Below are 144,179 nucleotides of genomic sequence, written 5' to 3'. Positions count from 1 at the left end.
TTCAGCCTTGCTTCGGTTCCCGCTTATCCTGCTTCGCTCTGTCCCCGGCTTGCTTCCTGCTCCGTGCTCTGCGTTTGTATACTTCATTACATCCTGACTGCTCGTTCACCACTCCGTTCCCTCACGGTGTTCCGTGGGCTACTGCCCCTTCCCTTGCTTGTTCCCTGTTTGTATCCCCTTGCACTTAGTCAGCATAGGGACCGCCGCCAAGTTGTACCCCGTCGCCTAGGGCGGGTCGTTGCAAGTAGGCAGGGACAGGGCGGTGGGTAGATTAGGGATCACTTGTTCCCTTCACCTCCTTCCGCCATTACAATCACCTCCTCTATAATGTAATATCACCTCCTCTATAATGTAATATCACCTCCTCTATACTGTAATATCACCCCCTCTATAATGTAATATCACCCCCTCTATAATGTAATATCACAGCCTCTGTAATGTAATATCGCCTCCTCTATAATGTAATATCTCCTCCTCTATAATGTAATATCACCTCCTCTATAATGTAATATCACCCCCTCTATAATGTAACATCGCCTCCTCTATAATGTAATATCGCCTCCTCTATAATGTAATATCACCTCCTCTATATCGCCTCCTCTATAATTTAATATTGCCTCCTCTATAATGTAATATCGCCTCCTGTATAATGTAATATCGCCTCCTGTATAATGTAATATCGCCTCCTCTATAATGTAATATCACCTCCTGTATAATGTAATATCACCTCCTCTATAATGTAATATCACCTCCTCTATAATGTAATATCGCCCCCTGTATAATGTAATATCGCCCCCTGTATAATGTAATATCGCCCCCTGTATAATGTAATATCGCCTCCTCTATAATGTAATATCGCCTCCTCTATAATGTAATATCGCCTCCTCTATAATGTAATATCGGCCACTCTATAATGTAATATCGCCCCCTCTATAATGTAATATCCCCTCCTCTATAATGTAATATCACCTCCTCTATAATGTAATATCACCCTCTATAATGTAATATCACCTCCTCTATAATGTAATATCACCTCCTCTATAATGTAATATCACCCCCTCTATAATGTAATATCACCTCCTCTATAATGTAATATCACCTCCTCTATAATGTAATATCACCTCCTCTATAATGTAATATCACCCCCTCTATAATGTAATATCACCTCCTCTATAATGTAATATCACCCCCTCTATAATGTAATATCACCTCCTCTATAATGTAATATCACCTCCTCTATAATGTAATATCACCTCCTCTATAATGTAATATCACCTCCTCTATAATGTAATATCACCCCTCTATAATGTAATATCACCTCCTCTATAATGTAATATCACCCCCTCTGTAATGTAATATCGCCTCCTCTGTAATGTAATATCACCTCCTCTATAATATCACCTCCTCTATAATGTAATATCGCCTCCTGTATAATGTAATATCGCCTCCTCTATAATGTAATATCACTGTAAAGGATCTGCCAGGCACTACGTCTGTGGATACTCCCAGGATTAATCAATCGACACCTGAGGCCAGACCTCTTAGACTGACTCCGGCTCCCACCAATCAGGGTGGCAGGCTCAGGAGTGGGAGAGCCTATCGCGGCCTGGTCAGTCGGAGTTAGCTCCGCCCCCTGTCCATTTATACCTGCCGTTTTCTCTTCCTCATTGCTTGTGATTCTTCCTGGTTTCCTGGCCCCACTGCTGCCTTGCTCCAGCCTGCTTCTGCCGTGCTTCAGCCTTGCTTCGGTTCCCGCTTATCCTGCTTCGCTCTGTCCCCGGCTTGCTTCCTGCTCCGTGCTCTGCGTTTGTATACTTCATTACATCCTGATCTTGACTGCTCGTTCACCACTCCGTTCCCTCAGTGTTCCGTGGGCTACTGCCCCTTCCCTTGCTTGTTCCCTGTTTGTATCCCCTTGCACTTAGTCAGCGTAGGGACCGCCGCCAAGTTGTACCCTGTCGCCTAGGGCGGGTCGTTGCAAGTAGGCAGGGACAGGGCGGTGGGTAGATTAGGAATCACTTGTTCCCTTCACCTCCTTCCGCCATTACAATCACCTCCTCTATAATGTAATATCACCCCCTCTATAATGTAATATCACCCCCTCTATACTGTAATATCACCTCCTCTATAATGTAATATCACCTCCTCTATAATGTAATATCACCTCCTCTATAATGTAATATCACCCCCTCTATAATATCACCTCCTCTATAATGTAATATCGCCTCCTCTATAATGTAATATCACCCCCTCTATAATGTAATATCACCTCCTCTATAATGTAATATCACCTCCTCTATAATGTAATATCACCCCCTCTATAATGTAATATCACCCCCTCCATAATGTAATATCACCTCCTCCATAATGTAATATCACCCCCTCTATAATGTAATATCACCCCCTCTATAATGTAATATCACCTCTATAATGTAATATCACCTCCTCTATAATGTAATATCACCTCCTCTATAATGTAATATCACCTCCTCTATAATGTAATATCGCCCCCTCTATAATGTAATATCGCCCCCTCTATAATGTAATATCGCCCCCTCTATAATGTAATATCGCCTCCTCTATAATGTAATATCGCCTCCTCTATAATGTAATATCGCCTCCTCTATAATGTAATATCGCCCCCTCTATAATGTAATATCGCCACCTCTATAATGTAATATCGCCTCCTCTATAATGTAATATCGCCTCCTCTATAATGTAATATCGCCCCCTCTATAATGTAATATCACCCCCTCTATAATGTAATATCTCCCCCTCTATAATGTAATATCACCCCCTCTATAATGTAATATCACCCCCTCTATAATGTAATATCACCTCCTCTATAATGTAATATCACCCCCTCTATAATGTAATATCACCCCTCTATAATGTAATATCTCCCCCTCTATAATGTAATATCGCCTCCTCTATAATGTAATATCGCCTCCTCTATAATGTAATATCACCTCCTCTATAATGTAATATCACCTCCTCTATAATGTAATATCACCCCCTCTATAATGTAATATCACCTCCTCTATAATGTAATATCACCTCCTCTATAATGTAATATCACCTCCTCTATAATGTAATATCACCTCCTCTATAATGTAATATCACCTCCTCTATAATGTAATATCACCCCCTCCTCTATAATGTAATATCACCTCCTCTATAATGTAATATCACCTCCTCTATAATGTAACATCACCTCCTCTATAATGTAATATCACCCCCTCCTCTATAATGTAATATCACCTCCTCTATAATGTAATATCACCTCCTCTATAATGTAATATCACCCCCTCTATAATGTAACATCACCCCCTCTATAATGTAACATCACCCCCTCTATAATGTAACATCACCCCCTCTATAATGTAATATCACCCCCTCTATAATGTAATATCACCTCCTCTATAATGTAATATCACCTCCTCTATAATGTAATATCACCCCCTCTATAATGTAACATCACCCCCTCTATAATGTAATATCACCCCCTCTATAATGTAATATCACCTCCTCTATAATGTAATTTCACCTCCTCTATAATGTAATATCACCTCCTCCTCTATAATGTAATATCACCTCCTCTATAATGTAATCTTACCTCCTCTATAATGTAATATCACCCCCCTCTATAATGTAATATCGCCTCCTCTGTAATGTAATATCGCCTCCTGTATAATGTAATATCGCCTCCTCTATAATGTAATATCACCTCCTCTATAATGTAATATCACCTCCTCTATAATGTAATATCACCTCCTCTATAATGTAACATCACCTCCTCTATAATGTAATATCACCTCCTCTATAATGTAATATCACCTCCTCTATAATATCACCCCCTCTATAATGTAATATCACCTCCTCTATAATGTAATATCACCTCCTCTATAATGTAATATCACCCCCTCTATAATGTAACATCACCCCCTCTATAATGTAACATCACCCCCTCTATAATGTAATATCACCCCCTCTATAATGTAATATCACCTCCTCTATAATGTAATATCACCTCCTGTATAATGTAATATCACCCCCTCTATAATGTAATATCACCTCCTCTATAATGTAATATCACCTCCTCTATAATGTAATTTCACCTCCTCTATAATGTAATATCACCTCCTCCTCTATAATGTAATATCACCTCCTCTATAATGTAATCTTACCTCCTCTATAATGTAATATCACCCCCTCTATAATGTAATATCGCCTCCTCTGTAATGTAATATCGCCTCCTGTATAATGTAATATCGCCTCCTCTATAATGTAATATCACCTCCTCTATAATGTAATATCACTGTAAAGGATCTGCCAGGTACTACGTCTGGGTATACTCCCAGGATTAATCAATCGACACCTGAGGCCAGACCTCTTAGACTGACACCTGCTCCCACCAATCAGGGTGGCAGGCTCAGGAGTGGGAGAGCCTTTCGCGGCCTGGTCAGTCGGCGTTAGCTCCGCCCCCTGTCCATTTATACCTGCCGTTTTCTCTTCCTCATTGCTTGTGATTCTTCCTGGTTTCCTGGCCCCACTGCTGCCTTGCTCCAGCCTGCTTCTGCCGTGCTTCAGCCTTGCTTCGGTTCCCGCTTATCCTGCTTCGCTCTGTCCCCGGCTTGCTTCCTGCTCCGTGCTCTGCGTTTGTATACTTCATTACATCCTGATCCTGACTGCTCGTTCACCACTCCGTTCCCTCACGGTGTTCCGTGGGCTACTGCCCCTTCCCTTGCTTGTTCCCTGTTTGTATCCCCTTGCACTTAGTCAGCATAGGGACCGCCGCCAAGTTGTACCCCGTCGCCTAGGGCGGGTCGTTGCAAGTAGGCAGGGACAGGGCGGTGGGTAGATTAGGGATCACTTGTTCCCTTCACCTCCTTCCGCCATTACAATCACCTCCTCTATAATGTAATATCACCTCCTCTATAATGTAATATCACCTCCTCTATACTGTAATATCACCCCCTCTATAATGTAATATCACCCCCTCTATAATGTAATATCACAGCCTCTGTAATGTAATATCGCCTCCTCTATAATGTAATATCTCCTCCTCTATAATGTAATATCACCTCCTCTATAATGTAATATCACCCCCTCTATAATGTAACATCGCCTCCTCTATAATGTAATATCGCCTCCTCTATAATGTAATATCACCTCCTCTATATCGCCTCCTCTATAATTTAATATTGCCTCCTCTATAATGTAATATCACCTCCTGTATAATGTAATATCACCTCCTGTATAATGTAATATCGCCTCCTCTATAATGTAATATCACCTCCTGTATAATGTAATATCACCTCCTGTATAATGTAATATCACCTCCTCTATAATGTAATATCGCCTCCTCTATAATGTAATATCGCCCCCTGTATAATGTAATATCGCCCCCTGTATAATGTAATATCGCCCCCTGTATAATGTAATATCGCCTCCTCTATAATGTAATATCGCCTCCTCTATAATGTAATATCGCCTCCTCTATAATGTAATATCGGCCACTCTATAATGTAATATCGCCCCCTCTATAATGTAATATCCCCTCCTCTATAATGTAATATCACCTCCTCTATAATGTAATATCACCCTCTATAATGTAATATCACCTCCTCTATAATGTAATATCACCTCCTCTATAATGTAATATCACCTCCTCTATAATGTAATATCACCCCCTCTATAATGTAATATCACCTCCTCTATAATGTAATATCACCCCTCTATAATGTAATATCACCTCCTCTATAATGTAATATCACCCCCTCTGTAATGTAATATCGCCTCCTCTGTAATGTAATATCACCTCCTCTATAATATCACCTCCTCTATAATGTAATATCGCCTCCTGTATAATGTAATATCGCCTCCTCTATAATGTAATATCACTGTAAAGGATCTGCCAGGCACTACGTCTGTGGATACTCCCAGGATTAATCAATCGACACCTGAGGCCAGACCTCTTAGACTGACTCCGGCTCCCACCAATCAGGGTGGCAGGCTCAGGAGTGGGAGAGCCTATCGCGGCCTGGTCAGTCGGAGTTAGCTCCGCCCCCTGTCCATTTATACCTGCCGTTTTCTCTTCCTCATTGCTTGTGATTCTTCCTGGTTTCCTGGCCCCACTGCTGCCTTGCTCCAGCCTGCTTCTGCCGTGCTTCAGCCTTGCTTCGGTTCCCGCTTATCCTGCTTCGCTCTGTCCCCCGGCTTGCTTCCTGCTCCGTGCTCTGCGTTTGTATACTTCATTACATCCTGATCCTGACTGCTCGTTCACCACTCCGTTCCCTCACAGTGTTCCGTGGGCTACTGCCCCTTCCCTTGCTTGTTCCCTGTTTGTATCCCCTTGCACTTAGTCAGCGTAGGGACCGCCGCCAAGTTGTACCCTGTCGCCTAGGGCGGGTCGTTGCAAGTAGGCAGGGACAGGGCGGTGGGTAGATTAGGAATCACTTGTTCCCTTCACCTCCTTCCGCCATTACAATCACCTCCTCTATAATGTAATATCACCCCCTCTATAATGTAATATCACCCCCTCTATACTGTAATATCACCTCCTCTATAATGTAATATCTCCTCCTCTATAATGTAATATCACCTCCTCTATAATGTAATATCACCTCCTCTATAATGTAATATCACCCCCTCTATAATATCACCTCCTCTATAATGTAATATCGCCTCCTCTATAATGTAATATCGCCTCCTCTATAATGTAATGTCGCCTCCTCTATAATGTAATGACGCCTCCTCTATAATGTAATGTCGCCCCCTCTATAATGTAATGTCGCCCCCTCTATAATGTAATATCGCCCCCTCTATAATGTAATATCACCTCCTCTATAATGTAATATCACCTCCTCTATAATGTAATATCACCCCCTCTATAATGTAATATCACCCCCTCTATAATGTAATATCACCTCCTCTATAATGTAATATCACCCCCTCTATAATGTAATATCACCTCCTCTATAATGTAATATCACCTCCTCTATATTGTAATATCACCTCCTCTATAATGTAATATCACCTCCTCTATAATGTAATATCACCCCCTCTATAATGTAATATCACCCCCTCTATAATGTAATATCGCCTCCTCTATAATGTGATATCGCCTCCTGTATAATGTGATATCGCCTCCTGTATAATGTAATATCGCCTCCTGTATAATGTAATATCGCCCCCTCTATAATGTAATATCGCCTCCTCTATAATGTAATATCGCCTCCTCTATAATGTAATATCGCCTCCTCTATAATGTAATATCACCTCCTCTATAATGTAATATCACCTCCTCTGTAATGTAATATCACCCCCTCTATAATGTAATATCACCTCCTCTATAATGTAATATCACCTCCTCTATAATGTAATATCTCCTCCTCTATAATGTAATATCTCCTCCTCTATAATGTAATATCACCTCCTCTATAATGTAATATCACCCCCTCTATAATGTAATATCGCCTCCTCTATAATGTGATATCGCCTCCTGTATAATGTGATATCGCCTCCTGTATAATGTAATATCGCCTCCTGTATAATGTAATATCGCCCCCTCTATAATGTAATATCGCCTCCTCTATAATGTAATATCGCCCCCTCTATAATGTAATATCGCCTCCTCTATAATGTAATATCACCTCCTCTATAATGTAATATCGCCTCCTCTGTAATGTAATATCGCCTCCTCTGTAATGTAATATCACCCCCTCTATAATGTAATATCACCTCCTCTATAATGTAATATCACCTCCTCTGTAATGTAATATCACCTCCTCTGTAATGTAATATCGCCCCCTCTATAATGTAATATCGCCTCCTCTATAATGTAATATCGCCTCCTCTATAATGTAATATCGCCTCCTCTATAATGTAATATCGCCTCCTCTATAATGTAATATCGCCTCCTCTATAATGTAATATCGCCTCCTCTGTAATGTAATATCACCTCCTCTGTAATGTAATATCGCCCCCTCTATAATGTAATATCGCCCTCCTCTATAATGTAATATCGCCTCCTCTATAATGTAATATCACCTCCTCTATAATGTAATATCGCCTCCTCTGTAATGTAATATCACCTCCTCTGTAATGTAATATCGCCCCCTCTATAATGTAATATCGCCTCCTCTATAATGTAATATCACCTCCTCTATAATATAATATCGCCTCCTCTGTAATGTAATATCGCCTCCTCTGTAATGTAATATCACCCCCTCTATAATGTAATATCACCTCCTCTATAATGTAATATCACCTCCTCTATAATGTAATATCGCCTCCTCTGTAATGTAATATCGCCCCCTCTGTAATGTAATATCGCCTCCTCTATAATGTAATATCACCTCCTCTATAATGTAATATCGCCTCCTCTATAATGTAATATCGCCTCCTCTATAATGTAATATCACCTCCTCTATAATGTAATATCACCTCCTCTATAATGTAACATCACCTCCTCTATAATGTAATATCACCCCTCTATAATGTAATATCACCTCCTCTATAATGTAATATCTCCTCCTCTATAATGTAATATCATCTCCTCTATAATGTAATATCATCTCCTCTATAATATAATATCACCCCCTCTATAGTGTAATATCACCTCCTCTATAATGTAATATCATCTCCTCTATAATGTAATATCACCTCCTCTATAATATAATATCACCCCCTCTATAGTGTAATATCACCTCCTCTATAATGTAATATCGCCCCCTCTATAATGTAATATCGCCTCCTCTATAATGTAATATCACCTCCTCTATAATGTAATATCACCTCCTCTATAATGTAATATCACCCCCTCTATAATGTAATATCACCTCCTCTATAATGTAATATCACCTCCTCTATAATGTAATATCACCTCCTCTATAATGTAATATCACCTCCTCTATAATATAATATCACCCCCTCTATAGTGTAATATCACCTCCTCTATAATGTAATATCGCCCCCTCTATAATGTAATATCGCCTCCTCTATAATGTAATATCACCTCCTCTATAATGTAATATCACCTCCTCTATAATGTAATATCACCCCCTCTATAATGTAATATCACCTCCTCTATAATGTAATATCACCTCCTCTATAATGTAATATCACCTCCTCTATAATGTAATATCGCCCCCTCTATAATGTAATATCGCCTCCTCTATAATGTAATATCACCTCCTCTATAATGTAATATCACCTCCTCTATAATGTAATATCACCCCCTCTATAATGTAATATCACCTCCTCTATAATGTAATATCACCTCCTCTATAATATAATATCACCTCCTCTATAATGTAATATCACCCCTCTATAATGTAATATCACCTCCTCTATAATGTAATATCACCCCCTCTATAATGTAATATCACCTCCTCCTCTATAATGTAACATCACCTCCTCTATAATGTAATATCACCTCCTCTATAATGTAATATCACCTCCTCTATAATGTAATATCACCCCCTCTATAATGTAATATCACCTCCTCCTCTATAATGTAACATCACCTCCTCTATAATGTAATATCACCTCCTCTATAATGTAATATCACCTCCTCTATAATGTAATATCACCCCCTCTATAATGTAATATCACCTCCTCTATAATGTAATATCACCTCCTCTATAATGTAATATCACCTCCTCTATAATGTAATATCACCCCCTCTATAATGTAATATCACCTCCTCTATAATGTAATGTCACCTCCTCTATAATGTAATATCTCCTCCTCTATAATGTAATATCACCTCCTCTATAATGTAATATCACCTCCTCTGTAATGTAATATCACCCCCTCTATAATGTAATATCACCTCCTCTATAATGTAATATCACCTCCTCTATAATGTAATATCACCCCCTCTATAATGTAATATCGCCTCCTCTATAATGTAATATCACCTCCTCTATAATGTAATATCACCCCCTCTATAATGTAATATCACCTCCTCTATAATGTAATATCACCTCCTCTATAATGTAATGTCACCTCCTCTATAATGTAATATCACCCCCTCTATAATGTAATATCACCCCCTCTATAATGTAATATCACCTCCTCTATAATGTAATATCACCTCCTCTATAATGTAATATCACCCCCTCTATAATGTAATATCACCCCCTCTATAATGTAATATCACCCCCTCTATAATGTAATATCACCTCCTCTATAATGTAATATCACCTCCTCTATAATGTAATATCACCTCCTCTATAATGTAATATCACCTCCTCTATAATGTAATATCACCCCCTCTATAAATCCCTTCTAAGGCCACATCTTGAATATGGAATTGAGTTTTGGGCTCCACATTGTGAAAAGGACAGAGGAGAACTGGAGAGGGTTCAGAGGCGGGCGACTAGATTATTAGATGGGATCGGAGGCGTCGCTTACAATAAAAGGCTGGAGAAATTGGGCTTGTTCAGCTTGGAAAAAAGACGTCTTATTAGTGTTCTTACACACGACCGAGATCGGGCCGTGAAAAGCTGTCCGAGTGTCGGCTGAATTTCCCGGCCCGACCACGGTACAGGTGAACGGGACTCCTGGAGTCAGACATTTTATGATGCTGGGAGTCTCTACCTTCCCGCGGATCTGCTCATCCGCACTGAACAAAATGATACAGCGCAGAACAGAAGTTCCACGGGAAGGCAGAGACTCCTGGCAGGTCGGACACGCTGCGCGGTTTATTCCTCCTACTTATAGCGTATCCTATAGAGCTAACATCAGCGTCTGTGCTGGGAGACCCCCATCTAGTGCAGTAATGTAGCAGAGACGAGTGAATATGAGGGAGCTCAGGTGAGGAATGTGACACCCGCTCCCACCACCATTCTCTCTGACAGAGCCGAAGCAGCAGTTCTGACTGTCCCACAGAGCTCACAATCTAAAGGCGCTAATCATGAAGAACTGGAGCGGGCGTGGGTACAGAGCGTAGATTGTCAACGCAGCAGAGCTTGGTTTGTCAGTATGAGTGGAGTCTGTCAATGCAGCAGTGCTGAGTTGGTTAATATAGCAGACATAAGCTTGAACGTGGCAGACAGCGATAACTAGAAATATCTGGAAATATCTGATTAATATAATATGGCGCTGTCCAACCCTGGTAATGGGATGTAAATGCGGGAAAGTGAGGATGCACAAAGTTTACCTGCCGCCCAGGTTCTGTAGAAAGCTGGGTGGGAATGAACTCAAAAATATTTCATACTAACTTACAAATTCTTGCACTTTCCAGAACAGAGTTTGTCAGTGTAGCAGAGTCGAGTGCGTCTTGACCTAAAACAAGTCTGTGTAGTCCGGAGGCTCAGTCTATTGTACTGCAGGCAGAGCTTCCGGTGACCACCTCGGTACATGTAGCTGCATGTATCCAACAAGTGGTCACCCAGACAGGAAGTCAAGTGGTTGCTAGGCAGAATGCAGCCTGTAGGGGGAGCTGCAAGAAGAGAAATAAACACAAATTCTGCAAACACTACTTATACGTTGGGTATTATCTCCTATATCATCGTACCTTCAGGTGCTGTTTTCTTACGTGGCCATATCTGCCCTCCTAAGAGTAAAGATGCGGCGCCATTTCACCCTCTCCACCCCCTTGTTGGACACTACAGCAATTTCAGGAACACAGGGGCGATAACAACTCCCCCTCCCCCGCCATGTAGAGGAGTCTATAGGGTCCATCACCTTCCTCTCCTGTCCCACCTGTCGATGGTGCTAAATTGAAGATGGGACACGTGAGGTCACTGATCTCTACCTCCAGCCATCGAATGACATTGCACCAGCACCTCAGCTGATAGAGGGGGCACGGGCTACATCTTCCCATTTCTATATATAAAGCTTAATTATTCTATAATGAAAAGTTCTGCAACTTTCTCATTGACTTTGTGTTTCAATTCTTCAACATTTTCAAGATCTCTGTTTGCTGCAAGTGAATAGGAAAGATGCGTATATCTAGAGGCTGAAAATCCATCCTGACTTAATTCTGCCCACAACTGAGGGTTTGTTTTAACTGTATTTAATCTAGACAATAAAATGTGAGGTAAACAGCCTGAACTCCAGATAGATACAATATACCTGCACTGATACATTGTAACGTAACAAACTATAAGCACAAGAGAGTGAGAGATCTATCTATCTCTTATAACTATGTATCTCATATCTATCTCATAAATTTATCTATTTATCTAATAACTATTCATATCTATCTATCCAACCGTCCGTCCATATTGTAGCATTTATAAATTGCATATTTTATTAGGATTTTTTTCTGCTTGACTGCTCCTTCCACTAAAATGAATGGACGCTTTAAGAAGACAAGTTTGCATTGATTTCTCCCTATGTACATGTGGCTGTTACGTGGTCGCTTCCATCTTCATGTAGGAGAGTTTCCCATTCTGTACTAAACGCAGTATGTAATGAGTAGAGGAATAACATACATCAGACTGACTAGGGGATCTAGGAGTGTAAAGCCTGTATATTCCAATGGACCTGCACCCACGCGTTTCACTGCTTCCAGCTGTGGTGATCATCATGGACAGAGGAGACCCCAGTTTTTTGCTCATCCACCCCCTGCAGACTGTGACCGTCTCTCTCGGTTTCCTCCAAAACTCATTCCTCTTCTGGAGTTTCCAGGTCCTTTGCCTGAATCTGATGTAAAAACTGCAGATTACATCTGGAGCCCTAATACCTGACCTTATTTAGAGACTTGCGAAGACTGAGACTGGAGCGCAGCCAATCACGTCACTTTCCAGCAGTCAGGATAATCCAATATCCTGGCGAGCATAACGTTAGCAGTCCTCGGCCGTGTCATAATGTCAGTGTTTCCCAATTATCTGCACAGCGTATTGTAAAATGAGTGAGCTGTCATTATTGACGGAAGCATGCCCCGAAATATCAAGATATCTGCTCCTATATACAAGAATATAACTACTATAATACTGCTCCCTATATACAAGAATATAACTACTATAATACTGCTCCCTATATACAAGAATATAACTACTATAATACTGCTCCTATATACAAGAATATAACTACTATAATACTGCCCCCTATATACAATATAACTACTATAATACTGCCCCTATATACAAGCATATAACTACTATAATACTGCTCCTATATACAAGAATATAACTACTATAATACTGCTCCTATATGCAAGAATATAACTACTATAATACTGCCCCTATATACAAGAATATAACTACTATAATACTGCTCCTATATACAAGAATATAACTACTATAATACTGCTCCTATATGCAAGAATATAACTACTATAATACTGCTCCCTATATATAAGAATATAACTACTATAATACTGCTCCTATATACAAGAATATAACTACTATAATACTGCTCCTATATACAAGAATATAACTACTATAAAACTGCCCCCTATATACAAGAATATAACTACTATAACACTGCTCCTATATACAAGAATATAACTACTATAATACTGCTCCTATATACAAGAATATAAATACTATAATACTGCTCCTATATACAAGAATATAACTACTATAATACTGTCCCTATATACAAGAATAGAACTACTATAATACTGCCCCTATATACAAGAATAGAACTACTATAATACTGCTCCTATATACAAGAATATATCTACTATAATACTGCTCCTATATATAAGAATATAACTAGTATAATACTGCCCCTATATACAAGAATATAACTACTATAATACTGCCCCTATATACAAGAATATAACTACAATAATACTGCCCCATATATACAAGTATATTACTACTATAATACTGCTCCTATATACAAGAATATAACTAGTATAATACTGCTCCTATATACAAGAATATAACTACTATAATACTGCCCCCTATATACAAGAATATAACTACTATAATACTGCTCCTATATACAAGAATATAACTACTATAATACTGCCCCTATGTACAAGAATATAACTACTATAATACTGCCCCCTATATACAGGAATATAACTACTATAATATTGCTCCTATATACAAGCATATAACTACTATAATACTGCTCCTATATACAAGCATATAACTACTATAATACTGCCCCCTATATACAAGAATATATCTACTATTATACTGCTCCTATATACAAGAATACAACTACTATAATACTGCTCCTATATAGAAGAATATAACTACTATAATACTGCCCCTATATACAAGAAAGTAACTACTATAATACTGCCCCCTATATACAAGAATATAAGTACTATAATACTGCTCCTATATACAAGAATATATCTACTATAATACTGCTCCTATATACAAGAATATAACTACTATAATACTGCTCCTATATACAAGAATATAACTACTATAATACTGCCTCCTATATACAAGAATATAACTACTATAATACTGCCCCCTATATACAAGAATATAACTACTATAATACTGCCCCTATATACAGTGAAGGAAATAAGTATTTGATCCCTTGCTGATTTTGTAAGTTTGCCCACTGTCAAAGACATGAACAGTCTAGAATTTTTAGGCAAGGTTAATTTTACCAGTGAGAGATAGATTATATTTTTTTAAAAAAACAGAAAATCACATTGTCAAAATTATATATATTTATTTGCATTGTGCACAGAGAAATAAGTATTTGATCCCTTTGGCAAACAAGACTTAATACTTGGTGGCAAAACCCTTGTTGGCAAGCACAGCAGTCAGACGTTTTTAGTAGTTGATGATGAGGTTTGCACACATGTTAGATGGAATTTTGGCCCACTCCTCTTTGCAGATCATCTGTAAATCATTAAGATTTCGAGGCTGTCGCTTGGCAACTCGGATCTTCAGCTCCCTCCATAAGTTTTCGATGGGATTAAGGTCTGGAGACCGGCTAGGCCACTCCATGACCTTAATGTGCTTCTTTTTGAGCCACTCCTTTGTTGCCTTGGCTGTATGTTTCGGGTCATTGTCGTGCTGGAAGACTCAGCCACGAGCCATTTTTAATGTCCTGGTGGAGGGAAGGAGGTTGTCACTCAGGATTTGACGGTACATGGCTCCTTCCATTCTCCCATTGATGCGGTGAAGTAGTCCTGTGCCCTTAGCAGAGAAAGACCCCCAAAACATAATGTTTCCACCTCCATGCTTGACAGTGGGGACGGTGTTCTTTGGGTCATAGGCAGCATTTCTCTTCCTCCAAACACGGCGAGTTGAGTTAATGCCAAAGAGCTCAATTTTAGTCTCATCTGACCACAGCACCTTCTCCCAATCACTCTCCGAATCATCCAGATGTTCATTTACAGACTTGACGGGCCTGTACATGTGCCTTCTTGAGCAGGGGGACCTTGCGGGCACTGCAGGATTTTAGTCCATTACGGCGTAATGTGTTACCAATGGTTTTCTTGGTGACTGTGGTCCCAGCTGCCTTGAGATCATTAACAAGTTCCCCCCGTGTAGTTTTCGGCTGAGCTCTCACCTTCCTCAGGATCAAGGATACCCCACGAGGTGAGATTTTGCATGGAGCCCCAGATCGATGTCGATTGACAGTCATTTTGTATGTCTTCCATTTTCTTACTATTGCACCAACAGTTGTCTCCTTCTCACCCAGCGTCTTACTTATGGTTTTGTAGCCCATTCCAGCCTTGTGCAGGTCTATGATCTTGTTCCTGACATCCTTAGAAAGCTCTTTGGTCTTGCCCATGTTGTAGAGGTTAGAGTCAGACTGAGCCATTGAGTCTGTGGACAGGAGTCTTTTATACAGGTGACCATGTAAGAGCTGTCTATAATGCAGGCACCAAGTTGATTTGGAGCGTGTAACTGGTCTGGAGGAGGCTGAACTCTTAATGGTTGGTAGGGGGTCACATACTTATTTCTCTGTGCACAATGCAAATAAATATATATCATTTTGACAATGTGATTTTCTTTTTTTTTTAAATATATATAATCTATCTCTCACTGGTAAAATTAACCTAGCCTAAAAATTCTAGACTGTTCATGTCTTTGACAGTGGGCAAACGTACAAAATCAGCAAGGGATCAAATACTTATTTCCTCCACTGTACAAGAATATAACTACTGTAATACTGCTCCTATATACAAGAATATAACTACTATAATACTGCCCCCTATATACAAGAATATAACTACTATAATACTGCTCCTATATACAAGAATATAACTACTATAATACTGCCCCCTATATACAAGAATATAACTACTATAATACTGCCCCCTATATACACGAATATAACTACTATAATACTGCCCCCTATATACAAGAATATAACTACTATAATACTGCTCCTATATACAAGAATATAACTACTATAATACTGCTCCTATATACAAGAATATAACTACTATAATACTGCTCCTATATACAAGAATATAACTACTGTAATACTGCTCCTATATACAAGAATATAACTACTATAATACTGCCCCCTATATACAAGAATATAACTACTATAATACTGCTCCTATATACAAGAATATAACTACTATAATACTGCTCCTATATACAAGAATATAACTACTATAATACTGCCCCCTATATACAAGAATATAACTACTATAATACTGCCCCTATATACAAGAATATAACTACTATAATACTGCTCCTATATACAAGAATATAACTACTATAATACTGCCCCCTATATACAAGAATATAACTACTATAAGGGCATGACCACACATGGCGGAATTCCTCCGCAACTGTCCGCATCAATGCCGCACCTAATCCGGGTTGCGGATTACGGCTGCGGATCTGCACAAAATGTGCAGAAAATTGATGCGGACTGGCCGCTGCGGACTGCAGGAAAAGTGCTTCCCTTCTCCCTATCAGTGCAGGATAGAGAGAAGGGACAGCACTTTCCCTAGTGAAAGTAAAAGAAATTCATACTTACCGCCCGTTGTCTTGATGACGCGTCCCTCCTTCGGCATCCAGCCCGACCTCCCTGGATGACGCGCCAGTCCATGTGACCGCTGCAGCCTGTGCTTGGCCTGTGATTGGCTGCAGCCGTCACTTCCACTGAAACGTCATCCTGGGAGGCCGGACTGGAGACAGAAACAGGGAGTTCTCGGTAAGTATGAACTTATATGTTTTTTTACAGATACATGTATATTGGGATCGGTAGTCACTGTCCCGGGTGCAGAAACAGTTACTGCCGATCGCTTAACTCTTTCAGCACCCTGGACAGTGACTATTTACTGACGTCTCCTAGCAACGCTCCCGTCATTACGGGAGCCCCATTGACTTCCTCAGTCTGGCTGTAGACCTAGAAATACATAGGTCCAGCCAGAATTAAGAAATGTCATGTTAAAAAACCAATACGCTCCGCACCACACATAACATGTGCATGACAGCTGCGGACTTCATTGCGGAACTTAGAATCTCCATTGAAGTCAATGGAGAAATTCCGCCATGAGTCCGCAACCAGTCCGCCACTGCTCCGCAACAGACAGAGCATGCTGCGGACACCACATTCCGCTCCGCAGCCTATGCTCCGCAGCGGAATTGTACGCATCGTGTAAACGAACATTGCGAAATTAAAGTGAAAGTCAATGGAGAAACGGCTCCGCTGCGGATTAACGCTGCGGAGTGTCCGCAGCGGAATTTAAGTGAAAATCCGCCATGTGTGAACCCGCCCTAATACTGCCCCCTATATACAAGAATATTACTACTATAATACTGACCCCTATATACAAGAATATAACTACTATAATACTGACCCCTATATACAAGAATATAACTACTATAATACTGCCCCTATATACAAGAATATAACTACTATAATACTGCCCCTATATACAAGAATATAACTACTATAATACTCCTCCTATATACAAGAATATAACTACTATAATACTGCCCCCTACATACAAGAATATATCTACTATTATACTGCTCCTATATAAGAATATAACTAGTATAATACTGCTCCTATATACAAGAATATAACTACTGTAATACTGCCCCCTATATACAAGAATATAACTACAATAATACTGCCCCATATATACAAGAATATTACTACTATAATACTGCTCCCTATAGACAAGAATATAACTACTATAATACTGCTCCTATATTTAAGAATATAACTACTATAATACTGCCCCCTATATACAAGAATATAACTACTATAATACTGCCTCTATATACAAGAATATAACTACTATAATACTGCCCCTTATATACAAGAATATAACTACTATAATGCTACCCCCTATATACAAGAATATAACTACTATAATACTGCCCCTATATACAAGAATATAACTACTATAATACTGCTCCCTGTATACAATATAACTACTATAATACTGCTTCTATATACAAGAATATAACTACTATAATACTACCCTATATACAAGAATATAACTACTATAATACCGCTTCTATATACAAGAATATAACTACTATAATACTGCCCCCTATATACAGGAATATAACTACTATAATACTGCTCCTATATACAAGAATATAACTACTATAATACTGCCCCCTATATACAAGAATATAACTACTATAATACTGCCCCTATATACAAGTATATAACTACTATAATACTGCTCCTATATACAAGAATATAACTACTAGAATACTGCCCCTATATACAGGAATATAACTACTATAATACTGCCCCCTATATACAAGAATATAACTACTATAATACTGCCCCTATATACAAAAATATAACTACTATAATACTGCTCCTATATACAAGAATTTAACCACTATAATACTGCTTCTATATACAAGAATATAACTACTATAATACTGCTCCTGTATACAAGAATAACTACTATAATACTGCCCCTATATACAAGAATATAACTACAATAATACTGCCCCTATATACAAGTATATAACTACTATAATACTGCTCCTATATACAAGAATATAACTACTAGAATACTGCCCCTATATACAGGAATATAACTACTATAATACTGCCCCCTATATACAAGAATATATCTACTATAATACTGCCCCTATATACAAGAATATAACTACTATAATACTGCTCCTATATACAAGAATATAACTACTATAATACTGCTTCTATATACAAGAATATAACTACTATAATACTGCCCCTATATACAAGCATATAACTACTATAATACTGCTCCCTGTATAGAATATAACTACTATAATACCGCTTCTATATACAAGAATATAACTACTATAATACTGCTCCCTGTATAGAATATAACTACTATAATACTGCTCCTTTATACAAGAATATAAGTAATATAATACTGCCCCTATATACAAGCATATAACTACTATAATACTGCCCCTATATAGAAGAATATTACTACTATAATACGGCCCCCTATATACAAGAATATAACTACTATAATACTGCTCCTATATACAAGAATATAACTACTATAATACTGCTTCTATATACAAGAATATAACTACTATAATACTACCCTATATACAAGAATATAACTACTATAATTCTGCCGCTATATACAGGAATATAACTACTATAATACTGCTCCTATATACAAGAATAACTACTATAATACTGCCCCTATATACAAGAATATAACTACTATAATACTGCCTCCTATATACAATAATATAACTACTATAATACTGCCCCTATATACAAGCATATAACTACTATAATACTGCCCCTATATACAAGAATATTACTACTATAATACGGCCCCCTATATACAAGAATATAACTACTATAATAATGCCCCTATATACAAGCATATAACTACTATAATACTGCCCCTATATACAAGAATATTACTACTATAATACGGCCCCCTATATACAAGAATATAAATACTATAATACTGCTCCTATATACAAGAATATAACTACTATAATACTGCTCCTATATACAAGAATATAACTACTATAATGCTGCCCCCTATATACAAGAATATAACTACTATAATACTGCCCCCTATATACAAGAATATAAGTACTATAATTCTGCTCCCTGTATACAATATAACTACTATAATACTGCTTCTATATACAAGAATATAACTACTATAATACTGCCCCTATATACAAGAATATAACTACTATAATACTACCCTATATACAAGAATATAACTACTATAATACCGCTTCTATATACAAGAATATAACTACTATAATTCTGCCGCTATATACAGGAATATAACTACTATAATATTGCCCCTATATACAAAAATATAACTACTATAATACTGCTCCTATATACAAGAATTTAACTACTATAATACTGCTTCTATATACAAGAATATAACTACTATAATACTGCTCCTATATACAAGAATAACTACTATAATACTGCCCCTATATACAAGTATATAACTACTATAATACTGCTCCTATATACAAGAATATAACTACTAGAATACTGCCCCTATATACAGGAATATAACTACTATAATACTGCCCCCTATATACAAGAATATATCTACTATAATACTGCCCCTATATACAAGAATATAACTACGATAATACTGCTCCTATATACAAGAATATAACTACTATAATAGTGCTTCTATATACAAGAATATAACTACTATAATACTGCTCCTATATACAAGAATAACTACTATAATACTGCCCCTATATACAAGAATATAACTACTATAATACTGGCCCTGTATACAAAAATATAACTACTATAATACTGCCCCTGTATACAAGAATATTACTACTATAATACGGCCCCCTATATACAAGAATATAACTACTATACTACTGCTCCTATATACAAGAATATAACTACTATAATACTGCTTCTATATACAAGAATATAACTACTATAATACTGCTCCTATATACAAGAATAACTACTATAATACTGCCCCTATATACAAGAATATAACTACTATAATACTGCCTCCTATATACAAGAATATAACTACTATAATACTGCTCCTATGTACAAGAATAACTACTATAATACTGCCCCTATATACAAGAATATAACTACTATAATACTGCCTCCTATATACAAGAATATAACTACTATAATACTGCCCCTATATACAAGCATATAACTACTATAATACTGCCCCTATATACAAGAATATTACTACTATAATACGGCCCCCTATATACAAGAATATAACTACTATAATACTGCTCCTATATACAAGAATATAACTACTATAATACTGCTCCTATATATATATATATATACAAGAATATAACTACTATAACACTGCTCCTATATACAAGAATATAACTACTATAATACTGGCCCTGTATACAAAAATATAACTACTATAATACTGCCCCTGTATACAAGAATAAAACTACTATAATACTGCCCCTATATACAAGAATATTACTACTATAATACGGCCCCCTATATACAAGAATATAACTACTATAATACTGCTCCTATATATAAGAATATAACTACTATATTACTGCCCCTATATACAAGAATATAACTACTATAATACTGCCTCCTATATACAAGAATATAACTACTATAATACTGCCCCTATATACAAGCATATAACTACTATAATACTGCCCCTATATACAAGAATATTACTACTATAATACGGCCCCCTATATACAAGAATATAACTACTATAATACTGCTCCTATATACAAGAATATAACTACTATAATACTGCTCCTATATATATATATATATACAAGAATATAACTACTATAACACTGCTCCTATATACAAGAATATAACTACTATAATACTGCCCCTGTATACAAGAATATAACTACTATAATACTGCCCCTATATACAAGAATATTACTACTATAATACGGCCCCCTATATACAAGAATATAACTACTATAATACTGCCCCCTATATACAAGAATATAACTACTATAATACTGCTCCTATATATAAGAATATAACTAATATAATACTGCCCCTATATACAAGAATATAACTACTATAATACTGCCCCTATATACAAGAATATAACTACTATAATACTGCCCCTATATACAAGAATATAACTACTATAATACTGCCCCTATATACAAGAATATAACTACAATAATATGGCCCCCTATATACAAGAATATAACTATTATTATTCTGCTCCTATATACAAGAATATAACTACTATACTACTATAATACTGCCCCTATATACAAGAATATAACTACTATAATACTGCCCCTATATACAAGAATATAACTACTATAATACTGCCCCCTATATACAAGAATATAACTACTATAATACTGCCCCTATATACAAGAATATAACTACTATAATACTGCCTCCTATATACAAGAATATAAGTACTATAATACTGCCTCCTATATATAAGAATATAACTACTATAATAGTGCTTCTATATACAAGAATATAACTACTATAATACTGCTCCTATATACAAGAATAACTACTATAATACTGCCCCTATATACAAGAATATAACTACTATAATACTTCCTCCTATATACAAGAATATAACTACTATAATAGTGCTTCTATATACAAGAATATAACTACTATAATACTGCTCCTATATACAAGAATAACTACTATAATACTGCCCCTATATACAAGAATATAACTACTATAATACTGGCCCTGTATACAAAAATATAACTACTATAATACTGCCCCTGTATACAAGAATATTACTACTATAATACGGCCCCCTATATACAAGAATATAACTACTATACTACTGCTCCTATATACAAGAATATAACTACTATAATACTGCTTCTATATACAAGAATATAACTACTATACTACTGCTCCTATATACAAGAATAACTACTATAATACTGCCCCTATATACAAGAATATAACTACTATAATACTGCCTCCTATATACAAGAATATAACTACTATAATACTGCTCCTATATACAAGAATAACTACTATAATACTGCCCCTATATACAAGAATATAACTACTATAATACTGCTCCTATATACAAGAATATAACTACTATAATACTGCTCCTATATATATATATATATATATACACAAGAATATAACTACTATAACACTGCTCCTATATACAAGAATATAACTACTATAATACTGGCCCTGTATACAAAAATATAACTACTATAATACTACCCCTGTATACAAGAATATAACTACTATAATACTGCCCCTATATACAAGAATATTACTACTATAATACTGCCCCTATATACAAGAATATAACTACTATAATACTGGCCCTGTATACAAAAATATAACTACTATAATACTGCCCCTGTATACAAGAATATAACTACTATAATACTGCCCCTATATACAAGAATATTACTACTATAATACTGCCCCTATATACAAGAATATAACTACTATAATACTGCCCCTATATACAGGAATATAACTACAATAATACGGCCCCCTATATACAAGAATATAACTACTATAATACTGCCCCTATATACAAGAATATAACTACTATAATACTGCCCCTATATACAAGAATATAACTACTATAATACTGCCCCTATATACAGGAATATAACTACAATAATATGGCCCCCTATATACAAGAATATAACTATTATTATACTGCTCCTATATACAAGAATATAACTACTATACTACTATAATACTGCCCCTATATACAAGAATATAACTACTATAATACTGGCCCTGTATACAAAAATATAACTACTATAATACTGCCCCTGTATACAAGAATATAACTACTATAATACTGCCCCTATATACAAGAATATAACTACTATAATACTGGCCCTGTATACAAAAATATAACTACTATAATACTGCCCCTGTATACAAGAATATAACTACTATAATACTGCCCCTATATACAAGAATATTACTACTATAATACTGCCCCTATATACAAGAATATAACTACTATAATACTGCCCCTATATACAGGAATATAACTACAATAATACGGCCCCCTATATACAAGAATATAACTACTATAATACTGCCCCTATATACAAGAATATAACTACTATAATACTGCCCCTATATACAAGAATATAACTACTATAATACTGCCCCTATATACAGGAATATAACTACAATAATATGGCCCCCTATATACAAGAATATAACTATTATTATACTGCTCCTATATACAAGAATATAACTACTATACTACTATAATACTGCCCCTATATACAAGAATATAACTACTATAATACTGCCCCTATATACAAGAATATAACTACTATAATACTGCCCCCTATATACAAGAATATAACTACTATAATACTGCCCCTATATACAAGAATATAACTACTATAATACTGCCTCCTATATACAAGAATATAAGTACTATAATACTGCCTCCTATATATAAGAATATAACTAGTATAATACTGCCCCTATATACAAGAATATAACTACTATAATACTGCCTCCTATATATAAGAATATAACTAGTATAATACTGCTCCTATATACAAGAATATAGCTACTATAATACTGCTCCCTATATACAAGAATATAACTACTATAATACTGCTCCTATATACAAGAATATAACTACTATAATACTGCCCCCGATATACAAGAATATAACTACTATAATACTGCCCCTATATACAAGAATATAACTACAATAATACTGCCCCCTATATACAAGAATATAACTACTATAATACTGCTCCTATATACAAGAATATAACTACTATAATACTGCTCCTATATACAAGAATATAACTACTATAATACTGCCCCTATATACAAGAATATAACTACTATAATACTGCCCCTATATACAAGAATATAACTACTATAATACTGCCCCCTATATACAAGAATATAACTACTATAATACTGCCCCTATATACAAGAATATAACTACTATAATACTACCCTATATACAAGAATATAACTACTATAATACCGCTTCTATATACAAGAATATAACTACTATAATTCTGCCGCTATATACAGGAATATAACTACTATAATATTGCCCCTATATACAAAAATATAACTACTATAATACTGCTCCTATATACAAGAATTTAACTACTATAATACTGCTTCTATATACAAGAATATAACTACTATAATACTGCTCCTATATACAAGAATAACTACTATAATACTGCCCCTATATACAAGTATATAACTACTATAATACTGCTCCTATATACAAGAATATAACTACTAGAATACTGCCCTATATACAGGAATATAACTACTATAATACTGCCCCCTATATACAAGAATATATCTACTATAATACTGCCCCTATATACAAGAATATAACTACGATAATACTGCTCCTATATACAAGAATATAACTACTATAATAGTGCTTCTATATACAAGAATATAACTACTATAATACTGCTCCTATATACAAGAATAACTACTATAATACTGCCCCTATATACAAGAATATAACTACTATAATACTGGCCCTGTATACAAAAATATAACTACTATAATACTGCCCCTGTATACAAGAATATTACTACTATAATACGGCCCCCTATATACAAGAATATAACTACTATACTACTGCTCCTATATACAAGAATATAACTACTATAATACTGCTTCTATATACAAGAATATAACTACTATAATACTGCTCCTATATACAAGAATAACTACTATAATACTGCCCCTATATACAAGAATATAACTACTATAATACTGCCTCCTATATACAAGAATATAACTACTATAATACTGCTCCTATGTACAAGAATAACTACTATAATACTGCCCCTATATACAAGAATATAACTACTATAATACTGCCTCCTATATACAAGAATATAACTACTATAATACTGCCCCTATATACAAGCATATAACTACTATAATACTGCCCCTATATACAAGAATATTACTACTATAATACGGCCCCCTATATACAAGAATATAACTACTATAATACTGCTCCTATATACAAGAATATAACTACTATAATACTGCTCCTATATATATATATATATACAAGAATATAACTACTATAACACTGCTCCTATATACAAGAATATAACTACTATAATACTGGCCCTGTATACAAAAATATAACTACTATAATACTGCCCCTGTATACAAGAATAAAACTACTATAATACTGCCCCTATATACAAGAATATTACTACTATAATACGGCCCCCTATATACAAGAATATAACTACTATAATACTGCTCCTATATATAAGAATATAACTACTATATTACTGCCCCTATATACAAGAATATAACTACTATAATACTGCCTCCTATATACAAGAATATAACTACTATAATACTGCCCCTATATACAAGCATATAACTACTATAATACTGCCCCTATATACAAGAATATTACTACTATAATACGGCCCCCTATATACAAGAATATAACTACTATAATACTGCTCCTATATACAAGAATATAACTACTATAATACTGCTCCTATATATATATATATATACAAGAATATAACTACTATAACACTGCTCCTATATACAAGAATATAACTACTATAATACTGCCCCTGTATACAAGAATATAACTACTATAATACTGCCCCTATATACAAGAATATTACTACTATAATACGGCCCCCTATATACAAGAATATAACTACTATAATACTGCCCCCTATATACAAGAATATAACTACTATAATACTGCTCCTATATATAAGAATATAACTAATATAATACTGCCCCTATATACAAGAATATAACTACTATAATACTGCCCCTATATACAAGAATATAACTACTATAATACTGCCCCTATATACAAGAATATAACTACTATAATACTGCCCCTATATACAAGAATATAACTACAATAATATGGCCCCCTATATACAAGAATATAACTATTATTATTCTGCTCCTATATACAAGAATATAACTACTATACTACTATAATACTGCCCCTATATACAAGAATATAACTACTATAATACTGCCCCTATATACAAGAATATAACTACTATAATACTGCCCCCTATATACAAGAATATAACTACTATAATACTGCCCCTATATACAAGAATATAACTACTATAATACTGCCTCCTATATACAAGAATATAAGTACTATAATACTGCCTCCTATATATAAGAATATAACTACTATAATAGTGCTTCTATATACAAGAATATAACTACTATAATACTGCTCCTATATACAAGAATAACTACTATAATACTGCCCCTATATACAAGAATATAACTACTATAATACTTCCTCCTATATACAAGAATATAACTACTATAATAGTGCTTCTATATACAAGAATATAACTACTATAATACTGCTCCTATATACAAGAATAACTACTATAATACTGCCCCTATATACAAGAATATAACTACTATAATACTGGCCCTGTATACAAAAATATAACTACTATAATACTGCCCCTGTATACAAGAATATTACTACTATAATACGGCCCCCTATATACAAGAATATAACTACTATACTACTGCTCCTATATACAAGAATATAACTACTATAATACTGCTTCTATATACAAGAATATAACTACTATACTACTGCTCCTATATACAAGAATAACTACTATAATACTGCCCTATATACAAGAATATAACTACTATAATACTGCCTCCTATATACAAGAATATAACTACTATAATACTGCTCCTATATACAAGAATAACTACTATAATACTGCCCCTATATACAAGAATATAACTACTATAATACTGCTCCTATATACAAGAATATAACTACTATAATACTGCTCCTATATATATATATATATATATACACAAGAATATAACTACTATAACACTGCTCCTATATACAAGAATATAACTACTATAATACTGGCCCTGTATACAAAAATATAACTACTATAATACTACCCCTGTATACAAGAATATAACTACTATAATACTGCCCCTATATACAAGAATATTACTACTATAATACTGCCCCTATATACAAGAATATAACTACTATAATACTGGCCCTGTATACAAAAATATAACTACTATAATACTGCCCCTGTATACAAGAATATAACTACTATAATACTGCCCCTATATACAAGAATATTACTACTATAATACTGCCCCTATATACAAGAATATAACTACTATAATACTGCCCCTATATACAGGAATATAACTACAATAATACGGCCCCCTATATACAAGAATATAACTACTATAATACTGCCCCTATATACAAGAATATAACTACTATAATACTGCCCCTATATACAAGAATATAACTACTATAATACTGCCCCTATATACAGGAATATAACTACAATAATATGGCCCCCTATATACAAGAATATAACTATTATTATACTGCTCCTATATACAAGAATATAACTACTATACTACTATAATACTGCCCCTATATACAAGAATATAACTACTATAATACTGGCCCTGTATACAAAAATATAACTACTATAATACTGCCCCTGTATACAAGAATATAACTACTATAATACTGCCCCTATATACAAGAATATAACTACTATAATACTGGCCCTGTATACAAAAATATAACTACTATAATACTGCCCCTGTATACAAGAATATAACTACTATAATACTGCCCCTATATACAAGAATATTACTACTATAATACTGCCCCTATATACAAGAATATAACTACTATAATACTGCCCCTATATACAGGAATATAACTACAATAATACGGCCCCCTATATACAAGAATATAACTACTATAATACTGCCCCTATATACAAGAATATAACTACTATAATACTGCCCCTATATACAAGAATATAACTACTATAATACTGCCCCTATATACAGGAATATAACTACAATAATATGGCCCCCTATATACAAGAATATAACTATTATTATACTGCTCCTATATACAAGAATATAACTACTATACTACTATAATACTGCCCCTATATACAAGAATATAACTACTATAATACTGCCCCTATATACAAGAATATAACTACTATAATACTGCCCCCTATATACAAGAATATAACTACTATAATACTGCCCCTATATACAAGAATATAACTACTATAATACTGCCTCCTATATACAAGAATATAAGTACTATAATACTGCCTCCTATATATAAGAATATAACTAGTATAATACTGCCCCTATATACAAGAATATAACTACTATAATACTGCCTCCTATATATAAGAATATAACTAGTATAATACTGCTCCTATATACAAGAATATAGCTACTATAATACTGCTCCCTATATACAAGAATATAACTACTATAATACTGCTCCTATATACAAGAATATAACTACTATAATACTGCCCCCGATATACAAGAATATAACTACTATAATACTGCCCCTATATACAAGAATATAACTACAATAATACTGCCCCCTATATACAAGAATATAACTACTATAATACTGCTCCTATATACAAGAATATAACTACTATAATACTGCTCCTATATACAAGAATATAACTACTATAATACTGCCCCTATATACAAGAATATAACTACTATAATACTGCCCCTATATACAAGAATATAACTACTATAATACTGCCCCCTATATACAAGAATATAACTACTATAATACTGCCCCTGTATACAAGAATATAACTACTATAATACTGCCCCTATATACAAGAATATTACTACTATAATACGGCCCCTATATACAAGAATATAACTACTATAATACTGCTCCTATATATAAGAATATAACTACTATAATACTGCCCCTATATACAAGAATATAACTACTATAATACTGCCCCTATATACAAGAATATAACTACTATAATACTGCCCCTATATACAAGAATATAACTACTATAATACTGCCCCTATATACAAGAATATAACTACAATAATATGGCCCCCTATATACAAGAATATAACTATTATTATTCTGCTCCTATATACAAGAATATAACTACTATACTACTATAATACTGCCCCTATATACAAGAATATAACTACTATAATACTGCCCCTATATACAAGAATATAACTACTATAATACTGCCCCCTATATACAAGAATATAACTACTATAATACTGCCCCTATATACAAGAATATAACTACTATAATACTGCCTCCTATATACAAGAATATAAGTACTATAATACTGCCTCCTATATATAAGAATATAACTACTATAATACTGCCCCTATATACAAGAATATAACTACTATAATACTGCCTCCTATATATAAGAATATAACTAGTATAATACTGCTCCTTATATACAAGAATATAGCTACTATAATACTGCTCCCTATATACAAGAATATAACTACTATAATACTGCTCCTATATACAAGAATATAACTACTATAATACTGGCCCTGTATACAAAAATATAACTACTATAATACTGCCCCTGTATACAAGAATATAACTACTATAATACTGCCCCTATATACAAGAATATTACTACTATAATACGGCCCCCTATATACAAGAATATAACTACTATAATACTGCCCCCTATATACAAGAATATAACTACTATAATACTGCTCCTATATATAAGAATATAACTAATATAATACTGCCCCTATATACAAGAATATAACTACTATAATACTGCCCCTATATACAAGAATATAACTACTATAATACTGCCCCTATATACAAGAATATAACTACTATAATACTGCCCCTATATACAAGAATATAACTACAATAATATGGCCCCCTATATACAAGAATATAACTATTATTATTCTGCTCCTATATACAAGAATATAACTACTATAATACTGCCCCTATATACAAGAATATAACTACTATAATACTGCCCCTATATACAAGAATATAACTACTATAATACTGCCCCCTATATACAAGAATATAACTACTATAATACTGCCCCTATATACAAGAATATAACTACTATAATACTGCCTCCTATATACAAGAATATAAGTACTATAATACTGCCTCCTATATATAAGAATATAACTACTATAATAGTGCTTCTATATACAAGAATATAACTACTATAATACTGCTCCTATATACAAGAATAACTACTATAATACTGCCCCTATATACAAGAATATAACTACTATAATACTTCCTCCTATATACAAGAATATAACTACTATAATAGTGCTTCTATATACAAGAATATAACTACTATAATACTGCTCCTATATACAAGAATAACTACTATAATACTGCCCCTATATACAAGAATATAACTACTATAATACTGGCCCTGTATACAAAAATATAACTACTATAATACTGCCCCTGTATACAAGAATATTACTACTATAATACGGCCCCCTATATACAAGAATATAACTACTATACTACTGCTCCTATATACAAGAATATAACTACTATAATACTGCTTCTATATACAAGAATATAACTACTATACTACTGCTCCTATATACAAGAATAACTACTATAATACTGCCCCTATATACAAGAATATAACTACTATAATACTGCCTCCTATATACAAGAATATAACTACTATAATACTGCTCCTATATACAAGAATAACTACTATAATACTGCCCCTATATACAAGAATATAACTACTATAATACTGCCTCCTATATACAAGAATATAACTACTATAATACTGCCCCTATATACAAGCATATAACTACTATAATACTGCCCCTATATACAAGAATATTACTACTATAATACGGCCCCCTATATACAAGAATATAACTACTATAATACTGCTCCTATATACAAGAATATAACTACTATAATACTGCTCCTATATATATATATATATACAAGAATATAACTACTATAACACTGCTCCTATATACAAGAATATAACTACTATAATACTGGCCCTGTATACAAAAATATAACTACTATAATACTGCCCCTGTATACAAGAATATAACTACTATAATACTGCCCCTATATACAAGAATATTACTACTATAATACGGCCCCCTATATACAAGAATATAACTACTATAATACTGCTCCTATATATAAGAATATAACTACTATAATACTGCCCCTATATACAAGAATATAACTACTATAATACTGCCCCTATATACAAGAATATAACTACTATAATACTGCCCCTATATACAAGAATATAACTACTATAATACTGCCCCTATATACAAGAATATAACTACAATAATATGGCCCCCTATATACAAGAATATAACTATTATTATTCTGCTCCTATATACAAGAATATAACTACTATACTACTATAATACTGCCCCTATATACAAGAATATAACTACTATAATACTGCCCCTATATACAAGAATATAACTAGTATAATACTGCCCCTATATACAAGAATATAACTACTATAATACTGCCTCCTATATATAAGAATATAACTAGTATAATACTGCTCCTATATACAAGAATATAGCTACTATAATACTGCTCCCTATATACAAGAATATAACTACTATAATACTGCTCCTATATACAAGAATATAACTACTATAATACTGCCCCCGATATACAAGAATATAACTACTATAATACTGCCCCTATATACAAGAATATAACTACAATAATACTGCCCCCTATATACAAGAATATAACTACTATAATACTGCTCCTATATACAAGAATATAACTACTATAATACTGCTCCTATATACAAGAATATAACTACTATAATACTGCCCCTATATACAAGAATATAACTACTATAATACTGCCCCCTATATACAAGAATATAACTACTATAATACTGCCCCTGTATACAAGAATATAACTACTATAATACTGCCCCTATATACAAGAATATTACTACTATAATACGGCCCCCTATATACAAGAATATAACTACTATAATACTGCTCCTATATATAAGAATATAACTACTATAATACTGCCCCTATATACAAGAATATAACTACTATAATACTGCCCCTATATACAAGAATATAACTACTATAATACTGCCCCTATATACAAGAATATAACTACAATAATATGGCCCCCTATATACAAGAATATAACTATTATTATTCTGCTCCTATATACAAGAATATAACTACTATACTACTATAATACTGCCCCTATATACAAGAATATAACTACTATAATACTGCCCCTATATACAAGAATATAACTACTATAATACTGCCCCCTATATACAAGAATATAACTACTATAATACTGCCCCTATATACAAGAATATAACTACTATAATACTGCCTCCTATATACAAGAATATAAGTACTATAATACTGCCTCCTATATATAAGAATATAACTACTATAATACTGCCCCTATATACAAGAATATAACTACTATAATACTGCCCCCAATATACAAGAATATAACTACTATAATACTGCTCCTATATACAAGAATATAACTACTATAATACTACTTCTATATACAAGAATATAACTACTATAATACTGCTCCCTATATACAAGAATATAACTACTATAATACTGCCCCTATATACAAGAATATAACTACTATAATACTGCCCCTATATACAAGAATATAACTAATATAATACTGCCTCCTATATACAAGAATATAACTACTATAATACTGCTCCCTATATACAAGAATATAACTACTATAATACTGCCTCCTATATACAAGAATATAACTAATATAATACTGCCCCTATATACAAGAATATAACTACTATAATACTGCTCCTATATACAAGAATATAACTACTATAATACTGCTCCTATATACAAGAATATAACTACTATAATACTGCCCCTATATACAAGAATATTACTACTATAATACGGCCCCCTATGTATAAAAAAAATATTACCAGTATAACACTCTATACTAGTCACCTACAGTGAAGATGTGGGTGAACTTTGCGGTATTACCTGATGGATATTGAGTTATTCATTGTATATTATGATGGGTGTATTGCTAATTGTTTTGGACAGTTTCCAGTTTTAGAGCATGCTTGGAGTAGTAGTTTTACGCACAGGTCGTCGAGTGTCAGGTTGTTTATATTTTGTGGTTGAGTTTCTCAGGTTACATTGTATTATTACTAGAATTGCATTGTGTTCATTTGATGTAAAATCTTCTCCCGTCTCATATGAGTATTAGTCACCGGATGATGAACAATGTGGGGAGCTTGGACTGGACTCCTCTCTCCCTCTACACCGATATATCCAGACTGGAGATATCAGATGTAGAAGTGATGACGTCACTGTGTTATCTGTGGTGTTACGTAGGACTGCAGGTTAAACATATTATATGGTGATCGCTCAGCTAGGTGCTGGCTATGCCATGGTGAAAAGTGAATGCGGCATATTCGCTTTCTATAGTCATGCATTTGCTGCTGGCTTGAAGTTATTACCCTGATAGTCCCCATTTATATAATCCAACTAATGTGATTGCCTAAATATGGGAGGGTACAATCTGGAGGTGGCTATAAAGCTGCGGATGATCATGGTCTCCGGACCTGAAAAAAATCCCATGTTAGGCCCTGTTTCGTTTGGAATTTTGAGGCAGATTTTGATCTGCCTGTAGGCCATTTGCAGTTTTTCAACCCGTGGCCATTGAGCGCCGCAGGCAAAATACACCACGAAAAACGCTTTCTCTGCCTCCCATTAATGTCAATGGGAGGTCAGAGACGTAAACGCCCGAAGATAGGGCATGTCGCTTCTTTTTCCTGTGAGCGGGGAAAAAACCTCTCCACTTCCCATTGAAATCAATGGGAGGCGATTTCGTGACGTTTTTTGCCAAGGTTTCGGTGTAAAAAAACTCAGTGTGAACATACCCTTAAAATCCTTTACATAATATTTCAAAATATCTATAAAATATTGGCTGCATATCAGTGTTGCATAATAATACCACCAGCCGGTGCCCAAATAACAGCCCTATACAGATAACAAATAATATCCCGAAAAACCGCAACATATATTGCCCAAATGTCAGCCCTATACGGAGATTAAATAATATCCTCATTTATAACACCATATAGTGCCCAAATAACAGCCCTATACAGAGATAAAATTATATTCCGATAAAAAACTGCACCATATAGTGCCCCAATAACAACCCTATACAGAGGACAAATAATAACAACACCATATAGTGCCCCAATAACAGTCCTATACAGAGGCCAAATAATATCCCCATATATACCACAATACAGTGCCCAAATAACAGCCCTATACAGAGGCCAAATAATATCCCCATATATAACTGACCATATAGTGCCCAAATAATAGCCCTATACAGAGGCCAAATAAGAACCCCATATATAACAGCACCTTATAGTGCTCAACTAACTGCCCTATACAGAGGCCAAATAATAACCCCATGTATACCACCACCATATAGTACCCAAATAAAAGCCCTATACAGAGGCCAAATAATAACCCCATATATAACAGCACCATATAGTGCCCAAAATAACAGCCCTATACAGAGGACAAATAATATCCCCATATAGAACAGCACCATATAGTACCCAAAATAACAGCCCTATACAGAGGCCAAATAATAACCCCATATATAAAAGCACCATATAGTGCCCAAAATAACAAGTCTATATAAAGGCCAAATAATATCCCCATATACCTGTATAACAGCACCATATAGTGCCCAAATAACAGCCCTATACAGATACCAAATAATATCCCCATACATACCACCATATAGTGCCCAAATAACCGCCATATACAGAGGCCAAATAATATCCTCATATATAACACCACCCTGTGCCTAAATAACAGCCCTATACAGAGATTAAATAATATTCCGAGATAAAGCGGCACCATATAGTGTCCAAATAACAGCCCGATAATGAGGCCAAATAATATCCCCATATATAACACCACCATATAGTGCCCAAATAACAGCTCGAGGCCAAATAATATCCCCATATATAACACCAAAATATAGTGCCCAAAAAATAGCCCTATACAGAGGCCAAATAATATCCCCATATATACCACCATATAGTGCCAAAATAACAGCCATATACAGAGGCCAAATATTATCCTCATATATACCACCATATAGTGCCCAAATAACAGCTCTATACAGAGGCCAAATAATATTTCCTTATATAACAGCACCATATAGTTTCCAAATAACAGCCTTATACAGAGGCCACATAATATCCCCATATATAACACCACCATACAGTTCCCAAATAACAGCCCTATGGAGGCAAAATAATATCCCCTTATATAGCACCACCATATAGTGCCCAAATAACACTATACAGAGGTCAAATAATTACCTTATATATAACACCATCAAATAATGCCCAACTAACAGCCCTATAGAGGCCAAATAATAACCCCATATATAACAGCACCATATAGTGCCCAAATAACACCACTATACAGAGGCCAAATAATAACCCCATATATACCACCATATAGTGCCCAAATAGCAGCCCTATACAAAGGCCAAATTATATCCCCATATATAACACCGCCATATAGTGCCCAAATAACAGCCTTATACAGAGGCCAAATAATAACCCCATATAGAACACCATATAGTGCCCAAATAACAGCCCAATACAGAGGACAAATAATATTCCCTTATATAACAGCAACATATAGTTCCCAAATAACAGCCCTACACAGAGGCCAAATAATATTCCCTTATATAACACCACCATATAGTGCCCAAATAACAGCCTTATACAGAGGCCAAATAATATCCCCATATATAACACCACCATATGGTGCCCAAATAACAGCCTTATACAGAGGCCAAATAATATCCCCATATATAACACCACCATATAGTGCCAAAATAACAGCCATATACAGAGGCCAAATATTATCCTCATATATACCACCATATAGTGCCCAAATAACAGCTCTATACAGAGGCCAAATAATATCCTCATATATAACACCACCATATAGTGCCCAAATAAAAGCCTTATACAAGGGCCAAATAAGAACCCCATATATAACAGCAACATATAGTTCACAAATAACAGCTCTATACAGAGGCCAAATAATAACCCCATATATACCACCATATAGTGCCCAAATAACAGCTCTATACAGAGGCCAAATAATAACCCCATAAATAATACCACAATATTTTGCCCCATTAACAGCCCTACACAGAGGCCAAATAATATTCCCTTATATAACAGCACCATATAGTGCCCAAATAACAGCCTTATACAGAGGCCAAATAATAACCCCATATATAACACCACTATATAGTGCCCAAATAACAGCCTTATACAGAGGCCACATAATATCCCCATACATACCACCATATAGTGCCCAAATAACAGCCCTATACAAAGGCCAAATAATATCCCCATATATAAAACCATCATATAGTGCCCAAATAACACCACTATACAGAGGCCAAATAATAACCCCATATATATCACCATATAGTGCCCAAACAACAGCCCTATACAGAGGCCAAATAATAACCGCATATATAACAGCACCTGATAGTGCCAACATAACAGCCCTATACAGAGGCCAAATAATAACCGCATATAGAACACCATATAGTGCCCAAAAAACAGCCCTATACAGAGGCCAAATGATATTCCCATACATAACAGCACCATATAGTACCCAAATAACAGCCCTATACAGAGGCCAAACAATATCCCCATATATAACACCACTATATAGTGCCCAAATAACACCACTATACAGATACAAAATAATAACCTCATATATACCACCATATAGTGCCCAAATAACAGCCCTATACAGAGGCCAAATAATATCCACATATCTAACAACTCCATATAGTGCCAAAATAACAGCCCTATACAGAGGCCAAATAATATCCCCATATATAACACCGCCATATAGTGCCCAAATAACAGCCTAATACAGAGGCCAAATAATAACCCCATATATAACACCGCCATATAGTGCTCAAATAACAGCACTATACACAGGCCAAATAATATCCCCATATATACCACCATATAGTGCCAAAATAACAGCCCTATACAGAGGCCAAATAATATCCCCATATATAACACCATATAGTGCCCAAATAACAGCTCTATACAGAGGCCAAATATTAACCCCATATATTACAGCACCATATAGTGCCCAATTAACAGCTCTATACAGAGGCCAAATAATAACCCCATATATAACACTACCATATAGTGCCCAAATAACAGCCCTATACAGAGGACAAATAATGTCCCCATATATAACACCACCATATAGTTCCCAAATAACAGCCCTATACAGAGGCCAAATAATAACCCCATATATAAAACCACCCAGTGCCTAAATAACAGCGCTATACAGAGGCCAAATAATATCCCCATATATAACACCGCCATATAGTGCCCAAATAACAGCCTAATACAGAGGCCAAATAATAACCCCATATATAACACCGCCATATAGTGCTCAAATAACAGCACTATACACAGGCCAAATAATATCCCCATATATACCACCATATAGTGCCAAAATAACAGCCCTATACAGAGGCCAAATAATATCCCCATATATAACACCATATAGTGCCCAAATAACAGCTCTATACAGAGGCCAAATATTAACCCCATATATTACAGCCCCATATAGTGCCCAATTAACAGCTCTATACAGAGGCCAAATAATAACCCCATATATAACACCACCATATAGTTCCCAAATAACAGCCCTATACAGAGGCCAAATAATAACCCCATATATAAAACCACCCAGTGCCTAAATAACAGCCCTATACAGAGGCCAAATAATATCCCCATACATACCACCATGTAGTGCCCAAATAACAGCCCTATACAGAGGCCAAATAATAACCTCATATAGTGCCCAAATAACAGCCCTATACAGAGGCCAAATAATATTCCCATATATAACACCACCATATAGTGCCCAAATAACAGCCCTATACAGAGGCCAAATAATATCCCCATATATACCACCATATAGTGCCCAAATAACAGCCTACAATACTTAAATATCAGTGTGTACTGCTGTTGGTCCTCGGTCTGTATGCACTAGATGCGGTTATGACAGTTTCCAATATAAGTCAGTGGTAATGCAGAGTTTGTAGCACTTTAGGAGTTGCACATCAAGATTTGTAATGCAGCAAATTGAAATGAGGAATATCCATAATTGAGTCTAAGGAATCCCCTGAACTTCACTTCCGCAAGGGTGTATGGACTTTGCTGCAAGGGGAATCCCAGGTCACGCTCCTCAGTATAGTCCCCAAATGACGGCTGGGCTCCAGGTGAAGGAGCACAACAGAGAGAGTAATCTGCTGTGGTCAGTCGTATTTAGGGATCAATAGACAGAAAAGCAAAGCTGGATTAGGCGTCGTTCACACCTGTGCTAGGGCTTCCGTCGGAGCGGAGCCCTGAAAGACATAAATGGAAACCATAGGTTTCCGTTTCCATCACCATTGATTTTAATGGTGACGGATCCGGTGCCAGTGGTTTCCGTTTGTCTCAGTTGTGTAAGGGTTCCGTCGTTTTGATGGAATGAATAGCGTAGTTGACTACAGCATTGATTGCGTCAAAACCTGTGGTTTCCGTTTGTGTCAGTCAGGACTCCATTCTGACGGAAAGCTCAGAGGGAACGTCGGAACGGAGTCCTAGTGCAGATGTGAACGAAGCCTTACTGGAAAGTCAGAATAATCAGGCACGGGAAGTACAAAGCTGCAGGCAAATGATGTTTGCACCCTTTTTGTAGCCAATCTATGACTAGTCATCAAGAGCTGCAAACACATGGGATAATACTAGAACAAGCTCTTGGTAGCAAAGCGGTCAAGGCTGCAAACCAAGGCTGGAGAGTCCAGAATTCAAGTCCAGGAAGTTCAGTGCTATACAGTGCCCAAATAACATCCCCATACAGTGCTCAAATAACATCCCCATACAGTGCTCAAATAACACCATTGTACAGCGCCCCAAATAACAGTGCCATACCGTTCCCAAATAACATGACCACACCGTGCCCTAATAACACCATTGTACAGCACCCCAAATAACAGTGCCATACAGTGCCCAAATAACAGGACCATACCGTGCCCTAATAACACCATTGTACAGAACCCCAAATAACAGTGCTATACAGCGCTCAAATAACAGTGCTATACAGCGCCCAAATAACATCCCCATACAGCGCCCCAAATAACATCACCATATAGTGCAAACACCACCATACAGCGCCCCAAATAACAGCGCCATACAGTGCCCAAATAACACCATCACACAGCGCCCCAAATAACATCACCATACAGTGCCCAAATAATATCATACAGTAGCCAAATACCAGCATACTGTTCCCAAATGATACCATTGTATAGAGCCCAAATAAATGAGATCCAGTGCCCACATAACGTCACCATACCGTGACAAATACCACCATACAGTTGACAAATAACCCCATCACACAACCCAAACAACAGTACTATACAGTGCACAAGTATTAGCCCCATATATAACACCACTACACAGAGCCCAAATAACATCATACAGAACCCAATAACAATTTTATACAGTGCTCAAATAACACCACAATACAGTGCCAATAACAACCCTAAAAATTCGGCCTCACCTCTTTAAGGGCATAACGACTCAAGTATTGAACCTTCCACGTGCTCCTTAAAGTTCATCTTCCCTTAGTCTGCAAAATATTTTTCTGAGAAGAGCAGAAGTTTCTGCTCCAGAGCGGATATTCTAACTGGGGACGGGCATGGCAACCATTGGCAGCTATTTTTTTTGGGGGGGGGAAATAAAGAGCTGTCTTTACTCACTCTGCAGCCCATCTGTGTACAAATATAGAGATGCCTCCCTCCTCCCCCTCTATATCTGGTAAGGTGTGTGTCAGTCCTTAGTGTCTCTGGTAAGTCCTCAAACTTTTTAAATTAAAATCAGTACTGGGCCTTTGAACTTACATTGTTTCATGGGGCACATAGCACATGGCCATTGTTCAGCACTATTCACACATAATGCATTTCTACAAACACTCAGAAAAAATAACTAGAAATTCCAATTAGATGCCGTCAAGTTAAAGGGGTTCTCTGATTTGAACAATACCTACTTGGAAGAAAGGTTCCCTTGACAATAAGCAGATTACACCGCCCCCCCCCCCCCCTGCTCGGATCCTCAGCGATCAGCTGTAATTTGTGGAGTAACCTGGTAGTAAGTGTTCCATTTCCCTGCAGCGCCACCACAGGGGAAATTAAGTATTACACAGTGTCCATTCATATCAATGTTGTGTAATACAGGACAGGTCCTCCAGAGAGAGAGAGACGCTCTATGTAACTGCTCTCCGCTCTAGAGATGAGGATCCTGGACAGAGGACCCCCCTTTATTACCTCAGAATTCCCTATTGGGGTATATGGCAGTGGGTTTTATAAACTGGATAACCCTCGATTTTGACTCCTGGTGACCATATGTTTCTCCAGAAGTTTTTGTATTCTATTGGAGTCTTCATGCTTCTCAATAACATTGACTGTATCCAACTTGATCCTTGTGGTCTTCTTCCTCGTTTCTCATGATCTTCAAGGCAGAAATGTTTACTCCAATAAATTGGTCTTCTTATGCTTCGGTCAGGTCATTTGACTAAATGAAGCTTCTTGGGCAAGGATCCACGTCAAAACTCTTGAACAACCACAAAGTCCGAGGGTGCCAATACTTTTCACTTTCTGGTTCTCCATCTCTGACATAAAATACCCTCAGCCTGGACATGTCTGGTCAATGTTTTGATGGATGATTCATAGCATCAAAAGATCTTCTCTGGGTTTTTCGTCTATTTCCAAGGACTCCAAATGTAGTTTACCTCTGTCATAGTCAACACCCTATTACCCTACATTCCAGTAGGCGCCAAAGGCTGTGTACCTCATCCTTCCACCCAATAAATTGTCCCGGCATGGAGTTGAACGCTCCTCTTGATCACCACTGACTTCCCGTAGAGTAAGAACTTTATCATCTTTGCCTTTCGTCACAGTTCCCGAAATATTGTATTTTATAGATTGTTAAACCTCTGATCAGATACATTTTTTGGACAGTACTGAAATTGAGGAAGATTCTCGTAAAGTAATTTTACTATACGTCCATGTAGGAAGTAATAAGGTTGGCTAAACAAAGATGGAAATAGAATTTTAAAAGGAAGATCTAGGTCTCGTAAACCGTTGACAACCTCATGCTGGTTCGTCTCCTGTTCTAAGAAACCATAATCTTCTCAATTCCCCACTCGCCATGCAGCAGAAGATAGGTATTTACTGTGCGATTATTGGAGAAGGGATGACGTGGCGCCTGGGGGAAATATAACCGCACTGGGATTGTTCGGTTTCTACAGAAAATTTCCATTTTTGACAAACATTCTATTTCTCCTTCTTCATTGGTTGGGTCAGATTATTTTTCCGACTGCTGAGTCATTAACCGGGTCATGAAGATATTAACTACTTGTGGCGATTTTGAAAGAAGACCAAGATAGTTGAACCTTTCGAATATCTATTGCTGAGGAACAGTAAGAAGGGCCTACCTATGAGAACATATGAAGGTGGGCTCCAGCAAGAGGTGGCACAATGGATCGGCCCTAGTTGTCGCTAAACTTATCCATGGTGGAACACTTCGTGACGGAGTCGTAGCTAGGGTTTTCTTCAACCAGGGCAATGATTCAGTTTCCTGCCCCCATCTCTGTATCTAAAAACCCAGCCCGAGGCAAAGCGGCTTGATGGCAACCCCCTGGGGCTCACCATCTAGGGCATATGCCAAGTAGCCTCTCCATGCTTGGTGGGACAGGTTGGCTCAATGTCTATATGGGGTCAGTTGGAAGGACTTGCTCCTAGTCCAGGGAGCCAACCTACTGCAGGCAGGGCTAAAATGGTCTCATGTGAGGTGCACTCAAGCTACACGAGGTGGGTATGGTACCAGGATGGCAATGTGCTGGCGACAGCTAGCCCCTTTGCCTTCCTCCAGTTACCAAAATATCAGCCTTTCTTCTAGCTGCTCGAATTGACTGCATTAATTTTTGTAGAGCTTATAGTGATTTGTTTTTTTTATGGTTTACAAATTTAGGACCATGATGCTTTACTAGACTGGTTGGTCTTCTCTGGCTAGGAGCTTTCCATTCCTGATACTGCAATGTGAGGTATAAGGAGTGACAACTGCCCTTTTCCTGCTCAGTGCAGTTGTCACTTGTCCTGCCGGCCTAGTCTCTGAGGACGTCCTAGGATATCATTGGTAGAGGTGCAAGGACCGATTGCCCGACTGGATGGAGTGCATCGCCCAACTGCTGCAGACCCCTCATTCTACTAATCACGGGGGTCTCAGGCGGCTCACGGACTCAACCCAATAACATCTTCTCACATCTCAAGTAGACGTCACACGAGGTTTAAAGGTGCAAGTCCACAGTGTCCAATAGACTAGCACAAACTATAGTAAAAGTCCTTTAATCCATCATTGGATGATCCAGAAATCCCGATATTTCGGCTTGCGACAAGAAAATAGTCCCATGACAGTTATTGATCTGATAATGCAGCACATGGCAACTCCTGAAGATCACGGCAATGTTACCCACGTACAGGCGTGGCCAAATTGGAAGTTGTGCGAGAAGGTAACCCGAAGACCCCTCACCTGCCTGAACATCGCTAAACTAGTAGGTGTAACTGCACCCATTGGGTACCCCCCCTCTATTCGACCATTTCCAGGAAGTGTCTCCTTCCTGCCAATTAGTCAAAACAGATCACGATAGGTCAGACCGCTTTACAAATAATATAAACAAGCCGACCCCTCTGCAGCCGAAGCAAGCAGTTCTGCATAGCGTGCACCCTCTATGTTGGCGCCCCTTATCAGTGCTCTTGGGAGCTGTATTTTGTAGATGTCCTAATTTAACCCCTTAAGGACTGAGCCATTTTTTTATTTTTCATTTTCGTTTTTCACTCCCCGCCGTCCAAGAGCGGTAAAGTTTTTATTTCCCGTCAGTGGAGCGGTGTGAGGGCTTATTGTTTGGGGGGAGAAGTTGTAGTTTCTAATGGCACCATTTAAAGTACCATATAATGTACTGGCAAACACAAAAAAAAATTCTTTGCGGGCTGAAATTGGAAAGAACTGCGATTCCTACAAAGTTTTTGGGTTTTCGTTTTTCCGGCTTTCACCGTGCGGTAAAAACGACAACTTCACTTTATTCTGCTGCTCAATACGATTACGGTGATATCAAATTTATATAGTTTTTTCTAAAATTTTACGTTTTTATTTTTTACATTATATTTTTTAACAGAATTTAAAAAATATATATTTTTGTTTCACCCCATTCTGAGAGCCAGAACATTTATATTTTTCCGTGGATGGAGCGGTGTGAGGGCTTATTGTTTACGGGATGAGCGGTAGTTTTTATTGGTACCATATTTTAGTACATATAACTTTTTGAGTACGTTTTTTTTTGTGCTCTTTTAGCGGTTTAATTTTTTTTTATGGCATTCACCATGCATGGTAAATAATTGTACATTGTAATAGGTTGGACTTTTACAGACACAGTGATCCCAAATTTGTTTATTTTTTACATTACTTAAGAGGAAAAATAGTTTTTGAACTTTTATTATTTAAAAAGTGTTTCACTACTAATAACTTTATGAAACTTTTTTTTTTTACACATCTTACCGAAGATAGTAAATGACTGCAGTAGGAGATGGTCTACTCTTATCCATTGGGTGCCAAGTCCGAGTGGTTCCACTCTTGTACAGTGGGGTGCAGTGTCCGCTCGGTTTTACACTTGTCCAGCGGGGGCAGTGTCCGTTCGGTTCTACACTTGTCCAGCGGGGGCAGTGTCCGCTCGGTTCCACTCTTGTCCAGCGGGGCAGTGTCCGCTCGGTTCTACACTTGTCCAGCGGGGGCAGTGTCCGCTCGGTTCTACACTTGTCCAGCGGGGGCAGTGTCCGCTCGGTTCTACACTTGTCCAGCGGGGGCAGTGTCCGCTCGGTTCTACACTTGTCCAGCGGGGGCAGTGTCCGCTCGGTTCTACACTTGTCCAGCGGGGGCAGTGTCCGCTCGGTTCTACACTTGTCCAGCGGGGGCAGTGTCCGCTCGGTTCTACACTTGTCCAGCGGGGGCAGTGTCCGATGGGTTCTACACTTGTCCAGCGGGGGCAGTGTCCGATGGGTTCTACACTTGTCCAGCGGGGGCAGTGTCCGATGGGTTCTACACTTGTCCAGCGGCGACAGTGTCTGATGGGTTCTACACTTGTCCAGCGGCGACAGTGTCTGATGAGTTCTACACTTGTCCAGCGGGGGCAGAAGCAGTAGAAGACAAAAAACAAAAAAAAAACAAAAACAAAACACAACAACAACAGGACCCGGAACAGAAAACACACAAATAACCATAGCAATAGATCCCGGGCCTGGAACAAACCAAAAAGTGTAGGTTCTGTATCCCCCCCCCCAATGAATACGAAGAAGTACAGCCATGCAACCGCCTAACGCACAGCTACGTGCACACCTTGAGACCCAGACTGGCATCAGAGGCCAAAGAATGAATGGGGTAAAATTGGTGAGGTTGTGCAACCTTGCAGATCTGAGCAGCTGTAGCCTGACCGTCAAGGAGGCACCAATAGTTGATGAATGGGCAGTGACCAGAAGGGGAGGAATTTTACCCTTGGACAAATAGGCTTCCGAAATCACAGACCGGATCGAACGTGCAATGGTGGCTTTGAATACCGCCAATTCCTTGCGTGGCCCGTCAGAAGCGACATAAAGAATTGGAAGGCAGAAACGACTCAGTCGGGGTGGAATAGCAGACCTTGGGAAAGGAGGTCGGATCAAATTGGAAGACACAAAGGTGAGTCCGCAAGCAGTTTGACACGGTCGGCGTACCAGTGCCGGCAAGGCGAGTGTGGCACCATCAGGATTGCGGATACGCCTTCCCTTTTGAGTTTCTTGAGCACTCTGGGCAAAACTGGAAGAAGATCTAGGGGATACAGGAGGGAGAACTCATCCCCTGGAGTCAACAGGTGTCAACCACAATGGCCACCCCTCGCCCTAGCCACATTGGTTAGAATCTTGTGGTTGAAATTAGACGTAAAAAAGTTGGAGGTCCGGGGTGCCCCACTTCTGGCAAAGGTGATGGACTACGTCTTGTTGAAGGGACCACTCTCCTGAATCCAATCTTTCTCAACTTAGGAAGTGTGCGACCCAATTGTCCAATCCTGGGATATGGACCGTTGGCAGTGCTGGTACATAACACTCAGCTTATAAAACATTCTAAGGACTCTCACAGAGCTGATCAACACCTAGTGACGCCTTGGTGGTTCAGACGGCAACCGCCGTAGAGTTTTCAGTCTGGATCCTGACTGGGTGACACTGGAGATGGAGAATCCAATGGGAGAGGGACAGGAAGATTGCCCTCAATTCTAGAAGGTTGATCTGCAAGAATGACTCCTTCGTGAACTAAGTGCCGTGGACCGTGTGGAGGCCAAAAACCACACCCTACCCGGACAGATTGGCATCCATTGAGATTACAAGCCGCTCGAGGGAAAGAAAGGACTGCTCCAGCATAACGGCTGGCAAAGTCTTCTACCAGCAAACTCCAGACAAATCCGAGGGGGCAGGAGAACGAACTTATCCAGAGTTCTGAGACTTGTCTCATCGTGGGAGAATCACCCTCTGGGGGAGCCTGGAGTGAAACTGCACATATGTAACTAACTCAAAGTTCGACACCATCTTGCCGAGCATCCGCATGCAGAAGCAGGTAGAAGAGGGAGTGTTCCGGCAAATGATGGCCACTTCTGCCCACAGGTTCCTCATTTTGTCCTCCAGGAAATGGAGCCTTGCAGACCAGATGTTGAAGGTCATTCCCAGAAACTCCATGTTCTGAGATGGGACCAGGGAGGATTTATCCTCGATGATCCAGCCGAACCTTTCTAATGTGTCCAGAGTGATGTGGAAACTGAAGAATGTCCCATCTGGAGAGGGCCTTCACCAAGAGGTCATCCAGGTAAGTCATGACAAAGACATACCTGGCATATAGTAGCACCCCCTATGCATGTCGCCAGGACCTTGGCGAATACCATTGAAGCTGTAGCAGGCTCAAAGTGGAGGGCGACAAATTGGAAACGTTGAGAACCGATCACGAAACAAGGAAGTGCTAGCGCGTCCCTGTGATAGGGATATAGAGGTGTACAAACCGTACCCATGTGGATCGCGAAGGCTGGGTGGAGAGCAGAACCTGTTGCCACAAATGCAGACTTGGTCTGGGAACTCGAATTCTTGTCAAGAGGGTCACGGAGTAGTGCCGCTCCTGACAGTGGGCTGGTGGAGTTCTTAGACCATTGTAAGATGGGAGGATCCACAGTAGGAGAAAAAGACCATTTAGAGATCAAGTCATCCTTTTTAGTTTGGAAAGCATAGCCTTTGGGTCTGTAAATGTGGTTCTTCCTGATATTAAAGTCCTTGCTTATATAAGAGGTGTCCTTGACAGCGCGTATCAGTCGTCTGCATGGCAGCTGCCAATTGCGAGCCCTGCTCAGGTTCCGAGGATACTTTGGGGGAAAGTGACTGATCCGGATTGGAAGCAGTTTCACCATTGATGACTCTAGCAGGGGACTGAAGAGGGGGACTTGTCCCTGGTACTTCTGTACCTTTTCTGGGATCTACCACGAGGTGTGGATGGTGTATTATCTATGGGAGCGGATGGAGGGGCACTGAATTTTGGCCGCTATCTGGGAAGGCAAGCGCTCCAAAGACTCAACCATGGTTTGGGATAATCTGGAAATATCCCCTAAGGCCTCAGCAAAGGACTTCGCCCTTTCAGGAGGTGCTACATCATGTGTGTGGGCTAGCATACTGGGGGTCCGGGATAGAAAACACTGTGGGCAGAATGGGGTAAGCCCACCGCTTATACATTTTATACTACAGCGACCACAGATATAATGCGCCACTAATGCTACAGGGGTCTCCCTTCTCGGAGGATATTGTAGAGGAAGGTTATTGCCGTTGGAGACAGATTATTTGGGCCCCCCCAAGTAAGATCCAACTATGCGGGTGAAAAAAGGTCTCCAGAAAAAATATACAGCCGACCTTACCCCTGATGCTGTGTCCCATGGACAGGAGTCAGAAGAGGAGGTTGAGGATTGCAGACTGCGACAGGTCTAATGGATGGCGGTCGCAAAAATGGCGCAGGGAACGCATCACAGTAGAAACACTAAAGAAGGCCGGCGTCAGGCTCCGCCTCTTTAGCCGCCAGTACCAGTGTCCGAGCCGCCAAACGGAAAAAGGAGACCAGGGAAAACCTGAGTAGCGGCATCGCTGACAACCCTCAGGTGAAGGGAGTTGCGGCCAAATCCTCCGGAAGGCCAGGTGCTAAATTAGATAGGCCTCGTCAGCGCCACTGGCTACCACGACCGGGTAGTGGGCCCCACTAGGAAAAAGCTAGTCTGCCCTAGAATAGTAGGGGAGGGGGTGCAGGTTCTAGTCCTCTGGAAAAGCCTGGGACTAAATTAAAGGCCTCTTCGGCAGAGCGTGCCCATTGGTGCCGCTGACTACACGGACCAGCATGGGGGCCAAGAGAAGCCTGGGTCAGAAGATTTAAAAAACACGGCGTCAAACCTAACAGTTTAAAATTCTTGGCCAGATTAGCTTTCCCTGACGGGGTGAGATTTCTCATGCCCAGCCTCCGGCATCACTGGGTGTGCGCAGGGTCACCTCTTCAGTAACCGCGCAGACATAGTGTGGCTACTGGCACTCCGCCTGCAGGAAGTTAAGTGACCGCCGGTGAGGGAAGCGCAGCACATAGATCGGTCTGGACACCCGCAGCGGGTTGATAGGCAGTGACCAGGGTGACAACCGTTCTGCAGCTAAAAGGAAAGAAAACTAAAATAAAAAATAGCCGTGGACCGGAGTATTGGGTCTCATCTGCCTCCTACGTACACTCGGCGAAACGGATTTAGGAGTACAGGCTGCCTGGGAGGAACAAGACCGTGGGCCTGTACCCCATAGCCAAAGGGGCAGGGCCATTCACAGCCCAATACATTTACCAGAAACCGGCATAAATTATGGCGGAAATCTACAACTGTGACTGGCGCGGAATTCCTCTTCTGGCGCCCGGACAGCAGACAAAGCAACAATAATTGCTAAAGATTGTCGTTGATCGGTCGTGACTGCGATCGTTGCTCGTTCATCCACATCTCATCTCTGAACTGCTAGCGGCTGGGAGAGTTCGCCGCCGCATCCATTCCGTCTAATCCGAACGACAATCTTTCATTCAGATGGATGTGGCCAATCCACGGACACCCAGCCATTTATCACTCGTCGTTGCTCGCTATTACACGCGGCGATTATCTCTTACATTCAACAATTATACAAAATTTGACGATAGTCGCTCCGTCTGGTAGGACTGGTGTGTGTGAAACAACACTAAGGTTCCTCTCACATGACCCGACGAGAGCCGCGAAAACCAGCGCCGATCAACGAAACCACTCACTGATCGGCGCTCGTTTTCTCCTTTCACAAGGGACGAGCGCTCCTTCTCATACCTTTGTCACGTCGGCGGCGCGTCGTTGTTGTTTACACCGGGGCACGCGCTGCCGACAGCAAAAATATTTTATGCTGCATAAACGGTACAATCAGTCGATAAACGAGCGTTACCAGCGAAACCGGTGGCAGAATAATAAATGTTCCGTATATGAAGCCGCGTCCGGTCATGTAATATTACACTGCGGGGGACACAATGAGAAGACGCAGCGTATACACTGGGGTAGTATCAGTGCCCGGGCCTGTACTGCCCTCTAGTGGCGGAGTGTGCAAGTACAGAAGGTCTAGATCTGATCTGTTGATAACTGGGGTTGTAGTCGCATTTTCTATCACCGGGGTCAAAGATTCACTTCCCCGTCCTAGAGCTACACACCCTGGATGCCAGGCAGTAATTGTTAGCGCCCCCTCCGACAACCTGCACTAATCTTACAGTCAAATGTGACAGATCTGTCAAAGTACTTCAGAGCCTATGACCTCCCACAGGATCCGCAAACTCCTCTCCTGATTTACTCTGTGCTGCGGTGGGACCCTGCTTCTCCCCCTATGTAACTCTGGGATCTCCTACATTAGCACATTCCTCTCATGAAATACTCAGTAGAAGAAGCAAGTTTCCCGGCAGCAAGGAGAGGTGTGTGTGCTCACAGAGTAGAAGCTTTCCTGCAGTACAGAGTATTTCAGGAGTGTGGAGGTCCTGTGGGAAGTTACACAAACAATAAAAAGGAGCAGAGGCCCCAGCAGTACAGAGTATTTCAGGAGTGCGCTGCTCTTGTGGGAGGTCAGTTACATAGTAGCAGCAGAGGCCTCCCAGCAGTACAGAGTATTTCAGGACAGAAGTGCGCGCATCTCATGAAAGACCACAAACAGAATTACGACCCTCAGCAGCACAAAATATTTCAGGAAGGTGTGCTGCTCCTGTGGGACGTCACAGACAAAATTACACAGTAGAAGCATTAGTAACTCCAGCAGTACAGAGTATTTCAGGAGCAGAGTGTGCAGATGCTGGAAGGTCACACAGTTACATTGTGGAAAGAGAAGGGCCCCAGCAGCACAGATTATTTCAAGATAGTACTAATCTTGTTGTAAGTCAGTTACACAGCAGCACAGAGCATTTCAGGGAAGCACGCTCCCAATGTCACAGGCAGTACGACTATAGATATAAGTCACCCGTCACCTCAAACTGCAGCTTTTAATAGATATTATATAGAAGATACAGACAGTGTCCGCCCCCACACAAGGACTGGCGGTCACACAGGTCGGGGGAGACCTTCATGTAGAGTCCTCCAATCACCGGGGGTGACCCTGATCTCACCCGTGAGCGAGCACGCACACACTCTACCCAGAGCACGCCCAATCTCACACAGACGCAGCGTCTCATATTAAGCATAAAAAAATACAACATTTACCACATTAGACCGCAGAGCGTTTCATCCTGAAGACAAAGAACGGCAGAAATAAACGTCCTGGAGTCCAGGAAAGCTGGGTGACCGCGGAGAAGGACCCCATCACGTCTCACACCAGGGTGGTCCGCCAGCTCTCCCACGGTATGTAATGATGCGGGGGCATCACTTCCGTACCAGGCAGATGTGACTTTCTGGGAAAGCTGGGTGACAACGTGGACATTGTTACAGACCCTAAAACTCATCACCCAGCTTTCCCAGACCACTGAACGGAAAATCTGCCAAGACCTGCAATGACATGAGAGCAGGACACAAGTACACTACGAGGGAGATCGCGCCAATACGGCAGTCACCCAACTTTCCCATGATCCTAAATGGCAAATCCTAGACGCAGGGTGACAACTCAGAAGTCACCCTTATATCGAAGCTTCACTTCTGCTGACGGGTCCGGGGGTCCGTGGAGACTACAGAACGTCTCTGTGCACTGATTGGTACACACGATAATGACATGACGCAGTCTCGGGGGGGGGGGGTTTAGTCACTTCTTCTGGAAAAACCCCATGATGGACGCCTGCTTCGTCCCCTTGTTGGCTGCGGTCGCCTTCTTCGCCGTCTTAGGCTCCGCCTTGGTCTCCGGTTTCCGCGCTGTGGACGGTTTTGCTGCTGCTGGTTTGGTCCCCGTGAACTCCTCGCCGCTGTCCGTGCAGGACTCGCTCATATACAACTTCTCCGTCACTGGAAAACGGAGGGAGAGGTCAGCGTAAAACATCTGGACAAGACGGCGGTGCCCTGCGATACCCACCGGTCATGTGACTCAACGTTCTGTACCTCTCTGATAGACCATAGATCTCTGCTTGCTGTCCTTGAATGGGAATATTCAAGTTTGTATCCAGAGCCTGAAATCCTGTCCTGACCTAATACTAGTCACAGCAGACGGTTTGTTACAATTGCATCCAGTCTAGACAATCCTCTGTGAGGTAAACAGCCGGGACTTCAGACTGATACATTTTACTTGAATTGATACATCGTATCAGTCTGAAGTCCCGGCTGTTTACCTCACAGAGGATTATCTAGACTGGATGCAATTGTAACAACCCCTCAGCTGTGAGGAGGGTGCAGGTCCCCCCCCCACCCTTGGATGTAAAATAATGTTTCCATTCACTGACAGCAATGTGAAATACTCTCTAGAAACATATCCCAGCATCGGTTAAATAGTAATTGGCAGATGCACGGTGGGAGGGGGGCTGCCCGGAAATGTCAATTGGAGCCCCCTTCTATTCTAGACGAGGGGCTGCTGACTATTCTGCACCATATCTGACTTACATGGATCGTTTAAACTGTGTCCAAAGACCCCCTCCCCCCAACCGCACTGAACAAACCCCTCCAAAACTTCCTATATTATACCAATAGGCGGAAACTGCTTGTTGTCAGTGAATGGGAACAGTGTTTTTTACACCCAGAGATTGAAATCCTGCCCCGATTCGTCCGTGTAATACTCCGTGAAGTAAACACATCAGCTGCACAAATATCTCTGCTGTCTGGGGAGGAGTATCCGAGCAGGTCGGGGGTCACAGCCTCTGGATGTAAAAGAAGATCGTTCCTATTCACTCACAGCAAGCAGAAGTCCTGAAAATAGAGAGGAATTAAAAACACAAAAGTATATTAGGAAGTTGCAGCATTTTCAGTATACAAGAATTAGGCAGAAGTCTAGATCCATCCTAAAGGTGCAGGTGGAGTGGTACTGGGTAACGCGGCAGGTGGAGTGGTACTGGGTAACGCGGCAGGTGGAGTGGTACTGGGTAACGCGGCAGGTGGAGTGGTACTGGGTAACGCGGCAGGTGGAGTGGTACTGGGTAACGCGGCAGGTGGAGTGGTACTGGGTAACGCGGCAGGTGGAGTGGTACTGGGTAACGCGGCAGGTGGAGTGGTACTGGGTAACGCGCCAGGTGGAGTGGTACTGGGTAACGCGCCAGGTGGAGTGGTACTGGGTAACGCGCCAGGTGGAGTGGTACTGGGTAACGCGCCAGGTGGAGTGGTACTGGGTAACGCGCCAGGTGGAGTGGTACTGGGTAACGCGCCAGGTGGAGTGGTACTGGGTAACGCGCCAGGTGGAGTGGTACTGGGTAACGCGCCAGGTGGAGTGGTACTGGGTAACGCGCCAGGTGGAGTGGTACTGGGTAACGCGCCAGGTGGAGTGGTACTGGGTAACGCGCCAGGTGGAGTGGTACTGGGTAACGCGCCAGGTGGAGTGGTACTGGGTAACGCGCCAGGTGGAGTGGTACTGGGTAACGCGCCAGGTGGAGTGGTACTGGGTAACGCGCCAGGTGGAGTGGTACTGGGTAACGCGCCAGGTGGAGTGGTACTGGGTAACGCGCCAGGTGGAGTGGTACTGGGTAACGCGCCAGGTGGAGTGGTACTGGGTAACGCGCCAGGTGGAGTGGTACTGGGTAACGCGCCAGGTGGAGTGGTACTGGGTAACGCGCCAGGTGGAGTGGTACTGGGTAACGCGCCAGGTGGAGTGGTACTGGGTAACGCGCCAGGTGGAGTGGTACTGGGTAACGCGCCAGGTGGAGTGGTACTGGGTAACGCGCCAGGTGGAGTGGTACTGGGTAACGCGCCAGGTGGAGTGGTACTGGGTAACGCGCCAGGTGGAGTGGTACTGGGTAACGCGCCAGGTGGAGTGGTACTGGGTAACGCGCCAGGTGGAGTGGTACTGGGTAACGCGGCAGGTGGAGTGGTACTGGGTAACGCGGCAGGTGGAGTGGTACTGGGTAACGCGGCAGGTGGAGTGGTACTGGGTAACGCGGCAGGTGGAGTGGTACTGGGTAACGCGGCAGGTGGAGTGGTACTGGGTAACGCGCCAGGTGGAGTGGTACTGGGTAACGCGCCAGGTGGAGTGGTACTGGGTAACGCGCCAGGTGGAGTGGTACTGGGTAACGCGCCAGGTGGAGTGGTACTGGGTAACGCGCCAGGTGGAGTGGTACTGGGTAACGCGCCAGGTGGAGTGGTACTGGGTAACGCGCCAGGTGGAGTGGTACTGGGTAACGCGCCAGGTGGAGTGGTACTGGGTAACGCGCCAGGTGGAGTGGTACTGGGTAACGCGCCAGGTGGAGTGGTACTGGGTAACGCGCCAGGTGGAGTGGTACTGGGTAACGCGCCAGGTGGAGTGGTACTGGGTAACGCGCCAGGTGGAGTGGTACTGGGTAACGCGGCAGGTGGAGTGGTACTGGGTAACGCGGCAGGTGGAGTGGTACTGGGTAACGCGGCAGGTGGAGTGGTACTGGGTAACGCGGCAGGTGGAGTGGTACTGGGTAACGCGGCAGGTGGAGTGGTACTGGGTAACGCGGCAGGTGGAGTGGTACTGGGTAACGCGGCAGGTGGAGTGGTACTGGGTAACGCGGCAGGTGGAGTGGTACTGGGTAACGCGGCAGGTGGAGTGGTACTGGGTAACGCGGCAGGTGGAGTGGTACTGGGTAACGCGGCAGGTGGAGTGGTACTGGGTAACGCGGCAGGTGGAGTGGTACTGGGTAACGCGGCAGGTGGAGTGGTACTGGGTAACGCGGCAGGTGGAGTGGTACTGGGTAACGCGGCAGGTGGAGTGGTACTGGGTAACGCGGCAGATTTACTAAGGCTGCTATACCGGCTACATTACTGCAGGATCAACCCGACGCGCCAGAATGACACCACATATTGTAGTCACCGCATTATCGGCTGTTATGGAACTAAAAGTGCCAGCATGTCCAGTCAGCGCCTCATCCGCAGGCCATGCTGACACTTATAGTTCCACTACTTCTGCTTGGATCAACCATGTTCAGAGCTATTTCGACGGCATAGGTCCCACTCTCAGAGACTTCCACGTCGGTCACAGCATGCCCGCCCCCCCCCCACGTCTTACCCATGCAGCCTTCATCATCCAGGAAGGTCTTGGATTTCAGGACGCGTTTACGTTTCCGCCTCTTTTCTCCAGACTGCGACTAGTTAAAAAAAAAAAAAGAGCCAAAGAGTCCAGTGTATAACAGAGGAGATCATACAATGCCATAGACCAAACAGACACTAGAGAAGAGCCCCCACTAGTGGCCAATAGAGGAATTACACTGCAGGAAAAACATGAAATTACTCACAAGACCCCCCCTACATATGACTATTAGGGCAAATGGATGATAGAGGGGGGATCTCCCGTTCGAGATCCCCCTGTATGTGCATGTACAGAGGGCCGCTCTGTCAGATGACACGGTTTAGTTACCCCTAATCTTCACGTTAGTGGAGAAAAATGGGTAAAGTTTCTAGATCTATTATTTGTGACTTACAGGTGTTGTAAATGCAGATCTGAATGCGACCAGAGCATAAGAGAACATGTCTTATACCTCAAGCACATACAAAGCAGCATGTACATCTCTACTGGTTTCCTGTTAGCTCTCAGGATGCTCCACACTTCCCTGCTGCCTACATGTCTGTACAGTGGAGTTTACAGTCCAATCTCCCACCACGTTCTGCAGTACACGGCTGAGCTATTATGGGCGGCTGTCAGCAGTGTTGACTAATTCCAAGCGGCAGTAAGGAGAACTGTGACTGCAGCTCTGGATGCGATTGGAGTATAAATAAATATATCTTTATCTTACCTGGGGTTCAGGTTCTGTCTCCATCTTTACAACAGGTTCTGGTGGAGGAGGCGATGGAGTCTTCACCTCTGATGCCACGGGACCAGCTGCAAGAACAAACCATTAAAAGCGGTCAGTTTAGAAAACCCATTGTCATACACCCAATTAGTGAATTCTGGGTAATAGAGGGGGGTGCTCTGCTCAGGACACTCATCTCTTGGTCAGAGTGGAGAGCAGTTACATAGAGCGTCTCTCTCTCTGGAGAACCTGTCCTGCATTACACAAACACATTGATATGAATGGACACGGTGTAATACTTCATTTCACCTGTGGTGGCGCTGCAGGGGAACTAAACACTTACTACCGAGGTTGCAACACGGATTAGAGCAGATCGATGGGGGTCTCAGCAGGGGGACACATTGTGATCAATGCAATGTCAAGGGACCCTTCTAAAAAATAAAATAGGGATTGTCCAAAGCGGAGAAGATAGGAGGCTTATGCCCCGAACAGCAGAAAGAAGGGACCATATTGATCACGGGATTGACGCTCTTGTTAATGTGGCCGTTTCTGGTACTGCAACTCAGCCCTATATACTTAAAGGAGGCCGAACTGCTATGGCCATGGACAGGGCTGTGCCTCACTGTAGTGAAGGGGCCGCTCCACAGGCTTTAAGGTCTATAGACCGATAAGGGGTCCCGAGTACCTGCCCCCCCACAGATCACACACTAATGAATGCAGAACGTTCATTTCCCCTTTAAATACCTCTACACATGAATGCACCCCCTACACGACTATGTGGCACAGCACGAGCCGCTCTGGGTCCTCAGGCTAACTCCTCGTGACAGGCGCCGCCGCAGTGACCTTTTCCAGTTTAGTAAACAGCGACACGGTGATAAAAGGAAAATCTTCTTAAAGGGGACAGGAGCGGAGATAAAGCAAGCCTGACGCAGGGCAGGTTGAGGCTGGGGGCTCCGGCTGTGTTCGGAGGCCTCGCTGCCCCTGTATAACTGCCCACTTAACCCCCGGGCACAGCGGCCGCCGCCAGCTCTTGTTAACACGGCTCTGGACTCAACTCTCCCAGCTCAGCAGGACGGTGAAGAAAGCAAAACAGACATCAAAGGCGGAGCCGGCGTGAAGACTTACTAGCAGGCGACGCCAGCCGGCAGGGAGCGCTGACGTGGGCACTTCACAGAAACAGCCACTTACTCTTTGATGGGATGAATGGCTGTGTTTTGGCAGACGGCGCAGCGGGAAATTACACGGAGCGTGATAAACCGGGCGTGGGTGCGAGAGAGACGCCCGTGAGGTTGTGACAGCGCAGACAGGTTATCGCCGCGGGCAGTCGCTTACCACCCTCGTCATCGCTGCTGTCAGGCTGCGGCTTCTTGATCCTCCTCCGCTTCTTCTTCGCCAGCTTGCCCCGCTCCTCATCGCTGTCCGACATTTCAACCCTCTTCGTTTTGCTAACGGAATGGAAAGGGAAAGTGTGTTTAAAGGTCACGTCTACCATCGCCAACAAATCGTTACACATTTTCTTTTTTAGGTCTACAGCTCTTATGCAGACCTGTGTGTCTCCATGGTAACAGACTACAAACCCTGTGTAGTCTGACACTACATACGACCTTTACCATCTGATGGAACGGGGTCTTACTGCAGGATCAGCCTACACAGTATGTAGTCTGTTAGAGACATATTATAGCTTTTATACAGACCTGTGTCTCCATGGTTACAGACTACATACTCTGTAGTCGGACCCTGCAGTCATACTCTGATCCTGCAGTGACACTAAATACGATCTTGACCATCTGATGGAACAGATTGTAAAAATCGTATTTAGTGTCACTGTAGGTTCAGACTACACAGGGTTTGTAGTCTGTTACCATGGATACACATAGGTCTGCATAACAGCTGTGGACACAAAACGACAGATTTTTGAATTAAGACCTATTGCAAAGTTGTTTAATTTGCTCTTTTAGACGCATTGGGGTAACACGGACGCGATAAGTATTAACCAACCGGAAATAGCGATTGATGACATGTATATAAACCATCTTCCGCATTTTTCTTGTTCTAGAGTCCGGTAATCTTTTTGCTGGTGGCATCGTATTAGTGATGAGACATTGATAATATAACTAGGGTCAGGGGTCACACTGCATCGGAGGTGAACGTTCGGCATATTTGCAAATAAATCACTAGCCAATCGAATGTCAGGAGGTCGTCCCCCTGGTCCGTATACATTTGCCTCAACCGTATTGAAACGTGCAGTCGTCTACAACGTACCGCATGCAAAAACAAGAAAAAGGTTTACTGCGCAGGCGTATGGCACTCTACGGGTATATAAAGCGTACAGAGGTATACAGCCGCATAGCCACAGCCCGCTTCAAACACGAATATTAAACGTAATCCGCAGAGGTAGCGAGAGACGAGCCTAAAAAGAAATACGTTTTTACCAGAAATACAATTGGGAAAATCTCTAATGGATTATAACTTCTGTGTTCCCCGGCAAAGAACAGGTTAACTGAATTGATAATCAATTATATACCGCGTGCAGCGACATCCCCCCCCCCCCTCTGCCGGCCTCTGACATTGCAGGCGGGAGCAGGGTAGATTGCAGCAGGGCCGGGCCGGCAGCGCTGAGCGGGCACACTGGGGGAGATGACATTATAGTGTCTGAAGTCTGAGAAGGACCCGCTGCAGCGCCGGCCCCACCATGGAGGGCTAAATACATTACGACTGGATTTACAGAACCGTGATTGGACCATGAAAAACGTTCCGTGTCTCCGCCCATCCACGGTGCGTGTGAACGGGACTCCTGGCACCGAAGACATTTAGGCCGAAGCCGCACAACAGTGGGGAAAAAAAAAAACGGCCATTAAAATGGCATCAGTTGTCAGGTTTTCATGTCCATTTTGCATCGGCGTCGCCAAATCCTCGTCCATTTCCAGTCTGTTTTTCATGGCCGTTAAAAGAAAGGAAGGATTTAGTGTGTCATGGGTTGTTTTTTGTGCCGCAAGGTCCCTGTAGATCGGGCCGCAGCGCCCACATACAGAGACAGCGCCCACATACGGAGACAGCGCCCACATACAGAGACAGCGCCCACATACAGAGACAGCGCCCACATACAGAGACAGCGCCCACATACAGAGACAGCGCCCACATACAGAGACAGCGCCCACATACAGAGACAGCGCCCACATACAGAGACAGCGCCCACATACAGAGACAGCGCCCACATACAGAGACAGCGCCCACATACAGAGACAGCGCCCACATACAGAGACAGCGCCCACATACGGAGACAGCGCCCACATACAGAGACAGCGCCCACATACGGAGACAGCGCCCACATACGGAGACAGCGCCCACATACGGAGACAGCGCCCACATACGGAGACAGCGCCCACATACGGAGACAGCGCCCACATACGGAGACAGCGCCCACATACGGAGACAGCGCCCACATACGGAGACAGCGCCCACATACGGAGACAGCGCCCACATACGGAGACAGCGCCCACATACAGAGACAGCGCCCACATACAGAGACAGCGCCCACATACAGAGACAGCGCCCACATACAGAGACAGCGCCCACATACGGAGACAGCGCCCACATACGGAGACAGCGCCCACATACAGAGACAGCGCCCACATACAGACACAGCGCCCACATACGGAGACAGCGCCCACATACGGAGACAGCGCCCACATACGGAGACAGCGCCCACATACGGAGACAGCGCCCACATACGGAGACAGCGCCCACATACGGAGACAGCGCCCACATACGGAGACAGCGCCCACATACAGAGACAGCGCCCACATACAGAGACAGCGCCCACATACAGAGACAGCGCCCACATACAGAGACAGCGCCCACATACAGAGACAGCGCCCACATACAGAGACAGCGCCCACATACAGAGACAGCGCCCACATACAGAGACAGCGCCCACATACAGAGACAGCGCCCACATACAGAGACAGCGCCCACATACAGAGACAGCGCCCACATACAGAGACAGCGCCCACATACAGAGACAGCGCCCACATACAGAGACAGCGCCCACATACAGAGACAGCGCCCACATACAGAGACAGCGCCCACATACAGAGACAGCGCCCACATACAGAGACAGCGCCCACATACAGAGACAGCGCCCACATACAGAGACAGCGCCCACATACAGACACAGCGCCCACATACAGACACAGCGCCCACATACAGAGACAGCGCCCACATACAGAGACAGCGCCCACATACAGACACAGCGCCCACATACAGAGACAGCGCCCACATACAGACACAGCGCCCACATACAGACACAGCGCCCACATACAGAGACAGCGCCCACATACAGAGACAGCGCCCACATACAGACACAGCGCCCACATACAGAGACAGCGCCCACATACAGAGACAGCGCCCACATACAGAGACAGCGCCCACATACAGAGACAGCGCCCACATACAGAGACAGCGCCCACATACAGAGACAGCGCCCACATACAGAGACAGCGCCCACATACAGAGACAGCGCCCACATACAGAGACAGCGCCCACATACAGAGACAGCGCCCACATACAGAGACAGCGCCCACATACAGAGACAGCGCCCACATACAGAGACAGCGCCCACATACAGAGACAGCGCCCACATACAGAGACAGCGCCCACATACAGAGACAGCGCCCACATACAGAGACAGCGCCCACATACAGAGACAGCGCCCACATACAGAGACAGCGCCCACATACAGAGACAGCGCCCACATACAGAGACAGCGCCCACATACAGAGACAGCGCCCACATACAGAGACAGCGCCCACATACAGAGACAGCGCCCACATACAGAGACAGCGCCCACATACAGAGACAGCGCCCACATACAGAGACAGCGCCCACATACAGAGACAGCGCCCACATACAGAGACAGCGCCCACATACAGAGACAGCGCCCACATACAGAGACAGCGCCCACATACAGAGACAGCGCCCACATACAGAGACAGCGCCCACATACAGAGACAGCGCCCACATACAGAGACAGCGCCCACATACAGAGACAGCGCCCACATACAGAGACAGCGCCCACATACAGAGACAGCGCCCACATACAGAGACAGCGCCCACATACAGAGACAGCGCCCACATACAGAGACAGCGCCCACATACAGAGACAGCGCCCACATACAGAGACAGCGCCCACATACAGAGACAGCGCCCACATACAGAGACAGCGCCCACATACAGAGACAGCGCCCACATACAGAGACAGCGCCCACATACAGAGACAGCGCCCACATACAGAGACAGCGCCCACATACAGAGACAGCGCCCACATACAGAGACAGCGCCCACATACAGAGACAGCGCCCACATACAGAGACAGCGCCCACATACAGAGACAGCGCCCACATACAGAGACAGCGCCCACATACAGAGACAGCGCCCACATACAGAGACAGCGCCCACATACAGAGACAGCGCCCACATACAGAGACAGCGCCCACATACAGAGACAGCGCCCACATACAGAGACAGCGCCCACATACAGAGACAGCGCCCACATACAGAGACAGCGCCCACATACAGAGACAGCGCCCACATACAGAGACAGCGCCCACATACAGAGACAGCGCCCACATACAGAGACAGCGCCCACATACAGAGACAGCGCCCACATACAGAGACAGCGCCCACATACAGAGACAGCGCCCACATACAGAGACAGCGCCCACATACAGAGACAGCGCCCACATACAGAGACAGCGCCCACATACAGAGACAGCGCCCACATACAGAGACAGCGCCCACATACAGAGACAGCGCCCACATACAGAGACAGCGCCCACATACAGACACAGCGCCCACATACAGACACAGCGCCCACATACAGACACAGCGCCCACATACAGACACAGCGCCCACATACAGAGACAGCGCCCACATACAGACACAGCGCCCACATACAGAGACAGCGCCCACATACAGAGACAGCGCCCACATACAGAGACAGCGCCCACATACAGAGACAGCGCCCACATACAGAGACAGCGCCCACATACAGAGACAGCGCCCACATACAGAGACAGCGCCCACATACAGAGACAGCGCCCACATACAGAGACAGCGCCCACATACAGAGACAGCGCCCACATACAGAGACAGCGCCCACATACAGACACAGCGCCCACATACAGAGACAGCGCCCACATACAGAGACAGCGCCCACATACAGACACAGCGCCCACATACAGACACAGCGCCCACATACAGACACAGCGCCCACATACAGACACAGCGCCCACATACAGACACAGCGCCCACATACAGACACAGCGCCCACATACAGACACAGCGCCCACATACAGAGACAGCGCCCACATATATCCAGAGATCGGCGGACCGTGTGTGTATATATATATATATGATATTCTCACCTCTTCCTGTCACACAGTCACGCAGCACATTAGACAACACGGACCAGCACCGGTGACCACATTACTCCATGTATATATATATATATGATATTCTCACCTCTTCCTGTCACACAGTCACGCAGCACATTAGACAACACGGACCAGCACCGGTGACCACATTACTCCGTGTATATATATATATGATATTCTCACCTCTTCCCGTCACACAGTCACGCAGCACATTAGACAACACGGACCAGCACCGGTGACCACATTACTCCATGTATATATATATATATGATATTCTCACCTCTTCCTGTCACACAGTCACGCAGCACATTAGACAACACAGACCAGCACCGGTGACCACATTACTCCGTGTATATATATATATATATATATATATGATATTCTCACCTCTTCCTGTCACACAGTCACGCAGCACATTAGACAACACGGACCAGCACCGGTGACCACATTACTCCGTGTATATATATATATATGATATTCTCACCTCTTCCTGTCACACAGTCACGCAGCACATTAGACAACACAGACCAGCACCGGTGACCACATTACTCCGTGTATATATATATATATGATATTCTCTCCTCTTCCTGTCACACAGTCACGCAGCACATTAGACAACACAGACCAGCACCGGTGACCACATTACTCCGTGTGTATATATATATGATATTCTCACCTCTTCCTGTCACACAGTCACGCAGCACATTAGACAACACGGACCAGCACCGGTGACCACATTACTCCGTGTATATATATATATATATGATATTCTCTCCTCTTCCTGTCACACAGTCACGCAGCACATTAGACAACACGGACCAGCACCGGTGACCACATTACTCCGTGTATATATATATATGATATTCTCACCTCTTCCCGTCACACAGTCACGCAGCACATTAGACAACACAGACCAGCACCGGTGACCACATTACTCCGTGTATATATATATGATATTCTCACCTCTTCCTGTCACACAGTCACGCAGCACATTAGACAACACGGACCAGCACCGGTGACCACATTACTCCGTGTATATATATATATATATATATGATATTCTCACCTCTTCCCGTCACACAGTCACGCAGCACATTAGACAACACAGACCAGCACCGGTGACCACATTACTCCGTGTATATATATATATATGATATTCTCTCCTCTTCCTGTCACACAGTCACGCAGCACATTAGACAACACAGACCAGCACCGGTGACCACATTACTCCGTGTATATATATATATATGATATTCTCTCCTCTTCCTGTCACACAGTCACGCAGCACATTAGACAACACGGACCAGCACCAGTGACCACATTACTCCGTGTATATATATATATGATATTCTCACCTCTTCCCGTCACACAGTCACGCAGCACATTAGACAACACAGACCAGCACCGGTGACCACATTACTCCGTGTATATATATATGATATTCTCACCTCTTCCTGACACACAGTCACGCAGCACATTAGACAACACAGACCAGCACCGGTGACCACATTACTCCGTGTATATATATATATATGATATTCTCACCTCTTCCTGTCACACAGTCACGCAGCACATTAGACAACACAGACCAGCACCGGTGACCACATTACTCCGTGTATATATATATATGATATTCTCACCTCTTCCTGTCACACAGTCACGCAGCACATTAGACAACACAGACCAGCACCGGTGACCACATTACTCCGTGTATATATATATATGATATTCTCACCTCTTCCTGACACACAGTCACGCAGCACATTAGACAACACGGACCAGCACCGGTGACCACATTACTCCGTGTATATATATATATATATATGATATTCTCACCTCTTCCCGTCACACAGTCACGCAGCACATTAGACAACACGGACCAGCACCGGTGACCACATTACTCCGTGTGTATATATATATATATGATATTCTCACCTCTTCCCGTCACACAGTCACGCAGCACATTAGACAACACAGACCAGCACCGGTGACCACATTACTCCGTGTATATATATATATGATATTCTCACCTCTTCCTGTCACACAGTCACGCAGCACATTAGACAACACGGACCAGCACCGGTGACCACATTACTCCGTGTGTATATATATATATGATATTCTCACCTCTTCCCGTCACACAGTCACGCAGCACATTAGACAACACAGACCAGCACCGGTGACCACATTACTCCGTGTATATATATATGATATTCTCACCTCTTCCTGTCACACAGTCACGCAGCACATTAGACAACACGGACCAGCACCGGTGACCACATTACTCCGTGTATATATATATGATATTCTCTCCTCTTCCTGTCACACAGTCACGCAGCACATTAGACAACACGGACCAGCACCGGTGACCACATTACTCCGTGTATATATATATGATATTCTCACCTCTTCCTGTCACACAGTCACGCAGCACATTAGACAACACGGACCAGCACCGGTGACCGCATTACTCCGTGTATATATATATATGATATTCTCACCTCTTCCTGTCACACAGTCACGCAGCACATTAGACAACACAGACCAGCACCGGTGACCACATTACTCCGTGTATATATATATATATGATATTCTCTCCTCTTCCCGTCACACAGTCACGCAGCACATTAGACAACACAGACCAGCACCGGTGACCACATTACTCCATGTATATATATATATATGATATTCTCACCTCTTCCTGTCACACAGTCACGCAGCACATTAGACAACACGGACCAGCACCGGTGACCACATTACTCCATGTATATATATATATATGATATTCTCACCTCTTCCTGTCACACAGTCACGCAGCACATTAGACAACACAGACCAGCACCGGTGACCACATTACTCCGTGTGTATATATATATATGATATTCTCACCTCTTCCTGTCACACAGTCACGCAGCACATTAGACAACACAGACCAGCACCGGTGACCGCATTACTCCGTGTATATATATATGATATTCTCACCTCTTCCCGTCACACAGTCACGCAGCACATTAGACAACACGGACCAGCACCGGTGACCACATTACTCCGTGTATATATATATATGATATTCTCACCTCTTCCTGTCACACAGTCACGCAGCACATTAGACAACACAGACCAGCACCGGTGACCACATTACTCCGTGTGTATATATATATATGATATTCTCACCTCTTCCTGTCACACAGTCACGCAGCACATTAGACAACACAGACCAGCACCGGTGACCGCATTACTCCGTGTATATATATATGATATTCTCACCTCTTCCCGTCACACAGTCACGCAGCACATTAGACAACACGGACCAGCACCGGTGACCACATTACTCCGTGTATATATATATATGATATTCTCACCTCTTCCCGTCACACAGTCACGCAGCACATTAGACAACACGGACCAGCACCGGTGACCACATTACTCCGTGTATATATATATATATGATATTCTCACCTCTTCCTGTCACACAGTCACGCAGCACATTAGACAACACGGACCAGCACCGGTGACCACATTACTCCGTGTATATATATATATGATATTCTCACCTCTTCCTGTCACACAGTCACGCAGCACATTAGACAACACGGACCAGCACCGGTGACCACATTACTCCGTGTATATATATATATGATATTCTCACCTCTTCCTGTCACACAGTCACGCAGCACATTAGACAACACGGACCAGCACCGGTGACCACATTACTCCGTGTGTATATATATATGATATTCTCACCTCTTCCTGTCACACAGTCACGCAGCACATTAGACAACACGGACCAGCACCGGTGACCACATTACTCCGTGTATATATATATATGATATTCTCACCTCTTCCTGTCACACAGTCACGCAGCACATTAGACAACACGGACCAGCACCGGTGACCACATTACTCCGTGTATATATATATATGATATTCTCACCTCTTCCCGTCACACAGTCACGCAGCACATTAGACAACACAGACCAGCACCGGTGACCACATTACTCCGTGTATATATATATATGATATTCTCACCTCTTCCTGTCACACAGTCACGCAGCACATTAGACAACACGGACCAGCACCGGTGACCACATTACTCCGTGTATATATATATATATGATATTCTCACCTCTTCCCGTCACACAGTCACGCAGCACATTAGACAACACGGACCAGCACCGGTGACCACATTACTCCGTGTGTATATATATATATGATATTCTCACCTCTTCCTGTCACACAGTCACGCAGCACATTAGACAACACGGACCAGCACCGGTGACCACATTACTCCGTGTATATATATATATGATATTCTCACCTCTTCCCGTCACACAGTCACGCAGCACATTAGACAACACAGACCAGCACCGGTGACCACATTACTCCGTGTATATATATATATGATATTCTCACCTCTTCCCGTCACACAGTCACGCAGCACATTAGACAACACAGACCAGCACCGGTGACCACATTACTCCGTGTATATATATATATATGATATTCTCACCTCTTCCTGTCACACAGTCACGCAGCACATTAGACAACACGGACCAGCACCGGTGACCACATTACTCCGTGTATATATATATATATATGATATTCTCACCTCTTCCTGTCACACAGTCACGCAGCACATTAGACAACACAGACCAGCACCGGTGACCACATTACTCCGTGTATATATATATATGATATTCTCTCCTCTTCCTGTCACACAGTCACGCAGCACATTAGACAACACAGACCAGCACCGGTGACCACATTACTCCGTGTATATATATATATGATATTCTCACCTCTTCCTGTCACACAGTCACGCAGCACATTAGACAACACGGACCAGCACCGGTGACCACATTACTCCGTGTATATATATATATGATATTCTCACCTCTTCCTGTCACACAGTCACGCAGCACATTAGACAACACGGACCAGCACCGGTGACCACATTACTCCGTGTATATATATATATATATGATATTCTCACCTCTTCCTGTCACACAGTCACGCAGCACATTAGACAACACGGACCAGCACCGGTGACCACATTACTCCGTGTATATATATATATGATATTCTCTCCTCTTCCTGTCACACAGTCACGCAGCACATTAGACAACACGGACCAGCACCGGTGACCACATTACTCCGTGTGTATATATATATATGATATTCTCACCTCTTCCCGTCACACAGTCACGCAGCACATTAGACAACACGGACCAGCACCGGTGACCACATTACTCCGTGTATATATATATATGATATTCTCACCTCTTCCTGTCACACAGTCACGCAGCACATTAGACAACACAGACCAGCACCGGTGACCACATTACTCCGTGTATATATATATATATATGATATTCTCACCTCTTCCCGTCACACAGTCACGCAGCACATTAGACAACACAGACCAGCACCGGTGATCACATTACTCCGTGTATATATATATGATATTCTCACCTCTTCCTGTCACACAGTCACGCAGCACATTAGACAACACAGACCAGCACCGGTGACCGCATTACTCCGGGTGTATATATATATATGATATTCTCACCTCTTCCTGTCACACAGTCACGCAGCACATTAGACAACACGGACCAGCACCGGTGACCACATTACTCCGTGTGTATATATATATATATGATATTCTCACCTCTTCCCGTCACACAGTCACGCAGCACATTAGACAACACAGACCAGCACCGGTGACCGCATTACTCCGTGTATATATATATATGATATTCTCTCCTCTTCCTGTCACACAGTCACGCAGCACATTAGACAACACGGACCAGCACCGGTGACCACATTACTCCGTGTATATATATATATATGATATTCTCACCTCTTCCCGTCACACAGTCACGCAGCACATTAGACAACACAGACCAGCACCGGTGACCACATTACTCCGTGTATATATATATATATATGATATTCTCACCTCTTCCTGTCACACAGTCACGCAGCACATTAGACAACACGGACCAGCACCGGTGACCACATTACTCCGTGTATATATATATGATATTCTCACCTCTTCCCGTCACACAGTCACGCAGCACATTAGACAACACGGACCAGCACCGGTGACCACATTACTCCGTGTATATATATATATATGATATTCTCACCTCTTCCCGTCACACAGTCACGCAGCACATTAGACCACACAGACCAGCACCGGTGACCACATTACTCCGTGTATATATATATATGATATTCTCACCTCTTCCCGTCACACAGTCACGCAGCACATTAGACAACACGGACCAGCACCGGTGACCACATTACTCCGTGTATATATATATATGATATTCTCACCTCTTCCCGTCACACAGTCACGCAGCACATTAGACAACACAGACCAGCACCGGTGACCGCATTACTCCGTGTATATATATATGATATTCTCTCCTCTTCCTGTCACACAGTCACGCAGCACATTAGACAACACGGACCAGCACCGGTGACCACATTACTCCGTGTATATATATATATATATGATATTCTCACCTCTTCCTGTCACACAGTCACGCAGCACATTAGACAACACAGACCAGCACCGGTGACCACATTACTCCGTGTATATATATATATGATATTCTCACCTCTTCCTGTCACACAGTCACGCAGCACATTAGACAACACGGACCAGCACCGGTGACCACATTACTCCGTGTATATATATATATATATGATATTCTCACCTCTTCCTGTCACACAGTCACGCAGCACATTAGACAACACAGACCAGCACCGGTGACCACATTACTCCGTGTATATATATATATGATATTCTCACCTCTTCCTGTCACACAGTCACGCAGCACATTAGACAACACAGACCAGCACCGGTGACCACATTACTCCGTGTATATATATATATGATATTCTCACCTCTTCCTGTCACACAGTCACGCAGCACATTAGACAACACGGACCAGCACCGGTGACCACATTACTCCGTGTATATATATATATGATATTCTCTCCTCTTCCTGTCACACAGTCACGCAGCACATTAGACAACACGGACCAGCACCGGTGACCGCATTACTCCGTGTATATATATATATGATATTCTCACCTCTTCCTGTCACACAGTCACGCAGCACATTAGACAACACGGACCAGCACCGGTGACCACATTACTCCGTGTATATATATATATGATATTCTCTCCTCTTCCTGTCACACAGTCACGCAGCACATTAGACAACACAGACCAGCACCGGTGACCACATTACTCCGTGTATATATATATATATGATATTCTCACCTCTTCCTGTCACACAGTCACGCAGCACATTAGACAACACAGACCAGCACCGGTGACCGCATTACTCCGTGTGTATATATATATATATGATATTCTCACCTCTTCCTGTCACACAGTCACGCAGCACATTAGACAACACGGACCAGCACCGGTGACCACATTACTCCGTGTATATATATATATGATATTCTCACCTCTTCCTGTCACACAGTCACGCAGCACATTAGACAACACGGACCAGCACCGGTGACCACATTACTCCGTGTATATATATATATGATATTCTCACCTCTTCCCGTCACACAGTCACGCAGCACATTAGACAACACAGACCAGCACCGGTGACCACATTACTCCGTGTATATATATATGATATTCTCTCCTCTTCCAGTCACACAGTCACGCAGCACATTAGACAACACAGACCAGCACCGGTGACCACATTACTCCGTGTATATATATATATGATATTCTCACCTCTTCCTGTCACACAGTCACGCAGCACATTAGACAACACGGACCAGCACCGGTGACCACATTACTCCGTGTATATATATATATGATATTCTCACCTCTTCCTGTCACACAGTCACGCAGCACATTAGACAACACAGACCAGCACCGGTGACCACATTACTCCGTGTATATATATATATATGATATTCTCTCCTCTTCCTGTCACACAGTCACGCAGCACATTAGACAACACGGACCAGCACCGGTGACCACATTACTCCGTGTGTGTATATATATATGATATTCTCACCTCTTCCTGTCACACAGTCACGCAGCACATTAGACAACACAGACCAGCACCGGTGACCACATTACTCCGTGTATATATATATATATGATATTCTCACCTCTTCCTGTCACACAGTCACGCAGCACATTAGACAACACGGACCAGCACCGGTGACCACATTACTCCGTGTGTGTATATATATATGATATTCTCACCTCTTCCTGTCACACAGTCACGCAGCACATTAGACAACACGGACCAGCACCGGTGACCACATTACTCCGTGTATATATATATATGATATTCTCACCTCTTCCCGTCACACAGTCACGCAGCACATTAGACAACACAGACCAGCACCGGTGACCACATTACTCCGTGTATATATATATATATGATATTCTCTCCTCTTCCCGTCACACAGTCACGCAGCACATTAGACAACACGGACCAGCACCGGTGACCACATTACTCCGTGTATATATATATATGATATTCTCACCTCTTCCCGTCACACAGTCACGCAGCACATTAGACAACACAGACCAGCACCGGTGACCACATTACTCCGTGTATATATATATATGATATTCTCTCCTCTTCCTGTCACACAGTCACGCAGCACATTAGACAACACGGACCAGCACCGGTGACCACATTACTCCATGTATATATATATATATGATATTCTCACCTCTTCCTGTCACACAGTCACGCAGCACATTAGACAACACAGACCAGCACCGGTGACCACATTACTCCGTGTATATATATATATATGATATTCTCACCTCTTCCTGTCACACAGTCACGCAGCACATTAGACAACACGGACCAGCACCGGTGACCACATTACTCCATGTATATATATATATATGATATTCTCACCTCTTCCTGTCACACAGTCACGCAGCACATTAGACAACACGGACCAGCACCGGTGACCACATTACTCCGTGTATATATATATATGATATTCTCACCTCCTCCTGTCACACAGTCACGCAGCACATTAGACAACACAGACCAGCACCGGTGACCGCATTACTCCGTGTATATATATATGATATTCTCACCTCTTCCTGTCACACAGTCACGCAGCACATTAGACAACACGGACCAGCACCGGTGACCACATTACTCCGTGTATATATATATATGATATTCTCACCTCTTCCCGTCACACAGTCACGCAGCACATTAGATAACACAGACCAGCACCGGTGACCACATTACTCCGTGTATATATATATATGATATTCTCACCTCTTCCTGTCACACAGTCACGCAGCACATTAGACAACACGGACCAGCACCGGTGACCACATTACTCCGTGTATATATATATATGATATTCTCACCTCTTCCCGTCACACAGTCACGCAGCACATTAGACAACACGGACCAGCACCGGTGACCACATTACTCCGTGTATATATATATATGATATTCTCACCTCTTCCCGTCACACAGTCACGCAGCACATTAGATAACACAGACCAGCACCGGTGACCACATTACTCCGTGTATATATATATATGATATTCTCACCTCTTCCTGTCACACAGTCACGCAGCACATTAGACAACACGGACCAGCACCGGTGACCACATTACTCCGTGTATATATATATGATATTCTCACCTCTTCCCGTCACACAGTCACGCAGCACATTAGACAACACAGACCAGCACCGGTGACCACATTACTCCGTGTATATATATATATATGATATTCTCACCTCTTCCTGTCACACAGTCACGCAGCACATTAGACAACACAGACCAGCACCGGTGACCACATTACTCCGTGTGTATATATATATGATATTCTCACCTCTTCCCGTCACACAGTCACGCAGCACATTAGACAACACGGACCAGCACCGGTGACCACATTACTCCGTGTATATATATATATGATATTCTCACCTCTTCCTGTCACACAGTCACGCAGCACATTAGACAACACAGACCAGCACCGGTGACCACATTACTCCGTGTGTATATATATGATATTCTCACCTCTTCCTGTCACACAGTCACGCAGCACATTAGACAACACAGACCAGCACCGGTGACCACATTACTCCGTGTATATATATATGATATTCTCACCTCTTCCCGTCACACAGTCACGCAGCACATTAGACAACACAGACCAGCACCGGTGACCACATTACTCCGTGTATATATATATGATATTCTCACCTCTTCCTGTCACACAGTCACGCAGCACATTAGACAACACGGACCAGCACCGGTGACCACATTACTCCGTGTATATATATATGATATTCTCACCTCTTCCCGTCACACAGTCACGCAGCACATTAGACAACACGGACCAGCACCGGTGACCACATTACTCCGTGTATATATATATATGATATTCTCACCTCTTCCCGTCACACAGTCACGCAGCACATTAGACAACACGGACCAGCACCGGTGACCACATTACTCCGTGTATATATATATATATGATATTCTCACCTCTTCCCGTCACACAGTCACGCAGCACATTAGACAACACAGACCAGCACCGGTGACCACATTACTCCGTGTATATATATATATGATATTCTCACCTCTTCCTGTCACACAGTCACGCAGCACATTAGACAACACGGACCAGCACCGGTGACCACATTACTCCGTGTATATATATATATGATATTCTCACCTCTTCCTGTCACACAGTCACGCAGCACATTAGACAACACGGACCAGCACCGGTGACCACATTACTCCGTGTATATATATATATGATATTCTCACCTCTTCCTGTCACACAGTCACGCAGCACATTAGACAACACGGACCAGCACCGGTGACCACATTACTCCGTGTATATATATATATATGATATTCTCACCTCTTCCTGTCACACAGTCACGCAGCACATTAGACAACACAGACCAGCACCGGTGACCACATTACTCCGTGTATATATATATATATGATATTCTCACCTCTTCCTGTCACACAGTCACGCAGCACATTAGACAACACGGACCAGCACCGGTGACCACATTACTCCGTGTATATATATATATGATATTCTCACCTCTTCCCGTCACACAGTCACGCAGCACATTAGACAACACGGACCAGCACCGGTGACCACATTACTCCGTGTGTATATATATATATGATATTCTCACCTCTTCCTGTCACACAGTCACGCAGCACATTAGACAACACGGACCAGCACCGGTGACCACATTACTCCGTGTATATATATATGATATTCTCACCTCTTCCTGTCACACAGTCACGCAGCACATTAGACAACACGGACCAGCACCGGTGACCACATTACTCCGTGTATATATATATATATATGATATTCTCACCTCTTCCCGTCACACAGTCACGCAGCACATTAGACAACACAGACCAGCACCGGTGACCGCATTACTCCGTGTATATATATATATGATATTCTCACCTCTTCCCGTCACACAGTCACGCAGCACATTAGACAACACAGACCAGCACCGGTGACCACATTACTCCGTGTATATATATATATAATGATATTCTCACCTCTTCCTGTCACACAGTCACGCAGCACATTAGACAACACAGACCAGCACCGGTGACCACATTACTCCGTGTATATATATATATGATATTCTCACCTCTTCCCGTCACACAGTCACGCAGCACATTAGACAACACAGACCAGCACCGGTGACCACATTACTCCGTGTATATATATATATGATATTCTCACCTCTTCCTGTCACACAGTCACGCAGCACATTAGACAACACAGACCAGCACCGGTGACCACATTACTCCGTGTATATATATATGATATTCTCTCCTCTTCCTGTCACACAGTCACGCAGCACATTAGACAACACAGACCAGCACCGGTGACCGCATTACTCCGTGTATATATATATATATGATATTCTCTCCTCTTCCTGTCACACAGTCACGCAGCACATTAGACAACACGGACCAGCACCGGTGACCACATTACTCCGTGTATATATATATATGATATTCTCACCTCTTCCTGTCACACAGTCACGCAGCACATTAGACAGCACAGACCAGCACCGGTGACCACATTACTCCGTGTATATATATATATATGATATTCTCACCTCTTCCTGTCACACAGTCACGCAGCACATTAGACAACACGGACCAGCACCGGTGACCACATTACTCCGTGTATATATATATGATATTCTCACCTCTTCCTGTCACACAGTCACGCAGCACATTAGACCACACAGACCAGCACCGGTGACCACATTACTCCGTGTATATATATATGATATTCTCACCTCTTCCTGTCACACAGTCACGCAGCACATTAGACAACACAGACCAGCACCGGTGACCACATTACTCCGTGTATATATATATATATATGATATTCTCACCTCTTCCTGTCACACAGTCACGCAGCACATTAGACAACACAGACCAGCACCGGTGACCGCATTACTCCGTGTATATATATATATATATGATATTCTCTCCTCTTCCTGTCACACAGTCACGCAGCACATTAGACAACACGGACCAGCACCGGTGACCACATTACTCCGTGTATATATATATATATGATATTCTCACCTCTTCCCGTCACACAGTCACGCAGCACATTAGACAACACGGACCAGCACCGGTGACCACATTACTCCGTGTATATATATATATGATATTCTCACCTCTTCCCGTCACACAGTCACGCAGCACATTAGACAACACGGACCAGCACCGGTGACCACATTACTCCGTGTATATATATATATGATATTCTCACCTCTTCCTGTCACACAGTCACGCAGCACATTAGACAACACAGACCAGCACCGGTGACCGCATTACTCCGTGTATATATATATATGATATTCTCACCTCTTCCTGTCACACAGTCACGCAGCACATTAGACAACACAGACCAGCACCGGTGACCACATTACTCCGTGTATATATATATATATGATATTCTCACCTCTTCCTGTCACACAGTCACGCAGCACATTAGACAACACAGACCAGCACCGGTGACCGCATTACTCCGTGTATATATATATATATATGATATTCTCTCCTCTTCCTGTCACACAGTCACGCAGCACATTAGACAACACAGACCAGCACGGTGACCACATTACTCCGTGTATATATATATATGATATTCTCACCTCTTCCTGTCACACAGTCACGCAGCACATTAGACAACACGGACCAGCACCGGTGACCACATTACTCCGTGTATATATATATATGATATTCTCACCTCTTCCTGTCACACAGTCACGCAGCACATTAGACAACACAGACCAGCACCGGTGACCACATTACTCCGTGTATATATATATATATGATATTCTCACCTCTTCCTGTCACACAGTCACGCAGCACATTAGACAACACAGACCAGCACCAGTGACCACATTACTCCGTGTATATATATATATGATATTCTCACCTCTTCCCGTCACACAGTCACGCAGCACATTAGACAACACGGACCAGCACCGGTGACCACATTACTCCGTGTATATATATATGATATTCTCACCTCTTCCTGTCACACAGTCACGCAGCACATTAGACAACACAGACCAGCACCGGTGACCACATTACTCCGTGTATATATATATATGATATTCTCACCTCTTCCCGTCACACAGTCACGCAGCACATTAGACAACACGGACCAGCACCGGTGACCACATTACTCCGTGTATATATATATGATATTCTCACCTCTTCCTGTCACACAGTCACGCAGCACATTAGACAACACGGACCAGCACCGGTGACCACATTACTCCGTGTATATATATATGATATTCTCTCCTCTTCCCGTCACACAGTCACGCAGCACATTAGACAACACGGACCAGCACCGGTGACCACATTACTCCGTGTATATATATATATGATATTCTCACCTCTTCCTGTCACACAGTCACGCAGCACATTAGACAACACGGACCAGCACCGGTGACCACATTACTCCGTGTATATATATATATGATATTCTCACCTCTTCCCGTCACACAGTCACGCAGCACATTAGACAACACAGACCAGCACCGGTGACCACATTACTCCGTGTATATATATATATGATATTCTCACCTCTTCCTGTCACACAGTCACGCAGCACATTAGACAACACAGACCAGCACCGGTGACCACATTACTCCGTGTATATATATATATGATATTCTCACCTCTTCCTGTCACACAGTCACGCAGCACATTAGACAACACGGACCAGCACCGGTGACCACATTACTCCGTGTATATATATATATATATATGATATTCTCACCTCTTCCTGTCACACAGTCACGCAGCACATTAGACAACACAGACCAGCACCGGTGACCACATTACTCCGTGTATATATATAGGATATTCTCACCTCTTCCTGTCACACAGTCACGCAGCACATTAGACAACACAGACCAGCACCGGTGACCACATTACTCCGTGTATATATATATGATATTCTCACCTCTTCCCGTCACACAGTCACGCAGCACATTAGACAACACAGACCAGCACCGGTGACCACATTACTCCGTGTATATATATATATATATATATATGATATTCTCACCTCTTCCTGTCACACAGTCACGCAGCACATTAGACAACACGGACCAGCACCGGTGACCACATTACTCCGTGTATATATATATATGATATTCTCACCTCTTCCTGTCACACAGTCACGCAGCACATTAGACAACACAGACCAGCACCGGTGACCACATTACTCCGTGTATATATATATATGATATTCTCACCTCTTCCCGTCACACAGTCACGCAGCACATTAGACAATACAGACCAGCACCGGTGACCACATTACTCCGTGTGTATATATATATGATATTCTCACCTCTTCCCGTCACACAGTCACGCAGCACATTAGACAACACGGACCAGCACCGGTGACCACATTACTCCGTGTATATATATATGATATTCTCACCTCTTCCTGTCACACAGTCACGCAGCACATTAGACAACACGGACCAGCACCGGTGACCACATTACTCCGTGTATATATATATATGATATTCTCACCTCTTCCCGTCACACAGTCACGCAGCACATTAGACAACACGGACCAGCACCGGTGACCACATTACTCCGTGTATATATATATGATATTCTCACCTCTTCCTGTCACACAGTCACGCAGCACATTAGACAACACGGACCAGCACCGGTGACATTACTCCGTGTATATAAATATGATATTCTCACCTCTTCCCGTCACACAGTCACGCAGCACATTAGACAACACAGACCAGCACCGGTGACCACATTACTCCGTGTATATATATATATATGATATTCTCACCTCTTCCCGTCACACAGTCACGCAGCACATTAGACAACACGGACCAGCACCGGTGACCACATTACTCCGTGTATATATATATATGATATTCTCACCTCTTCCTGTCACACAGTCACGCAGCACATTAGACAACACAGACCAGCACCGGTGACCACATTACTCCGTGTATATATATATATATGATATTCTCTCCTCTTCCTGTCACACAGTCACGCAGCACGTTAGACAACACAGACCAGCACCGGTGACCACATTACTCCGTGTATATATATATATATATATGATATTCTCACCTCTTCCTGTCACACAGTCACGCAGCACATTAGACAACACGGACCAGCACCGGTGACCACATTACTCCGTGTATATATATATGATATTCTCACCTCTTCCCGTCACACAGTCACGCAGCACATTAGACAACACGGACCAGCACCGGTGACCACATTACTCCGTGTATATATATATATGATATTCTCACCTCTTCCCGTCACACAGTCACGCAGCACATTAGACAACACGGACCAGCACCGGTGACCGCATTACTCCGTGTATATATATATATGATATTCTCACCTCTTCCTGTCACACAGTCACGCAGCACATTAGACAACACGGACCAGCACCGGTGACCACATTACTCCGTGTATATATATATATGATATTCTCACCTCTTCCCGTCACACAGTCACGCAGCACATTAGACAACACGGACCAGCACCGGTGACCACATTACTCCGTGTATATATATATATGATATTCTCACCTCTTCCCGTCACACAGTCACGCAGCACATTAGACAACACGGACCAGCACCGGTGACCACATTACTCCGTGTATATATATATGATATTCTCTCCTCTTCCCGTCACACAGTCACGCAGCACATTAGACAACACGGACCAGCACCGGTGACCACATTACTCCGTGTATATATATATATGATATTCTCACCTCTTCCCGTCACACAGTCACGCAGCACATTAGACAACACGGACCAGCACCGGTGACCACATTACTCCGTGTATATATATATGATATTCTCTCCTCTTCCCGTCACACAGTCACGCAGCACATTAGACAACACGGACCAGCACCGGTGACCACATTACTCCGTGTATATATATATATGATATTCTCACCTCTTCCTGTCACACAGTCACGCAGCACATTAGACAACACGGACCAGCACCGGTGACCACATTACTCCGTGTATATATATATATATGATATTCTCACCTCTTCCTGTCACACAGTCACGCAGCACATTAGACAACACGGACCAGCACCGGTGACCACATTACTCCGTGTATATATATATATATGATATTCTCACCTCTTCCTGTCACACAGTCACGCAGCACATTAGACAACACGGACCAGCACCGGTGACCACATTACTCCGTGTGTATATATATATGATATTCTCACCTCTTCCTGTCACACAGTCACGCAGCACATTAGACAACACGGACCAGCACCGGTGACCACATTACTCCGTGTATATATATATATGATATTCTCACCTCTTCCCGTCACACAGTCACGCAGCACATTAGACAACACGGACCAGCACCGGTGACCACATTACTCCGTGTATATATATATATATATGATATTCTCACCTCTTCCCGTCACACAGTCACGCAGCACATTAGACAACACAGACCAGCACCGGTGACCACATTACTCCGTGTATATATATATATATGATATTCTCTCCTCTTCCTGTCACACAGTCACGCAGCACATTAGACAACACAGACCAGCACCGGTGACCGCATTACTCCGTGTGTATATATATATGATATTCTCATCTCTTCCTGTCACACAGTCACGCAGCACATTAGACAACACGGACCAGCACCGGTGACCACATTACTCCGTGTATATATATATGATATTCTCACCTCTTCCTGTCACACAGTCACGCAGCACATTAGACAACACAGACCAGCACCGGTGACCACATTACTCCGTGTATATATATATATATATATGATATTCTCTCCTCTTCCCGTCACACAGTCACGCAGCACATTAGACAACACAGACCAGCACCGGTGACCACATTACTCCGTGTATATATATATATATATATATATATATGATATTCTCTCCTCTTCCCGTCACACAGTCACGCAGCACATTAGACCACACAGACCAGCACCGGTGACCACATTACTCCGTGTGTATATATATATATATGATATTCTCTCCTCTTCCCGTCACACAGTCACGCAGCACATTAGACAACACGGACCAGCACCGGTGACCACATTACTCCGTGTATATATATATGATATTCTCACCTCTTCCCGTCACACAGTCACGCAGCACATTAGACAACACAGACCAGCACCGGTGACCACATTACTCCGTGTATATATATATATATGATATTCTCACCTCTTCCCGTCACACAGTCACGCAGCACATTAGACAACACGGACCAGCACCGGTGACCACATTACTCCGTGTATATATATATGATATTCTCACCTCTTCCTGTCACACAGTCACGCAGCACATTAGACAACACGGACCAGCACCGGTGACCACATTACTCCGTGTATATATATATATGATATTCTCACCTCTTCCTGTCACACAGTCACGCAGCACATTAGACAACACAGACCAGCACCGGTGACCACATTACTCCGTGTATATATATATATATGATATTCTCACCTCCTCCTGTCACACAGTCACGCAGCACATTAGACAACACAGACCAGCACCGGTGACCACATTACTCCGTGTATATATATATATGATATTCTCACCTCTTCCCGTCACACAGTCACGCAGCACATTAGACAACACGGACCAGCACCGGTGACCACATTACTCCGTGTATATATATATATGATATTCTCACCTCTTCCCGTCACACAGTCACGCAGCACATTAGACAACACAGACCAGCACCGGTGACCACATTACTCCGTGTATATATATATATGATATTCTCTCCTCTTCCTGTCACACAGTCACGCAGCACATTAGACAACACAGACCAGCACCGGTGACCACATTACTCCGTGTATATATATATGATATTCTCACCTCTTCCTGTCACACAGTCACGCAGCACATTAGACAACACAGACCAGCACCGGTGACCACATTACTCCGTGTATATATATATATATATGATATTCTCACCTCTTCCCGTCACACAGTCACGCAGCACATTAGACAACACGGACCAGCACCGGTGACCACATTACTCCGTGTATATATATATGATATTCTCACCTCTTCCTGTCACACAGTCACGCAGCACATTAGACAACACGGACCAGCACCGGTGACCACATTACTCCGTGTATATATATATATGATATTCTCACCTCTTCCCGTCACACAGTCACGCAGCACATTAGACAACACGGACCAGCACCGGTGACCACATTACTCCGTGTATATATATATATGATATTCTCTCCTCTTCCCGTCACACAGTCACGCAGCACATTAGACAACACGGACCAGCACCGGTGACCACATTACTCCGTGTATATATATATATGATATTCTCACCTCTTCCTGTCACACAGTCACGCAGCACATTAGACAACACGGACCAGCACCGGTGACCACATTACTCCGTGTATATATATATATGATATTCTCTCCTCTTCCCGTCACACAGTCACGCAGCACATTAGACAACACAGACCAGCACCGGTGACCACATTACTCCGTGTGTATATATATATATGATATTCTCACCTCTTCCCGTCACACAGTCACGCAGCACATTAGACAACACGGACCAGCACCGGTGACCACATTACTCCGTGTATATATATATATGATATTCTCACCTCTTCCTGTCACACAGTCACGCAGCACATTAGACAACACGGACCAGCACCGGTGACCACATTACTCCGTGTATATATATATATGATATTCTCTCCTCTTCCCGTCACACAGTCACGCAGCACATTAGACAACACAGACCAGCACCGGTGACCACATTACTCCGTGTGTATATATATATATGATATTCTCACCTCTTCCCGTCACACAGTCACGCAGCACATTAGACAACACGGACCAGCACCGGTGACCACATTACTCCGTGTATATATATATATGATATTCTCACCTCTTCCCGTCACACAGTCACGCAGCACATTAGACAACACGGACCAGCACCGGTGACCACATTACTCCGTGTATATATATATGATATTCTCACCTCTTCCCGTCACACAGTCACGCAGCACATTAGACAACACGGACCAGCACCGGTGACCACATTACTCCGTGTATATATATATATGATATTCTCACCTCTTCCTGTCACACAGTCACGCAGCACATTAGACAACACAGACCAGCACCGGTGACCACATTACTCCGTGTGTATATATATATATGATATTCTCACCTCTTCCCGTCACACAGTCACGCAGCACATTAGACAACACGGACCAGCACCGGTGACCACATTACTCCGTGTATATATATATATGATATTCTCACCTCTTCCCGTCACACAGTCACGCAGCACATTAGACAACACGGACCAGCACCGGTGACCACATTACTCCGTGTATATATATATATGATATTCTCACCTCTTCCCGTCACACAGTCACGCAGCACATTAGACAACACGGACCAGCACCGGTGACCACATTACTCCGTGTATATATATATATATATGATATTCTCACCTCCTCCTGTCACACAGTCACGCAGCACATTAGACAACACGGACCAGCACCGGTGACCACATTACTCCGTGTATATATATATATGATATTCTCACCTCTTCCCGTCACACAGTCACGCAGCACATTAGACAACACGGACCAGCACCGGTGACCACATTACTCCGTGTATATATATATATGATATTCTCACCTCTTCCCGTCACACAGTCACGCAGCACATTAGACAACACGGACCAGCACCGGTGACCACATTACTCCGTGTATATATATATATGATATTCTCACCTCTTCCCGTCACACAGTCACGCAGCACATTAGACAACACAGACCAGCACCGGTGACCACATTACTCCGTGTATATATATATGATATTCTCACCTCTTCCCGTCACACAGTCACGCAGCACATTAGACAACACAGACCAGCACCGGTGACCGCATTACTCCGTGTATATATATATATATGATATTCTCTCCTCTTCCCGTCACACAGTCACGCAGCACATTAGACAACACAGACCAGCACCGGTGACCACATTACTCCGTGTATATATATATATGATATTCTCACCTCTTCCTGTCACACAGTCACGCAGCACATTAGACAACACAGACCAGCACCGGTGACCACATTACTCCGTGTATATATATATATGATATTCTCACCTCTTCCCGTCACACAGTCACGCAGCACATTAGACAACACGGACCAGCACCGGTGACCACATTACTCCGTGTATATATATATGATATTCTCACCTCTTCCCGTCACACAGTCACGCAGCACATTAGACAACACAGACCAGCACCGGTGACCACATTACTCCGTGTATATATATATGATATTCTCACCTCTTCCTGTCACACAGTCACGCAGCACATTAGACAACACAGACCAGCACCGGTGACCACATTACTCCGTGTATATATATATATGATATTCTCACCTCTTCCTGTCACACAGTCACGCAGCACATTAGACAACACGGACCAGCACCGGTGACCACATTACTCCGTGTATATATATATGATATTCTCACCTCTTCCTGTCACACAGTCACGCAGCACATTAGACAACACGGACCAGCACCGGTGACCACATTACTCCGTGTATATAAATATGATATTCTCACCTCTTCCCGTCACACAGTCACGCAGCACATTAGACAACACAGACCAGCACCGGTGACCACATTACTCCGTGTATATATATATATATATGATATTCTCACCTCTTCCTGTCACACAGTCACGCAGCACATTAGACAACACAGACCAGCACCGGTGACCACATTACTCCGTGTATATATATATGATATTCTCACCTCTTCCCGTCACACAGTCACGCAGCACATTAGACAACACGGACCAGCACCGGTGACCACATTACTCCGTGTGTATATATATATATATGATATTCTCACCTCTTCCCGTCACACAGTCACGCAGCACATTAGACAACACAGACCAGCACCGGTGACCACATTACTCCGTGTGTATATATATATATGATATTCTCACCTCTTCCTGTCACACAGTCACGCAGCACATTAGACAACACGGACCAGCACCGGTGACCACATTACTCCGTGTATATATATATATATGATATTCTCACCTCTTCCTGTCACACAGTCACGCAGCACATTAGACAACACAGACCAGCACCGGTGACCACATTACTCCGTGTATATATATATGATATTCTCACCTCTTCCTGTCACACAGTCACGCAGCACATTAGACAACACGGACCAGCACCGGTGACCACATTACTCCGTGTATATATATATATATATATATGATATTCTCACCTCTTCCTGTCACACAGTCACGCAGCACATTAGACAACACGACCAGCACCGGTGACCACATTACTCCGTGTATATATATATGATATTCTCACCTCTTCCTGTCACACAGTCACGCAGCACATTAGACAACACGGACCAGCACCGGTGACCACATTACTCCGTGTGTATATATATGATATTCTCACCTCTTCCCGTCACACAGTCACGCAGCACATTAGACAACACAGACCAGCACCGGTGACCACATTACTCCGTGTATATATATATGATATTCTCACCTCTTCCCGTCACACAGTCACGCAGCACATTAGACAACACAGACCAGCACCGGTGACCACATTACTCCGTGTATATATATATGATATTCTCACCTCTTCCCGTCACACAGTCACGCAGCACATTAGACAACACAGACCAGCACCGGTGACCACATTACTCCGTGTATATATATATATGATATTCTCACCTCTTCCCGTCACACAGTCACGCAGCACATTAGACAACACGGACCAGCACCGGTGACCACATTACTCCGTGTATATATATATGATATTCTCACCTCTTCCTGTCACACAGTCACGCAGCACATTAGACAACACGGACCAGCACCGGTGACCACATTACTCCGTGTATATATATATATGATATTCTCACCTCTTCCTGTCACACAGTCACGCAGCACATTAGACAACACGGACCAGCACCGGTGACCACATTACTCCGTGTATATATATATATGATATTCTCACCTCTTCCCGTCACACAGTCACGCAGCACATTAGACAACACAGACCAGCACCGGTGACCACATTACTCCGTGTATATATATATGATATTCTCACCTCTTCCTGTCACACAGTCACGCAGCACATTAGACAACACAGACCAGCACCGGTGACCACATTACTCCGTGTATATATATATGATATTCTCTCCTCTTCCTGTCACACAGTCACGCAGCACATTAGACAACACAGACCAGCACCGGTGACCACATTACTCCGTGTATATATATATATGATATTCTCACCTCTTCCTGTCACACAGTCACGCAGCACATTAGACAACACGGACCAGCACCGGTGACCACATTACTCCGTGTATATATATATGATATTCTCACCTCTTCCCGTCACACAGTCACGCAGCACATTAGACAACACAGACCAGCACCGGTGACCGCATTACTCCGTGTATATATATATATGATATTCTCACCTCTTCCCGTCACACAGTCACGCAGCACATTAGACAACACAGACCAGCACCGGTGACCACATTACTCCGTGTATATATATATATATATGATATTCTCACCTCTTCCCGTCACACAGTCACGCAGCACATTAGACAACACAGACCAGCACCGGTGACCACATTACTCCGTGTATATATATATATGATATTCTCACCTCTTCCCGTCACACAGTCACGCAGCACATTAGACAACACGGACCAGCACCGGTGACCACATTACTCCGTGTATATATATATATGATATTCTCTCCTCTTCCTGTCACACAGTCACGCAGCACATTAGACAACACGGACCAGCACCGGTGACCGCATTACTCCGTGTATATATATATATATATGATATTCTCACCTCTTCCTGTCACACAGTCACGCAGCACATTAGACAACACGGACCAGCACCGGTGACCACATTACTCCGTGTGTATATATATATATGATATTCTCTCCTCTTCCTGTCACACAGTCACGCAGCACATTAGACAACACGGACCAGCACCGGTGACCACATTACTCCGTGTATATATATATATATGATATTCTCACCTCTTCCTGTCACACAGTCACGCAGCACATTAGACAACACAGACCAGCACCGGTGACCACATTACTCCGTGTATATATATATATGATATTCTCTCCTCCTCCTGTCACACAGTCACGCAGCACATTAGACAACACAGACCAGCACCGGTGACCACATTACTCCGTGTATATATATATATGATATTCTCTCCTCCTCCTGTCACACAGTCACGCAGCACATTAGACAACACAGACCAGCACCGGTGACCACATTACTCCGTGTGTATATATATATGATATTCTCTCCTCTTCCTGTCACACAGTCACGCAGCACATTAGACAACACGGACCAGCACCGGTGACCACATTACTCCGTGTGTATATATATATGATATTCTCACCTCCTCCTGTCACACAGTCACGCAGCACATTAGACAACACAGACCAGCACCGGTGACCACATTACTCCGTGTATATATATATATGATATTCTCACCTCTTCCTGTCACACAGTCACGCAGCACATTAGACAACACAGACCAGCACCGGTGACCACATTACTCCGTGTATATATATATATATGATATTCTCACCTCTTCCTGTCACACAGTCACGCAGCACATTAGACAACACAGACCAGCACCGGTGACCACATTACTCCGTGTATATAAATATGATATTCTCACCTCCTCCTGTCACACAGTCACGCAGCACATTAGACAACACGGACCAGCACCGGTGACCGCATTACTCCGTGTATATATATATATGATATTCTCTCCTCTTCCTGTCACACAGTCACGCAGCACATTAGACAACACGGACCAGCACCGGTGACCACATTACTCCGTGTATATATATATATATGATATTCTCTCCTCTTCCTGTCACACAGTCACGCAGCACATTAGACAACACAGACCAGCACCGGTGACCACATTACTCCGTGTATATATATATATATGATATTCTCACCTCTTCCTGTCACACAGTCACGCAGCACATTAGACAACACGGACCAGCACCGGTGACCACATTACTCCGTGTATATATATATATATATGATATTCTCACCTCCTCCTGTCACACAGTCACGCAGCACATTAGACAACACGGACCAGCACCGGTGACCACATTACTCCGTGTGTATATATATATGATATTCTCACCTCTTCCTGTCACACAGTCACGCAGCACATTAGACAACACGGACCAGCACCGGTGACCACATTACTCCGTGTATATATATATATGATATTCTCACCTCTTCCTGTCACACAGTCACGCAGCACATTAGACAACACAGACCAGCACCGGTGACCACATTACTCCGTGTATATAAATATGATATTCTCACCTCCTCCTGTCACACAGTCACGCAGCACATTAGACAACACAGACCAGCACCGGTGACCACATTACTCCGTGTATATATATATATATGATATTCTCACCTCTTCCTGTCACACAGTCACGCAGCACATTAGACAACACGGACCAGCACCGGTGACCACATTACTCCGTGTATATATATATATATATGATATTCTCACCTCCTCCTGTCACACAGTCACGCAGCACATTAGACAACACGGACCAGCACCGGTGACCACATTACTCCGTGTGTATATATATATGATATTCTCACCTCTTCCTGTCACACAGTCACGCAGCACATTAGACAACACGGACCAGCACCGGTGACCACATTACTCCGTGTATATATATATATGATATTCTCACCTCTTCCTGTCACACAGTCACGCAGCACATTAGACAACACGGACCAGCACCGGTGACCACATTACTCCGTGTATATATATATATGATATTCTCACCTCTTCCCGTCACACAGTCACGCAGCACATTAGACAACACGGACCAGCACCGGTGACCACATTACTCCGTGTATATATATATATGATATTCTCACCTCTTCCCGTCACACAGTCACGCAGCACATTAGACAACACAGACCAGCACCGGTGACCACATTACTCCGTGTATATATATATATGATATTCTCACCTCTTCCTGTCACACAGTCACGCAGCACATTAGACAACACAGACCAGCACCGGTGACCACATTACTCCGTGTATATATATATATGATATTCTCACCTCTTCCCGTCACACAGTCACGCAGCACATTAGACAACACAGACCAGCACCGGTGACCACATTACTCCGTGTATATATATATATGATATTCTCACCTCTTCCCGTCACACAGTCACGCAGCACATTAGACAACACAGACCAGCACCGGTGACCACATTACTCCGTGTATATATATATATGATATTCTCACCTCTTCCTGTCACACAGTCACGCAGCACATTACACAACACGGACCAGCACCGGTGACCACATTACTCCGTGTATATACATATATATATGATATTCTCACCTCCTCCTGTCACACAGTCACGCAGCACATTAGACAACACAGACCAGCACCGGTGACCACATTACTCCGTGTATATATATATGATATTCTCTCCTCTTCCTGTCACACAGTCACGCAGCACATTAGACAACACGGACCAGCACCGGTGACCACATTACTCCGTGTATATATATATATGATATTCTCACCTCTTCCTGTCACACAGTCACGCAGCACATTAGACAACACGGACCAGCACCGGTGACCACATTACTCCGTGTGTATATATATATATGATATTCTCACCTCTTCCTGTCACACAGTCACGCAGCACATTAGACAACACGGACCAGCACCGGTGACCACATTACTCCGTGTATATATATATATATGATATTCTCACCTCTTCCTGTCACACAGTCACGCAGCACATTAGACAACACGGACCAGCACCGGTGACCGCATTACTCCGTGTATATATATGATATTCTCACCTCTTCCTGTCACACAGTCACGCAGCACATTAGACCACACAGACCAGCACCGGTGACCACATTACTCCGTGTGTATATATATGATATTCTCTCCTCTTCCTGTCACACAGTCACGCAGCACATTAGACAACACAGACCAGCACCGGTGACCACATTACTCCGTGTATATATATATATATATGATATTCTCACCTCCTCCTGTCACACAGTCACGCAGCACATTAGACAACACAGACCAGCACCGGTGACCACATTACTCCGTGTATATATATATATGATATTCTCACCTCTTCCCGTCACACAGTCACGCAGCACATTAGACAACACGGACCAGCACCGGTGACCACATTACTCCGTGTGTATATATATATATATGATATTCTCACCTCTTCCTGTCACACAGTCACGCAGCACATTAGACAACACAGACCAGCACCGGTGACCGCATTACTCCGTGTATATATATATATGATATTCTCACCTCTTCCTGTCACACAGTCACGCAGCACATTAGACAACACGGACCAGCACCGGTGACCACATTACTCCGTGTATATATATATATGATATTCTCACCTCTTCCTGTCACACAGTCACGCAGCACATTAGACAACACGGACCAGCACCGGTGACCACATTACTCCGTGTATATATATATATGATATTCTCACCTCTTCCCGTCACACAGTCACGCAGCACATTAGACAACACAGACCAGCACCGGTGACCACATTACTCCGTGTATATATATATATGATATTCTCACCTCTTCCTGTCACACAGTCACGCAGCACATTAGACAACACGGACCAGCACCGGTGACCACATTACTCCGTGTATATATATATATGATATTCTCACCTCTTCCCGTCACACAGTCACGCAGCACATTAGACAACACGGACCAGCACCGGTGACCACATTACTCCGTGTATATATATATGATATTCTCACCTCTTCCTGTCACACAGTCACGCAGCACATTAGACAACACGGACCAGCACCGGTGACCACATTACTCCGTGTATATATATATATGATATTCTCACCTCTTCCTGTCACACAGTCACGCAGCACATTAGACAACACAGACCAGCACCGGTGACCACATTACTCCGTGTATATATATATATATGATATTCTCACCTCTTCCTGTCACACAGTCACGCAGCACATTAGACAACACGGACCAGCACCGGTGACCACATTACTCCGTGTATATATATATATGATATTCTCACCTCTTCCTGTCACACAGTCACGCAGCACATTAGACAACACGGACCAGCACCGGTGACCACATTACTCCGTGTATATATATATATATATGATATTCTCACCTCTTCCTGTCACACAGTCACGCAGCACATTAGACAACACAGACCAGCACCGGTGACCACATTACTCCGTGTATATATATATATATATGATATTCTCACCTCTTCCTGTCACACAGTCACGCAGCACATTAGACAACACAGACCAGCACCGGTGACCACATTACTCCGTGTATATATATATATATGATATTCTCACCTCTTCCTGTCACACAGTCACGCAGCACATTAGACAACACAGACCAGCACCGGTGACCACATTACTCCGTGTATATATATATATGATATTCTCACCTCTTCCTGTCACACAGTCACGCAGCACATTAGACAACACGGACCAGCACCGGTGACCACATTACTCCGTGTATATATATATATGATATTCTCACCTCTTCCCGTCACACAGTCACGCAGCACATTAGACAACACAGACCAGCACCGGTGACCACATTACTCCGTGTATATATATATGATATTCTCACCTCTTCCTGTCACACAGTCACGCAGCACATTAGACAACACGGACCAGCACCGGTGACCGCATTACTCCGTGTATATATATATATGATATTCTCACCTCTTCCCGTCACACAGTCACGCAGCACATTAGACAACACGGACCAGCACCGGTGACCACATTACTCCGTGTGTATATATATATGATATTCTCACCTCTTCCCGTCACACAGTCACGCAGCACATTAGACAACACGGACCAGCACCGGTGACCACATTACTCCGTGTATATATGATATTCTCACCTCTTCCCGTCACACAGTCACGCAGCACATTAGACAACACAGACCAGCACCGGTGACCACATTACTCCGTGTGTATATATATATATATGATATTCTCACCTCTTCCCGTCACACAGTCACGCAGCACATTAGACAACACGGACCAGCACCGGTGACCACATTACTCCGTGTATATATATATATGATATTCTCACCTCTTCCCGTCACACAGTCACGCAGCACATTAGACAACACAGACCAGCACCGGTGACCACATTACTCCGTGTATATATATATATATGATATTCTCACCTCTTCCTGTCACACAGTCACGCAGCACATTAGACAACACAGACCAGCACCGGTGACCACATTACTCCGTGTATATATATATATGATATTCTCACCTCTTCCCGTCACACAGTCACGCAGCACATTAGACAACACGGACCAGCACCGGTGACCACATTACTCCGTGTATATATATATATGATATTCTCACCTCTTCCCGTCACACAGTCACGCAGCACATTAGACAACACAGACCAGCACCGGTGACCACATTACTCCGTGTATATATATATATGATATTCTCACCTCTTCCTGTCACACAGTCACGCAGCACATTAGACAACACAGACCAGCACCGGTGACCACATTACTCCGTGTATATATATATATATATGATATTCTCACCTCTTCCTGTCACACAGTCACGCAGCACATTAGACAACACGGACCAGCACCGGTGACCACATTACTCCGTGTATATATATATATATATGATATTCTCACCTCTTCCTGTCACACAGTCACGCAGCACATTAGACATCACAGACCAGCACCGGTGACCACATTACTCCGTGTATATATATATGATATTCTCACCTCTTCCCGTCACACAGTCACGCAGCACATTAGACAACACGGACCAGCACCGGTGACCACATTACTCCGTGTATATATATATATATATGATATTCTCACCTCTTCCTGTCACACAGTCACGCAGCACATTAGACAACACGGACCAGCACCGGTGACCACATTACTCCGTGTATATATATATGATATTCTCACCTCTTCCCGTCACACAGTCACGCAGCACATTAGACAACACAGACCAGCACCGGTGACCACATTACTCCGTGTATATATATATATGATATTCTCACCTCTTCCCGTCACACAGTCACGCAGCACATTAGACCACACAGACCAGCACCGGTGACCACATTACTCCGTGTATATATATATATGATATTCTCACCTCTTCCCGTCACACAGTCACGCAGCACATTAGACAACACAGACCAGCACCGGTGACCACATTACTCCGTGTATATATATATATATGATATTCTCACCTCTTCCTGTCACACAGTCACGCAGCACATTAGACAACACGGACCAGCACCGGTGACCACATTACTCCATGTATATATATATATATGATATTCTCACCTCTTCCTGTCACACAGTCACGCAGCACATTAGACAACACAGACCAGCACCGGTGACCACATTACTCCGTGTATATATATATATATGATATTCTCACCTCTTCCTGTCACACAGTCACGCAGCACATTAGACAACACAGACCAGCACCGGTGACCACATTACTCCGTGTATATATATATGATATTCTCACCTCTTCCTGTCACACAGTCACGCAGCACATTAGACAACACGGACCAGCACCGGTGACCACATTACTCCGTGTATATATATATATGATATTCTCACCTCTTCCCGTCACACAGTCACGCAGCACATTAGACAACACGGACCAGCACCGGTGACCACATTACTCCGTGTATATATATATGATATTCTCACCTCTTCCTGTCACACAGTCACGCAGCACATTAGACAACACGGACCAGCACCGGTGACCACATTACTCCGTGTATATATATATATATATGATATTCTCACCTCTTCCCGTCACACAGTCACGCAGCACATTAGACAACACAGACCAGCACCGGTGACCACATTACTCCGTGTATATATATATATATGATATTCTCACCTCTTCCTGTCACACAGTCACGCAGCACATTAGACAACACAGACCAGCACCGGTGACCACATTACTCCGTGTATATATATATATGATATTCTCACCTCTTCCTGTCACACAGTCACGCAGCACATTAGACAACACAGACCAGCACCGGTGACCACATTACTCCGTGTATATATATATATATATATATATATATATGATATTCTCACCTCTTCCCGTCACACAGTCACGCAGCACATTAGACAACACAGACCAGCACCGGTGACCACATTACTCCGTGTATATATATATATATGATATTCTCACCTCTTCCTGTCACACAGTCACGCAGCACATTAGACAACACGGACCAGCACCGGTGACCACATTACTCCGTGTATATATATATATGATATTCTCACCTCTTCCCGTCACACAGTCACGCAGCACATTAGACAACACGGACCAGCACCGGTGACCACATTACTCCGTGTATATATATATATATATGATATTCTCACCTCTTCCTGTCACACAGTCACGCAGCACATTAGACAACACAGACCAGCACCGGTGACCACATTACTCCGTGTATATATATATATATGATATTCTCACCTCTTCCCGTCACACAGTCACGCAGCACATTAGACAACACGGACCAGCACCGGTGACCACATTACTCCGTGTATATATATATATATATGATATTCTCACCTCTTCCTGTCACACAGTCACGCAGCACATTAGACAACACAGACCAGCACCGGTGACCGCATTACTCCGTGTATATATATATATGATATTCTCATCTCTTCCTGTCACACAGTCACGCAGCACATTAGACAACACAGACCAGCACCGGTGACCACATTACTCCGTGTATATATATATATATGATATTCTCACCTCTTCCCGTCACACAGTCACGCAGCACATTAGACAACACAGACCAGCACCGGTGACCGCATTACTCCGTGTATATATATATATGATATTCTCATCTCTTCCTGTCACACAGTCACGCAGCACATTAGACAACACAGACCAGCACCGGTGACCACATTACTCCGTGTATATATATGATATTCTCACCTCTTCCTGTCACACAGTCACGCAGCACATTAGACCACACGGACCAGCACCGGTGACCACATTACTCCGTGTATATATATATATGATATTCTCACCTCTTCCTGTCACACAGTCACGCAGCACATTAGACAACACAGACCAGCACCGGTGACCACATTACTCCGTGTATATATATATGATATTCTCACCTCTTCCTGTCACACAGTCACGCAGCACATTAGACAACACAGACCAGCACCGGTGACCACATTACTCCGTGTATATATATATGATATTCTCACCTCTTCCCGTCACACAGTCACGCAGCACATTAGACAACACGGACCAGCACCGGTGACCACATTACTCCGTGTATATATATATGATATTCTCACCTCTTCCCGTCACACAGTCACGCAGCACATTAGACAACACGGACCAGCACCGGTGACCACATTACTCCGTGTATATATATATGATATTCTCACCTCTTCCCGTCACACAGTCACGCAGCACATTAGACAACACAGACCAGCACCGGTGACCGCATTACTCCGTGTATATATATATATATATATGATATTCTCATCTCTTCCCGTCACACAGTCACGCAGCACATTAGACAACACAGACCAGCACCGGTGACCGCATTACTCCGTGTATATATATATATGATATTCTCATCTCTTCCTGTCACACAGTCACGCAGCACATTAGACAACACAGACCAGCACCGGTGACCACATTACTCCGTGTATATATATGATATTCTCACCTCTTCCTGTCACACAGTCACGCAGCACATTAGACCACACGGACCAGCACCGGTGACCACATTACTCCGTGTATATATATATATGATATTCTCACCTCTTCCTGTCACACAGTCACGCAGCACATTAGACAACACAGACCAGCACCGGTGACCACATTACTCCGTGTATATATATATGATATTCTCACCTCTTCCTGTCACACAGTCACGCAGCACATTAGACAACACAGACCAGCACCGGTGACCACATTACTCCGTGTATATATATATGATATTCTCACCTCTTCCTGTCACACAGTCACGCAGCACATTAGACAACACGGACCAGCACCGGTGACCACATTACTCCGTGTATATATATATATATGATATTCTCACCTCTTCCTGTCACACAGTCACGCAGCACATTAGACAACACAGACCAGCACCGGTGACCACATTACTCCGTGTATATATATATATGATATTCTCACCTCTTCCCGTCACACAGTCACGCAGCACATTAGACAACACGGACCAGCACCGGTGACCACATTACTCCGTGTATATATATATATATATATGATATTCTCACCTCTTCCTGTCACACAGTCACGCAGCACATTAGACAACACAGACCAGCACCGGTGACCACATTACTCCGTGTATATATATATGATATTCTCTCCTCTTCCTGTCACACAGTCACGCAGCACATTAGACAACACAGACCAGCACCGGTGACCACATTACTCCGTGTATATATATATATGATATTCTCACCTCTTCCTGTCACACAGTCACGCAGCACATTAGACAACACAGACCAGCACCGGTGACCACATTACTCCGTGTATATATATATATGATATTCTCACCTCTTCCTGTCACACAGTCACGCAGCACATTAGACAACACGGACCAGCACCGGTGACCACATTACTCCGTGTATATATATATGATATTCTCACCTCTTCCCGTCACACAGTCACGCAGCACATTAGACAACACGGACCAGCACCGGTGACCACATTACTCCGTGTATATATATATATATATGATATTCTCACCTCTTCCCGTCACACAGTCACGCAGCACATTAGACAACACAGACCAGCACCGGTGACCACATTACTCCGTGTGTATATATATATGATATTCTCATCTCTTCCCGTCACACAGTCACGCAGCACATTAGACAACACGGACCAGCACCGGTGACCACATTACTCCGTGTATATATATATGATATTCTCACCTCTTCCCGTCACACAGTCACGCAGCACATTAGACAACACAGACCAGCACCGGTGACCGCATTACTCCGTGTATATATATATATGATATTCTCATCTCTTCCTGTCACACAGTCACGCAGCACATTAGACCACACGGACCAGCACCGGTGACCACATTACTCCGTGTATATATATATATATGATATTCTCACCTCTTCCTGTCACACAGTCACGCAGCACATTAGACAACACAGACCAGCACCGGTGACCACATTACTCCGTGTATATATATATATATATATATGATATTCTCACCTCTTCCCGTCACACAGTCACGCAGCACATTAGACAACACAGACCAGCACCGGTGACCACATTACTCCGTGTATATATATATATGATATTCTCACCTCTTCCTGTCACACAGTCACGCAGCACATTAGACAACACAGACCAGCACCGGTGACCACATTACTCCGTGTATATATATATATGATATTCTCTCCTCTTCCTGTCACACAGTCACGCAGCACATTAGACAACACGGACCAGCACCGGTGACCACATTACTCCGTGTATATATATATATGATATTCTCACCTCTTCCTGTCACACAGTCACGCAGCACATTAGACAACACAGACCAGCACCGGTGACCACATTACTCCGTGTATATATATATATGATATTCTCTCCTCTTCCTGTCACACAGTCACGCAGCACATTAGACAACACGGACCAGCACCGGTGACCACATTACTCCGTGTATATATATATATGATATTCTCTCCTCTTCCTGTCACACAGTCACGCAGCACATTAGACAACACAGACCAGCACCGGTGACCACATTACTCCGTGTATATATATATGATATTCTCACCTCTTCCCGTCACACAGTCACGCAGCACATTAGACAACACAGACCAGCACCGGTGACCGCATTACTCCGTGTATATATATATATATGATATTCTCACCTCTTCCCGTCACACAGTCACGCAGCACATTAGACAACACAGACCAGCACCGGTGACCGCATTACTCCGTGTATATATATATATATGATATTCTCACCTCTTCCTGTCACACAGTCACGCAGCACATTAGACAACACAGACCAGCACCGGTGACCGCATTACTCCGTGTATATATATATATGATATTCTCACCTCTTCCTGTCACACAGTCACGCAGCACATTAGACAACACGGACCAGCACCGGTGACCACATTACTCCGTGTATATATATATATGATATTCTCACCTCTTCCTGTCACACAGTCACGCAGCACATTAGACAACACGGACCAGCACCGGTGACCACATTACTCCGTGTATATATATATATGATATTCTCACCTCTTCCTGTCACACAGTCACGCAGCACATTAGACAACACGGACCAGCACCGGTGACCACATTACTCCGTGTATATATATATATGATATTCTCACCTCTTCCTGTCACACAGTCACGCAGCACATTAGACAACACAGACCAGCACCGGTGACCACATTACTCCGTGTATATATATATATGATATTCTCACCTCTTCCTGTCACACAGTCACGCAGCACATTAGACAACACAGACCAGCACCGGTGACCACATTACTCCGTGTGTATATATATATGATATTCTCACCTCTTCCCGTCACACAGTCACGCAGCACATTAGACAACACGGACCAGCACCGGTGACCACATTACTCCGTGTATATATATATATGATATTCTCACCTCAGCCTGTCACACAGTCACGCAGCACATTAGACAACACAGACCAGCACCGGTGACCACATTACTCCATGTATATATATATATGATATTCTCACCTCTTCCTGTCACACAGTCACGCAGCACATTAGACAACACGGACCAGCACCGGTGACCACATTACTCCGTGTATATATATATATGATATTCTCACCTCTTCCCGTCACACAGTCACGCAGCACATTAGACAACACAGACCAGCACCGGTGACCACATTACTCCGTGTATATATATATGATATTCTCTCCTCTTCCTGTCACACAGTCACGCAGCACATTAGACAACACAGACCAGCACCGGTGACCACATTACTCCGTGTATATATATATATATGATATTCTCACCTCTTCCTGTCACACAGTCACGCAGCACATTAGACAACACGGACCAGCACCGGTGACCACATTACTCCGTGTATATATATATATATGATATTCTCACCTCTTCCTGTCACACAGTCACGCAGCACATTAGACAACACAGACCAGCACCGGTGACCACATTACTCCGTGTATATATATATGATATTCTCTCCTCTTCCTGTCACACAGTCACGCAGCACATTAGACAACACGGACCAGCACCGGTGACCACATTACTCCGTGTATATATATATGATATTCTCACCTCTTCCCGTCACACAGTCACGCAGCACATTAGACAACACAGACCAGCACCGGTGACCACATTACTCCGTGTATATATATATATGATATTCTCATCTCTTCCTGTCACACAGTCACGCAGCACATTAGACAACACGGACCAGCACCGGTGACCACATTACTCCGTGTATATATATATATGATATTCTCACCTCTTCCTGTCACACAGTCACGCAGCACATTAGACAACACGGACCAGCACCGGTGACCGCATTACTCCGTGTGTATATATATGATATTCTCACCTCTTCCCGTCACACAGTCACGCAGCACATTAGACAACACAGACCAGCACCGGTGACCACATTACTCCGTGTATATATATATATGATATTCTCACCTCTTCCTGTCACACAGTCACGCAGCACATTAGACAACACGGACCAGCACCGGTGACCGCATTACTCCGTGTATATATATATATATATATGATATTCTCACCTCTTCCTGTCACACAGTCACGCAGCACATTAGACAACACAGACCAGCACTGGTGACCACATTACTCCGTGTATATATATATATGATATTCTCACCTCTTCCTGTCACACAGTCACGCAGCACATTAGACAACACGGACCAGCACCGGTGACCGCATTACTCCGTGTGTATATATATGATATTCTCACCTCTTCCCGTCACACAGTCACGCAGCACATTAGACAACACAGACCAGCACCGGTGACCACATTACTCCGTGTATATATATATATATATGATATTCTCACCTCTTCCTGTCACACAGTCACGCAGCACATTAGACAACACAGACCAGCACCGGTGACCACATTACTCCGTGTATATATATATATATGATATTCTCTCCTCTTCCCGTCACACAGTCACGCAGCACATTAGACAACACAGACCAGCACCGGTGACCACATTACTCCGTGTATATATATATATGATATTCTCAACCTCTTCCCGTCACACAGTCACGCAGCACATAAGACAACACGGACCAGCACCGGTGACCACATTACTCCGTGTATATATATATGATATTCTCACCTCTTCCTGTCACACAGTCACGCAGCACATTAGACAACACAGACCAGCACCGGTGACCACATTACTCCGTGTATATATATATATATGATATTCTCACCTCTTCCCGTCACACAGTCACGCAGCACATTAGACAACACGGACCAGCACCGGTGACCACATCACTCCGTGTATATATATATATATGATATTCTCACCTCTTCCCGTCACACAGTCACGCAGCACATTAGACAACACAGACCAGCACCGGTGACCACATTACTCCATGTATATATATATATGATATTCTCACCTCTTCCTGTCACACAGTCACGCAGCACATTAGACAACACGGACCAGCACCGGTGACCACATTACTCCGTGTATATATATATATATGATATTCTCATCTCTTCCTGTCACACAGTCACGCAGCACATTAGACAACACGGACCAGCACCGGTGACCACATTACTCCGTGTATATATATATATGATATTCTCACCTCTTCCCGTCACACAGTCACGCAGCACATTAGACAACACGGACCAGCACCGGTGACCACATTACTCCGTGTATATATATATGATATTCTCACCTCTTCCCGTCACACAGTCACGCAGCACATTAGACAACACAGACCAGCACCGGTGACCACATTACTCTGTGTATATATATATATATATATGATATTCTCACCTCTTCCCGTCACACAGTCACGCAGCACATTAGACAACACGGACCAGCACCGGTGACCGCATTACTCCGTGTATATATATATATGATATTCTCACCTCTTCCTGTCACACAGTCACGCAGCACATTAGACAGCACAGGACCAGCACCGGTGACCGCATTACTCCGTGTATATATATATATGATATTCTCACCTCTTCCTGTCACACAGTCACGCAGCACATTAGACAACACAGACCAGCACCGGTGACCACATTACTCCGTGTATATATATATATATATATATATGATATTCTCACCTCTTCCTGTCACACAGTCACGCAGCACATTAGACAACACAGACCAGCACCGGTGACCACATTACTCCGTGTATATATATATGATATTCTCACCTCTTCCTGTCACACAGTCACGCAGCACATTAGACAACACAGACCAGCACCGGTGACCACATTACTCCGTGTATATATATATATGATATTCTCACCTCTTCCCGTCACACAGTCACGCAGCACATTAGACAACACGGACCAGCACCGGTGACCACATTACTCCGTGTATATATATATATATGATATTCTCACCTCTTCCCGTCACACAGTCACGCAGCACATTAGACAACACAGACCAGCACCGGTGACCACATTACTCCGTGTATATATATATGATATTCTCACCTCTTCCTCTCACACAGTCACGCAGCACATTAGACAACACAGACCAGCACCGGTGACCACATTACTCCGTGTATATATATATATGATATTCTCACCTCTTCCCGTCACACAGTCACGCAGCACATTAGACAACACGGACCAGCACCGGTGACCACATTACTCCGTGTATATATATATATATGATATTCTCACCTCTTCCCGTCACACAGTCACGCAGCACATTAGACAACACAGACCAGCACCGGTGACCACATTACTCCATGTATATATATATATATGATATTCTCACCTCTTCCTGTCACACAGTCACGCAGCACATTAGACAACACGGACCAGCACCGGTGACCACATTACTCCGTGTATATATATATATGATATTCTCACCTCTTCCCGTCACACAGTCACGCAGCACATTAGACAACACAGACCAGCACCGGTGACCACATTACTCCGTGTATATATATATATATGATATTCTCACCTCTTCCTGTCACACAGTCACGCAGCACATTAGACAACACGGACCAGCACCGGTGACCACATTACTCCGTGTATATATATATATGATATTCTCACCTCTTCCTGTCACACAGTCACGCAGCACATTAGACAACACAGACCAGCACCGGTGACCACATTACTCCGTGTATATAAATATGATATTCTCACCTCCTCCTGTCACACAGTCACGCAGCACATTAGACAACACAGACCAGCACCGGTGACCACATTACTCCGTGTATATAAATATGATATTCTCACCTCCTCCTGTCACACAGTCACGCAGCACATTAGACAACACGGACCAGCACCGGTGACCACATTACTCCGTGTATATATATATGATATTCTCACCTCTTCCCGTCACACAGTCACGCAGCACATTAGACAACACAGACCAGCACCGGTGACCACATTACTCCGTGTATATATATATGATATTCTCACCTCTTCCTGTCACACAGTCACGCAGCACATTAGACAACACGGACCAGCACCGGTGACCACATTACTCCGTGTATATATATATATGATATTCTCACCTCTTCCTGTCACACAGTCACGCAGCACATTAGACAACACGGACCAGCACCGGTGACCACATTACTCCGTGTATATATATATATATGATATTCTCACCTCTTCCTGTCACACAGTCACGCAGCACATTAGACAACACAGACCAGCACCGGTGACCACATTACTCCGTGTATATATATATGATATTCTCACCTCTTCCTGTCACACAGTCACGCAGCACATTAGACAACACGGACCAGCACCGGTGACCACATTACTCCGTGTATATATATATATGATATTCTCACCTCTTCCTGTCACACAGTCACGCAGCACATTAGACAACACGGACCAGCACCGGTGACCACATTACTCCGTGTATATATATATATGATATTCTCACCTCTTCCCGTCACACAGTCACGCAGCACATTAGACAACACGGACCAGCACCGGTGACCACATTACTCCGTGTATATATATATGATATTCTCACCTCTTCCTGTCACACAGTCACGCAGCACATTAGACAACACGGACCAGCACCGGTGACCACATTACTCCGTGTATATATATATATATGATATTCTCACCTCTTCCTGTCACACAGTCACGCAGCACATTAGACAACACGGACCAGCACCGGTGACCACATTACTCCGTGTATATATATATATATGATATTCTCACCTCTTCCTGTCACACAGTCACGCAGCACATTAGACAACACGGACCAGCACCGGTGACCACATTACTCCGTGTATATATATATATGATATTCTCACCTCTTCCTGTCACACAGTCACGCAGCACATTAGACAACACAGACCAGCACCGGTGACCACATTACTCCGTGTGTGTATATATATGATATTCTCACCTCTTCCTGTCACACAGTCACGCAGCACATTAGACAACACGGACCAGCACCGGTGACCACATTACTCCGTGTGTATATATATGATATTCTCACCTCTTCCTGTCACACAGTCACGCAGCACATTAGACAACACAGACCAGCACCGGTGACCACATTACTCCGTGTGTGTATATATATGATATTCTCACCTCTTCCTGTCACACAGTCACGCAGCACATTAGACAACACGGACCAGCACCGGTGACCACATTACTCCGTGTATATATATATATGATATTCTCACCTCTTCCCGTCACACAGTCACGCAGCACATTAGACAACACAGACCAGCACCGGTGACCACATTACTCCGTGTATATATATATGATATTCTCACCTCTTCCTGTCACACAGTCACGCAGCACATTAGACAACACGGACCAGCACCGGTGACCACATTACTCCGTGTGTATATATATGATATTCTCACCTCTTCCCGTCACACAGTCACGCAGCACATTAGACAACACAGACCAGCACCGGTGACCACATTACTCCGTGTATATATATATGATATTCTCACCTCTTCCTGTCACACAGTCACGCAGCACATTAGACAACACGGACCAGCACCGGTGACCACATTACTCCGTGTATATATATATATGATATTCTCACCTCTTCCTGTCACACAGTCACGCAGCACATTAGACAACACAGACCAGCACCGGTGACCACATTACTCCGTGTATATATATATATGATATTCTCACCTCTTCCCGTCACACAGTCACGCAGCACATTAGACAACACAGACCAGCACCGGTGACCACATTACTCCGTGTATATATATATGATATTCTCACCTCTTCCTGTCACACAGTCACGCAGCACATTAGACAACACGGACCAGCACCGGTGACCACATTACTCCGTGTATATATATATATGATATTCTCACCTCTTCCTGTCACACAGTCACGCAGCACATTAGACAACACAGACCAGCACCGGTGACCACATTACTCCGTGTATATATATATATATGATATTCTCACCTCTTCCTGTCACACAGTCACGCAGCACATTAGACAACACAGACCAGCACCGGTGACCACATTACTCCGTGTATATATATATATGATATTCTCACCTCTTCCTGTCACACAGTCACGCAGCACATTAGACAACACAGACCAGCACCGGTGACCACATTACTCCGTGTATATATATATATGATATTCTCACCTCTTCCCGTCACACAGTCACGCAGCACATTAGACAACACGGACCAGCACCGGTGACCACATTACTCCGTGTATATATATATATGATATTCTCACCTCTTCCCGTCACACAGTCACGCAGCACATTAGACAACACGGACCAGCACCGGTGACCACATTACTCCGTGTGTATATATATATATGATATTCTCACCTCTTCCTGTCACACAGTCACGCAGCACATTAGACAACACGGACCAGCACCGGTGACCACATTACTCCGTGTATATATATATATGATATTCTCACCTCTTCCTGTCACACAGTCACGCAGCACATTAGACAACACGGACCAGCACCGGTGACCACATTACTCCGTGTATATATATATATGATATTCTCACCTCTTCCCGTCACACAGTCACGCAGCACATTAGACAACACGGACCAGCACCGGTGACCACATTACTCCGTGTATATATATATGATATTCTCACCTCTTCCCGTCACACAGTCACGCAGCACATTAGACAACACGGACCAGCACCGGTGACCACATTACTCCGTGTGTATATATATATATGATATTCTCACCTCTTCCTGTCACACAGTCACGCAGCACATTAGACAACACGGACCAGCACCGGTGACCACATTACTCCGTGTATATATATATATGATATTCTCACCTCTTCCTGTCACACAGTCACGCAGCACATTAGACAACACGGACCAGCACCGGTGACCACATTACTCCGTGTATATATATATATGATATTCTCACCTCTTCCCGTCACACAGTCACGCAGCACATTAGACAACACAGACCAGCACCGGTGACCACATTACTCCGTGTATATATATATATGATATTCTCACCTCTTCCTGTCACACAGTCACGCAGCACATTAGACAACACGGACCAGCACCGGTGACCACATTACTCCGTGTATATATATATATGATATTCTCACCTCTTCCTGTCACACAGTCACGCAGCACATTAGACAACACAGACCAGCACCGGTGACCACATTACTCCGTGTATATATATATATGATATTCTCACCTCTTCCTGTCACACAGTCACGCAGCACATTAGACAACACAGACCAGCACCGGTGACCACATTACTCCGTGTATATATATATATGATATTCTCACCTCTTCCTGTCACACAGTCACGCAGCACATTAGACAACACGGACCAGCACCGGTGACCACATTACTCCGTGTGTATATATATATGATATTCTCACCTCTTCCCGTCACACAGTCACGCAGCACATTAGACAACACGGACCAGCACCGGTGACCACATTACTCCGTGTATATATATATATGATATTCTCACCTCTTCCTGTCACACAGTCACGCAGCACATTAGACAACACGGACCAGCACCGGTGACCACATTACTCCGTGTATATATATATATATGATATTCTCACCTCTTCCTGTCACACAGTCACGCAGCACATTAGACAACACGGACCAGCACCGGTGACCACATTACTCCGTGTATATATATATATATGATATTCTCTCCTCTTCCTGTCACACAGTCACGCAGCACATTAGACAACACGGACCAGCACCGGTGACCACATTACTCCGTGTATATATATATATGATATTCTCACCTCTTCCTGTCACACAGTCACGCAGCACATTAGACAACACAGACCAGCACCGGTGACCACATTACTCCGTGTATATATATATATGATATTCTCACCTCTTCCTGTCACACAGTCACGCAGCACATTAGACAACACGGACCAGCACCGGTGACCACATTACTCCGTGTATATATATATATGATATTCTCACCTCTTCCCGTCACACAGTCACGCAGCACATTAGACAACACGGACCAGCACCGGTGACCACATTACTCCGTGTATATATATATATGATATTCTCACCTCTTCCCGTCACACAGTCACGCAGCACATTAGACAACACAGACCAGCACCGGTGACCACATTACTCCGTGTATATATATATATGATATTCTCACCTCTTCCTGTCACACAGTCACGCAGCACATTAGACAACACGGACCAGCACCGGTGACCACATTACTCCGTGTATATATATATATGATATTCTCACCTCTTCCTGTCACACAGTCACGCAGCACATTAGACAACACGGACCAGCACCGGTGACCGCATTACTCCGTGTATATATATATATATGATATTCTCACCTCTTCCCGTCACACAGTCACGCAGCACATTAGACAACACAGACCAGCACCGGTGACCACATTACTCCGTGTATATATATATATGATATTCTCACCTCTTCCCGTCACACAGTCACGCAGCACATTAGACAACACGGACCAGCACCGGTGACCACATTACTCCGTGTATATATATATATGATATTCTCACCTCTTCCCGTCACACAGTCACGCAGCACATTAGACAACACAGACCAGCACCGGTGACCACATTACTCCGTGTATATATATATATGATATTCTCACCTCTTCCCGTCACACAGTCACGCAGCACATTAGACAACACAGACCAGCACCGGTGACCACATTACTCCGTGTATATATATATATGATATTCTCACCTCTTCCTGTCACACAGTCACGCAGCACATTAGACAACACAGACCAGCACCGGTGACCACATTACTCCGTGTATATATATATATATGATATTCTCACCTCTTCCTGTCACACAGTCACGCAGCACATTAGACAACACGGACCAGCACCGGTGACCGCATTACTCCGTGTATATATATATATGATATTCTCACCTCTTCCCGTCACACAGTCACGCAGCACATTAGACAACACAGACCAGCACCGGTGACCACATTACTCCGTGTATATATATATATGATATTCTCACCTCTTCCCGTCACACAGTCACGCAGCACATTAGACAACACAGACCAGCACCGGTGACCACATTACTCCGTGTATATATATATATATGATATTCTCACCTCTTCCTGTCACACAGTCACGCAGCACATTAGACAACACGGACCAGCACCGGTGACCACATTACTCCGTGTATATATATATGATATTCTCACCTCTTCCTGTCACACAGTCACGCAGCACATTAGACAACACGGACCAGCACCGGTGACCACATTACTCCGTGTATATATATATATGATATTCTCACCTCTTCCTGTCACACAGTCACGCAGCACATTAGACAACACGGACCAGCACCGGTGACCACATTACTCCGTGTATATATATATATGATACTCACCTCTTCCCGTCACACAGTCACGCAGCACATTAGACAACACAGACCAGCACCGGTGACCACATTACTCCGTGTATATATATATATATGATATTCTCTCCTCTTCCTGTCACACAGTCACGCAGCACATTAGACAACACAGACCAGCACCGGTGACCACATTACTCCGTGTATATATATATATGATATTCTCACCTCTTCCTGTCACACAGTCACGCAGCACATTAGACAACACAGACCAGCACCGGTGACCACATTACTCCGTGTATATATATATATGATATTCTCACCTCTTCCCGTCACACAGTCACGCAGCACATTAGACAACACGGACCAGCACCGGTGACCACATTACTCCGTGTATATATATATATATGATATTCTCATCTCTTCCCGTCACACAGTCACGCAGCACATTAGACAACACAGACCAGCACCGGTGACCACATTACTCCGTGTATATATATATATATGATATTCTCATCTCTTCCCGTCACACAGTCACGCAGCACATTAGACAACACGGACCAGCACCGGTGACCACATTACTCCGTGTATATATATATATGATATTCTCTCCTCTTCCCGTCACACAGTCACGCAGCACATTAGACAACACGGACCAGCACCGGTGACCACATTACTCCGTGTATATATATATGATATTCTCACCTCTTCCTGTCACACAGTCACGCAGCACATTAGACAACACGGACCAGCACCGGTGACCACATTACTCCGTGTATATATATATATGATATTCTCTCCTCTTCCCGTCACACAGTCACGCAGCACATTAGACAACACGGACCAGCACCGGTGACCACATTACTCCGTGTGTGTATATATATGATATTCTCACCTCTTCCTGTCACACAGTCACGCAGCACATTAGACAACACGGACCAGCACCGGTGACCACATTACTCCGTGTATATATATATGATATTCTCACCTCTTCCTGTCACACAGTCACGCAGCACATTAGACAACACAGACCAGCACCGGTGACCACATTACTCCGTGTATATATATATATGATATTCTCACCTCTTCCCGTCACACAGTCACGCAGCACATTAGACAACACGGACCAGCACCGGTGACCACATTACTCCGTGTATATATATATATATGATATTCTCATCTCTTCCTGTCACACAGTCACGCAGCACATTAGACAACACGGACCAGCACCGGTGACCACATTACTCCGTGTATATATATATATATATGATATTCTCACCTCTTCCCGTCACACAGTCACGCAGCACATTAGACAACACGGACCAGCACCGGTGACCACATTACTCCGTGTATATATATATGATATTCTCACCTCTTCCTGTCACACAGTCACGCAGCACATTAGACAACACAGACCAGCACCGGTGACCACATTACTCCGTGTATATATATATATATGATATTCTCACCTCTTCCTGTCACACAGTCACGCAGCACATTAGACAACACGGACCAGCACCGGTGACCACATTACTCCGTGTATATATATATATATGATATTCTCACCTCTTCCTGTCACACAGTCACGCAGCACATTAGACAACACGGACCAGCACCGGTGACCACATTACTCCGTGTATATATATATATGATATTCTCACCTCCTCCTGTCACACAGTCACGCAGCACATTAGACAACACGGACCAGCACCGGTGACCACATTACTCCGTGTATATATATATATGATATTCTCTCCTCTTCCTGTCACACAGTCACGCAGCACATTAGACAACACGGACCAGCACCGGTGACCACATTACTCCGTGTATATATATATGATATTCTCACCTCTTCCTGTCACACAGTCACGCAGCACATTAGACAACACAGACCAGCACCGGTGACCACATTACTCCGTGTATATATATATATGATATTCTCACCTCTTCCTGTCACACAGTCACGCAGCACATTAGACAACACGGACCAGCACCGGTGACCACATTACTCCGTGTATATATATATGATATTCTCACCTCTTCCTGTCACACAGTCACGCAGCACATTAGACAACACAGACCAGCACCGGTGACCGCATTACTCCGTGTATATATATATATGATATTCTCACCTCTTCCTGTCACATAGTCACGCAGCACATTAGACAACACAGTCCAGCACCGGTGACCGCATTACTCCGTGTATATATATATATGATATTCTCACCTCTTCCTGTCACATAGTCACGCAGCACATTAGACAACACCGACCAGCACCGGTGACCACATTACTCCGTGTATATATATATATGATATTCTCACCTCTTCCTGTCACACAGTCACGCAGCACATTAGACAACACAGACCAGCACCGGTGACCACATTACTCCGTGTGTATATATATATATGATATTCTCACCTCTTCCTGTCACACAGTCACGCAGCACATTAGACAACACAGACCAGCACCGGTGACCACATTACTCCGTGTATATATATATGATATTCTCATCTCTTCCTGTCACACAGTCACGCAGCACATTAGACAACACAGACCAGCACCGGTGACCACATTACTCCGTGTATATATATATATGATATTCTCACCTCTTCCTGTCACACAGTCACGCAGCACATTAGACAACACGGACCAGCACCGGTGACCACATTACTCCGTGTATATATATATATATGATATTCTCACCTCTTCCTGTCACACAGTCACGCAGCACATTAGACAACACAGACCAGCACCGGTGACCGCATTACTCCGTGTATATATATATATATGATATTCTCACCTCTTCCTGTCACACAGTCACGCAGCACATTAGACAACACGGACCAGCACCGGTGACCACATTACTCCGTGTATATATATATGATATTCTCACCTCTTCCCGTCACACAGTCACGCAGCACATTAGACAACACGGACCAGCACCGGTGACCACATTACTCCGTGTATATATATATATATATATATATATGATATTCTCACCTCTTCCCGTCACACAGTCACGCAGCACATTAGACAACACGGACCAGCACCGGTGACCACATTACTCCATGTATATATATATATGATATTCTCACCTCTTCCCGTCACACAGTCACGCAGCACATTAGACAACACGGACCAGCACCGGTGACCACATTACTCCGTGTGTATATATATATGATATTCTCACCTCTTCCCGTCACACAGTCACGCAGCACATTAGACAACACAGACCAGCACCGGTGACCACATTACTCCGTGTATATATATAGGATATTCTCACCTCTTCCTGTCACACAGTCACGCAGCACATTAGACAACACGGACCAGCACCGGTGACCACATTACTCCGTGTATATATATATGATATTCTCATCTCTTCCTGTCACACAGTCACGCAGCACATTAGACAACACAGACCAGCACCGGTGACCACATTACTCCGTGTATATATATATATATGATATTCTCACCTCTTCCTGTCACACAGTCACGCAGCACATTAGACAACACAGACCAGCACCGGTGACCACATTACTCCGTGTATATATATATATGATATTCTCACCTCTTCCCGTCACACAGTCACGCAGCACATTAGACAACACGGACCAGCACCGGTGACCACATTACTCCGTGTATATATATGATATTCTCACCTCTTCCTGTCACACAGTCACGCAGCACATTAGACAACACGGACCAGCACCGGTGACCACATTACTCCGTATATATATATATATATGATATTCTCACCTCTTCCTGTCACACAGTCACGCAGCACATTAGACAACACGGACCAGCACCGGTGACCACATTACTCCGTGTATATATATATGATATTCTCACCTCTTCCTGTCACACAGTCACGCAGCACATTAGACAACACAGACCAGCACCGGTGACCACATTACTCCGTGTATATAAATATGATATTCTCTCCTCTTCCCGTCACACAGTCACGCAGCACATTAGACAACACGGACCAGCACCGGTGACCACATTACTCCGTGTATATATATATGATATTCTCACCTCTTCCTGTCACACAGTCACGCAGCACATTAGACAACACGGACCAGCACCGGTGACCACATTACTCCGTGTATATATATATATATATGATATTCTCACCTCTTCCCGTCACACAGTCACGCAGCACATTAGACAACACAGACCAGCACCGGTGACCACATTACTCCGTGTATATATATATATATATGATATTCTCACCTCTTCCTGTCACACAGTCACGCAGCACATTAGACAACACAGACCAGCACCGGTGACCACATTACTCCGTGTATATATATATATATGATATTCTCACCTCTTCCTGTCACACAGTCACGCAGCACATTAGACAACACGGACCAGCACCGGTGACCACATTACTCCGTGTATATATATATATGATATTCTCACCTCTTCCTGTCACACAGTCACGCAGCACATTAGACAACACGGACCAGCACCGGTGACCACATTACTCCGTGTATATATATATATGATATTCTCACCTCTTCCCGTCACACAGTCACGCAGCACATTAGACAACACAGACCAGCACCGGTGACCACATTACTCCGTGTATATATATATATGATATTCTCACCTCTTCCTGTCACACAGTCACGCAGCACATTAGACAACACGGACCAGCACCGGTGACCACATTACTCCGTGTATATATATATATATATGATATTCTCACCTCTTCCCGTCACACAGTCACGCAGCACATTAGACAACACGGACCAGCACCGGTGACCACATTACTCCGTGTATATATATATATGATATTCTCACCTCTTCCTGTCACACAGTCACGCAGCACATTAGACAACACAGACCAGCACCGGTGACCACATTACTCCGTGTGTATATATATATGATATTCTCATCTCTTCCTGTCACACAGTCACGCAGCACATTAGACAACACGGACCAGCACCGGTGACCACATTACTCCGTGTATATAAATATGATATTCTCACCTCTTCCTGTCACACAGTCACGCAGCACATTAGACAACACGGACCAGCACCGGTGACCACATTACTCCGTGTATATATATATATATGATATTCTCACCTCTTCCCGTCACACAGTCACGCAGCACATTAGACAACACGGACCAGCACCGGTGACCACATTACTCCGTGTATATATATATATGATATTCTCACCTCCTCCTGTCACACAGTCACGCAGCACATTAGACAACACGGACCAGCACCGGTGACCACATTACTCCGTGTATATATATATATGATATTCTCACCTCTTCCCGTCACACAGTCACGCAGCACATTAGACAACACAGACCAGCACCGGTGACCGCATTACTCCGTGTATATATATATGATATTCTCACCTCTTCCCGTCACACAGTCACGCAGCACATTAGACAACACGGACCAGCACCGGTGACCACATTACTCCGTGTATATATATATATATATGATATTCTCACCTCTTCCTGTCACACAGTCACGCAGCACATTAGACAACACAGACCAGCACCGGTGACCACATTACTCCGTGTATATATATATGATATTCTCACCTCTTCCTGTCACACAGTCACGCAGCACATTAGACAACACGGACCAGCACCGGTGACCACATTACTCCGTGTATATATATATATATGATATTCTCACCTCTTCCTGTCACACAGTCACGCAGCACATTAGACAACACAGACCAGCACCGGTGACCACATTACTCCGTGTATATATATATATGATATTCTCACCTCTTCCTGTCACACAGTCACGCAGCACATTAGACAACACAGACCAGCACCGGTGACCACATTACTCCGTGTATATATATATATATGATATTCTCTCCTCTTCCCGTCACACAGTCACGCAGCACATTAGACAACACGGACCAGCACCGGTGACCACATTACTCCGTGTATATATATATATATGATATTCTCACCTCTTCCTGTCACACAGTCACGCAGCACATTAGACAACACGGACCAGCACCGGTGACCACATTACTCCATGTATATATATATATGATATTCTCACCTCTTCCCGTCACACAGTCACGCAGCACATTAGACAACACAGACCAGCACCGGTGACCACATTACTCCGTGTATATATATATATATATGATATTCTCACCTCTTCCTGTCACACAGTCACGCAGCACATTAGACAACACAGACCAGCACCGGTGACCACATTACTCCGTGTATATATATATATGATATTCTCACCTCTTCCTGTCACACAGTCACGCAGCACATTAGACAACACAGACCAGCACCGGTGACCACATTACTCCGTGTATATATATATATATGATATTCTCTCCTCTTCCCGTCACACAGTCACGCAGCACATTAGACAACACGGACCAGCACCGGTGACCACATTACTCCGTGTATATATATATATATGATATTCTCACCTCTTCCTGTCACACAGTCACGCAGCACATTAGACAACACGGACCAGCACCGGTGACCACATTACTCCGTGTATATATATATATGATATTCTCACCTCTTCCCGTCACACAGTCACGCAGCACATTAGACAACACAGACCAGCACCGGTGACCACATTACTCCGTGTATATATATATATGATATTCTCACCTCTTCCTGTCACACAGTCACGCAGCACATTAGACAACACGGACCAGCACCGGTGACCACATTACTCCGTGTATATATATATATGATATTCTCACCTCTTCCCGTCACACAGTCACGCAGCACATTAGACAACACAGACCAGCACCGGTGACCACATTACTCCGTGTATATATATATATATGATATTCTCACCTCTTCCTGTCACACAGTCACGCAGCACATTAGACAACACGGACCAGCACCGGTGACCACATTACTCCGTGTATATATATATATGATATTCTCACCTCTTCCCGTCACACAGTCACGCAGCACATTAGACAACACGGACCAGCACCGGTGACCACATTACTCCGTGTATATATATATATGATATTCTCACCTCTTCCTGTCACACAGTCACGCAGCACATTAGACAACACAGACCAGCACCGGTGACCACATTACTCCGTGTATATATATATATATGATATTCTCACCTCTTCCTGTCACACAGTCACGCAGCACATTAGACAACACGGACCAGCACCGGTGACCACATTACTCCGTGTATATATATATATGATATTCTCACCTCTTCCTGTCACACAGTCACGCAGCACATTAGACAACACAGACCAGCACCGGTGACCACATTACTCCGTGTATATATATATATGATATTCTCACCTCTTCCTGTCACACAGTCACGCAGCACATTAGACAACACAGACCAGCACCGGTGACCACATTACTCCGTGTATATATATATATATGATATTCTCACCTCTTCCCGTCACACAGTCACGCAGCACATTAGACAACACGGACCAGCACCGGTGACCACATTACTCCGTGTATATATATATATGATATTCTCACCTCTTCCTGTCACACAGTCACGCAGCACATTAGACAACACGGACCAGCACCGGTGACCACATTACTCCGTGTATATATATATATGATATTCTCACCTCTTCCCGTCACACAGTCACGCAGCACATTAGACAACACGGACCAGCACCGGTGACCACATTACTCCGTGTATATATATATATGATATTCTCACCTCTTCCCGTCACACAGTCACGCAGCACATTAGACAACACGGACCAGCACCGGTGACCACATTACTCCGTGTATATATATATATGATATTCTCACCTCTTCCTGTCACACAGTCACGCAGCACATTAGACAACACGGACCAGCACCGGTGACCACATTACTCCGTGTATATATATATATGATATTCTCACCTCTTCCCGTCACACAGTCACGCAGCACATTAGACAACACAGACCAGCACCGGTGACCACATTACTCCGTGTATATATATATATGATATTCTCACCTCTTCCCGTCACACAGTCACGCAGCACATTAGACAACACAGACCAGCACCGGTGACCACATTACTCCGTGTATATATATATATGATATTCTCACCTCTTCCCGTCACACAGTCACGCAGCACATTAGACAACACGGACCAGCACCGGTGACCACATTACTCCGTGTATATATATATATGATATTCTCACCTCTTCCCGTCACACAGTCACGCAGCACATTAGACAACACGGACCAGCACCGGTGACCACATTACTCCGTGTATATATATATATGATATTCTCACCTCTTCCCGTCACACAGTCACGCAGCACATTAGACAACACAGACCAGCACCGGTGACCACATTACTCCGTGTATATATATATATGATATTCTCACCTCTTTCTTCCTGTCACACAGTCACGCAGCACATTAGACAACACGGACCAGCACCGGTGACCACATTACTCCGTGTATATATATATATGATATTCTCACCTCTTCCCGTCACACAGTCACGCAGCACATTAGACAACACGGACCAGCACCGGTGACCACATTACTCCGTGTGTATATATATATATGATATTCTCACCTCTTCCTGTCACACAGTCACGCAGCACATTAGACAACACGGACCAGCACCGGTGACCACATTACTCCGTGTATATATATATATGATATTCTCTCCTCTTCCTGTCACACAGTCACGCAGCACATTAGACAACACGGACCAGCACCGGTGACCACATTACTCCGTGTATATATATATATATATGATATTCTCACCTCTTCCTGTCACACAGTCACGCAGCACATTAGACAACACGGACCAGCACCGGTGACCACATTACTCCGTGTATATATATATATGATATTCTCACCTCTTCCTGTCACACAGTCACGCAGCACATTAGACAACACGGACCAGCACCGGTGACCACATTACTCCGTGTATATATATATATGATATTCTCACCTCTTCCTGTCACACAGTCACGCAGCACATTAGACAAGACGGACCAGCACCGGTGACCACATTACTCCGTGTGTATATATATATATGATATTCTCACCTCTTCCCGTCACACAGTCACGCAGCACATTAGACAACACAGACCAGCACCGGTGACCACATTACTCCGTGTATATATATATATATGATATTCTCACCTCTTCCCGTCACACAGTCACGCAGCACATTAGACAACACGGACCAGCACCGGTGACCACATTACTCCGTGTATATATATATATATATGATATTCTCACCTCTTCCTGTCACACAGTCACGCAGCACATTAGACAACACGGACCAGCACCGGTGACCACATTACTCCGTGTATATATATATATGATATTCTCACCTCTTCCCGTCACACAGTCACGCAGCACATTAGACAACACAGACCAGCACCGGTGACCGCATTACTCCGTGTATATATATATATATATATGATATTCTCACCTCTTCCTGTCACACAGTCACGCAGCACATTAGACAACACGGACCAGCACCGGTGACCACATTACTCCGTGTATATATATATATGATATTCTCACCTCTTCCTGTCACACAGTCACGCAGCACATTAGACAACACAGACCAGCACCGGTGACCACATTACTCCGTGTATATATATATATGATATTCTCACCTCTTCCTGTCACACAGTCACGCAGCACATTAGACAACACAGACCAGCACCGGTGACCACATTACTCCGTGTATATATATATATGATATTCTCACCTCTTCCTGTCACACAGTCACGCAGCACATTAGACAACACAGACCAGCACCGGTGACCACATTACTCCGTGTATATATATATATATATGATATTCTCACCTCTTCCCGTCACACAGTCACGCAGCACATTAGACAACACAGACCAGCACCGGTGACCACATTACTCAGTGTATATATATATGATATTCTCACCTCTTCCTGTCACACAGTCACGCAGCACATTAGACAACACGGACCAGCACCGGTGACCACATTACTCCGTGTATATATATATATATATGATATTCTCACCTCTTCCCGTCACACAGTCACGCAGCACATTAGACAACACAGACCAGCACCGGTGACCACATTACTCCGTGTGTATATATATATATGATATTCTCACCTCTTCCTGTCACACAGTCACGCAGCACATTAGACAACACGGACCAGCACCGGTGACCACATTACTCCGTGTATATATATATATGATATTCTCACCTCTTCCCGTCACACAGTCACGCAGCACATTAGACAACACAGACCAGCACCGGTGACCACATTACTCCGTGTATATATATATATGATATTCTCACCTCTTCCTGTCACACAGTCACGCAGCACATTAGACAACACAGACCAGCACCGGTGACCACATTACTCCGTGTATATATATATATATGATATTCTCACCTCCTCCTGTCACACAGTCACGCAGCACATTAGACAACACGGACCAGCACCGGTGACCACATTACTCCGTGTATATATATATATGATATTCTCACCTCTTCCTGTCACACAGTCACGCAGCACATTAGACAACACGGACCAGCACCGGTGACCACATTACTCCGTGTATATATATATATGATATTCTCACCTCTTCCTGTCACACAGTCACGCAGCACATTAGACAACACGGACCAGCACCGGTGACCGCATTACTCCGTGTATATATATATATATATGATATTCTCACCTCTTCCTGTCACACAGTCACGCAGCACATTAGACAACACGGACCAGCACCGGTGACCACATTACTCCGTGTATATATATATATGATATTCTCACCTCTTCCTGTCACACAGTCACGCAGCACATTAGACAACACAGACCAGCACCGGTGACCACATTACTCCGTGTATATATATATGATATTCTCACCTCTTCCTGTCACACAGTCACGCAGCACATTAGACAACACGGACCAGCACCGGTGACCACATTACTCCGTGTATATATATATATGATATTCTCACCTCTTCCTGTCACACAGTCACGCAGCACATTAGACAACACAGACCAGCACCGGTGACCACATTACTCCGTGTATATATATATATGATATTCTCACCTCTTCCTGTCACACAGTCACGCAGCACATTAGACAACACGGACCAGCACCGGTGACCACATTACTCCGTGTATATATATATATGATATTCTCACCTCTTCCCGTCACACAGTCACGCAGCACATTAGACAACACGGACCAGCACCGGTGACCACATTACTCCGTGTATATATATATATGATATTCTCACCTCTTCCTGTCACACAGTCACGCAGCACATTAGACAACACAGACCAGCACCGGTGACCACATTACTCCGTGTATATATATATGATATTCTCACCTCTTCCCGTCACACAGTCACGCAGCACATTAGACAACACGGACCAGCACCGGTGACCACATTACTCCGTGTATATATATATATATGATATTCTCACCTCTTCCCGTCACACAGTCACGCAGCACATTAGACAACACAGACCAGCACCGGTGACCGCATTACTCCGTGTATATATATATATATGATATTCTCACCTCTTCCTGTCACACAGTCACGCAGCACATTAGACAACACAGACCAGCACCGGTGACCACATTACTCCGTGTATATATATATATGATATTCTCACCTCTTCCTGTCACACAGTCACGCAGCACATTAGACAACACGGACCAGCACCGGTGACCACATTACTCCGTGTATATATATATATGATATTCTCACCTCTTCCCGTCACACAGTCACGCAGCACATTAGACAACACGGACCAGCACCGGTGACCACATTACTCCGTGTATATATATATATGATATTCTCACCTCTTCCTGTCACACAGTCACGCAGCACATTAGACAACACGGACCAGCACCGGTGACCACATTACTCCGTGTATATATATATATATGATATTCTCACCTCTTCCTGTCACACAGTCACGCAGCACATTAGACAACACAGACCAGCACCGGTGACCACATTACTCCGTGTATATATATATATGATATTCTCACCTCTTCCCGTCACACAGTCACGCAGCACATTAGACAACACGGACCAGCACCGGTGACCACATTACTCCGTGTATATATATATATGATATTCTCACCTCTTCCTGTCACACAGTCACGCAGCACATTAGACAACACAGACCAGCACCGGTGACCACATTACTCCGTGTATATATATATATGATATTCTCACCTCTTCCCGTCACACAGTCACGCAGCACATTAGACAACACAGACCAGCACCGGTGACCACATTACTCCGTGTATATATATATATATGATATTCTCACCTCTTCCCGTCACACAGTCACGCAGCACATTAGACAACACAGACCAGCACCGGTGACCACATTACTCCGTGTATATATATATGATATTCTCACCTCTTCCTGTCACACAGTCACGCAGCACATTAGACAACACAGACCAGCACCGGTGACCACATTACTCCGTGTATATATATATATATGATATTCTCACCTCTTCCCGTCACACAGTCACGCAGCACATTAGACAACACAGACCAGCACCGGTGACCACATTACTCCGTGTATATATATATATATATATGATATTCTCACCTCTTCCCGTCACACAGTCACGCAGCACATTAGACAACACGGACCAGCACCGGTGACCACATTACTCCGTGTATATATATATATGATATTCTCACCTCTTCCCGTCACACAGTCACGCAGCACATTAGACAACACGGACCAGCACCGGTGACCACATTACTCCGTGTATATATATATATATATGATATTCTCACCTCTTCCTGTCACACAGTCACGCAGCACATTAGACAACACAGACCAGCACCGGTGACCACATTACTCCGTGTATATATATATATGATATTCTCACCTCTTCCCGTCACACAGTCACGCAGCACATTAGACAACACGGACCAGCACCGGTGACCACATTACTCCGTGTATATATATATATATGATATTCTCACCTCTTCCCGTCACACAGTCACGCAGCACATTAGACAACACAGACCAGCACCGGTGACCACATTACTCCGTGTATATATATATATATATGATATTCTCACCTCTTCCTGTCACACAGTCACGCAGCACATTAGACAACACAGACCAGCACCGGTGACCACATTACTCCGTGTATATATATATGATATTCTCACCTCTTCCTGTCACACAGTCACGCAGCACATTAGACAACACGGACCAGCACCGGTGACCACATTACTCCGTGTATATATATATATGATATTCTCACCTCTTCCTGTCACACAGTCACGCAGCACATTAGACAACACGGACCAGCACCGGTGACCACATTACTCCGTGTATATATATATGATATTCTCTCCTCTTCCTGTCACACAGTCACGCAGCACATTAGACAACACGGACCAGCACCGGTGACCACATTACTCCGTGTATATATATATGATATTCTCTCCTCTTCCTGTCACACAGTCACGCAGCACATTAGACAACACGGACCAGCACCGGTGACCACATTACTCCGTGTATATATATATGATATTCTCACCTCTTCCTGTCACACAGTCACGCAGCACATTAGACAACACAGACCATCACCGGTGACCACATTACTCCGTGTATATATATATGATATTCTCACCTCTTCCTGTCACACAGTCACGCAGCACATTAGACAACACGGACCAGCACCGGTGACCACATTACTCCGTGTATATATATATATATATGATATTCTCACCTCTTCCCGTCACACAGTCACGCAGCACATTAGACAACACGGACCAGCACCGGTGACCACATTACTCCGTGTATATATATATATATATGATATTCTCACCTCTTCCTGTCACGCAGCACATTAGACAACACAGACCAGCACCGGTGACCGCATTACTCCGTGTATATATATATATATATATGATATTCTCACCTCTTCCTGTCACACAGTCACGCAGCACATTAGACAACACGGACCAGCACCGGTGACCGCATTACTCCGTGTATATATATATATGATATTCTCACCTCTTCCTGTCACACAGTCACGCAGCACATTAGACAACACGGACCAGCACCGGTGACCACATTACTCCGTGTATATATATATATGATATTCTCACCTCTTCCCGTCACACAGTCACGCAGCACATTAGACAACACAGACCAGCACCGGTGACCACATTACTCCGTGTATATATATATATGATATTCTCTCCTCTTCCCGTCACACAGTCACGCAGCACATTAGACAACACGGACCAGCACCGGTGACCACATTACTCCGTGTATATATATATATGATATTCTCTCCTCTTCCCGTCACACAGTCACGCAGCACATTAGACAACACGGACCAGCACCGGTGACCACATTACTCCGTGTATATATATATATATGATATTCTCACCTCTTCCTGTCACACAGTCACGCAGCACATTAGACAACACAGACCAGCACCGGTGACCACATTACTCCGTGTATATATATATATATGATATTCTCACCTCTTCCTGTCACACAGTCACGCAGCACATTAGACAACACGGACCAGCACCGGTGACCACATTACTCCGTGTATATATATATATGATATTCTCACCTCTTCCCGTCACACAGTCACGCAGCACATTAGACAACACGGACCAGCACCGGTGACCACATTACTCCGTGTATATATATATGATATTCTCACCTCTTCCTGTCACACAGTCACGCAGCACATTAGACAACACAGACCAGCACCGGTGACCACATTACTCCGTGTATATATATATATGATATTCTCACCTCTTCCCGTCACACAGTCACGCAGCACATTAGACAACACAGACCAGCACCGGTGACCACATTACTCCGTGTATATATATATATGATATTCTCACCTCTTCCCGTCACACAGTCACGCAGCACATTAGACAACACGGACCAGCACCGGTGACCGCATTACTCCGTGTATATATATATATGATATTCTCACCTCTTCCTGTCACACAGTCACGCAGCACATTAGACAACACGGACCAGCACCGGTGACCACATTACTCCGTGTATATATATATATATATATGATATTCTCACCTCTTCCTGTCACACAGTCACGCAGCACATTAGACAACACGGACCAGCACCGGTGACCACATTACTCCGTGTATATATATATGATATTCTCACCTCTTCCTGTCACACAGTCACGCAGCACATTAGACAACACAGACCAGCACCGGTGACCACATTACTCCGTGTATATATATATATGATATTCTCACCTCTTCCTGTCACACAGTCACGCAGCACATTAGACAACACAGACCAGCACCGGTGACCGCATTACTCCATGTATATATATATGATATTCTCACCTCTTCCTGTCACACAGTCACGCAGCACATTAGACAACACGGACCAGCACCGGTGACCACATTACTCCGTGTATATATATATATGATATTCTCACCTCTTCCTGTCACACAGTCACGCAGCACATTAGACAACACGGACCAGCACCGGTGACCACATTACTCCGTGTATATATATATATGATATTCTCACCTCTTCCTGTCACACAGTCACGCAGCACATTAGACAACACAGACCAGCACCGGTGACCACATTACTCCGTGTATATATATATATATATATATGATATTCTCACCTCTTCCTGTCACACAGTCACGCAGCACATTAGACAACACGGACCAGCACCGGTGACCACATTACTCCGTGTATATATATATATGATATTCTCACCTCTTCCCGTCACACAGTCACGCAGCACATTAGACAACACGGACCAGCACCGGTGACCACATTACTCCGTGTATATATATATATGATATTCTCACCTCTTCCTGTCACACAGTCACGCAGCACATTAGACAACACAGACCAGCACCGGCGACCACATTACTCCGTGTGTATATATATATGATATTCTCACCTCTTCCTGTCACACAGTCACGCAGCACATTAGACAACACAGACCAGCACCGGTGACCACATTACTCCGTGTATATATATATATATGATATTCTCTCCTCTTCCTGTCACACAGTCACGCAGCACATTAGACAACACGGACCAGCACCGGTGACCACATTACTCCGTGTATATATATATATATGATATTCTCACCTCTTCCCGTCACACAGTCACGCAGCACATTAGACAACACGGACCAGCACCGGTGACCACATTACTCCGTGTATATATATATATGATATTCTCACCTCTTCCTGTCACACAGTCACGCAGCACATTAGACAACACAGACCAGCACCGGTGACCACATTACTCCGTGTATATATATATATGATATTCTCACCTCTTCCCGTCACACAGTCACGCAGCACATTAGACAACACGGACCAGCACCGGTGACCACATTACTCCGTGTATATATATATATGATATTCTCACCTCTTCCCGTCACACAGTCACGCAGCACATTAGACAACACGGACCAGCACCGGTGACCACATTACTCCATGTATATATATATATGATATTCTCACCTCAGCCTGTCACACAGTCACGCAGCACATTAGACAACACAGACCAGCACCGGTGACCACATTACTCCGTGTATATATATATGATATTCTCACCTCTTCCCGTCACACAGTCACGCAGCACATTAGACAACACAGACCAGCACCGGTGACCGCATTACTCCATGTATATATATATGATATTCTCACCTCTTCCTGTCACACAGTCACGCAGCACATTAGACAACACAGACCAGCACCGGTGACCGCATTACTCCATGTATATATATATGATATTCTCACCTCTTCCTGTCACACAGTCACGCAGCACATTAGACAACACAGACCAGCACCGGTGACCACATTACTCCGTGTATATATATATATATATGATATTCTCACCTCTTCCCGTCACACAGTCACGCAGCACATTAGACAACACAGACCAGCACCGGTGACCACATTACTCCGTGTATATATATATATGATATTCTCTCCTCTTCCTGTCACACAGTCACGCAGCACATTAGACAACACGGACCAGCACCGGTGACCACATTACTCCGTGTATATATATATATGATATTCTCACCTCTTCCCGTCACACAGTCACGCAGCACATTAGACAACACGGACCAGCACCGGTGACCACATTACTCCGTGTATATATATATATGATATTCTCACCTCTTCCCGTCACACAGTCACGCAGCACATTAGACAACACAGACCAGCACCGGTGACCACATTACTCCGTGTATATATATATATGATATTCTCACCTCTTCCTGTCACACAGTCACGCAGCACATTAGACAACACGGACCAGCACCGGTGACCACATTACTCCGTGTATATATATATATGATATTCTCACCTCTTCCCGTCACACAGTCACGCAGCACATTAGACAACACGGACCAGCACCGGTGACCACATTACTCCGTGTGTGTATATATATGATATTCTCACCTCTTCCTGTCACACAGTCACGCAGCACATTAGACAACACAGACCAGCACCGGTGACCACATTACTCCGTGTATATATATATGATATTCTCACCTCTTCCTGTCACACAGTCACGCAGCACATTAGACAACACAGACCAGCACCGGTGACCGCATTACTCCGTATATATATATATGATATTCTCACCTCTTCCCGTCACACAGTCACGCAGCACATTAGACAACACGGACCAGCACCGGTGACCACATTACTCCGTGTATATATATATATGATATTCTCACCTCTTCCTGTCACACAGTCACGCAGCACATTAGACAACACGGACCAGCACCGGTGACCACATTACTCCGTGTATATATATATATGATATTCTCACCTCTTCCTGTCACACAGTCACGCAGCACATTAGACAACACGGACCAGCACCGGTGACCACATTACTCCGTGTGTATATATATATATGATATTCTCACCTCTTCCTGTCACACAGTCACGCAGCACATTAGACAACACAGACCAGCACCGGTGACCACATTACTCCGTGTATATATATATATGATATTCTCACCTCTTCCTGTCACACAGTCACGCAGCACATTAGACAACACAGACCAGCACCGGTGACCACATTACTCCGTATATATATATATATATGATATTCTCACCTCTTCCCGTCACACAGTCACGCAGCACATTAGACAACACAGACCAGCACCGGTGACCACATTACTCCGTGTATATATATATATGATATTCTCACCTCTTCCTGTCACACAGTCACGCAGCACATTAGACAACACGGACCAGCACCGGTGACCACATTACTCCGTGTATATATATATATATGATATTCTCACCTCTTCCCGTCACACAGTCACGCAGCACATTAGACAACACGGACCAGCACCGGTGACCGCATTACTCCGTGTATATATATATATGATATTCTCACCTCTTCCCGTCACACAGTCACGCAGCACATTAGACAACACGGACCAGCACCGGTGACCACATTACTCCGTGTATATATATATATGATATTCTCACCTCTTCCTGTCACACAGTCACGCAGCACATTAGACAACACGGACCAGCACCGGTGACCACATTACTCCATGTATATATATATATATATGATATTCTCACCTCTTCCTGTCACACAGTCACGCAGCACATTAGACAACACGGACCAGCACCGGTGACCACATTACTCCGTGTATATATATATATGATATTCTCACCTCTTCCCGTCACACAGTCACGCAGCACATTAGACAACACGGACCAGCACCGGTGACCACATTACTCCGTGTATATATATATATGATATTCTCTCCTCTTCCTGTCACACAGTCACGCAGCACATTAGACAACACAGACCAGCACCGGTGACCACATTACTCCGTGTATATATATATATGATATTCTCACCTCTTCCTGTCACACAGTCACGCAGCACATTAGACAACACGGACCAGCACCGGTGACCACATTACTCCGTGTGTATATATATATGATATTCTCACCTCTTCCCGTCACACAGTCACGCAGCACATTAGACAACACAGACCAGCACCGGTGACCGCATTACTCCGTGTATATATATATATGATATTCTCACCTCTTCCTGTCACATAGTCACGCAGCACATTAGACAACACGGACCAGCACCGGTGACCACATTACTCCGTGTATATATATATGATATTCTCACCTCTTCCCGTCACACAGTCACGCAGCACATTAGACAACACGGACCAGCACCGGTGACCACATTACTCCGTGTATATATATATATGATATTCTCACCTCTTCCTGTCACACAGTCACGCAGCACATTAGACAACACGGACCAGCACCGGTGACCACATTACTCCGTGTATATATATATGATATTCTCACCTCTTCCCGTCACACAGTCACGCAGCACATTAGACAACACGGACCAGCACCGGTGACCACATTACTCCGTGTATATATATATGATATTCTCACCTCTTCCTGTCACACAGTCACGCAGCACATTAGACAACACGGACCAGCACCGGTGACCACATTACTCCGTGTATATATATATATATGATATTCTCACCTCTTCCTGTCACACAGTCACGCAGCACATTAGACAACACGGACCAGCACCGGTGACCACATTACTCCATGTATATATATATATATGATATTCTCTCCTCTTCCTGTCACACAGTCACGCAGCACATTAGACAACACGGACCAGCACCGGTGACCACATTACTCCGTATATATATATATATGATATTCTCACCTCCTCCTGTCACACAGTCACGCAGCACATTAGACAACACGGACCAGCACCGGTGACCACATTACTCCGTGTATATATATATGATATTCTCACCTCTTCCTGTCACACAGTCACGCAGCACATTAGACAACACAGACCAGCACCGGTGACCACATTACTCCGTGTGTGATTAGATCCCTCCTGTAGATTTGGATATACTGTTCTGTTGTGGAATGTTTCTTGACCCATCACATACTTTGCTATGACCTGGAATAACATTTGTGTATTTATCATGAATCTCCGGTGCTTGAGGAAGGTGCCGGGACCGAAACGTTGCCCCCGGGTACGGGAGAGGAAAGATTTTACCTGCACAATCACCCCCAAATGGTGTGCGTCATACGGTCTACAGACTAGAGAGGGGGGTTGGGCCCCTATCTATGCACCCGTATACTTCATCACCCGGTGCTATCTAATCCTACGTCACATTGGACCCCCCCAATATAGTGCCACATTTGCCCCTTGTAGACGGCACCCCCACCCCCTTCTTTCTTGTAGATAGCACAACTGTAGCTGCCACTAGGAGCCGAATCCCAGGCAAGAGGTTGCCGACACTTTGGCCAGGAGTTTAGCTACTATGGTGCAATCTACAGGGTGGGGGGGGGGGAGCAATCTACAGAGAGGGGGGGGGGGGGGAGCAAGCAATCTACAGAGGGGGGGGGGGGGAGCGAGCAATCTACAGAGGGGGGGGAGCGAGCAATCTACAGAGGGGGGGGGAGCAATCTACAGAGGGGGGGGGAGCAATCTACAGAGGGGGGGGGAGCAATCTACAGAGGGGGGGGGGGGAGGAGGAGCAGCAATCTACAGAGGGGGGGGGGGAAGCAATCTACAGAGGGGGGGGGGGAGCAATCTACAGAGGGGGGGGGGGGGGAGGAGCAGCAGCAATCTACAGAGGGGGGGAGCAATCTACAGAGGGGGGGGGGGAGCAATCTACAGAGGGGGGGTTGCTATTTACAGCGGAGTGGTATCGCTATATACCCGGAGTCCCTGCTTCCCCGTGGTCCTGTTCCGCACTGTATCTGTAGGTTCCTGTATCTGGAGGGGTCAGTACCAGGCAGTGATCTTTCTCCTGCTCTCACTTGCAGCTCCCTCCTCCCCTCTCCCGCAGACACAGAGCCCGACAGTAAAACTTTCCATCCTGCTGCCTGATGATCAACGAATGCTGCTCCCTGAATATCGCAAAGTCACGGCAATGGTTTCAATAAAACGGCGCAAGGAGTCGCCTTAACGACAATAACCCATTATTAGGCAGAAGAAAGTGTCTGATCGCTGCAGTTCCGGATTCTCAAACAACTGGTTTTGCCCAGGAAAGATGCCGTCAGCGACACATTTCCCCTGCAACGACAACTACAGGAGAAACGTGGCATTACAAGCGCCCATTCAATACAATAACCCTTTCGGGACGAAGCCATTTTTTGATTTTCGTTTCACTCCCCACATTCTTAGGCCGGGTTCACACACACACTATTTACGGGCGAATTTAGCACCGAATTACGTCCGAAAATACGGCTCCAAAGCGCCGGCACACATCTGCCCATTCATTTGAATGGGTCTTACGATGTTCTGTGCCGACGGTCATTTTTTTTACGCGTCGCTGTCAAAAGGCGGCACGTAAAAAAAGACGCCCGCGTCAAAGAAGTGCCTGTCACTTCTTCAGACGTAAATGGAGCCGTTTTCCATGGACTCCATAGAAAAACAGCTCAAATTACGTCCGTAATGGACGCAGCGAAAAGCGCCTCAACATGCCATGACGGTGCGGTTTTCTCGTAAAAATAGCTCTGTAATTTCAGCCGTAACGGACGCTGCCGTACCTACAGAAATTGTCATTGTTTTTTTTAAATGGTTTGTGTCGCCACATTCTGAGAGCCAGAACTTTATTTTTTCACGGATTGAGAACTCCGAGGGCTTATTTTGTTGCGGGATGAGCTGAAGTTTTTAATCGGTACCATTTTTTGGGACGTAGAACCTTTTGATCATTTTAAGTTGACCAAAAACAATTTTGGCATTTTACTTTTTTTTTTTATGGCGTTCGCCGCGCACGTTAAATAACGCTACATTGTAATAGTTCAGACTTTTACGGACGCAGCGATACCAATTTTTTTACTTTTTACATTACTTTAGGGGGAAAATGTTTTGTTTTTTTCACTACTGAACCTTATTTTCACACACTTTATTAGCCCCACTTGGGGTCTTGAAACAGCGATCGTTAGATCAGTGGGACAATATAGTGAAATACTAACATTTGCAGCATATCGTCATTTTTACAGGCCACAGGCCGGGCTTAGCAGAGGCAGAGTGAAGGCAGCCCTGGGGGGGCCTTCATTAGGCCCCTGGGCTGCCATAACAACCGTCGTCACCCCCCGATCTCACTGAGCTGTCGGAGGGGACCGCCCCCTCTTTTCAACACCTCAGATGCTACGGTCGCGATTGACTGCAGCATTTGAGGGGTTAAACAGCCAGGAACAGTTGCTCCCGGCCGTTAGTCCCGGGTGTCCGCTGTCAAATACAGCCGACACCCGCAGCATATGGAGCACGTTCAGCGGGTGAGCTCTAAACATCATCCCCCCGCACTTGGGTGTGCGAAGGGGTATATAAAATTTTTTTTATTACAACTAAAAATAAAGGAAGACACAATGCACAGGAAATACATTGTCACCTTTTCTTGTTTTTAGCCGCTGCTTTGGGGGGTTCACTTTCTTTTACTTTGGTCTCTGGAAGTGGGACCGGGATCTGCGGAGCTGCTGCTTTCTCATCTACGACCGGTTCATTTGTGGTTGGAGACTCCTTTATTTTACCTGAAAGGGAGAGTTTAAAATGTCTGAACAAGTAGCAGAGACGATGATACAAAACTAATCCTGAGAGGAGACGGTATAAACTACTGTGTGTAGATCCCAATAAATGGTGGTCACTGTGTATATACATTATATTGCTGATCCTGAGTTACATCCTGTATTATACTCCAGAGCTGCACTCACGATTCTGCTGGTGGGTCACTGTGTACATACATTACATTACATTACTTCTCCTGTACTGATCCTGTGTTACATCCTGTATTATACTCCAGAGCTGCACTCACGATTCTGCTGGTGGAGTCACTGTGTACATACATTACATTACTTATCCTGTACTGATCCTGAGTTACATCCTGTATTATACTCCAGAGCTGCACTCACTATTCTGCTGGTGGAGTCACTGTGTACATACATTACATTACTTATCCTGTACTGATCCTGAGTTATATCCTGTATTATACTCCAGAGCTGCACTCACTATTCTGCTGGTGGGGTCACTGTGTACATACATGACATTACTTATCCTGTACTGATCCTGAGTTACATCCTGTATTATACTCCAGAGCTGCACTCACTATTCTGCTGGTGGAGTCCCTGTGTACATACAAGCTTGGTGGAGGTCTTATAATGTAGGGGTAATACCCTGCAGTTGTAAGGGAATCTTAAAAGGTGTTGTCCGGGACATTTAATAGACTGGCTGCATGCAGGGAATGTGATAAAACAATAACACTCACCCGGTAAATCTCCCGCTGCTCCAGCGCACCGCGCAGTCGGTTACGACTACCTGCATGTGACTGTATTTTATCACATCCCCTGCGTGCTGCCAGTCTCTTAAATGTCCCGGACACCCCCTTTGCCTCCCGGCTGCCACGTTCTATTACTCAAATTGATCAAGTATATAAAGTGCCGGTGCTGTGATCCTCGAACGGTAAAATTCCAGCAATCCGTCATCTCCTGCCGACAAATACCAGACGATCCGGAATCTCACAGGACTACAATCCCATCATCCTCTCACTGGCTGTAGGGATACAAACTAGAAGTTCTCTGGCCCCCACAAAGCTTTACATACTTTATGACCCCCTGATAATCCAGCACCGGCAGGATCGGTTAGTTCTGGATTACAGGAATTTTGCTTACACGGTTTGCATCACGTCCTTACTCACTCATAGAAGCTTTTCCAAAGAAGTTGCTCATGGCGCTGGATCTAGCGGATTGTTTGCTGCTGCTCTCCTGAAAAAACAAGAAGTGACCAAGAGCGTGAGAAAGGAGGACGATCCACTCCAGTCACATCCAGAGCTGCACTCACCATTCTGCTGGGTCTCTCATCTGCTCTATGGCTGCAGGGAGTGTTAGAGAACGCACCACCAGAGGTGCATTGTGGGAGACAGCGGAGAACATGTCTAAATAGTGACACCCCCTACGTAACATTCACAGAAGGAGCAGCGGGGGCCACAGGAAGAGGAAGTTATAAGAAATCGTGTATAATTATGCGCCCACAAAAGCCCACGTTATACCCAGGAAACCGCTGTAAACACAAACATCCGCACGCTGCGTAAGATTTCCGAGCCGAAATTGACCTGCGGTGCGTAATTTACAGAGCGCAGCATGTCACTTCCTGCTACGGAAAGTGGACAGATTGCTGCGTTTTTCAGAGGCGATGTCACCGTCTCATAACATTGGGAAAAACTCTGCACTATCTTCTGCCGCAAAAACAGGTGCGTTTTTTCCGCAGCGGAAATCCTTTGACTTTCAACGGAATTGCTGCAGGAATACCATTATGTGCGTAGAAGCACGAAAGGTGGTGATTATTACTAGAATGTTTATAATAGACATTCAAAATATGGTTTCAATTTTCAGATACAACTTCTATGTATCCTCTATACAAAGCAGAAGCAGCGTTCACTGCGAGACCAGTCTGTGAACCGAACGGACAGCTCGGCACATGTATACAGCGACTCCACCAGCAGAATAGTGAGTGCAGCTCTGCAGTATAATACAGGATATAACTCAGGATCAGTACAGGATAAGTAATGTATATACACAGTGACTCCACCAGCAGAATAGTGAGTGCAGCTCTGGAGTATAATACAGAATGTAACTCAGGATCAGTACAGGACAAGTAATGTAATGTATGTACACAGTGACTCCACCAGCAGAATAGTGAGTGCAGCTCTGGAGTATAATACAGGATGTAACTCAGGATCAGTACAGGATAAGTAATGTAATGTATGTACACAGTGACTCCACCAGCAGAATAGTGAGTGCAGCTCTGGAGTATAATACAGGATGTAACTCCGGATCAGTACAGGATAAGTAATGTAATCTATGTACACAGTGACTTCACCAGCAGAATAGTGAGTGCAGCTCTGGAGTATAATACAGGATGTAACTCAGGATCAGTACAGGATAAGTAATGTAATGTATGTACACAGTGACACCACCAGCAGAATAGTGAGTGCAGCTCCGGAGTATAATACAGGATGTAACTCAGGATCAGTACAGGATAAGTAATGTAATGTATGTACACAGTGACTCCACCAGCAGAATAGTGAGTGCAGCTCTGGAGTATAATACAGGATGTAACTCAGGATCAGTACAGGATAAGTAATGTAATGTATGTACACAGTGACTCCACCAGCAGAATAGTGAGTGCAGCTCTGGAGTATAATACAGGATGTAACTCAGGATCAGTACAGGATAAGTAATGTAATGTATGTACACAGTGACTCCACCAGCAGAATAGTGAGTGCAGCTCTGGAGTATAATACAGGATGTAACTCCGGATCAGTACAGGATAAGTAATGTAATGTATGTACACAGTGACTCCACCAGCAGAATAGTGAGTACAGCTCTGGAGTATAATACAGGATGTAACTCAGGATCAGTACAGGATAAGTAATGTAATGTATGTACACAGTGACTCCACCAGCAGAATAGTGAGTGCAGCTCCGGAGTATAATACAGGATATAACTCAGGATCAGTACAGGATAAGTAATGTAATCTATGTACACAGTGACTTCACCAGCAGAATAGTGAGTGCAGCTCTGGAGTATAATACAGGATGTAACTCAGGATCAGTACAGGATAAGTAATGTAATGTAATGTATGTACACAGTGACACCACCAGCAGAATAGTGAGTGCAGCTCCGGAGTATAATACAGGATGTAACTCAGGATCAGTACAGGATAAGTAATGTAATGTATGTACACAGTGACTCCACCAGCAGAATAGTGAGTGCAGCTCTGGAGTATAATACAGGATGTAACTCAGGATCAGTACAGGATAAGTAATGTAATGTATGTACACAGTGACTCCACCAGCAGAATAGTGAGTGCAGCTCTGCAGTATAATACAGGATGTAACTCAGGATCAGTACAGGATAAGTAATGTAATGTATGTACACAGTGACTCCACCAGCAGAATAGTGAGTGCAGCTCCGGAGTATAATACAGGATGTAACTCAGGATCAGTACAGGATAAGTAATGTAATGTATGTACACAGTGACTCCACCAGCAGAATAGTGAGTGCAGCTCCGGAGTATAATACAGGATGTAACTCAGGATCAGTACAGGATAAGTAATGTAATGTATGTACACAGTGACTCCACCAGCAGAATAGTGAGTGCAGCTCTGGAGTATAATACAAGATGTAACTCAGGATCAGTACAGGATAAGTAATGTAATGTATGTACACAGTGACTCCACCAGCAGAATAGTGAGTGCAGCTCTGGAGTATAATACAGGATGTAACTCAGGATCAGTACAGGATAAGTAATGTATATATACAATGACTATGCTGTTTATGTAGAATATTTCTATATGGAAACTGTATAGTGGTGCTCAGACGTCGACAATGTAAAACTCCGCTCCTCTTACTAACCACATCCCTCACTCTAGAAGAGATCCTGGATATCAGATACTCACTGCAGCTTCCTTTGCCTCCGTCTTCGTGTCTTTCTGTGATTCTTGGGATTTGGGGGCCTGGCGTGAGAACATTCCCATGATGCCTTTTGGTTTGGCGGCAGGTGGTGATGCATGCCCATTGATTGGTGGGGTTTTAGAAATGGGCACCACCTCGTCCTGCTGGGAATGTGACTTGTTGAGTTGTGCGACCTCTTCCGGGGATCTGAGTACGGCAGCCGGACACTGGATGGCACTGAACCTATAAGACCGCAAAAACAAAATAAAGGTTCAGTAACACTGAGGTGTGGAGGAGGGGGCTCCGGATTCATGTTCTTATATTGTGCGCCCCCTCTAATACACTGATCCTAGTTCTTGCTCCTAAAAAAATATTTTTGGTGAGGGTGTGGGGAAAAGTACATGGTCTAAAGTATGTAGAAACCCACCCCTCATAAATATTCAGTTCCGTGTTTCTGCCATACCAGCCATGTAATCTCCATAGACAAACATTACTAGTCCTATGTGTCGTACTGAAGAGCTCAGTGACTCTACACGGGACACGGTCATAGGATGTCACCATCACCACATCCGTTCATAACATTTCTGCTCTGCTAGATCTGCCCCGGTCACCTGTAAGTGTTATTATCTGCTAGATCTACACGGTCACCTGTGAGTGCTATTATTATCTGCTAGATCTGCCCCGGTCACCTGTGAGTGCTATTATCTGCTAGATCTACACCGGTCACCTGTGAGTGCTATTATCTGCTAGATCTGCCCCTGTCACCTGTAAGTGCTATTATTATCTGCTGGATCTGCCCGGTCACCTGTGAGTGCTATTATCTGCTAAATCTGCCCCGGTCACCTGTGTTATTATCTGCTAGTTCTGTCCCGGTCACCTGTGAGTGCTATTATCTGCTAGATCTCACCCGCTCACCTGTGTTATTATCTGCTAGATCTGCTCTGGTCTCCTGTAAGTGCTATTATTATCTGCTGGATCTGCCCGGTCACCTGTGAGTGCTATTATCTGCTAGATCTCCCCCGGTCACCTGTGAGTGCTATTATCTGCTAGTTCTGCCCCGGTCACATGTAAGTGTTATTATTATCTGCTAGATCTCACCCGGTCACCTGTGTTATCTGCTAGTTCTGCCCCGGTCACCTGTAAGTGCTATTATTATCTGCTAGATCTGCCCCGGACACCTTTGAGTTATGTATTTACAGAGTGACTTAATATTTTATGAAGAATAATTCTATATGGTAACTGGCGTCCATAGGTGGTCATACATTTTAAAATGATAACGTACTTGTTGCAGTTGTGGAGATTGTTCTTGATGATATCGTAGTCTGCACTGAAGAGGGGGGCACTGTCTTTTAACGTGGCTTTCTGGATGCTGTACACATGGACATTGGCCACCACGGCGAGTTTGGATTTTGCAGCTACAATCAGAAAAAAAAAAGCTACACATCGGGGAGGAACAAAATATACAGACAAAATGTGAGAGGGGTGTTGGCCGTACCTTCCAGCTTCTCCTCCTTCACTACCGCCACCTTGTGGTACTGAAACAAGAACAGGCGCAGATTAGTTTTAGCTTGTACAGAAGACACAGCAGGCCGTTTGGGGTAACACTCCTTCACGCCCCAGTGCTCAGTTCAACCCACACACTGGACTTAAAGGGGTTTTCCCATGAGAGACATTTAGGACATATCCAAAGGATATGTCGTAAATGTCACATAGATGCAGGTCCCACCTCTGGGACCCGCACCTATCTCCAGGACGGGGCCCCTAAACCCCGTTCTGTGTTGCTGCTTAATCTGGTGAATTCCGACCATGAAAAAAAAGTTATAAGGTGGTGAGTTACGAAAACTGCGAAGCTCGCTGAGCTACGCGGTTTCCGTAAGGCCCATAGAACGGAATAGTAGTTACGGAAACAGCGCAGCTCGCATGCCATTCACTACTATGGGAGTTACGGAAACAGCGTAGCTTAGCGAGCTTCGCAGTTTTCGTAACTCACCACCGTATAACTTTTTTCATGGTCGGAATTGACCTCATTCAGCCGCAACACACAGCGGCTGAACGATGTTTAGGGGGCCCCGTTCTGGAGATAGAAGCGGGTCCCAGATGTGGGACCCGCACCTATCTGACATGTAGGACATATCCTGTGGATAGATCATAAATGTCTCATGGGAAAACACATTTGACAGCTCAGCTTCCTGTTGCCACCACTAGGGGGCGACCTGTAAATATATAACCCCCTTAAAGGGAAGGTGTCACGAAAAAAAAAAAACATTTTATATGTTTTTGCTTTTAGTATGTTATTAAAATAAATTGTATTTATTTGTGTTGTACTTTTTAGTTTCTCTTCTCTTTGGGGGCTGCCATTTTTTTTTTCATCTCTGTACGTGTCGATTAACGACACATACAGAGATGGAATACGGCACACACATCCCCATAGAGAATGCGAACGGGAGCCGTTCCTTTCGCTGCAGCGTACGCCGTCTGTGTGGGAACGGTGCATGCGCCGCTCCCACACAGGCCCAAAGGAAGGTCTTTGGTAGAGCGACATCCGGCGCCATTTTCATGTGGACCGGAAGCCGCGGCCGGACAGAAAGATGACGACTTCCAGTCGCGGCTTCCGTCCATATGTTCAGAAGCAAGGACTAGGAGCGGAGGCGGCAGGCAAGTTATGTCTGTGTATGTACGTGTTTTACTGTGTGATTACCACTGTATCTAATCCTCCTACACTGTGCATTCGCTCAAAAAAATGGCGGCACACAGTGTAGGTTTGAACATTCGACCCCCTCCTTTCTCTTGGCACTATCCAGGATAAGGGAGGGGGGATTTATTGAGCTCACTAGAGCGAGTGTGTCTTCTCCAAATTTGCAGCAGAAAGCAATGAGGTTGCTTTACCACATGCCAATTCTGTAATTTTGGGAATTGCTCCCTCTAGTGACCAGCACATGGAAATGTTATAAATTAGAATCTAATTTATAATATTTCCTGACTGATTTATATACTAACTGTTGAACTAAAAAAAAAAAAAAATTGATATTTTTCTAGCGACACATTCCCTTAAAGACTGAAGAAGTACTCACGGGGAATCCATCCTGGTGACATTTGCCGGTCAGCAGGTAGGTGACATGAACCTGTGCGCTCAGGTTCTCCTTCCTCTTACGAGTGACGTAATCATAGAGCATCCTGCGGGAGCGACAACTAGAGTCACGTAAACCAAGGACTGCAACAGTTTACAAAAACGGCGCAAACGTTATCAGTATAAGAGAACGACATTCACAGGTGGACGGGTTACAGGGGTCTTCACTTTGGACAATCCGTACTTGTTAGAGGAGTCCCATAAAAAATAAGATGATCAAAAAGTGTGGGATCCTCAGCGATCAGCTGTGATCTGCCGGGAAACCTGGCAGTAAGTGTTCAGTTTCCCTGCAGCGCCACCACAGGGGAAATAAAGAATTACACAGTGTCCATTCATATCAATGTGTTATCTGTGTAATACAGGACAGGTCCTCCAGAGAGACGCTCTATGTGACCGCTCTCCACTCTGACCAGGAGATGAGGGTCCCGAATGGAGGACCCCCCCCCCTCTATTACCCAGAATTACCTATTAGGGCGAGAGACAGCGGGGCGTCTCATCCCTGCAGTGAGGTGTCATTAGATGTAGTAGCCGGTCAGGCAGCGCTGGTTTTGCTGCAGGTTTCCGGTACTGACCAGTAGATGGCGCCTGCAGGACACAATATTTGAGCTCTCCAGCACTTGTGGAACTACAACTCCCAGCATTGTGCCAGCGGCGGGATGCAGAGCAGCACTGTAACGGACGCATCGTACCCCTGTACTTACTGCTTGGCCTGATTGACGTGGACCCCCAGAGTGTGACTCAGCCATTTATACGTCACCTGCAAATGAAATAAAGGCATTAAAGAAGCCGCGTCACATGATCAAGACAAGTCACTGTATATAGAGCATGGGGGAGGGGGGGGGGCTGTATATAGAGAACCAGAGGGGGGGGGGAGGGAGCAACTGTATACAGAGAACCAGGGGGGGGGGGAGGGAGCAACTGTATACAGAGAACCGGGGGGTGCAGAATCTGTACAGAGAACCAGGGGGGGGCGGCAACTGTATACAGAGAACCAGGGGGGGGGGGTGCAGAATCTGTACAGAGAACCAGGGGGGGGGGTGCAGAATCTGTACAGAGAACCAGGGGGGGGGTGCAGAATCTGTACAGAGAACCAGGGGGGGCCCGCAACTGTATACAGAGAACCGGGGGGGGGGGGCAACTGTATACAGAGAACCAGGAGGGAGGGGGGCAACAGTATACAGAGAACCAGGGGGGGGGGGGCAGAATCTGTACAGAGAACCAGGGGGGGCCCGCAACTGTATACAGAGAACCAGGGGGGGGGGGTGCAGAATCTGTACAGAGAACCAGGGGGGGCCCACAACTGTATACAGAGAACCGGGGGGGGGGGGGCAACTGTATACAGAGAACCAGGAGGGGGGGCGGCAACTGTATACAGAGAACCAGGGGGGGGGGCGGCAACTGTATACAGAGAACCAGGGGGGTGGGCGGCAACTGTATACAGAGAACCGGGGGGGGGGGGGCAACTGTATACAGAGAACCGGGGGGGGGGGGCAACTGTATACAGAGAACCGGGGGGGGGGCAACTGTATACAGAGAACCGGGGGGGGGGGGGCAACTGTATACAGAGAACAAGGGGGGGGGGCAACTGTATACAGAGAACAAGGGGGGGGGGGCAACTGTATACAGAGAACAAGGGGGGGGGGCAACTGTATACAGAGAACCGGGGGGGGGGCAACTGTATACAGAGAACAAGGGGGGGGGGGCAACTGTATACAGAGAACCAGGGGGGGGGGGCAACTGTATACGGAGAACCGGGGGGGGGGGCAACTGTATACAGAGAACAAGGGGGGGCAACTGTATGCAGAGAACCAGGGGGGGGGGGCAACTGTATACAGAGAACCGGGGGGGGGGCGGGAGCAACTGTATACAGAGAACCAGGGGGGGGGGTGCAGAATCTGTATAGAGAACCAGGGGAAGGGGGCAACTGTATACAGAGAACATGGGGAGGAGGAGATATTGAAGAGCATGGGTGTATGTATTGGGGTGTAGGTGACAGTGGAGGATGGGTGCACTTGGGGGATGGGTTTATATACTGGGGTGTAGGTGACAGCGGGGGATGGTGTATATATCGGGTTCCATCTGTATTGCACACGTGACAGTAGTGTGGGGCGATGACGTATATCGCTCGGGGAGCAGGGGGTTAATGACGGCCGCCTCACTATCTTGTTGTGGTCGGTGATGAGCTCGTCGATGTTCTCCAGGTACAGCTCGTCCATAGCTCCGGCTCCGCCGCTCTTCTCCCGGACACTGACGTTTGGCGCCGTAGATGAGACTCTCTGTTCCGAATAACAAGTATGCGCTAATCCGCCTCACTGATTGGCAGCAGGAATGATTGACACACAAGTAAACCAATAAAAATAGACTGAAAAGCACGTGTAAAGGCTCGGGCACGCCTTTTCCTGTGTTAGGGTGGGAGGAGCTGAAGGCTATTAACCCCTTCACTTCTACGCCCCTTTCAACGCCTGTCCTCACCGCGGGGGATTCTCAGGACGGGGCGGAAGCTGCTATGTACGGCGGCCGGAGAGATGAAGAACAACCAATCACAGCTCAACTTTCATTTCTTAACCTGCCTTTGAAAAATGAAAGCTGCGCAGTGATTGGTTGCTATGGGTAACTGACAGTTTTCCTGTTCAGTTTTGATAATTCTGCCCCAATGGCTAAATATTAATTATACTGCGGAAATGGGCGACAAAGATTAGTTACTATGGCAACAGCTCCGCCCTGTTTTTTCCTCCGCACTTTCCAAAACTCATAACGTTTTAATTTTTCCGTCGATATCGCCGTATGAGGGCTTGAATTTTGCGGCGCGATTTTTGTCGTTTTTCGCTGCACAATTTATTGTACCATATAATGTACCGGGAAACTGGAAATAAAATTCTTTGTGGGCTGGAATAAGAAAAAAACAGCGAGTCCTCCATTGTTTTTTTGGGTTAATATTTTCGTCGTTTACCGTGCGGTAACGATGACATGTTAACTTTATTTTGCGGGTTAATACGATTACAACGACACCAAATTGACATTTTTTTTATGTTTCTCTACATCTAGGCTGGACGGATACGTTGTGTAAAAGCGCGGAGCAAATTCTGGGCGAAAAAACGTACCAAACTGTGGTGCCGTTTTTTGCCAGGAATGTCCGCTGCGGAAAACGTCACGACCAGCACTTCCTGAGAACACAGACTTCTGGGTAAGTATCCACTTTGCTGCTACTGGATTACGCTGCGTTTTTTCCCGCCGCAATTCCGCTACGTGTGAACGAGCCCTAACAAGGACAAAGCTGATTCAGAGAGCCATCATTTCTGTATTTTTCCGTAGATTGAGCGTTATGAGGGCTTATTTTTGGCGACGTTTTTGTTGAATCCGCAGCATAACGCGGTAGCAGCGGAGTGGATGAGGCTGCCGAAAAAAACACGCCGAAAAAACGTTCATAAATTGACCTGCGGGCGGTTTCTTAATCCGCAGGATGTCATTTTATGCTGCGGAATCGCTGGTTTTCAGTTGCAGGTTTTCCCCATTGAATCCAATGGGGGAAGTAAAACCCGCAACACATAGCACGTTATGCGATTTTTGCGAGGGAAAAGCTGCGATTCCGCCCCGACGATCGCAACCAAAAAAGAAAAAATCTCGTACTTCCCCGGATCTCTTCTTCTGCGTCCAGTCCGGCCTCCAGGAATGACGTGTCATCCCATGTGACCGCTGCAGCCAATCACAGGCTACAGCGGTCACATGGACTTCCGTGTCATCCCCAGTGGCGTAGCTACAGGGGTCGCAGCAGTCGCAGTTGCGACCAGGCCCCTAAGCCTGGGGGGCCCACAGCACCCCCATTGCCACGCAGCGCGCTAATGATTAAATAAATAATTTCCGTGCCGTGACGCCGGCACTGGGCTTCCTAATAATGGGCGGGGCTCCTTAGACGTCACAGTCACATGGTACACTTCGTGTACCATGTGACCGTGACGTCTCGTCAGGGGCGTTGAAGCCTGGGAGACTCCTGGTGAGCTGCAGAGGGGGCCCGTGATGTATATATTTTGTATTGTGCTGTCTGTGTTCGCGGTGGAGAGGGGGGGGGGGGCTTTAAATTTAACCTACAGCCCCCTCGCCCCACCACAAACACATACATTACAAACTGTGGGTCGCGACCCCCTTGGGGTTCGTGTGAAGTCTTCCGGGGGTTGCGAGCCACTCACCGAGGTCCTGGTTCCGACTGTATTTTTTGTCCTCAGGACGCAGATACAGTTGAATTCAATGCTGGAGCAGGGAGCTGACGACTCCTTTCTCCAGCATTCACTGTGTCATGAGTGGATCGGCGTAGACAGGCGCGATGTAGTGACTCACAGCACAGGCCAAAAGAGGAGAAGGATCCTCCACCCATCGTGGGAACGGGGATAGGTAAGTGATTATTTTATTATTTTTCTATTAGGCACTATGGGGTCATTATACTGGGTATGGGGGAGACTGATATGGTGGCAGCTATTGGGGGCATTATACTGAGTATGGGAGGGGGGTTCATATGATGGCAGCTAAGGGGGCATTCTACTGTATGGGGGCTTTATTTATACTGTATAGGGCAGCTATGGGAGTATTATACTGTGGGGACAGCTATGGGGCATTATACTGTGTGGGGGCTTTATTTATACTGTATAGGGCAGCTATGGGGGCATTATACTGTGGGGACAGCTATGGGGCATTATACTGTGTGGCGGCAGCTATGGGGCATTATACTGTGTAGAGGCAGCTATGGGGGCATTATACTGTGTGGAGGCAGCTATGGGGCATTATACTGTGTGGGGACAGCTATGGGGCATTATACTGTGTGGAGGCAGCTATGGGGCATTATACTGTGTAGAGGCAGCTATGGGGGCATTATACTGTGTGGAGGCAGCTATGGGGCATTATACTGTGTGGGGACAGCTATGGGGCATTATACTGTGTGGAGGCAGCTATGGGGCATTATACTGTGTGGGGACAGCTATGGGGTCATTATACTGTGTGGGGGCAGCTATGGGGCATTATACTGTGTGGGGACAGCTATGGGGCATTATACTGTGTGGGGACAGCTATGGGGTCATTATACTGTGTGGGGGCAGCTATGGGGGCATTATACTGTGTGGGGGCAGCTATGGGGCATTATACTGTGTGGGGGCAGCTATGGGGCATTATACTGTGTGGGGGCAGCTATGGGGGCATTATACTGTGGGGACAGCTATGGGGCATTATACTGTGTGGAGGCAGCTATGGGGCATTATACTGTGTAGAGGCAGCTATGGGGACATTATACTGTGTGGAGGCAGCTATGGGGCATTATACTGTGTGGGGACAGCTATGGGGCATTATACTGTGTGGAGGCAGCTATGGGGCATTATACTGTGTGGGGACAGCTATGGGGTCATTATACTGTGTGGCGGCTGCTATGGGGCATTATACTGTGTGGCGGCAGCTATGGGGCATTATACTGTGTGGGGGCAGCTATGGGGGCATTATACTGTGTAGAGGCAGCTATGGGGGCATTATACTGTGTGGCGGCAGCTATGGGGCATTATACTGTGTGGGGGCAGCTATTGGGGCATTATACTGTATAGGGCAGCTATGGGGGCATTATACTATGTGGAGGCAGTTATGGGGGCATTATACTGTGTGGAGGCAGATATGGGGGCATTATACTGTGGGCGCAGCTATGGGGGCATTATACTGTGTGGGGGTAGCTATGGGGGCATTATACTGTGGAGACAGCTATGGGGGTATTATACTGTGTGGGGGCAGCTATGGGGGCATTATACTGTGTAGAGGCAGCTAGGGGGATATTATACTGTGGGCGCAGCTATGGGGGCATTATACTGTGTGGGGGTAGCTATGGGGGCATTACACTGTATAGGGCAGCTATGGGGGTATTATACTGTGGAGACAGCTATGGGGGCATTACACTGTATAGGGCAGCTATGGGGGTATTATACTGTGGGCGCAGCTATGGGGGCATAATACTGTGGGGACAGCTATGGGGGTATTATACTGTGGGCGCACCTATGGGGAACATTATACTGTGTTGCAGCTATGGGGGCATTATACTGTGTAGAGGCAGCTATGGGGGCATTATACTGTGGGCTCAGCTATGGGGGCATTATACTGTGTGGAGGCAGCTATGGGGGTATTATACTGTGGGCGCACCTATGGGGACATTATACTGTGGGGACAGCTATGGGGGCATAATACTGTGGGGACAGCTATGGGGGCATTATACTGTGTGGGGGCAGCTATGGGGGCATTATACTGTGTGGGGACAGCTATGGGGCATTATACTGTGTGGGGGCAGCTATGGGGGCATTATACTGTGGGCACAGCTACGGGGGCATTATACTGTGTGGGGGCAGCTATGGGGGCATTATACTGTGTAGCAGCTATGGGGGTATTATACTGTGTCACAGCTATGGGGCATTATACTGTGGGCGCAGCTATGGGGGCATTATACTGTGGGCACAGCTACGGGGGCATTATACTGTGTGGGGGCAGCTATGGGGGCATTATACTGTGTAGAGGCAGCTATGGGGGCATTATACTGTGGGCGCAGCTATGGGGGCATTATACTGTGGGCACAGCTACGGGGGCATTATACTGTGTGGGGGCAGCTATGGGGGCATTATACTGTGTAGAGGCAGCTATGGGGGCATTATACTGTGGGCACAGCTATGGGGGCATTATACTGTGGGTGCAGCTATTGGGGCATTATACTGTGGGGACAGCTATGGGGGCATTATACTGTGTAGAGGCAGCTATGGGGGCATTATACTGTGGGCACAGCTATGGGGCATTATACTGTGTAGAGGCAGCTATGGGGGCATTATACTGTGTGGTGGCAGCTATGGGGCATTATACTGTGTAGAGGCAGCTATGGGGGTATAATACTGTGGGGACAGCTATGGGGGTATAATACTGTGGGGACAGCTATGGGGGCATTATACTGTGGGGACAGCTATGGGGGCATTATACTGTGTGGAGGCAGCTATGGGGACATTATACTGGGTGGAGGCAGCTATGGGGGCATTCTACTGTGTGGAGGCAGCTATGGGGGCATTATACTGTGGGCTCAGCTATGGGGGCATTATACTGTGTGGAGGCAGCTATGGGGGTATTATACTGTGGGCGCACCTATGGGGACATTATACTGTGGGGACAGCTATGGGGGCATAATACTGTGGGGACAGCTATGGGGGCATTATACTGTGTGGGGGCAGCTATGGGGGCATTATACTGTGTGGGGACAGCTATGGGGCATTATACTGTGTGGGGGCAGCTATGGGGGCATTATACTGTGGGCACAGCTACGGGGGCATTATACTGTGTGGGGGCAGCTATGGGGGCATTATACTGTGTAGCAGCTATGGGGGTATTATACTGTGTCACAGCTATGGGGCATTATACTGTGGGCGCAGCTATGGGGGCATTATACTGTGGGCACAGCTACGGGGGCATTATACTGTGTGGGGGCAGCTATGGGGGCATTATACTGTGTAGAGGCAGCTATGGGGGCATTATACTGTGGGCGCAGCTATGGGGGCATTATACTGTGGGCACAGCTACGGGGGCATTATACTGTGTGGGGGCAGCTATGGGGGCATTATACTGTGTAGAGGCAGCTATGGGGGCATTATACTGTGGGCACAGCTATGGGGGCATTATACTGTGGGTGCAGCTATTGGGGCATTATACTGTGGGGACAGCTATGGGGGCATTATACTGTGTAGAGGCAGCTATGGGGGCATTATACTGTGGGCACAGCTATGGGGCATTATACTGTGTAGAGGCAGCTATGGGGGCATTATACTGTGTGGTGGCAGCTATGGGGCATTATACTGTGTAGAGGCAGCTATGGGGGTATAATACTGTGGGGACAGCTATGGGGGTATAATACTGTGGGGACAGCTATGGGGGCATTATACTGTGGGGACAGCTATGGG

The 144,179-nt window shown here is 43.7% G+C and overlaps 1 protein-coding gene across 1 annotated transcript; it reads right to left on the bottom strand.

Moving 5' to 3' along the window:
* Positions 1-50,482: 50,482 nt before the first annotated feature.
* On the bottom strand, positions 50,483-138,567 carry POLD3 (DNA polymerase delta 3, accessory subunit). Its single transcript, XM_075851306.1, has 12 exons — positions 138,393-138,567; positions 136,935-136,990; positions 136,178-136,280; positions 134,602-134,641; positions 134,389-134,521; positions 133,112-133,349; positions 130,349-130,415; positions 129,050-129,188; positions 56,661-56,773; positions 55,332-55,417; positions 54,608-54,686; positions 50,483-51,447 (listed from the first exon to the last, which is right to left on the bottom strand). Exons 1-12 carry the CDS (start codon positions 138,447-138,449, stop codon positions 51,251-51,253), a joined length of 1,308 nt encoding a protein of 435 aa, XP_075707421.1. The 5' UTR covers positions 138,450-138,567; the 3' UTR covers positions 50,483-51,250.
* Positions 138,568-144,179: the final 5,612 nt, after the last annotated feature.

Source organism: Rhinoderma darwinii, chromosome 2 (genome assembly GCF_050947455.1).
Source record: "Rhinoderma darwinii isolate aRhiDar2 chromosome 2, aRhiDar2.hap1, whole genome shotgun sequence".
Lineage (NCBI taxonomy): Eukaryota > Metazoa > Chordata > Amphibia > Anura > Rhinodermatidae > Rhinoderma > Rhinoderma darwinii.
Note: the sequence above shows the minus strand (reverse complement) of the source record. Positions and strands in the feature narration are given on the sequence as shown.

Bases quoted from the DNA above. Each gene is read 5' to 3' on its own strand.
- POLD3 (XM_075851306.1), bottom strand. From the start codon at position 138,449: ATGGACGAGCTGTACCTGGAGAACATCGACGAGCTCATCACCGACCAC. The intron at 134,522-134,601 runs GTACGGCCAACA...TTCTGATTGTAG, and splicing joins GAAGGAGGAGAAGCTGGAAG to CTGCAAAATCCAAACTCGCC. The intron at 51,448-54,607 runs GTAAGACGTGGG...TCCGTTTTCCAG, and splicing joins GGATGATGAAGGCTGCATGG to TGACGGAGAAGTTGTATATG.